Below are 144,179 nucleotides of genomic sequence, written 5' to 3' on the forward strand. Positions count from 1 at the left end.
TAGAGAGGTGCTTATTAAGTCTATCCTTCAGGCTATCCCGTGCTATGTGGCCTCTTGCCTTAAGCTCCCGAAGACGCTGATCTCGGATATTCACTCAGCTATAGCTAAGTTCTGGTGGGGAAACTGCAACGGGGCTAATAACACTACTACAAACAGTGGATTCCACAACGGTACAGTACCGTTGTGGAATGATTCCACAACGGTTCTGTACCGTTGTGGAATCCTCCGCTGTGTAATGATTCCACAACGGTACTCGTACCGTTGTGGAATCTTAGGGATTCCACAACGGTACAGTACCGTTGTGGAATCTTAGGGATTCCACAACGGTACAGTACCGTTGTGGAAAAATTTAACAGATTTAAACATCTCGCCGCGGCAACGTGTATAGTTCGCCGCGGCGAATCTTTCCACAACGGTACAATTGTACCGTTGTGGAAAGATTCGCCGCGGCGAACTGTACACGTAGCCGCGGCGAAATTGTACCTGAGAGCTTATTTTGTAGTTTTCTAATTAAAAAACCTGAAATGAAATTATATATTCAAAACAAAATATTCATAACATCCAAAACCAAATATATATAAAAAAAAACATCCAAAACAAATATCTATATCATCCAAAATCAAACTAATATTCACATTCAATAAAAGTTTGTACATAAAATACCCACTCTTCTCGAACTTTTTTTAAGTTATCCGGTGTATATGACTTCTTCAATTGTACGTAAACTTTGATTGACTGTTACTTCGGGCTCCTTGGTTGTCAAGCTTGAAATCCGAAAAAAAAATCCTTATACGCACAACAACAAAAAACATTATAAAACAAATATTCGTGTAAATTCAATACTTCAAATAACATGTAATTAATTTACCTTTTTATCAACTTCCTTGGTTGTAGTAGACATAATCTATGAAAAAATAAAATTAAATATAATCTCAATTCAAACCAATTTCAACACAAACTCAAAACGAAATTCAATTTCAATTCAAACTAATTCCGACATAAACTTAAACCGAAATTCAATTTCAATTCAAAACAATTCCAACACAAACTAAAACCGAAATTCAATATAATATTCTAACTCAATTCCAACTCAAACTCAAGGTAATCAAATATTCTAACTCAAATCCAACATAAACTCAAACCAAAATTCAATTCCACACTCATTTTCTACATAAATATCAAATTCAATATTCAATATCTACATAATTTAGACACAAATAAACAATTCTAACCTAATTTCAACATAAAAATACAAATTTAATAAAAAAAATACTTACCCGGAGTGAAGACGACGAGCATGGGGCGTGGTGAGTCAATGAAGTTGTCGGAGATGTGGGTTGTGGTCGGAGGCAAGGTTTTTGTTATTGTCTACTACAACAACAAAAAACATTAGAAAATAAATATTCGTGTAGATGAAATACTTCAAATAACATGTAATTAATTTACCTTTTTATCCACTTCCTTGGTTGTAGTAGATATAATCTATGAAAAAACAAAATTAAACATAATCTCAATTCAAACCAATTCCAATACAAACTCAAACCGAAATTCAATTTCAATTCAAACTAATTCCGACATAAACTTAAACCGAAATTCAATTTCGATTCAAAACAATTCCAACACAAACTAAAACCGAAATTCAATCTAATATTCTAACTCAATTCCAACTCAAACTCAAGGTAATCAAATATTCTAACTCAAATCCAACATAAACTCAAACCAAAATTCAATTCCACACTCATTTTCTACATAAATATCAAATTCAATTATTCAATATCTATATAATTTAGACACAAATAAACAATTCTAACCTAATTTCAACATAAAAATACAAATTAAATAAAAAATACTTACCCGGAGTGAAGACGACGAGCATGGGGCGTGGTGAGTCAATGAAGTTGTCGGAGATGTGGGTTGTGGTCGGATGCATGGTTTGTGGGTTTGTGTGGGGGTGGGTCGGAATGTTTGGTGGGTTTGTGAAGAGTGGGTTTGGTGGGTTTGGAAGAAGGAGAGGCGGAGAAGAAGAAGGAGGGCGGAGAAGAAGAAGGGGGCGGAGAAGAAAATGAGGACGGGGGAGAAGAAATGGGCGGAGAAGAAAAAGGAGGGCGGGGAAGAAGAAGAAGGGCGGAGAAGAAAGAGAGGGTTGCGGGGAAGAAGAAGGGCGGGGAAGAAAAAAAGGTGAGAAGAAGAGAAGGTTGGAGGAAGAAGAGAGAAGGGCGGAGAAGAAGAAGAGAGAAGAGAGAGAGAGAGGGCGGCGACGGTGGCGGAGGAAGAAGGAGGGGCGGCGAGTGGGCGTGGGTTGGAGAGAGAGAGAGAGATAGTGGGTTTTGGTCGGGGAGAGAGAAAGAGAAGAAGAAGAGAATGAAATTTCTGAAATTTTTGAAAAAAAAAATCGAGCGGGAAGTTTTTAAGTTCCAGTCTGCGACATTTCGCCGCGGCCAAATATATACGTGGCCGCGGCGAAATGTTTCCACAACGGGTTATTGTACCGTTGTGGAAACATTTCGCCGCGGCCAAGGCTTAAGCTCGCCGCGGCGAAATGTTTGGTTTTACAGATCTCCCACAACGGTACATTGTACCGTTGTGGAAGAGTTTGGCCGCGGCGAGTTGATGCCTTGGCCGCGGCGAGATCCAACAATGGGTCACTGTACCGTTGTGGAATGTCCGGGATTCCACAACGGTACCATAGTACCGTTGTGGAAGCATAAAGATTCCACAACGGTACAGTTGTACCGTTGTGGAATCCCGGACATTCCACAACGGTACAACTGTACCGTTGTGGAATCCCGGACATTCCACAACGGTACAACTGTACCGTTGTGGAAGCATATAGATTCCACAACGGTACTGTGTTCCGTTGTGGAATATCCGTTGTGTAATCCAACATTTGTAGTAGTGTAAGACTCACTGGTGTGCGTGGGAGGTCCTCGTACGGAATAAGCTTGAGGGTGGCATGGGTTTCAGAGACCTGGAAAAGTTTAACCAAGCTTTGATCGCTAAGAACGTGTGGAGATTCCTCAGACGGCCTGACAGTTTGGTGGGCAAGGTCTTCCGCGAGAGTTACTACCTACACGGGGACGTCTTGAGCGGTCACTGTGGGTCGAACAGCTCCTTTATGTGGCGCAACTTAGTTTGGGGAAGGGAGATCATCCTGGCAGGCACGAGATGGAGTATTAGTGATGGCGAGTCGGTCATGGTTATGGGAGATAAGTGGATTCCCAGACCTAGACTCTTTGCCTGGATTGATCCCCTTTGATTCCTCCTGACATGAGAGTTGCGGAACTGATGAGGTATGACGGTAGTTGAGACGAGCCACTTGTTCGTGATATGTTCGGGGAGGAGGACGCTGGGGCGATTCTGAGCATCCCCAGTGGCGGGGAAGGGGTCCCTGATAGACGTCGGTGGCACTTCACAGAGGATGGCGAATACACAGTTAAAAGTGGGTATAGAGTGGCTATGGACTCTATCATGGTGGAAGCCAGCTCGTCTGATCAGACTAGGATGGAGGAATGGTGGAAAAAATTCTGGAAATTAAAGGTCCCTCCTAAGGTGAAACTCTTTACGTGGAGAGTGTGTAAGAATCGAATCCCGACACGCTCTGTTCTCGTCAAGAGGAAGATCATCAACGACGATCGTTGCCCGATCTGCTCGGGGATGGCTGAGACGACTCACCATGCTCTCTGGGGGTGTAAGTGGAATATGAAGATGTGGAAAGAAGCTGGATTTGGTGGGATCCTTCCGCCTCACGGGGAGGGAGATGTCTTTGACACCATTCTCAGAGCGGCGGACTTTCTTGAGGTTAGTAATTTTGAATTCTATATCACTATTATTTGGGAATTATGGAACCACATGAACAACGTCATCTCGGGGAAGAAAGCTTGGAATCAGACGGAGCTCGTTCAGTGGACTGGGTGGTTCCTGGAGGAGTTTAGGGAAGCGAACAAGGGAACCGGTCAGAGTAAGAATAAGAACTCGGCCAAGCCTATGTGGATCCCTCCGGCGCAAGGAACAATCTCGGTGACTGTGGATGCTGCTCTAGATCGGGACCAGGGAGGATTCGGTGTGGGTTGCATTGCTCGTGACCACACCGGAAGGGTGTTAGCCTCGCAAACACTTTCCCAAGTTAGGGGATTTACCCCTCAGCTTGCGGAGGCGTTTGCGGTTCTCCAAGGCGTAGTTCTAGCTCTCAGCATCGGCGGGTCGAGATTAGAGCTTCATTCGGATTGCTCGGAGGTGGTCAAGGCGGTGGCCGGGGGGAAGACCCCCACGACCGAGCTCGTGACGATCTTGCATCACATCGAGAGAGAGGTGAGTAAGTTGACTGAGTTTAAGATCATGTTTATTTCTCGTCTCGGTAATATTGCGGCTCACAACTTAGCTCGTTTTGCGGTTATTCATAGTTCTAACTCGAGATGGATGGGGCTTGTCCCTCCTTGCTCGGAAGAGGCTATTAGAGCCGATGATAGGGAGATCCAATCCCGTACGCCGGGATAGGGCTTTCCCGTTTGGTGTTTTGTTTGGTGGCGTGGTTGTGTTTGTGTTCTTCTTTCTCTTGTAACCACGGTTTTCCTCCGCCATACGTGAGGGTTTTAATGAAATCTCCGTGGCACCGCCCACGTTTCTAAAAAAAAAAGAGTCAAGTCTTACTGATTTTTTTTTGGATGTTAAGTACAGTACTAGAACCTCAAACAAAAGTCACATAGGAAGCCAAATATCTATCTACCACTATTAATTTATTCCCCTCTATTTCTGCTCGGCTAAACAGAGTCTAGTCTGGCTACACTGCAGAAACGAAACGAGAAAACAGAGGAGAAAAGGAAATCGCTACAAATTACGATGATGCCACGACAGCCAGTGACTTAACGATCCAGCCAACCTGGCGGCAAAGACGACCCAAACACTCGGCGAAGCAAAGCCCTCTCTCTCGCCGCCCTTTCGGCCGGAGATGCCAAGCTTCGCCGTTCCGCGGCGTCCTTCTTCGGCCACCTTCTTTCTCGCCGCCGTCAGCAGATCCGACCCCTTTCCGTGGGAGATCTCCTCCGTATCGGCGACGGAAGATCCGCTGCCCCACCACCTGTTCGACGCCATCGAGAGGCCTCCCGACGGAATCCGTGCTTGAATTCATCGGAGCTCGAGAGCGCTTTCGCTATGTTCGCGCTCAGGGCCATCATTGGCCGACCGGGGCTAGGGCCAGGGCTCGCGCTCTGCGGAGACTTCGACATCGTCGTCTTGGCTTCTCCGGTAACGAAGCGGAGCCCTAATTTCAGGGCGGCGATCGATGGAGTTTGAAGGGGTAGAATTGGAAGAGAGGATTAAATTTTGATATATTTATTTTTTTGAAGTACAATGTTTGAGAAAATTAAAGGGGTATGCAAACGCAAGTATTTGTTTGGACGACAGAGAGGATAAACGACAACAACTGTTTAAACGGCAGCGTCAAATGTTTATATTTCAATCTTTAAGAATGGACTTGCATAATTGGGTTTACCGTTTACATAAGAAAGTAATGCCATATTTTTATTTTTATTTTATAGAAGTGTTTTAGAAAAAAAGGGATAATTAGTCTAATAGTCCACTTAAAAAGTAATACAAATTTGTTTTTCTTAAAAAATAATTCACTTGATCTAATATTACACCATATATCTGAAAATACCTCAAACTCAAAGCTCTCTCTCCTCCAAAGCTTGTATAATACCTCAAACTCAAAGCTCTCTCTCATCCAAAGCTTGTTTCTCGTCCATGTAAACGTGAGAAACAAAAAATCTCAACAATGACTGCGTTTGGTTCAGATTAAAAAGCCCTGTTTTTGTTTTTAGAAAAAAACTAAATTACTTTTATCTAGTGTTTGGCAAAACTGTTTTTACAAAAAACTTCAAAAGCGATTTTAGATTTTGTACATGAGATGGAAAAGCTAAGATTCTTAGCTTTTAGAAAAAATGTTTTTAAGTTTGGTATATAAATTACTGTAATATCATCGTACAAAATATTATTCATATATATGTATATAAATAAGCATATTAATAATTATTATTTAATTATTAAGAACGTGTTTATTTTAGTCTTTTTATTATAATATATTTATTTTACCAAACGCTAAATCAGTTTTTGTTACCAGCAATAACTGTTTTATAAACAGTTTACCAAACACCTTGTCAGTTTTTGAAAAAACAGTTTTTTTTTTTTTTTCAAAAACTAAATATAAAAGCAATTTTTTTAAAAACAAAGTTATGCCAAACGGGGCCATTGACAATCTCAGTGCAGAACCTCTTAACGGGACGAAAATACCCATTCATATTCACCTTCACAGTGCTTCTCTTCTGCGTATTCATCTTTCTCTTCACTCTCTCTCTCTCTCTATACCGCGACGCCCGAAGTCACTCTTCTGCGCGATTCCTCCGATGACTAGCTCGTTAGAAACTCCACCGCCAATCTTTCGGCTCCGAGCTTCGAGTGGGAGCTGTGCGAGAGCCGAGTCTCGACGACTGGTTACATCCCCTGTTTGGACAATCCGAAGGCGATCAAGGCCTTGTCGGCGCAGAGGAACATGGAGCATCGCGAGAGGCATATTGTCCTCAACAAAGTCCACGGTGTCTAGTTTCGAATCCTGTGGGGTATACAACTCCGATTCCATGGCCGAAGAGAGTAGGGACATGGTGAGATTTATAGCTCTTCAATAAGGCAACATTGCAGACGAAGTTCGACGAAAGATTGCGAGATTTCACGGCGAGACTGCAGTAAATTAAATTAACTGGAAGATTAAACTGAATTAACTTTTCTCCGATGTCAACTCTTTTCTTTTGTATCTCTCGCATGACCGCAACCACAATAAATTAAATTAACTTCACAGTAAATTAAATTAACTTCGAAATAAATTAAAATAACTAGAAGAGTAAAATTAAATTAACTACATATTAAATCAAATTAATTTCGTAGTAAATTAAATTAAGTGGAAGACTAAATTAAATTAACTCTTCACTGCAAAGAGTATATTGGTACATGTGAAATAATGTAGGCTATTTAATTTCCAGAAACTTAGCCTCGATTAGCAAATGACCATTAAAACTTTCTAGTTATAAATGGAGAGTAGAACCAATTGGGGCCAGATGCTTGGTTACAATTTTGAATCCTTTTGGTTTAGGTTTTTTTTTTTTGAAACGGGTTTAAGCAAGACGAGCCAGCCATCGAAGCAAGAAGGACTTTTATTAAGCAGTTTTTATTATTTTTTTTATTTATTTATAACCCCAATCATACAAGGAGAGAAGCAGGGGAGAAAGAAACGTTTTATTATCTAATCAGTTACGTGTTTAACACGTGAAGTTATCTATTCAAAATTTAATACATGGTAGCAAATATTGTTAGCAATATTAGAATAATATTGATGGAAAAATAAAGACAATTTGCTTGAAATAAAATAAACGTAAATTAATTAATTAAAATACATAAAACCGGCTAAACCTTATAACCGGAAAAACAAAGAGGAGAAAAAGGAAAAGAAAGTCGAGACCCGTTGGACGGCTTCCTTGAAGCTTTTTATCGCCCTCCCACGGATGCTGCAATTCGTGACCGAAAGCCTCTCAAGATACAACGACAACAAAGACAAGCGTAGCACCACCCGGCTTGATTCTCGCCGAACTGGAACCCAAGCGAAACTATCGCCGGACTACAACAAATGACAAGACAATTTTCGGAGGGGGAGAAAGTTGGATCCTTTCAGTGTTTTCGAATGAGAACTCAAGCCTCCTTATGAGAGAAGGAAGACTTCGGTTACAGCCTTAGGCACTAATACTCGACCATTCAATGAGTGTGAGTTGATGGCTGCAGTTACAACCATTCAAACCAACCCTTTTGGTTACAAACCGTACACACTCTCATAAGTGCTCGATTACAAACGTTGCAAAACGTTTCCTTCATTGCATAGTTAATTGTTCGGTTACAACATAAACCGTAGCTTTAATCGTGGTCATTAGTGCTCGGTTACAACATAACCGTAGCAAAACCGTTTTTAGCACCAAAAAAAATAAGCCCGAAACATTCCCAAAACCCGAGACCGTGACTTTCCCAAAACCCGAGACCAAGACTTTCCCGAAGCCCGAGCGCGGCCCGACCGACCGACCGACAGCGGCGGCGCGCGTGTGTGGTGGGCTTGTATCCTTGGTCCTCTATTATTATTGAACCGATGTCTAATGTTTGGCTATCTAAACTACTCACATAGGAGTTTCTTACGCAATGTGGGACTCTCCCATCATATGACCTTTTCCATTTCATATACACATATTAACTGTATCTTTTGGCACACTTTGAGCATCAATTTCTCATTCAATATTATATTGATTTCGACGAATAAATATTCAATCTTATACCCATCGCAACGAGGAATAAGAAAACGTTGGAATTAATCAATTTCGATGAGTGGGCCCCACCAAAATCTTAGCCACAAATCAACCATTCAATTGTAACTAATTACAATATTTCCAAAAAATATATTATAACTATAAATACAAGCTGAGGGACCATCATAAAATGTCAATGCGGGAAAAAAACTGTCAATTTATGTTCTAATCGTGGAAAACTTAGAAGCCCCTGATTAATTCTTGGTAGAAGAGCAAGCACTTCTGGATCTTGGAAACAATAGGAAACCAAGACAAAACGGCAATGGGACCGAAGATCACACTTCCCATCACAAAGTCGCATGCTTTTGCCAGTTCCTTTACCGATTCCCAAACACCAATCCTCGTACTCAATCCTCTGCATACTTGCCCAATCTAGATATACAAGGAAAAAGAAAAACTTAACCCCACGTAGGTTAATATTCAACCTAAAAAACAGCAAAGATATAATAGAGCATAGGAAGAACTTACAAGAACGAACGCCCAGGCCGAGGGTAAGAAAGCAAGAAGGGCAGCAAATACATCTGTCACGGTGAGATCGTACACTAGAAACAGATCAGTCACTACTGCTATTATCGCAAAATACATTATTGCTTTGTATATGTTGTACGCTTTGTACGACTGTCTCTTTGTGAACGCAATCTGAGATGAAAATTTAAGACATAAATTAGCACACATATTTCTAAATTTGAGCTTATTGAGTCGTAAATGTGACTCGTATTTGTACACACCTTTAGAACAAGAAGCGTGAAGACGGTAAATACCCACGAAAGCCCGTAAACCTGCAAGACAGATAAATCAGGAGACAAAAAGGACGAGCTCATCATTGAGTTTTGATCTTTACATCACAGTTTGACGAGGTTCCATCTTTAAATAACTAGAGTAAGCAACATATGATTTCTTGCCGAGTCTTTTCATCGTTTTTTAATAAGAGATGTTAACACGATCCCTTAACATGGTTGGTGCTTGTTGGAGTTATTGAGCTCTAATATCATATTAAGGATTATGGGCTTTAAGAACTCATAACCTTCTATGTTTTGCTATAACACCCTTCATTTGTTCAATGCGTACGTTATCTTAATAAATGATAGACACATGAGCTGTCATAAAAAAAGTACTAACAATTTTGATAAGAGAGAGAGAAGATTTGGTGGCACCCATATAAAAGCAGGTCATGAATTCGAGTAACGATGAATTAAATACGTACCATCAAACCCTTGCTATGGTGAGCAATGTCAAGATGGTAGACGATTCCGTATTGGTAGACGAAGAAACGGAGAGCGAGAAAAATGACAAGCGATTTCCCGCGAAGGCTCATGTAGTTGAGGTACTCGTGCTCTCCTTCCCACCAAGACTCCCAGCTCTTCTCGGGCGCGACCCCAATCCCACCTTCGTTCTCGATCCAACTTTCCCACTCCCTCCACTTGTTGACCGTCGCCAGCCAATCGAAACACGACGGGCTGAACAAGAACGGCGCGAAAAGCCAGCTCACCACCAAGAGCCACAACGACACGTCGCTGGCAAGGGAAAACACGTAATTCGTATTGCGGCGGAGCTTGTCCCCGTACGCGTGGTACACGATCAGTAGCACAAGAAGCTCCAAGCCCTTGACGAAGTGGCTACGAGAATAGAGCCTGTAGTTCTCGGCGAAGGTAGCCCTTGGGACCACGAAAGTGGTGGTCGTCTCTTCTTCCGACCGAATTAGGGCCTTGCTCGAGGTTCCGTACAAAAGGGCTTTCCCGTAATGGTGCGCTTTGGTCCCCATCCGGAATGTGAAGAAGACTGGGGCGAGCTGGAGCTGCATGACGACGAAGTCCCCGACGGCGGTCCGGAACGCCTTCTCGAGGCCGATCTCGATCACCATCGGTAATGTTAGAAAGAGACCCATCTGGATGACGAATTGAGTGGCAAGTGTCTCTACTAAGGCCATATTCTTTTGTATCGTCTTGCTCTTTAGGATCTCCTTCTCCACCCCGCTCATGATGATGTATAGGCGTCCGTATAGAAACACGTACACCGTCACCACTGCCATCTGAGACATCAAAATCATAGTTAAAGATGCAATTCGTTAGCATTAATGATCGATATATCATTATTGACGGATTTACCAATTATTGTTTGTTTCATCTAAAAAAGGGGCGATGAGATGAGTAACCCATGACTTTTATATGGAGCACACAGTGCATTTTATTCGATGTGGGATATAAATAATGTTTATGACAAAGATATCGATAGATATTCCGAAGAGATATGAAATAATAAACTAACGTGTACAATGCTTATCGACCTACCGACATATAAATTTTCTGAAATATATAACATAGATTTTGTGCATATGGTCTAGCTCTTAACAAAAAGGCCAAATTAGAATTAATGTCATATTAAATCCAAGGTTAGCATAATTCATATGATTAAAAAATAAATTCGACAAAATATAAAGTTCCAAAGATTTAGATGTATAATTGAAAAGAAAAACTATAGACTAACATACCATGGTACTAAAGTAGAAACCGACTGTGGTGTAGTACAATGAAAGCATTTTGAAGAAATCAAAATATCGTCCAAGCCGATGAATGTCGCGGCTCATGGTTTGTTCTCCGTTCCCACTTGCGTCCGCGGTGTCGTTGAGCGATATTTGATTTATACCAACATCACACCACCTTCCCATTTGGATGTACTCGTGATGCGTTACAAGACCTCCTCGTAGAGTGGAATTAAACCCTAAAAAAATATCAAAACTTTAGGTAACTAGTAGTCAGTTTAGACGTTTGGGATTGCTATATAGCCAACGTTAAGTAAATATTTGGTAAATAGCCACAAACATGAATGACATTCCAAGTTTGCCCTTTTATTGAAATAAAAAGATGGAGTATTTACGTCAATTTAAGCGTGTAAATACGTGGATGTGACTATTTATCAAATATTTATTAAACGTTGATTAAATAGCAATCTCAAAGTGTAAATATGACTATATACCTAATAGACCAAAAAAAAAATATTCATTAGGTCATATTCTTATGTATCTTATCGATAATTTTACTCGTTCTAACTCCAAAGAGTTGGTCAAGATGTGTGGATATGCGTATGTAGCGAAAACCCAACACTTTATTAACTACCTGCAAACACATCATCCTTGACTCGGTTAATTACTTTTGAAGCTTTGCTAACACCTCCCCTGGTTATGTGAAAAAGTCTATCGAATATATCGTTGTGACCATATTGGAAACGTACCCTGAGACATTATTTTATCAAATTAGACAAAATCTCATGATCTTATAGAACAGATTGATATACCAAAAAACATGATTTAGCTCTGGTAGATATGGAAAAAATAAAGGCATCACCTCAAAGGATTTGCCAAGATTCGTTGGCCAATAGTCGCAGAACTGTTCTCTTGATTGGAGATGAGCCAAGAAAGCGATGAAATACTGAAGAAAAGATCAAGCACGAGATGAAAGATTAGCTTAAGACTGTTACAATAATTAGTTCAGCAAGATATAAACAAAATTAGTAGCTAGACTAACCTTCCAGTGAATATACGGTCCCTAATACCCAATATGGTCGGTTTTCTATTGGTGTGATGGATTTTAAATTCCTCCAATACATTTCTCAACTTAAAAGCTTCTCCAAAGTTGCTATCCTGAGATTATTGTTATCTTACAATTATTTGAAAGAATTCAAAAGAAAAAGTAATGAACACAGACACATGTTATTATGTTATTATATCATGTTCATGTTACTTTCAGATGAAAAAAAAAGGGTAAGAAAAACTACTTGATTCGTGTCTATTTTCTGCAAAGCCTCTCCGCGCGTAAAAATAATAGCGTGATTCTGATTTTCGGCTTTGGCCTCCCCGATATCCGTCGGCGGTCCTGGAAGCTTGATGCGATATATTTCCTACAAAAACGTAACACATTGATGAATTTCAAAAACGCAAAATCAATGTAATTCTTTTTCGCACTGTCAATTTATTAACAAGATTCATGGGATTGATTGAGATAATGCTTAAGAAAAATCTTTAGGTATTACCTCCTCAAAAGAGTCACCTCCTTTAACCAAAACCGAGTAATAAACCTTCTGATATTTTCCTTCTACCGGTTCCAACGCCGTGTGAATGTAAGCAACGCGCAGTGATGGATATCTGGATATATGCAAGTTTCAATTTTTTTATTTTTTATTTTTATTTGTCTTAAAAGCCACATTATAATCAAAATTCATAACGGTTTTGTTATGTACTCACGTCAACATCAAATTGAGGATATTTCTGTAACAATTTTTTTCTCGAGGATCCTCAGATGTTTTCAAAGCATCATAAATTTGACACGATATGACATAAGTGAACTTCAAATCAGCCAAAGCTTTCACTGCCTTTTGGATAGTCTCATTCTCAGCCCTTGAGTCTGAGTTGAGCGCAATGTAGCAGTGAGAAGTAGCTGAGATGAGAAAAATGTAAAATGTTTTGGCATAATGATTAAGTGAGTGAAAATCCAGGAAATATTGTAACACAACAATTACCAACCGTTTCGTTCAATGGATTCTAGGAAGTATTGCAGCTCCAAAGCCTGCCTATAGTACATAATTCCTCTCACTAGCAAAAAAAAATTGACGATGACACGTTTATCGAAAGTCAATTTCTTCTATATTTTTGTAGCTATTTTGTTTGGAAGTCAGTGAAAATTTGACAAAAAACTGAGTAGATGAATTATATTTTCTTGTCATTGTTTGAATGTATGAAAAAATTGAAGTAAAAGATTATGTAATATTGAAAATTAAGATAGAAAAAGGAAGTACACATGGTTGAGATAAAGAAAATGAAATCCCACACCCATATAAATTTCCTTGGATTTTAATTTTCCTCACTATATTAAAAGGAAAACAGAATACACACTTGAAAATATACATTCGCCACCATATTTTCCCTCTATTTCCCATAATATTATCTTATTTAAAATGCGTAAAATGTTAGAGATTTTTTTTCATTTGTAATTCAGGGTTCGAAGTGATGGTAATATTGAGCCGTACCGGTTCGGAAAAGTGTTTGTCCTCTGTAAGATACCTGTAATCAGAGAATGAGGAAAACAATTATTGTATGTTTATCCACGTTAATAGGCTTTAAATACATATACAAGAGAGTAATAACCCTAATAATAAATGCACTTCTGAATTATTCTAATTCTAGATTATTCTAAATACCCATTGGCGAGTTAACTCTGTCTTTTCCTTGTTGGAGTACATTGAATGATTGCTTATTCGTTCCATGAAATTGCACCATTCATCTAGATTTTATACAGAAAATATGAAGCTCCATGAGATAAATCAACAAAATGAGAAGAAAAAAAAATTAAAGCAGCTTTCAGAAATTAAACCTCACCGGGATATATTTTCTTCATGTAAAACAGAATTGATATCCCATCCTTGTTTTCCTTTATAAGTTCCTCGTCCGTATAAAGGACATCTTCTCTGTAGTACGGAGTCAAAACACTAAAAACCAAAAGAAAAGACGATGATAAGAAAAGAAAAAGAAGGAAGAAAATCACACAATTTATTTACTTTCCGAGGAGATGAACCTAAATGAAAACATGTCGCGAACTCTAGGAGCCGAAGGCATGGTCATGCAAAGTGAGTCCACAAAGAAAGTGATCCGACGGCGAGCTTCCATGTTAATAGGCCGCGAAACAGATTTTGCTGATTCATCACAGTATCCTATTAGAATCATGAAAAGCCTTCCAACCTGAGAAGGTCAAGGTAAATCACAATGGATAGCGATTCTAATTTGAATATGATGACGACGCATGTGAAGTCAATAATTACATTTTTCTTCACAGATTCATTGTAGAGGATTGAATGATTAATCTCCTCAAATCTCTCCTCTTTTATGCTGCGATAATCTCTTTCCAATATTCTACAAAATGAGAAGAACGGAGTAATTAACATTAAATATTGAAGAAATCATTTTTTGGGACAAGTCATTTTCTTACTCGCGTCCATTGATCATAAAATCATGAATGACAGTCTCCATAGCACCCTGCAGGGCATTAACTATCCGAGGAACGAAACTCTCATCTTTTTCATCGTCAGATAGCTGTCAAACATGATACGTACTGTACTTATTCATCGAAGAACAAGTGAAATGTACTTGTTTAGTACATAGACATAAAAAAAAGGCAAAAGACAGTTACAAGTTGCCTCAATAATTTGGTCAGCGAATCGCTCAGACAGAACAGCGCGGGCATCCGGAAATCATTCAAGAATCTCTTCATGCGTATGCTTTCCTCTATTTTCATAAAGATGCTCCGTACAATCCTATCCCATACAAAAGATAAAAATAAAACAATATGTAAAGTTAATTATAGGACAGCGAGAACATACTGCGAGCATATATATTTCTTACATTTGATCAGATTCGTCATTGAGAAGATTATACAACACGCCCCTAATCCCCTCATAGACTTCGACAACCGCCGAGAACATATAGTTGTCGCTTTTAATCTTTTTGAATAATCCGACATCATCTCTGCCTCTGTAATGACCAGCAATCTTTATCGCTATATTAACCTGTCACATTCAGAAATTAGATTTCGGAAGCAAACCGAAGTACGGGAATTTTACTTGGGAAAGTATCATGGGGTTCCAGCTAAAAATCAATTAGCTATGAGAGGAGTAACCCATGATCTTTATTATTAAGCATATACCGTAAGATACAAGTTAGTTAGACTTGGACAGCTGAGATTAGACTAAGCCGTTTGTATTTATATCAAACAATGTATGTGCAGTCATCAAGTCAAGTCAATACAATTAAGTTGGCTCACTCTCTCTCTACTCTCGCTACTCTCTCTCTCTCTCTCTCTCTCTTTCTCTCTCTCTCTCTCTCTCTCTCTCTCTCTCTCTCTCTCTCTCTCTCTTCTCTCTCCTCTCTCTCTCTCTCTAGTCTGTTACGTTTGTTATGGTATCAGAGCGAGTTTCTTGAAATCGAGCTTCGAGCAACAATGGCGTTTTCGAGTGGATCTCCAATCTCCAGCGATCCTCATGGACAAGCTTCCTCAACACAGATGCAAATCTATCAGAACCTCGTTCCATACTCAATCCGCTCAGCCTCCGACTAGATCGGAACAACTTCCATTTTTGGAGTACTCAAGTAGTCTCCACAGCTCGAACTCATGAACTTGAAGGCTTCCTTCTCGGAACTCTTCCATGTCCTCTTCAGTCGCTGCAAGTTTTAGGCGTCAATGGCGATTCGACCTCAGCGCCAAATCCAGAGTATGTCCCCTGGCTTCGACACGACGAATTCCTTCTCAGATGGTTTTTCGCATCGATTTCGGAGAGCATGCTAGGTCATGTCAATCGATGTGTTAATTCAGCATAAGTTCGGTCCACACTTGGCCTGATCTTTCAGATGACTTCAAAGGCAAGAGTTATGCAATTGCGATTTGCATTGCAAACAATGAAGAAAGAAAATCTGAGTATTGATGAGTATATACTCAAAATGAAGACGATTGCTGACAATTTGAGTTGTGCTGGATCCGTGATCAGAGATGATGATCTGATTCTCTATGTGCTTGGAGGATTAGGATCGGAGTACGAATCAGTAGTTGTGAATCTCACAAGTAGATTAGATTCCCTGTCGCTACCTGAAGTTCAATTCGCACTCCAGTCACATGAGATGCGAATTGAAACACAAAACTCTGCAGATCCTTTTGGAGCTCTGATGGCGAATGTGGCTCAGAGAGGAGGACGAGGTAACTACGGTGGCCGGAACAACCGAGGACGTGGCCGTGGAAGATCTGGAGGACGTGGCAACAATGGATCTAGACCTACTTGTCTGATGTGTGGCAGAGTTGGTCATCTAGCGGTGAAGTGTTTTCATCGGTTTGATCTGGCTTTCCAAGGCTCGACTCCACAAGGCTTATTACCTCAAGGCATGTCTTCACAAGGTCATAATGGCTCCCAAGCACGAGGAACGTCTTCAACACAGGCACACGTGGTAACAAGTCAAGATGATCAAGCCAACCAGGAGTGGTTCCTTGACAGTGGAGCTACAAGCCATGTGACCTCAGATCTCTCCAACATCAACCTTCAGTCTGACTACAAGGGTAAGAACAAGCTCATAGTAGGCAATGGCTCTTCTTTACCTATCTTACACATAAAAGATTCAACTTTAAAGGTCAATCAAAACAACTTGGTGCTGAAAAACATCCTACATATCCCTAACATCACTAAGAATCTCTTAAGTATCTCTCAATTCACAAAACACAACAATGTGCTGATTGAGTTCTATGATGATAAATGTCTTATTAAGGACAAGGATTCGATGAGAGTCTTGGTGGTGGCAGCTCTTAAAGTGGCCTATATCAGCTTGATCTCTCACAACTGGATGCCCCTCTCAAGCCAAATCTTCGTGCCTTTGTTACCTCTCTAAATGGAAATCTGTTTTCTGAGTGTAGTCCTGTCTCAGAAATTTCAAAGTCTCTTATGTGTAATCAGTCTAGTGTATGCAATTGTACAAATAAAAATAGGCCTACAGCAAAGTCAGAGTCTAGTTTTGAGTCAAATGTGTGCAATACCTCAAATAACTCTAGTGTCACTGATGTAAACACTTGGCATAAACGCCTTGGTTACACATCAAAACTTGTTCTCTTTACTGTTCTCAAAGCTGTAAATTGCAACACTGATGTCAATATACTTCTGTTTCGTTCTGATTGTGCTATTGGCAACTTCACCAATTTCATTTTTTCCAAAGTTGAAACACACACAAGCACATTTTGACCTTATTCACTCTGACTTGTGGGGTCCCTCACCTAATATGTCTGTAGATGGTTACAAATATTACATTCATTTTGTAGATGACTACACAAGATTCACCTGGATCTTTCACATAAAAACAAAAAATGAAACATGCGCCATAGTTACCAGATTCAACTCCTACATAGAAAGATAGTTCAACACAAAAATCAAAGCCATACAGACTGACTGGGGTAGGGAATACAGAACCCTAGCACCTATCCTACAAAAAGCTTGGCATAACCTTTAGACACCCCTGTCCACACACACATATCAACAACATGGAAAATCTGAAAGAAAACACTAACATATTACTGAAATGAGACTCACTTTCCTTGCCACAACCAAACTTCCATACAAATTATGTTGGAATGCTTTTGTCACATCTGTCTTCACCATAAACATGCTACCATAAAAAAACCTTACACAACAAGTCACCTTTTGAACTGCTCCATCAACACAAACAAGACTACAATTTTCTGAAGGTTTTTGGATGTGTCTGTTACCCATATTTGAGACCCTACAATCAAAACAAATTCAGGTACAAGTCAGCAATGTGTGTCTTTCTTGGGTACATTCTCTTGCACAAAGGGTACAGGTGTCTTCATCCTTCTGGGAGAATTTACATTGCTCATAGTGTGATTTTTGATGAGTCAAACTTTCCTTATAATGATATGTTTTCTCAGCATATAACTAGAACCAGCTCAATGTCCATTGGTTCAATACCTGGTCCCATTTTTGTTACTTCAAACAGGTCAAGTCCCTTTCACCAGCCCCCAAATCCTGGCCAAACTCAGGGGCCAATACAATCTCCCCCAAGTACTCAGTCACATACCAACAACACATCACACACAACACCTCAGTCACATACCAATAACACACCACACACAACAACTCAACCAATCACACCTGACTCTTCTCAAACACACCATACACAGGACACCCTGAACACTCATGATAACAATTTACAAATTGTCCTACCTTTTACCACATCCACTGCTCTACCCCCACCCACACACACAATCATTTCTCACAGTGGTTCTCAACAATCACACACACAACCAAATTCACATCACATGCTCACTCGAACAAAAGCTGGATCTCTAAAACCAAGAACCTTTAATGTTGAATTATCTATGTGTGATATAGTTGAAGAACCCACTACTGTTTATGATGCTTTGTCTAACCCTCAGTGGAAAGCTGCTATGGATGTCGAGTTCAATGCCTTGCATAAGAATCAGACCTGGTCTCTAGTACCTGCAGATCAAGCAACAAACATTGTCTCCAACAAATGGATCTTCAAAGTGAAGCAGAACTCAGATGGGTCATTGAACAAACTCAAAGCACGACTGGTGGCTAGAGGCTTCGAGCATACTGCTGGTGTAGATTTCTTTGAGACGTATAGCCCTGTGGTGAAGCCATCTACACTAAAAATAATCTTCAGCCTAGCTGTGACTTATGGTTGGGATATCAAGCAGCTCGATGTCAACAATACCTTTCTTAATGGCATCCTACATGAAAAAGTGTTCACTTATCAATCAGAGGGCTTCATTGACAAGTCAAAGCCAGATCACATTTGCAAACTACATAAAGCTCTATATGGGCTAAAACAGGCACCAAGAGCCTGGTATGATCAACTCAACACAGCACTACTAAAGCGGGGCTTCAAAAATTCAGTTTCAGACATATCACTCTTCATATACAAGAAAGATAAAATCTGCATTTATCTACTGGTATATGTTGATGATATACTGATAACTGGCAATGATCAAGACCTTATAGCCAAAGCCATCTCAGACCTCGACAAGTCATTCAAACTGAAGAGCCTTGGGTCAGTTAGCTTCTTCCTTGGATTTGAAGCAACCAGAGATGACACAAGTCTAAATCCAACTCAAAAGAAGTACCTCAGAGATCTCTTGGCAAAGACAAACATGAGTGGTGCAAATTTCAGTCCTACACGTTCAAATGCCAAACTTTGTAAAGGAGATGAAGAGTTGTTTGAAGACCCATCTTTGTACATGAGCACCATTGGCTCATTATAATACCTGACCATGACTAGGCCAGACATCTCGTTTGATGTAAATAAGTTAAGCCAATACCTTCAAGCTCCCATAGTGACACATTGGGCAGCATACAAGAGGCTACTAAGCTATTTGGCTGGCACTCCAACACAGGGTCTATGCGTCACAAAAACTCCAACCCTGAATCTCACAGCCTTCGCTGATGCTGACTATGCGTCAAACCTCGACGATATATAGAAGATCAACAACCGGAGTGTGTTTTCCTTGGTCCAAACCTCATCTCATACTTCTCAAAGAAGCAAGAGGTAGTGTCAAGAAGTTCTACAGAGTCAGAGTATCATGCCTTAGCTACAACAACAACAGAAATTATATGGCTTCAGTCACTCTTCAAAGAGCTTGGAGTCCAACTTGATCATGGTTCTGCGGTGATCTGGTGTGACAACATGGGAGCAGGGTCTTTGGCTGCTAATCCTGTTTTTCATGCCAAGACAAAACACATCGAAGTCAACGTACATTTCATCAGAGAAAAGGTGGCGTCCGGTGTAGTTGAAGTTCGATATGTCCCCACAATTGAGCAGATAACTGATATATTCACAAAGCCACTCACCATACCTCAGTTTACATTCTTGTCTGACAAACTAAACATGATCTCACACCACGTATAGTTTGAGGGGGTGTAATAAGCATATACCGTAGGATACAAGTTAGTTAGACTTGGACGGCTGAGATTAGACTAAGCCGTTAATACCTGATAGCCCAATTTGTTCTTAGTTTCCAACTGAGACCACTCGATCGATCTCATCCACTTGAAAATGAGTGTAAAAGTTCTTTATTCGACTTTCTAATAAAGTTGTTAGTTCCATATTAACATCTATTCCCTTTATAAACAATTTCCGACATTGTCGTATTCAATACGAGTCTTATTCAATACGTACTTTGATGAGTCTTTGAATGGAAAGTTATTCCTGTCTATAAGACATTCTAATTCTACTTGTAAGAACTTTTAGGCCATCCCGACATCATTATCTGGTCGAGCGAGTGCCATTATAGAACTTCCAAACAAAACATGTCTAAATGAGATAAGAATGTGTTTGGAACCCTGAGCAGACTGCCGGTGATAAGCCGGAGGAAGGTGAGGATGACGTCAAGTCATCATGCCCCTTATGCCCTGGGCGACACACGTGCTACAATGGCTGGGACAAAGGGTCGCAGACACTCTTTTTTCCACTTCTCTAACAACATATATGCAATATGGTATATTCTACATGGTCCATGTTCTATAATAGCACGTAACTCCGGTCAAAATCTTGGCTAATTGATTGAAGTGGGTAGCTCCAGTAGACCCATAAATCATGGAACAAGTAGGGTGGGAAAAAAAACCATTACACTGGCTTATGGAACCCCCCAAAAAACCGTACGTGCGACTCTCACCGCATACGGCTCGCACAAAGACTCCGTTATCCCGTTTTGTATTTATATCAAACAGTGTATGTGCAATCATCAAGTCAAGTCAATACAATTCTGTTGGCTCACTCTCTCTCTCTCTCTCTCTCTCTCTCTAGTTTGATACGTTTGTTATTTATAAGCACTAGTTAGTTTTCATTCACTTTCAATGTGAGATTCCTAACACGCCCCTCAAGATAGTGACTCTATGCGTTCGCTTATCTTGGGCCGAATCCCAATGATTGAATCGGATACCCGTTTAAACTTAATGAGCTCTGATACCATGTGAAAGTATCATGGATTTCCTTATCAAAATCAATTGGCTATGAGACTAATAAATCATGGCCTTTATAAACACTTGTTAGTTTTCATTTACTTTCAATGTGAGATTCCTTAACACTACTAAGAGTACAATACTTGTTTATATTTTAAGAACAAAATGAAAAACTATTACCTTTCTGGCGATCAAGTAAGGAGGCCACCGAAAGACGGAAATATCGCTGGAGATATCGAGAGGAGCGAGCAACAAATCTCTTTCGCTGAGATCAAGAATATTGCGAGGTAATAATTCAGAAACTCGTGAATTCAGTGACATTTTTTTTTTGTTAGAGAGGAAGAAATGAATGTCAGAATATACATCGAACCTATTGCTGAGAAGGTCTTCCATCCGCATCGAAATTATGAACTCATTCCACACTCTATAGAAATAGAAAATAGAGTCTTGCAGCAAACTCAACTGACATTTTGTTTATTTTGGTTTGAAAATTAATTACCCTATTTTCAGATGTACAACAAAGGAACATGTAGCGATAATTACCCTATTTTCATTTGTAGTTGGTTGAGGAATTAGACGCTGTGTCAAAGCCAAATGCAGATCTTCAGATCTGGACTTCACTATCTCAAGCGTTCTTATCTATTGTATAAAAAACAACACATTTTATAGCAGTTCTAGTAGTCCCTTACACAGTTGCACGAGATTAGTTATTAGTGTATTCAATTTTATTTTACTGTCCGAGCAAAGTTTTCACCACTGACCTCACCCAAGTGGTTGATAGCTCCATGAATTCCACCAAAAAGAGTAGAATATATGACGTACCATATTTGCACGTCCATGAAATAGACCTGATCCATAGAAAAGTAGAGGGCAAGAAAGTGATAAACCAGGCATAAATAAATGGTCAAACTAACCATATGATCTTACTCGGGTAAAAATGTGTTTTTTTTGGAAAGAACAATAATTTTATCAAGGGCATTGTAGTAAAATAGCCGGTAGCGAAATTTATTTTGTAAATTAATCAACATTTGGTAATAGTTTTACGATCCAGCCATTAACCGAATTAAAAGAACAATTAATTGAGTAACTTAGGCACTAAAATTTAGAGATTTGTTAAATAGCCAATCTTTTTGTAAATTTCAAGTAAATAATCATTATGATGATGTGACATTGTTTGAACGTTTTTGACATTCCATTTATGCCATTGGAGTCTGATGGTTATTTACAATTATTAACGAATATCTACGACTATTAATGTCTTTTTGGCTTTGTTAATAAAATCTCGTTACTATTTATTTAAAATTTACCAAAGATTATTTATATGGAAAAACATGGATTTTCCATGGATTTTCATATGACTATATCTAGAGAGCTCTTCAAAGAATTAATGAATACCGCAATTCCCTTATGGTTAGTAGTTCACATTTTTAAAGTGAATAAATAAAAAAACATGACAAACTAAAAAAAAAGGAAATACAATCAACCAATTGATCAATAATAATAAAAAATAAAAACCTAATTCACATCCTATGTTTTAAAATAACTGAAATTACGTAGCTCATTCATATGTTTATAATGGTTATTTTGGTAAATAATGAATATTGTACAAGCTGGTTAACAGATCGTAAAGGTTAATTTTGTATCTCATTGTAAATAATGTTTAATTTTTGTAAATAATGAATTCTATATATGCAGAAAAACACACAGATTATATTTCATATACCAAACTTTGAATAACCAATAACTAATATATGAAATAACTTCCTAAATTCATGAGATATAAAAGTAATAAATAATACATAATTGAAATCAAAATTTCATGATATTTCTATAGAAGAACTTGTTAAATTTGGGTGTGAGCTAGGGAGCATTTTTTACGTGGATTCATTAATAAGGAAAAAAAATGACAATCTCTATTTCAGAAGTAAATCAAGTCATTTTGACCGGTTAACAAATTTACAAACAGTGCTATATTGCAATTTAAACATTTCAGGTGGCATACTTAGTGTAAATTTTCTTTTATTAATGACTTATATATGCCTAGATAAAAGTGAAAACACAAATTACAAATCTCGATGAGCCAAAATACTCCGAGAAAGACAATGCACAAATCAACACGCCAGCCCAAAATTTTGTAGAAGAATTACCACGTAACAAATCCCTAACTAAATCTGTACAACAAAAAAGTCCTTAAATTCTTCGTAGTTTACCCGACAACCATAGATCCCTGAGGTTGTCAATGGCTCGACAAGTGACAAGTCGTTGCGATCTAGAGGATAAACAAGCGACTGTCAATGATGTTGTCGGCGACTCAGAAGATAAACTAGCGATTATCGAGTGTTGGCGAGGCGAAAGTTCACAGACAGTGTTTTGTGCCATAGCAGGGTCGTGCAGACACGAAGTGGACGGTTACAGTCAGGGTCGTGGTTTGAAAAAACGAATACACCAAGGGTTTCGGCAGGGTAATTGGTTGTTGAAATCAGAAAAAATTTCAAGCAGACGACAAAGAACATAAAAGACCCATGGGTTTTAAAAAGACTTCGATCCGAGGAAGGGAAAGAGTCTTTAGTTGTGAGTGACGTTAGCGGCCCGGGGGGGGGGGGGGGTCGTGAAAGTCGTCCTAAACCACATGCGGTTCGGCGCTTCAAATGGCATAACAATTGGAGTAGCAACGACGACCGCATCCTCGATAGGTCAGGGAACTAAATGTTAGGGAGTCGAGCCATAGCCCGTTAAGACTCCAAAAGAATTAGCATCCTCGATTACCTAGGTCAGGGAACTTACTGTTGGCAAGTCGAGCCATAGCCCATTAAGACTCCATACAAATTGCGAAAGAGAAAATCTAATTGAGTTTTGGGATTGTACGGTCATCCTCCTCGTGGACGGTGTTGTTGTGATTAATACTTAGCTGACAAGGGGAAGCACCATTGATGATAGTAGGTGGAGTAGCGATGGTGGCAGCAACTGGACGGTGCCTACTGCAATCTGCGACGAATGATAGATCAACATTTGAGTTAGGATGCTGGCACAATGGAACGAGAATGTCAACGAGCTACTAGTCAAGGTGGCATTCCGGAGTTTGAGCTTGAGGACAAGCTCAAAAAAGAGAATGGGAGTAATGTTATGTATATAGTTATATAGGGTTATTGTTATTTAGAGAAAATATGGGTTTTCAATTAAGGAATTAGGTTTTTAAATTATGCTTTTTTGTTTATTCCAAATTTAGATTAATTAATTAGGGTTTACTTACGTAATTAGGTTTATGACTTTTGGCCTGGACCATTAGCGTGTAATCCTTGGTCTATATTTAAGAGACCTTAGTGCAAAATGCAGTCTCTCTAACGAGGGGAGGCTATAAGTTCAGTGAAAAATTGGCAAATCTCCTGTTTCAAAATTGAAGCCCGGGTTGTAACAAAATTGCACGAAGCCGCCAACTTCAGGATCTTCACAGCAGCATGGTCGATCTGGAATAAATAGCATAAGTGTATCTTCAATGATGAAGATTGGTACGAGCGAGGAAAAGGTTCTTGCGGCCGTTAATATTTGTATTTTCCTCTGGAATTTTGCGAACTGCCCAATTTCAATGAATTTCTCCTCCCCAAGTGATCCTAAACCAGTTCGACGCATCAAAACAACATATCAATTGGAGTAGGAACGACAACCACGTCCTTGATTACCTAGGTTAGGGAACTAAATGTTGGGGAGTCGAATCATAGCCCGTTAAGACTACAAACGAATTATAGAAGAGAAACTCTAATCGTGAAAGTGATCATAAACCACTTGGAGTATGGGGCAACAAATTGCATAAAAATTGGAGTAGCAACGACGACCGTGTCCTCGATTACCTAGGTCAGGGAACTTACTGTTGGGAAGTCAAGCCATAGCCCATTAAGACTCCACAAAAATTGTGAAAGAGAAACTCTAATTGAGTTGTGGGATTGTACGGTCACCCTCCTCGTGGATGGTGTTGTTGTGATTAATGCTTGGCCGACAAGGGGAAGCACCATTGACGGGGATAGGTCCAGCAGCGATGGTGGCAGCAACTGGACGGTGCATACTGCAATCTGCGACGAATGATCGATCACTACATTTGAGTTGGGATGCTGGCACAACGGAACGAGAATGTCAACGAGCTACTAGTCAAGTGGTATTCCGGAGTTTGAGCTTGAGGACGAGCTCAAAAAAGAGAAGGGGAGTAATGTTATGCATATAGTTATATAGGGTTATTATTGTTTAAAGAAAATAGGGGGTTTTCAATTAAGGAATTAGGTTTTTAAATTATGCATTTTTATTATTCCGAATTTAGATGAATTAATTAGGGTTTACTTATGTAATTAGGGTTGTGACTTTTGGCCCCGACCATTAGCTGTAATCCCTGGTCTATATATAAGAGAACTTAGTGAGAAATGCAGTCTCTCTAAAGAAGGGAGGCTATAAGTTCGGTGAAAGATTGGCAAATCTCTTGTTTCAAGATTGAATCCCGGGTTTGAACAAAATCGCGTGAAGCCGCTAACTTCAGCATCTTCATGGCAGTATGGTGCGAGCGAGGAGAAGGTTCTTGCGGCTGTTAATATATGTATTTTCCTCTGGCATTTTGCGAACTACCCAGATTTTAAAGAATTTCTTTTCCCCAAGTGTCTAGGGATTGGGTCAGTATCTAGGGATTGGGTCAGTGTCTAATAGCGACCGAGTGTCCTTGTTAAAAATTGGTCTTTTATTAGTTGGGCCTGTGGTCTGCGTTGGCTGTTCGTTGGAGCAATTTCTATTAATAAAAGATTTTTCTTTTAAAAACTAAAGAAGGTAAAAGCCGACTAGAATTGCAAGACTTTATGAAAAAACCTTACAACGTTTATTTTCGCCATTTTACAATAAAACTCGACGAAATTGGGAGCTTTGGGTTCCCTTTATATTATCCTATAACTCGAGTATATAAAGTTATCATAACTAAAAAGTAATTCAAATTTGTGACTCACCAGGACAATGGGTGCCCATATCGCGATGACGACGCATAAATTATCAGCATTTGGGAATAGCTCATGCCATTGATAATCATCCAAAGACATTCCCATAATCTCCTTCGTTGTCCGAACTAAAGGTAACACCTATAATAAACAAAAATACCAGATCTAGTATAACTAGCAACATTGCACTTTGAAGATCCAATCAAAGTTAAATTGAAGAAATATACATATAGGCATTGTAAAGTTTTCTTAAAAACGCATGGATATCTTATGCATATTCTTCTTGAATTATAATAATTAATTATGACTTGTTGTAATATGATTCAGAGAGAATGTGGAGTATTTTGTATATTTCACACTATGAGATGAGAAATAATCCTCTATTCATACAAGCAATGAGATAAGTAGAAATGATTGCTTTACATGGAAACAATGAGAAATAACATAGGAAGTAGAAAGATGTGACTTTCAAGGTTGACTGTGAGTGAACATTGGAATTCGAGCTTGTTGTTTTCAATATTCTTCCTCAAGCTTGATGGTAAATATTGAGGAGATCAAGCTTGCTATACAGCTCGGAAAAACTTGCTCGAGGAAGAGGTTTGGTGAGGATGTCTGCAAGCTGATGGCGAGTTGGGATGTACTCCATTTCGATGATGTTTGACTCTATCTTTTCGCTGATGAAGTGTCGATCAATCTCGATATGCTTGGTTCTGTTGTGATGAACAGGATTCTTGGCAATGCTTAGGGCTGCTTGATTATCACAAAGGAACTTGATAGGCCATTCAACCTTGATTTTGAGGTCGTCAAGAACTCTCTTCAACCAGATGCCTTCACATATTCCACTTGCTAGTGATCTGAGTTCGGCTTCAGCACTGCTTCGCGAGACTACCGATTGCTTCTTGCTACGCCATGTGACGAGGTTTCCCTAGACATAGATGCACATGCCTGATGTTGATTTTTGATCTGGTACACATCCTGCCAGTCCGCGTCAATGAAGACTTCGATACCTTGGCTTCTTCTTTTCTTGAAAGAGAGACCAGTCCCTGGGGCAGCTTTGAGGTATTGAAGAATTCTCATGACTACGTCCATGTGCATTTTCGAAGGATTACTCATGAATCTATTGATCATGCTCACTGCGAATCCGATGTCTGGTCTAGTGTAAGTGAGGTAGATGAGTTTTCCTATGAGCTGCAGAATCTCTCTTTGTCAGTAGCGACCTCGGTAGTGCGAACTAGTAGTTTTACATTGGGATCCATCGGAGTATCAACTGGTTTACAATCAAGCATGCCAATTTCTTTGAGGAGATCCAATGTATATATACGCTGAGAGACATAAATACCCTTTTCAGATCGTACGACCTCCATGCCTAGGAAGTATCGCTAACTTCCAAGGTCCTTGACTTCAAACTCGGAAGACAGGATCTGTTTCAGTCTCTTGATTTCTTCAAAGTTTTCTCTTGAATAACTATGTCATCCACATACACACTGAGGATGATGTGTTTGCCTTGGGCGGAGATCTTCGAGAAGAGTGTGGGATCTGCTTGACTTTGTACATATTCGCATTGTTTGAGTACATGAGTGAACTTCCCGAACCATGCTCGAGGAGTCTGTTTTATTCTGTATAGAGACTTTTTGAGTTTACTGACTTTGTTGACACCTTGATTGTTGTCGAATCCCGGTGGGAGTTGCATGTAGACTTCCTCTTCTAGTTCGCCATTCAGGAAGACATTCTTCATGTCGTGCTGGATGAAGGGCCAGTCTAAGTTGCTGCCAGAGAGAGAAAGATCCCGACGGTGTTGAACTTCGCGACCGGAGCAAATGTTTCTTGATAAATATTGATGACGTACGCCTGAGTGTACCCTTTTACAACCAGTCGAGCTTTGAGTCTCTCTACTGTACCATCTGGATTGTGTTTGATGATGAATATCCATTTTCATCCGACAGTTCATTTGCCCTGGGGTAGCTCAGTGATTTTCCACGTGTCATTCTGTTCAAGGGCTTTGATCTTGGCATGACTGGCATCTCGCTATGCTGGGATCTGGATAGCTTTCTCGATTGACTGCGGTACATTTTCCTCATCCAACTTCGCGACAGGCTTGATAACTCACGGAGAGGTTCCTACAATACACAAAATCCTCAATCCTGTATGGACGACACAAACGAGTTCCTTTTCTCAAGGCAATGGGTAAGTCAGGAGATGGAGTGTTACCTTGTTCATGGGTGTCGAGGTTTAGGTCCGGAGGGACGTCATGGTCGCGAGTTTGTACCGGACTCTGGGAATGGGTCAGTTTGTAAAGACGCAGTGGGCCGGAGTCTGATGGTTCAATATTTGGCAAACTAACGATGAGAGTATTTGGCGAACTAACGATGGGAGTTTGTGACGAGTTGGGTATATGGAGTATTTGAAGTGATGAACTAGGAGACGAAGTCGAGGTTGAACTTAGGATGAGTAGTGAGCTAGGAGTCGAGGTCAAACATGGAGTTTATGGCGAGCTGAAGCCCGGATTGATGTTGAGCCAATTTGGGAAGTCATTGTCGATATTCTCCACCTGATGAGCTGAATTGGCAAAGTAAGGACTTAGCTCGTGAAAGGAAACGTCCATGGAGACTATGAACTTTCTGGAAATGGGTTCATAAAATTTTTAACCCTTTTGTGTCGCGGAGTACCCAAGGAAGATACATTTAAGAGATTTTGGATCTAGTTTCCCTTTAGTGTATGCGTGGGTGAATACGACGCAACCGAACACTTTTGCAGGTAATGTGGGGATGAGACGAGTTAGAGGATATGTGTGAAGGAGAACCTGAGCTGGAATTTTATAGTTCAGGACACACGATGGCATACGATTTATGAGATAGGCGGCTCTGAGAACTGCTTCTCCCCAGAAATGAAATGGAACATTTGAGGAAACATGATTGCTCGAGCGACCTCAAAGAGATGCCGGTTTTTTCTCTCCGCGACTCCATTTTGTTACGGGGTTTACAAACATGAGCTTGAGTGGATTATGCCTTGAATTTTAAAGAAAGATTCGAGCTCTGAGTTAAAATAACCTCGGGCATTATCTGTATGGACGATCTGGATGGTGTTGTCAAATTGAGTTTGGATCATTTTGTGTAAGGTTTTAAACAGATCGGCTGTTTCTGACTCTGTTTACTTCGATTGTTTTCTAAGGTTCTTCTTTATATTAGGGCTATATGGACTTGAACCGTAGACCTTCTCGGTAAAAGAGAAAGTTTCATCATGTATACCCAACTCAATCTCGTATGGTCATCAACAAAGAGGACAAACCAGCGAGCTCTAGTGATATTTGGAACTTTAGAGGGGCCCCATATATCACTATGAATTTTTGCGAAAAGGGCGGGATAGTTTGTACAAAGTGAGATGATACGAACTACGAGAATGTTTAGCGAACTCACACATATCTTTTGAGATACATGAAATTTGGATGACCTAATCTAAGGTGATTGGGCATGATCTCTTTGTGTTGAGGTGATGATTGAACCATCTTGCATTGGAGAGGAACATCGAATATGTTTGATTTGAGGATATAGAGTCTGGTGCTCAGCTCGGCATTACCAATTTGTCTCCCCAGGACTTGTTCCCAAAATACACATGAACATTCATAAAAAATAGTTCGGCATTTAGAATCTTTATTGATCTAGTTTACAGATAGGACATTACAACGAAGCTGAGGAACAAAGAATACAGATTCTAATTTCAAGGACTTCGATATGACCATGGTTCCAATACTAGTAACCTCGGTTTTGGATCCGTTTGCAATGGTGACTGACATGCCTTTCCACACTTAGAGTAGTTCGTGAATAGATTTCGATTACTGGTCTCTGTACCGGAGTCGACAATCCAAGCAGAATGATTCTCCGCGTTTACATGAAGGGCTCTAGGGGGGTTACCTAGATGGCCAATGCTTGAGCTTTCACCACCAAGTTGGACTTGTTGGATACATTTCTGAAGCATGGCAAATCGGTCGTTGCTGAATGAAGAGCAATTCGAGGTCGAGGTTGATGCAACGCACAAGGTGGATACCAAATTTCCGGTTGAGTTCGGATCTTTGGTGTCATGACTTGACTTCGAATTTGGCGGTCTTCCATGGAGTTTCTAGAACGACTCTCGAGCATGACCAGGTTGTCGGCAGTTATCGCTTTAGGGTCGTGCTTTGCAAGGTCGCTCTGTCGAGACGCGAGCTGTCAGGCTTTCATCATACGAAGTGAGGGCAGATGAGTCTGAGCTCGGAATTTGATTTCTTCCAAGCGGTATTTTCCTTCTGGTTTCTTCATGTCTAACCGCGGATAAGGCTTCCCGGAGATATGGTAGTGGGTTTAGTACTGAGTATCCGTCCTCTGACCTTGTTGAGGTCTTTATTGAGTCCGAATAACATTTTAAACACACGTTTTGTCTCTAGGATCTTGCGGTAGAGTTTCCATCCTCAGGGCAGGTCCACTGGTGGTGTTCATAAAGATCGATCTTCTACAATAGATGTGCGATCGAACTGAAAAACTGAGTAACAGGCATCTCTCCTTGACGAAGGTCGTGGAGGGTATTCTCAGTTTCAAACAGTTCGGAGACATCTTTTGAGTTGGAGAAGATTTCTCTACCTGCTTGCCAGATTTCCGCCGCCGTGGAGTAAAGAAGGAAGGATTCCTTGATTTCGGAGTGCATGGAGTTTATTAGCTAGGACATCACCATATTGCTCTCAGCCTTCCAACTCTTGAATGCTGGGTCTTCGCACTTCGGAGCTGTAGCCGTGCCGATGAGATAATCGTCTTTGCTTCGTCCCGAGATGAACATGAGTACAAATTGAGACCATTGTAGAAAGTTGTGGCCATTGAGTTTGTGACTCGTGATATGTTGGGAGAACGGATCGGAGTTCGACTGAGTGGGCATTGTTTGCGAGTTGGACGAAGTGGTGTTGAAGGCGGATGAGTTTTCGAAGGCGTTTGTGGTGCTTGATTTTCCGTGCTCTGATACCATGTTGTAATATGACTCAAAGAGAATATGGAGAATATTTTGTATATTTTCACACTATGAGAGGAGAAATAGTCCTCTATTTATACAAGTAATGAGATAAGTAGAAATGATTGCTTTACATGGAAACAATGAGAAATAACCTAGGAAATAGAAAGATGTGACTTCCAAGGTTGGTTGTGAGTGGACATTGAAATTCGAGCTTGTTGTTTTCAATACGACTTACTATGCTTTTCTTATTTAAATACCCTTATAACCATTATATACTCACCTCCACATAATAGCTGAATGCTAGCTTGCTAACTAAGAGCGCTAGCCAAAATAATGTATACCTGAAATTAATTAAACAATATTAATTGTGGTAAGTGCACTCGCATATATACATATGTCTGTCATATTATCGACGAGAATAAATGAGTTTGTCATATAATCCACGAGAATAAATGAGTTTACTGTATCAAACCAAAAACGATATTTTATGTGGTCACTAAATTAGTTTTTGAAATTCCGTATGCAACTAACTACATACAGAAGTGTAAAAAAAGATATAGAGCTGTGATTTACTTTAGCTGCGAACACCAGCTTTCATATATGTCTCTCCCAACGTAAAGTTGTGGCTGCAATGTAGGCAAAGTTAGAGATATATACATATACTTACAAATGATTAAATAAAAAACATGTATTGTAGACGGTATGCCTCGTCATCATCCACGCTGACAGAATCAGTTACGCCAACGTGTGTAAGCCTCTCCATGCGTGCATTTAAGCATGGACTTGGCATTAGGCTAGGACAATTCATTCTTCCCAATTTCTGAGATTGTACTGAGAGAAAGTCAAAAGAGATTACTAGAGATTTTGAGAGCGTGAGAGATCAAGGGAGAACTCAAGATAGTTCGTCGGAATCGAAGAGAAACTAGGTTGCGTGACAGCGAAGCTAAATTATAATAAAAGACTTTGTACATTAGATTTAAGATAGTGGATTGACGAAAAAGACTCTCTCGAGCTCCGACTGGATTATGATTCGTATTGAATCTGAGCCAGGATAAATTTTTTTGTCCTTTTCTCTTTTCTTTTTTCGTTTTCTGATTATTGTGTTTGAATCTTAAGATAAATTCATGCACAAGTTTTGTTCAAGAACGAGTTTGATCTTGTGTTTCGTTTATCTCTGCGTTGTTTTGTGTTTTTCCGCATGCTAATCCTAACAAATTAGTAACAGAGCCATTTTTCTTGTTGTGACAAATAGAACTAAAGTAGCCAAACAGTCTCCGCTACATCAATTTGAAGGATATAGAGAAGTTCGATGGAAAGAACGACTTCGGTCTATGGGGAATCAAAATAGAGGCATATCTCGGAATCCCATGGCTTGACGAAGCACTGTAAGGCGAGTCCAAGATGTCAACGACACTATCTACAGAGAAGAAACAAGAAATTCTTAAGAAGGCAAAGGATGCGATCATCCTAAGTTTTAGCAATCATATTCTGAGAAAAGTGGTGAAAGAAGACTCAGCATCAAGAATGTGGCTAAAGCTCGAGTCATAATACATGACCAAATCATTGCCTACGTGAGTCTACATGAAGCATAAGTTATACAACTACAAGATTAATGATCAAAAGAGCATCGATGAGAACATCGACAAATTCACAAGGCTCATCTCTGATCTAGAGAGTCTCTTGATGTAGAAACTGAAGATGAGGATCAAGCTATCTTTCTCCTTAACTCTCTTCCTAAACCCTATGAACAATTGTTTGATATTTTGAAATATGGCACATAAACTCTCACTCTTGATGAAGTTATTTCTGCAGCTTACTCCAAGGAGCAAGATCTCAAAGCACAATCGAAGGGTTCAAGGTCTAAAGGCCTCAATGTGAGAGGTAGATCAGAAAAGAAGGACAATGGAAAGAAGCACAATTCCAGGTCCAAGTAGTCAAGGACTAATGATTCAAAAGAGGCGAGCACTTGCCGGCACTGCAACAAAGAGGAACATTGGAGAAGGAATCGCCCTGAATGAAAGGGTCAAGGACATCGGTCAAGTAACTCAGCAAATCTCTCTAGTGGACTGGAAGGAGCTGAGGTACTAGCAATGTCAAGTGAAGATCCAGTCCAAGACTCGATTGGATGAACAATTACAAGCCTCAAGAGTGTGGAAAAGTCCTGATGGGGAACAACCAGTCCTCCAATGTTCTTGGAATTGGATCTATCAAGATCAAGCTCAAAGACGGGTCACACAAAATCATAACCAATGTGAGGTATATTCCCGATCTCAAAAGAAATTTACTGTCACTTGGTGTTTTTGATTCTGTAGGTTATTCCTACAAAGTACGAAATGGAATTATGAGACTTTCCAAGGGAATTCTAGTGGTGGTTAGAGGAAACCTTGAAATTTGTCTCTATGTCTTAGACGGTGAGAAAATTGTGGGAGAGGCAAGTTAAGTGCAAAATGAATCAAGTGAGGCTGTGACTTGGCATAGAAGGTTGGACTACATGAGTCAAATAGGACTCCAAGAACTCTATAAACAAGAGTTGATAAAAGTCAAAGACTTGCACAATCTTGACTTTGTGAGAATTGTGTTCTTGGAAAAGCACACAGATTGAAGTTTCCTAAAGCCACACACACCACAAAGGCTATGTTGGACTATGTCCATTTAGAACTTTGAGGTTCACCTCAAGTGATCATGTCTTTATCTAAAAGTCAATACTTCATCTCTTTTGTTGATGATTCCTCTAGAAAGACCTGGATCTACTTTATGAGAACAAAATATGAATCTTTTGGTAAATTTGTGGCTTGGAAAACACTGGTTGAGAATCAGACTGATAGAAAAATCAAGAGACTCAGGACTGACAATGGCCTTGAGTTCTGCAACACTGAGTTTGATAGTTTCTGTGAGCAACATGGCATTACAAGAAAGCACACATATGCTTACACTCCACAGAAAAATGGAGTGGCTGAGAGGTTTAACAGAACTATCATGGACACAGTGAGATGCATGCTTGCAGGCTCTGGATTGAGGCAAAAGTTATGGGCTGAAGCTGCTACAACAGTCTGCTATCTGATCAACAGATCACCAAACTCATCCTTGGAGTTCGAAGTCCCTGAACATGTATGGTCTAATCATAAGCCTATTTACAGTCATTTGAAAGTTTTTGGTTGTATTGCTTATGTTCATACCCGTCAAGACAAGTTGAATCCTAGAGCCAGTCAAATTTGTTTTCTTAGGCTATGTTCAAGGTGTTAAGGGTTATATGACCTGATTGATAGATAATAGGAAAGTAGTGATATTGTGTTCAATGAAAATATCTTTTATAAAACTAACATTGTGGATCAGACAAGTCAAGGGCTTGATCAGACATATAGAAATGCAGAAAATCCATAAGTTGAAGTTCCCGATATCTCAAGTGATCCAGATCAAGGTGGAGCACCAAATCCAGATCAAGGTGGAGCTAGTAAAATGATTGATGAGACGAGTGATCAGAATGTGCAAATGAGTCAATCCCATTAGAATGAAGTAGAAGGAAATGCATATGATGATCTTAGGGATTATCTACTTGCAAGAGACAGAGCCAGAAGAGTGACAACATACCTAGCTAGATGTGCAAAAGCTGACTTCATAGCCTTTGCATTGAATATTATAGAACTTGTAGAGGATGATCCAAGGCACTACAAGGAGGCTCAGAATAGTGATCACTGGAAGTCATGGCATTAAGCCATGCGCGAATAAATTGAGTCTCTCAAGAAGAATAACACTTGGATACTAGTGGAGTGCCCTGCAACCAAACGAGTAGTAGGTTGCAAATGGGTGTTCAAGTACAAGCAAAGCATTCCTGGTATTGAAAAACAAAGATTCAAAGCCAGATTAGTGGCGGTATTCTCGGATAGAGGGTATTGACTATCATGAGGTATTCTCACTGGTAGTCAAACACGCATCTATCAGAGTGATTATCTGTGCAGTAGCTATGTTTGACCTTGAGCTTGAACAACTTGATGTCAAAACAACTTTCTTGCTTAGGAATATTGAAGAAGAAGTTTATATGCTGAGCAAGAGGAATTTGAAGAGGGTAGAAATGACAAAGTATGTCTTCTCAAGAAATCCTTATATGGTCTTAATCAATCACCTAGACAATCGTATCTAAGGATTTATGAGTTTATGATCAAAGAAGGTTTTTAGAGAAGCAACTTTGACGGTTGTGTTTATTTGACCAAACTCAAGAGTGGTTCTTTTATGTATCTTCTAATATACGTTGATGATATGCTGGTAGCTTGTAAAGACAAGTTTCAAGTCCAAAAGATGAATGATCATCTAAATAAGGAGTTTGAGATGAAGGATTTAGGCCCTGCATCCAAAATTCTTTAGTATGGATATAATCTGAGATAGAGTGAACATGACTGTAACTCTATCAAGAAGGTTATCTCAGTAAGGCCATTGATCTCTTAGGTCAAACTGGTTCAAAGATCTCAAGAGTTCCTATTGGAGCTCACTTCAAGCTCAAGGCTGTTCAAGAGCATGAAGAAGATGCTGAGATGAACTATATGAAGAATGTGCGTTATTCAAGCTGTGTGGGAAGTTACATGTGTGCAATAATCTGTACCAGACCAGATATTGCTTATGGTGTAAGCCTCAACAGTAGATTCAGGAGCAAGCACTCAAGATTTCATGGGCAAGCTGCTAAGTGCTTGATCAAATATCTAAAGAAAAGTCTGAACTTTAAACTTGTTTATATCGCTAATAAAGAGCAAAGATACTTTGTGATGGGGTTTTGTGATTCTAATTATGCAGGTGACTTGGATAAAAGAAGATCACTGAATGGCTACACGTTTACAATTGGAGGCAACACTGTGAGTTGGAAGTTAACTCTGCAACATGTGGTAGCACTGTCAAAGACTGAAGCCAAGTACATAGCCCTAGCGGAAGCGATCAAAGAAGCTCTATGGCTAAAAGGATTCACAAGAAAGATAAGACTATCAGAAGATGAAGTTGAAGTATGTTGTGACTCACAAAGTGCAATACATCTGTCAAAGAATAATGTCTTCCATAAAAGAACTAAGCACATTGATGTGAGGCTTCATTTCATCAAAGATGAGATCGTGGAAGTGAAGAAGGTAGCTACAGAAATCAACCATGCCGACGTGTTCACCAAGGTGGTACTAGCAAGCAAGTTTGAGGAAGCTTAATTTGAACTTGCTAAGGCTGATCAAGGAGTATTGATCAACAAATGGAGCTCGAGAGTAACAGAGAATGGTCAATCCACTAAAGTCTCAACTTGCAGACTGAGAAGAGGAAGAAGATGAAGATCACTCAGCAAGATGGATATTTGTAGACGGTATGCCCCATCTGTTAGGAATATTGCCCACTGAAGATAATAAATAAATATGAATGATTACTAAATTGGATAAGAATTTTACTTTATTAGCATCATATGATTAGTGAGTTGTTTTATGAATCAGAATCAATAATAACTATCATCCATAGTCTCCGCACTAAACTGAATCACATGTTGGGCATCTGAGTTCGGGCGGTGAGCTAAAACATGGTCGATGATTGATACATGTCTGGATAGCTGTATCTAAAATCATATATGTGGAACCCAAGTGAAGGTTGATCACTTTGTGGGAGCATTTTGCACTTGTGGTAAGCGTACGGCCTGGACAGACTTTGGTTATTGATGTGTCGTTTAAGTACAGTTAGACACACTAACCAGGGTCACTATGATGGTCACAGTGAGACTTGATCTAAATCCTGAAGTGATCATGGACTTCTAGGTCATATCGCCGGGTTCTTTGACTCATTCGTTAAAGGCTAATGAGACGCTAGGATACCTGGGAATCCGCAATGTGATTTGAGAAGAAAGTGGTTTACAGATATGGAATTCAGCCTTCCTGAAAGAAGATCAATGTTCACTCACCTAAGGGTTGATTCCAGAACCGATAAATTGCTAGCACTTTCGTAATAAGTAACGTACGGAAGAATCTTTCGCTGGGGAAGCAACAGTGCTTAGAATATATATGTATCGAGGAAGGTATAACATAATAATTGACCTTACTTGATACGAGTTGAATTTGGAGGATGTTGATCACGAATTGACTAGATTGATAGGTGCGTTAATCACGCGGAAAACTCCTATTTTCACGACTAAATCCGAGCTTGTTCTCGAGTATTTGTGATGTTTTTTGTGTGTTTTTGAGAGACTTACAGGTTTTAGAGGCAATGAGGTATAAAGGAGGTTAGTAGAGCATCACGTGAAGTAACAGAGCAATTATGAGAAGATTCGAAGATTTTTCGCCAAGTTAGAGCAAAGAAGAAATACAGCGTCCTCTTGTGAACAATTTTGAGAGTTTGAAGTAAATATTTTGGATGATCCAATTCCATTCCAACGCATATTTATTTGCAAGAATCGGACATCGAAGCTAGGAGTTATGGCCGTTACAAAAACGGTACGCGCGGGAAGAAAAAATGCGCGGCGTGACCCAAGGACCTCAAGCCGCGAGGTTTTCGAAAATCCCCGAAATCGATCTCCGAGCATGAGGCACGGAACGCGATGTCCGCCGAGATGTCAACCTCGCGGCGCGACCCTCGTACCACGCGCCGCGAGGTCAGCCGAGATAAAAAAAAGAGGAAACGCGGATTTGGAGTCGATCTGAGTTGTTGGATTACTTTTAATTACTCAGTTTGCTCCGAAAATTAAGAGAAACCCAAGGATTTCGACCTAGGCCTATAAATACACCTCTCAATCTCTTGTTTAGGGATCTTAGCACTTTTTATTGTTTTCACTTAGTGTTTGGGAGAGATAGAGAAAAAAAGAGCAGAGCTATTCTTCATCAATTCACGCCAATTACAGTTTTATTCTTCTCCTTTACTCTTGAACTCACGTATTTTAATTCACAATTGAGTTTTTAATTATGGTTTCTTATTCCTATTTTCTTATTCTCTTTTTATTTTCTAGCTACGCTATGAACTAATTCCAGTAATGACTATGGCGTAGAGGGTTTAGGATTCGGTTATGGATATGATTTAATATATTGAAGTTCAATTTCCATTCTCTACTGCTTTGTTTAATTCAAATCCGTTTTTAATGCTTGATCGAGATTAGCTACCTTGTTCATGATTTTGTATTTCAACTTGATGCTTGAGAAAGATTAGGTTGTTAGTGTTTTGGTTTGAATTACTTTGATGCATGCCTAGGCTAGAGATAGTTAGGTTGCCATAGAATCGTGTGAATACTCTTGATATTAATGCATGTTGTTGTTAGGGATTGAGATCGAGAGAAGATTTTCCTAATTTTGACATAGGTTGTTAGATGCTCGAGAGAGATTTAGCAATATTATTATGTGAGTATGGTTAGCAAAGAGTAGTGAGTTGTTTATTGATTGTGCGTGAAATTCGTGTATCCAAACCGTTGAATAAACCCGTGAAGCCTTGGTCCTTAGCTTCTCTTTCTGCTTACAACTGTTATTTGAGTGTTTTGTTATTTATTTGCGTTAGAACTTGTCAATAATTTGTGACATCTTTCCATCTCCTCTTTAGTTCAATTCGTGCTAGTTGATTTGTTTGCTAATTAAGCTGTTTCCTCGTGGGATCGACACTTGTACTTAATTCACTATATTACTTGAGCGACACGTGCACTTGCGCGCGTAAAAATCGCAACATAGATCAGTGGACATTTGTCACGATGAGTAAATATAATTCTAGTAATAAGGAGAGTGCAGTCTTGGATTACTTTGTGGAGTACTGATCAAGATTGAAGGAATCGATTGAAAAGAGAAATGAATATTTCGTCTTCTAATCGGATTTGTTGGAGCTTCTGTTACTAGGTCCATACTCCCCGATTCGGCTCTGACTAAGGCGGACAAGAACTCTCTAGTAATAATAAAGATAAATATTATTTATTATTATTACAATCTCACAGCTATAAATTGTTTAGGAGCATTCATTCGAAATTTTTTTCTATTATTTGAATTAAATATTTATTGTGGAATTAATTATTTATTGTTAGATCAAGTAAATAATTAATTAAATTTTAAATTGGGCCTTATGGGCATTGTAAAACTCGAAATTCCTTGGCCCATGACTATGAAGTTGGGCGCCTACTATGAGTATTAATTACCTTATATTCTCTCTTTAATTAGTTGCTAGATTTGTGAAAAAGAAATCAGGTAACTAATTAAATAAGAGATAGAATAATAATAATTGAGATATTCTCTCTCCATTAAATAATGAAATAAGATATTGTCATTTATTTTTTCTCATAATTATTTTCCTAATATCTCGGAGAATAATAATGGTAGAGATATTATCTCCATTAAATAAGAAAATAAGATATTGTCATCATAATTCTCAAATATCTAGATTCCTTAAATATAGGAGAAAAATAAGAAAATATAATATCATAGATTCTGATCTGATGGATGAGAGAAAAGTAGGATTTGTAGTCAAGATCCAACGGTTCATGCTTAACTATAAAATAAGAAAGAATAAATGAGAATAAAATATCTCTAGGAGCTTGCTAGAATATCTCATTTCTACCATTATAAATAAGGGTCAAGGAGAACACAATAGCAAAACAACAGAAAAAGAAAAAATTCGCCTAACATCATAGAGGTGGATGAATTTTCTTCTCTCTCCCTCTTCCTCAGAATTTTGTGATCAGATTCTCAATTGACTTAGGAATTGAATTGTTCCTTCCATTCTAGAGAAAAGAGTAGATATGAAATTCCATAATAAGATCTTTTGAGATAAAATAGAGTGTGCCCAAACTGTATTCTTGTTCGTCCGGAGATTACGTTTAGGAAGACTACGGTGTCATCCAAGGAGATCCAAGAGATTTAGAGATATCTCGGATTTCACATCGAAGCTCAATGATTGGAGAAGAAGACGAGAAGAAGAAGAAGGAGAACCCGATTCAGAAGCTTAAGGAGAAACCCGTAAGTTTTCTGATAACTCGTCTATTTAATTCGGTTGCTTGATAATTGCTCTCATGGTTTGATATTAATTAAATAAATCTAGATCTTGTTAAATAATCTTAATTAGTCAAGTAGCGTAATTAATTTATTCCGCATGTTTATGATGATGTGAATAATCACCAACAAGTGGTATCAGAGCGATTGTTCGTGTCTGATACCAACCTGTTTTTTCCAACATCTTCATCATCCATGATGGCAGAATCAGTTACGCCATGCGTGTGTAAGCCTCTCCGTGCGTGCATATAAGCATGGACTTGGCATTAGGCTAGGACAATTCATTCTTCCCAATTTCTGAGATTGTATTGAGAGAAAGTCAAGAGAGATTACTAGAGAGCGTGAGAGATCAAGAGAGTTCGTCGGAATCGAAGAGAAATTAGGTTGCGTGAGAGCAAAGCAAGGTTCTGCAGAATTGTAATCGAAGGCTTTGTACATTGGATTGAAGATAGTGGATTGACGAAAAAGGACTCTCTCGAGCTCTGATTAGATTATGATTCGTATTGAATCTAAACAAGGATAAAATTTTGTGTCCTTTTCTCTTTTCTTTTTTCTTTTTCTGGTTATTGTGTTTGAATCAGAAGATAACTTCCTGCACAGGTTTTGTTCAATATCTAGTTTAATCTTGTGTTTCGTTTATCTCTGCGTTGTTTTGTGTTTTTCCGCGTGCTAATCCTAACATGTATAATACCTAAAAATCAAGGATTACCTCTTGAGTCCACCATAAGAGAAGAGTGATTATCCACAACCTAGAGTCGTCCATAGCTCTTCTCAAGCTTGGCGTGGCAAATAATACAGCGTCCAATAAATTAGGAGCAAGATAAATTGTAACTCCCAAGCCATAGAGCGACCGCTTGGTGTTGAAGAAGCTCGCTAGTCCTGTCCTGTGGTTCACCAAACCGTGATATTCAAATGCAGAAGCCAGAGCCCAGAACGCTGCGGTGGATAACTTCAGGACAAGTCGGACCATCTGTGTGGTTTTCAAGCTTTTCCATGCGCTCAAAATAAGTACTATGTCTAGTGTGGCTGCGAGTTCCAACAGAATGGCATAAATTTATTGACACACAAATAAGAACTTAGTGGTTTAATGTTAGGGCAAACTACAAAATATGATTGCTTTCATTTTTCTACAAAATAATACCGTCATTATTTTTTATTTTGTGCAAACTAATACCCTGACTTCTCGATTGTGCAAATTTAAACCTAACACTTCCACGAATTTATAGTATTCAAGATTAAAGCCAAGTAGCCAATTAATACTATTATTTTATACGAAAAACCCCTTACGTTAGTACCTCTAAGAAGATTTAGGAAAGCATAAGTGACGAAGATGCTCAGAATGTTGGCAAAGACATGCGCATCAAAAAAAGCAGAAAGAGAACGTCGAGGAGTTCTACTATTCCATGCAACAATGACCATTGCCTGAGAAAATTAAATTGAATTTGCATACTATCTGGAGTGAATTTGTGGCAAAAAGTTTGTACGGTTTTAAAGAAGTTAGGGTACCTGGAAAGCCAACGCCAAGAATATCCACATTCTATCGAAGTTTCGATAAAGATGCCAAAATGTACGAAGTTCCACAAAGTTTGTTTTAGGCTCACTTCTTTCAGCGGAAGTTTGGCTTCTCTATAAGTAGAAGTGCATGTAAATTGATCACATAATTTTTTTTGTAAAACAAAAGTACAAAAGGTTAAAATATTTATGCCTCAAATAATACACAATATACAGTAATTAATAATACCTATTTTGCTTAAGCAATCATAAGTATACGAAATCTGGGTGATGAATTTTGTAAGATATATTTGCTGTTATATAAAGTATATTAATTAGTAAATTTAGAAATAAAAATTGTCGAATATTAGTTGAGATGTATATATTTTTAAATTAATCATATAAATATAAATATTATAACATATTGATAACTATGTGACTGCATCATGTCATTGTAAAATTACCTTGCTTTGTGGTATTTGTACCGCATAATACCGAAAATAGTTTGATTTAGGATTGATTGGCCATCCAAGACTAAAGCATTTGTCCGTCCTATAAAAAAAACACAGCGAAAGAAAAGTAAAGAAAAAAAGAGAGATCATTCATTATAGCTACTGCCATGTTGTTAAAAAAATATTATATATTATATATATATATATATATATATATATATATATATCCAGTGACGGAGCCGGCTAAGGCCCAAGGGGGCTTAGGCCCCCTCAAATTTTTTATTTTTTTTTTGCACTTTTAGCCCATTTTAAAAAAAAATTACATTTTTTCCCTTGAAAATTTATACTTTTGGTTCAATTTTTATAAATTTTTTACAATCAAGCCCCCCCTGAATTTTTTTTTTCAAATTAGCCCCCTCATGAGCTTTTCTGGCTCCGTCACTGTACATATCATGTATACTATGGACAAAAAGCAACTTTAGACAAGGCAAAACGTCTAGAGCCCCGAAAACTGCGTCTGTTTCTAGAACAGATGCGACTTCATACGCGTCTGTTGATCCGTATCTAAACGGAGACAGACGCGACTTATCGGGTCTGTACCTCGAAAAACATAAACATGTATATATACCCACGCAAACTTTACTCACCAAAAGAACTCGTTAAAATCATCATAGTTTCTCCATTTTGAATTACTTTCCCTTCCTCCCCGCGATCTCTTTGCTTCCTGTATTGAATTATGTAAATTTCAGTAAGAGTTGTCAGAACTTTTTTATTTTCTTTAATGATGAGGTATATATAAATTACTTACCTTGTCCAATACAATGTATAGAGGTGTAATAATATTTCTTAAAAAGTATTCTCCGTCACGTACTTCGCTTTCAAACGCTTCTCCGCTAACAGGATGGACATTGTTGTATGTAATCACGTAGATCTCTTTTGCCATCTTTCCACGATATGTATGTAAAATATCGAGTCAGTATAATTTCTGCTCTAAGAAATAATTCAATTTACTAGCTATAATCAAGCTAATATGTAATGTATAATCATTCTAGCTATAAAAAAATTGAGATTATATGAGGCATTAAATAAAGTGTTAACTTAACTATCGTAATCGTCATTCTAGCAACAAAAAATGCATAAAGAAAAAAAAAAGATGTTACGCATGAGATACTATTAAGCTATACGTACATGATGGAATATATAACACAGACATTCAGGCATGAACCGAACATTCGAAGCTTCACCCCAAATAAGAAGATATAGTGAAATATAAACGAGTTTCATCTGCATTTTATCATAACCTCGAGCAAACCTTCTGTACAACCAAAAAAAAAAAAATTACAAAAAAAAATTAAAATAATCTAAAATTGATGAGTCCTGATTAAAAAGGCGCTTGTGTTTGAAGGGCAAAGCGTTGCTTACTCAGAACTCGGTTTACAATGCAGAAATTTACACCAACAAACATAATTAGCAAAGATTTTTTCCTCCAACTGCTCTATGGTTAAATTTGACAGCTGTTATATAGCCAATCCGCATGTTAGAGATCAGGAAGAATATTGGAATCAATAAATAAAGTGTTGGGATGGGATAACACAACTTACTTGGTTATTAACTTCTTGATTAATTGTTTCATTTGAATGCCTCGCATTGATATTTGCAAGAAGCAATATCAGATGTTCTCTCTGATTCGCAATGTTTCCTTTCTATATATATATATATATATATATATATATATATATATATATATATACATAACCACAATGTAATACATTAGTAAAAATGAGAGTTATGACTATTAGCTTCATGTTTCTCTTTTCTTAAAAATATAAAAATAAAAAGTAATTATTTTCCTATTGGAAGTAATTCTACAGGATATCATGGCTTATTCTTGAAATAGATTAATTAATTGAGTTATAACTTATATATGAAAAAATTGTGAAATCTGTGGAGCCTTATAAATTAGATCACCTGGAATCCGAAAATAGAGGAAAGCCAATCAAATATGTCGTTGATGGCAGGTCGGTCCATCATTGGCCTGTCATCGTCGTCTCCAGTGAGCTTTGTGGGCATCGGAAGATCTTTGATATTGCCCAAGGCTTTTACTGCTGCTTCAATCTATATATGCATTTCGATTCGCGAAGAGAAGTGAAAGAAATAATTATCTATACATACTAAAAACGATAATGTATATGTATGTTTTCAACAGCTATATATATATATATATATATATATATATATATCTATACATACACTAATTGTTACCTCTGGAAGTTCCATAATTGCTGGTATCATCTCAAGAGCATATAATGGAAGAATGTTGTAATGTGGATACTGATCTCTTTTCTTTTTCACATCATCAGCTATTCTTTGTGTCTATATAAAAAAAATATATATATATATACATATATGTAACAGTAATGGAGCCAAATAATAATATGTTTGATTTGGACTTGTATTTGGATCAGGATATTAGAACCGTACTCCAGAGAGAGAAAGAATTGGGAATTTCAGAGAAAAGAAAAAGAGAATTTCATTGACTGAAAATATGAATCGAATGTATTGAAAAGACTGAAGATACAATGATATATACGCGGAGTTTAAGTGTGCCTAGTCATCACCACATGATTGGTGGATCTTGGTCAACACAATGAAACAGCAAAAAATAAATGACAATTTAATGTTGATAAAATAATTAAAGAATCGTGCAATATAATTTCGGATAGAATTGGGCTTCGTTATGATTATTTTTTGTAAGCGTCATAGCTTCTATTGTAACAGTTATAGCCTATTCACTTTTGGGCTCTCCTATACCGAATTGAAGTAAGATTCCAGTATGGATTGATGATATAATGGGCTGGTGCTCCTAATCCGACTACAAGAATAGTTTTGACCTAATTTTCTCTATAAATAGGTCATAACCACACCGTCTTCACTCACGTGTTTGGAGAGATTAGGTAAATAGACGCGACTCTGGGAGCTTTAGACACGACTTTTGTCGCGTCTAAAGCTCCATATTGTCATAGTGTTAGAACGATCCGTGTTCAAGCTTTTAAGGTGTCTTTTACTTTTGTTTTGTTACCTATATTCAGGTGATTGTTTAGAAGCACGAGGGTAGGTTTTTCGTTCGTATTTTTTCGAGAAATACGTTTAGAAGTCTCGGGAGAGATATTCTGTGGGAATCGAGGAGATCTCGAACTTAGGGGAGCCTAAGTTGCCGTTGAAGAAGATAACCGTAGATTGAGTAGCTAGCGAGTGAGTCGTTGAGTGTAAATCCTTATTGTACCACGTTATCATAGTAAATTATTTTCCACTGGGCAAAGGCCCTCCATACATAAGCACGACTTGCCGAACTGGGTTACCAACTCTGGTGTCTATTTATTATTTCCACACTCATATCGTTTATCTTTCGGTTCTCTAAATTTCAGCGATTGTACTCACACTTTCTGTTACAATACTTTCTGCAACAGTTGCGCAGAAATTAGATATCAATTGGGATCAGAGCGGTTCACTCAGTCATGTTGAGTGTGATCTGTAATTTTACTGATCTATTTATTTAGAGATGGAATTCATGAGAGAAGATGAATCTATTGGTCGTCCGCCTCTCCTCGACGGTGGAAACTACTCGTATTGGAAAGCTCGTATGAAGGCCTTCTTGAAAGCATTGGACGAGAAATCATGGAGAGAATGTGTTGAAACCTGAAGTTGACTACTCTGTGAATGAAGATAAACTGGCAAACGGTAACTCTAAAGCTCTTAATGCTATTATGACTGTTGTCGACCACAACACATTCAAGCTGATTTCTACATGTGAAGTGGCCAAAGACGCAGGAATATCCTTCAAGTCACTCATGAAGCAACTGATATGGTACGAATGTCTCGTCTCCAGCTTTTGACTACTACTACAGAAGGTGAAACAATTAGTGAATTCAATTCTAGACTTTGTGACTTGTCTAATGAATCGTTTTCCCTCAGTGAAAAAATGTCCGTGGAAAAACTTGTATGAAAAGTTATCCGGTCGCTTCCAAAGCGGTTCATCTACAAAGTCACTGCCATTGAAGAGGCTAAAGACATATCCACAATGAAGCTGGAAGAGTTAATGGGTTCCTTGAGAACTTTTGAGATGAACGATGAGCACCAAAATCCCGAGCCGAAGACTAATGGAATTGCGTTGAAAGCTGACCTCGACAATAACCACGGTCTTACTGAAGATGAAGACTCGGGTAAGACTATCTCTCTTCTGGCTAATACATGAAGATGATGAATAACAACAATCGCAGAAGTGTTTCAGAAACTGTCTCAGACAGTTCCCTCCCAAAACAGATCCAATGCTAGCGAAATTTCCACAGATCTTAAGGTCAAAGCTAATGGGATTCAATGTCGAGAATGTCAGATTCAGTCACATCCAAGCAGAATGTGCCAACACCCTCAAGAAGTGTAACAAAAGTCACAACACCCGTACTTCGAGTGATGAGGATCTAGAAGATGAAGACATTATCAACAACTTTCTTGTTTTCACTGCCCATGATTCTGAACACAATCTCAAGTTTTGCAACACTGTCGCAGTTTTCGTTAGTGACGCTTTCTGCAACAGCGACTCTGAAGTTGACAGCAACCAAGAAGATGAAGAAGAATTAACTCTCGAGTCTATTACTAAGGCTTATGGAATCCTCTACAGCAAGTGGAATGATGTTGTTGGCTTTGATCAAAGGCTTTATGAGATGATTGCCACTGCTTCAAAAGAAAAAGATGAACTCCTTGCCTCCGTTGCCTCCTTAAATGAAGAACTGAAATCTGAAAGATCTCAACAAGATATGTTTCTGTCTGAAATAACTCTCTTGAAGAAAAATATTAGAATGCTCAATTTTGGAACGTCAAAACTTGATGAAATTTTGTGTATAGGCAAAATCAATAGCGATCACCATGGTCTAGGCTATCAGAGAGGAGGAGCATCCATCTCTAAGATTGTATTTGTACAGAGCACAAATTCCCATAATCAAGCGGCTGTCTCACAAGCTGTTACAAACGTTTCTGCAACACATGCAAAGGCAAGTCGAAAAGCTTGGGTTTGTCATTACTGTGGGAAGAAGGGTCATATGCAACCCTGGTGCTACAAGATCATGAAAGATCTGAAAAGGAAAAGACATCCAAGATCTAACCATCGTGCCATGAAAAAAGTTTGGAGGGTCAAAGATCCACAACACCGCGGTGCTTGTACTTCTCTGAAAGTCCTGACCAAAGACGAGCAATCTATCATATGCGGTAACTTCATCAAAGAGCTCGTGGCTAAGAAGATTGTTTGTTTGGATGATGTTGCTACAGAACAACAACTTGCAAATATTATCACGAAAGATGATTCAAACTTTAAATCACTTAGACCTGCCTTGGGTCTTTGTGTGATCGATTCATGATGATCTATCATTGACGTGTATTCGAGTACAAATATGAAAAATTAATGCTCGAATACACTTTTGTTGAGGTAAGATATTTTACCTCAAGTGTAAGTTTTCGTGTTAATTCAATTTTTAGTCTTCGTTCGAGTAGTTGTCTTTGTGTTTTTTGTTTTATTTCCTAGCTTCTTCCTTTCTTGTAATTAAAAAAATCGAAATTCAAAAAGCCATGAACCTGAAATTTACAGTTCTGGTTTTCACTCGACAAACAGACTTTAAAAGCTCAACATTCAATCTCCACAGTTTAGAATGTACCTCTGTGTGTCACGAACATGCTGATCAAATTTTGTGATGATTCAACGGTTAACGAAGTCATAACGTCTATTTTGGCAGAGCTTGTTGGAGTTACTGCGATTTATTTCGAAATTTTTTTTTCTTCTCCGATGAACCAACATTCTTCTCCACCTACGCGAGTCAAGTTCCACGTAGATTTGCACCACCAAGAGCTCCTCTTACCTACACTCATTGACCTAGAAGCCTTTGTCTTGGGCTTGGATCGTGACCTCTTCGCGAAGCTTATTTCTTCGGCGCCGTGATATTTTCTTTTCGACAAAAAACAGGTTCTACACTGACGCATCGTTTTCAGGGGGAGCAAACTGTTGTTTTTGTGGTTGATCACTTTTTGGAGGAGTGTTTATGGCAAAAAGGGGGAGATTGTGTGACTCTGACGACTCTCTACCTTATTGGGCTGTTCTAGAGTTGAGATTTTTGATGCTTCGTCGTCATCGTCACCTCATCACAGGTACAATTATGTTTTGCCTTTAAACGTCAAAAGGGGATATTGTTGTTACGTTAATTGGCGATTAAAAGTTGCAAAAATAATTAAAGAATCGTGGAATATACTTTCGGATAGAATTGAGCCTCGTTACAATTATTTTCTAGTAGCGTCACAACCTCTGTTGTAACAGTTTGTGTAATAGTTATGACCCATTCACTTTTGGACTTTTCTATTCTGAATTGAAGTAGTATTTCAGTGTGGATTGATGATATAATGAGCTAGTGCTCCTAGTCCGACTTCAATAATAATTTTGACCTAATTTTCTCTATAAATAGGTCACAACCATACCATCTTCACTCTCTCTTTTGGGGAGATTTATTCGAGTGATTAGCTGGGGTTAGAACGACCTATGTTCTAGCTTTTAAAGTGTTGTTTACCTCTCCTTTGTTGCCTATATTCGGGTGATTGTATTAGAAGCACGATGTTAGGTTTTCCGTTCGTATTTTTTTCTAGAAACACGTTTAAAAGTATTGGGATAGATATTCTATGGGAATCGAGGAGATCTCGAGCTTAGAGGGAGCCTAAGTTGCTGTTGAAGAGGATAGACGTATATTGAGTAGCTAACGAGTGAGTCGTTGAGTGTAAATCCTTATTGTACCACGTTATCATGGTAAATTGTTTTCCACTGGGCAAAGGCCCTCTAGACGTAGGCATGACTTGCCGAACTGGATTACCAACTCTGGTGTCTATTTATTATTTCCACACTCATATCGTTTATCTTTCGGTTCTCTAAATTTCAGCGATTGTCGCACTTTCTGTTATAACACTTTCTGAAACAGTTGCGCAGAATCGGTAATTTTAACTATCACTATAGCAAGCTTGGTAGCCAATCAAATAAATAAAAAAAGCTTTAAATTAATATATTAAGTTCAGTATGCTATTTGGTAATATTATATAAACAAGTCCTATTTTGTCAATTTGTAATTTTTTAAGAGACTATTTTTCATTTAAGTCTTTCTTTGTATTTATCGGTAAAGGGTCCCACAACTAACTTCGTTTTTGGTTTATTTGCTACTCTCTTTCATATACTTTTACCATATATCTTTGCTGTAAATTGTCAAATAAATCAATAAAATTATTATATTTGTTTGTCGAATCGTTAGAATATTATATAATTTGACCAAGATAACGTTGTAAATCTACAACAAGATAGGTCAACATTTTTTTCCTGTCTATCTACGTGGATAAACCCACTAATTTCTATCCCTCCATCTCTCTCACACTACATTTACACAGGTTTGTTTGTTTTCTTTTAGTTTTTTGTTTCCTTTTTTTTTTAAAGTTGATTTACACACAAGTTTTTGCTTACACAAAGTTGATTTACACACGTGTATTGACACGCCACTTGCACACAAAATGACACCATAAAAGTAGACTATAATATATCTATCGATCGATATTGTATACTCTTTTATATATCACGTCAAATAAATAAGAGTATATATGAAACTGTATATAAACAATTACTAGTAAAAGTTTCTAAAAATATAATTGCTAATATTTTGATTCAAATTATCAAAATTACTATTAGTTGAGACCATTTTCCGTCTAATTTATATAAAAGAAAAACTTATTATCACACCATACCCAATGTACTTTTCTTTATAAAAAAATATAATAAACCATCAGATGACAGCCGATTTATTAGAAAAAGAACAAATGGCGAGGCTTTTTTAAAAAAAAACGTTATTATCACAAGCCCGTCATCATAATCATCAGCAGGCGTGATCATAGATGCATCTGAGGCCCTTTTTTTCTTCTTCAAAATAGTGAGGATTGCCTAGCATATGGGCCGGACTTGCTTGTAAAAACTAAAAACTAAAGGTGATGTTTGGTACGTAACTCAAAAAGTGTTTATCACTTTTTGAGTGAAAAAAATAGGAAAAAAAATGGGAAAGTAGTGTTTGGTTAAAATTTTCGGATAAAGTTTTTAAAAAAATTTGGAATTGTTTTGAAAACAGTGTAAAGGAAATTGAAAACAGGGGGTGGGTGTTTTCCAAAATTGTTTTCACTTTTTTTCTCGCGTGTAGTCACGGGCCTAGTCTGTCCTCTGTCATTATCTCTCTTCCTCACTTATTCTTCTTATCTCCTTCACGTTTCCTTTTTCTTCTTCTTGGTTCTCCAGCGTGCGTCCATCTGCACAAGAGAAAAAAAAAATTTAGCTCAATCTCCTTGATCACCGATCATCACCATCTCCTTCATTTCTCTTCTTTCTCGCACGCGCGCTCCAACACCGAGCTCCACCGCGCGTTTTGGTTGAGGAGACTTGGACCGCCGCGAGCCGCCGTGGCCGCCGACCGGGAAAGGAACGCCGGGAAAGAAAGAGAAACCACCGAGGAGGCCGAATCTCACATGAATTGGGTGAGAATTTCTCAAACCCGAAATGGATTTTTGAATCTAGGGTTCATGAAGAGTTGGATTTTGGGGTTTTGCTTTGGTGATGGATTTCGGAGAAATTATTGTTATTGATTTTGGACGAATTTGCTTTGGATTTTGACAAGTTTGGCCATGGGTTTTTGTCTTGGCCGTGTGTATTGTTATTTGGCCGTGTGTTTGTGTCTGTGATGTTGTTGTTGTTGTTGTTAGTCTGGACTTGTTATTGATGATGATCTAAGATCGATAGGTTGAATTGATGTTTCGTCGCGGTGGTGATAAGTCGGAAACACGTTGATATTTTGGATTGTAATATGGTTGGTGAGCTTTGTTTCGTTTGCGAGTTTATTGTCAAGGGTCTAGGTACGGTATATGTGGGCTACGTAGAGCCCAAAACAGCGAGTTCGGGACGGCGAGGGCGTGACCGGGAGACGACGGAGCTATAGCGCGAGTATCGACGAGGCGAACAAGACCAGGAGAACGTCGAGTGGATACGGTGTTTCGGCTTTGGCTTGGAGGCTCGCGAGTGTCCGTTAGGATTTTATGAATTTTTTTTGTTGTGATGTGTTATCACGGGTTTTAAATAATTTTGTATACGAATCGTTTTGAGTTAACGTTTGGTATCTCGGTTACTCGAGTGTCGCGATAAGAAATTTGACTATGTTTTCCTTGAGATTCGGAGAAGAAAAGAAACGATCTTTATTTTGTTGGAGTTATTTTCTAATCTCATTTTGGATAAATGAAATTAGTTTTATTCAAGGAAGCACAAGCTCGCTTATTAGAGTTATTTCTCGGTTTTGAGAATTAGCATAGTTTCTCGTTCGAGTTTACACTTTCTCGTATCGTTTGAAGTTTTGTCTGAGAACTTGGATTCCTTACAGTGGATATGTCTTTGGGTCCTACGATTATTAAATCTAAACAATAATGTCATATTCATATTTATGATGACAAAAAAAATTTGTATTCAATCTAAACAATAATGTCATATTTATATTTTGTGTAGTTAAACTTATGTTTAAAAAAAAAAATTTGAGTTAACAAATTGTTTCCATGTACCAAACAGTTTTCACTTTTCATTTTTTCAAAAAAAAAAAAGTGAAAAGTGTATCAAAAGTTTTTCCAGTTTTTTCAATTTCTCAAAAACAAAAATGAAAACTGTACCAAACAGCTTTTTGAAAACAACTACAAAACAGTTTTTCAATACAACTACAAAAATTAGAAAACAGAAAACAGAAAACAAAAAACAGTTTGAGTTAACTACCAAACACTACCAAAATAATTAAGAGCCAAAGATAACTTAAGAACTAGCAGGCTATCTAATAAAGCTAATAAAACACACGAAATCCAATACAGTATACCGAATTCAATTAAATTAAGATAATAAAACCTGTGAATCAATCTGGTTTGGAGGTACTATTGCCTTGAGCACCTCGTAGAGTACAGTGGCGATTTCGCAGATCTTCGCCATCTCTTCCCTTCAAGTATAATTATGAAATAAATAAAAAATTTAATATTTCAGAAATAATAATTAAATTACAAACACGTATAGCATACGGCTAAAGCGAATTGTCTCACGGGTATTTTGTATGTTCTCCTTCCTTAATATTATTTTCGTAGAAATTTTGGTAAAACAAAAGGATCTCTTTGGCATCGTTTGGAGCGAGCTGCGGTGTCGTTTCGTCACTTTCCTGGTCAACATTGCAAAAAAAACAGTGAGAGTATATTTTTTACTTTATAGGGGACGAGCAAAAAAGTAGACGACTCTTTATTTTTGCTAAATGATTAAAGTATGCACGTATTTAAATGTGTAAGCTATTAACTTTACCTTTTCAAGTCTGTGCAATAGATCTGTCTTGAACTGTCTAACACCGAGTTCCCTTGATGTCAGATCTATCAAACGGATCTTCTCGAATGCATAAGAACCGCCTACATGAATTTATTTTTCTAGTTATAATACAAAGACACGAAGATTGACCAAATAAATAGCCCGCAGAATGAGAGCTTAATTATTATAGGATTTGATAGTAACTATAATAAATAACCAGAAAGAATGATTGGATTTTGTTTTCTTGAGACTTACAGAGGTAAGCGACCCTCGGGTTTTCCTTGCGGATCTTATTGGCAACACGAAGAATCGGAGCAATGGGAGCGAGTGACAACGGCACTGATTCACTGTCCATTATTCTTCACTTCTTGTCACTCTCTAGACCTCCTTATTGATCTTTTTTTCTTGCTCCATTAATTCAGTGAAGTTGTGAAAATTCTTCCATATGTAAGTTCTTATATAGTTTTAAAGTTAGTGTGAAATGCGTATGCTTAAAGGAGATACTTCGGGGGTGAGGAAGGTAAAGTAGTTATTCGTTGCTTTAGAAAAAAAATAAAATGAATTCTCATTCAAATAAAAAGAAGAAAAATGATCATGCACTTATAATCAAGCTGAGACATGGTGTTCTCTTTTTTGTTCTTTTGGCGTACGTCTTTCTACTTTTTAATTACATGTGTTTTAGCCTGCTTCTCTGCGAACTAATAACATCGAACTTTATTTATTTATTTATTTTTATCAATAAGATAACTCACCGGATGATATCAAATAATTATAGTTTATGATTAGTAATTTTAAATAGTAATAAATTCAAGCTTTGTACGTACAAAGACGGTTGTTAAAGTAGCCCACCTTCGATGTGGGGTTTCCTGATACACCTCTTTCCTTAAAATAGCATGAGGTTCTATCTTAAAACAAATTGGCAATATGAGTAGTAACTCATAACCTTTATAAGAAACACAAATGATACATCCACAGTCGATGTGAGACTTCCTGATAACAGTGAACTATAGTATACATAATACGTGTTTCATATTAATGTATTTCTTAAACTAAACAGTGGAAATAGCCTCCAATAACCGTTTTTCGTATTTTTTTTTCAATACTAGCCGCGGAACGTTTTTTTATTTATAAATAATCGTTTTAATTTTTAAAGCGTCTATTTTGTTTTTTTAATAAACATTAATAAGATTTTAATAATTGTTAACCAGATTTTAATAAATGCTAACCAGATTTCAATAACTGTGAATCGGATTTTAAAAACTGTCAACTAGATTTAAAAAACGGTCAACTAGATTTCAAAAAATGTATTAACCAGATTTCAATAACAGTTGACCACATTTGAAACACAAGGATATTTTTGTCCGAAAAAAGGAAGCGATAACTGTCGATTTTTTTAAAAAACATGAGTGAAATATGAAAAGTGACGTAAGTTTTAGGCTAATTATGTAATTTTTCTAATTAAATACTGCTTCAAACCAAACATAAAAATATTAATATTTTTGATCCATGATTGATGATCCTTTATGTAGATACAGAGACCTTGGTGTTAAATATTGAAGCGATTACTGCCATAGCCATTTCGTGATTAGGGCTCAGTTTTTCTCGATTAGCCCCCCAATATCCAAGCCTCTTTTCTCTTTCGACCTACAACAAACATCTAACGCGACTGCCGCCCACCCTTCTTTCTTTTCGAAGCCTTCCCAAAAGAAATTTCTCATAATCTTCTCCAAGTCTTTGGCCACTCCAATTGACATTTAGAAAATTGACATAAAATTAGTCGGGCGAAAGCCTCGCTTCCATCCGGCTAGTCTCTTAGCTACCTTGGAAAATACAGTGTCCCAAAAGGATTTACTTGGCGGATTACCTCCGAGTGGCATGCGGAGATAAGAGATTGGCCAATTGACCTTTTGACACCCCAGAGAAGCAACGAGTCTCTCACAATCTTTCGAATCGCAATTAATTCTCACAAGACTACTTTTATCGATATTGATTTTAAGGCTAGGCCCGAGTCTTAAAAAAAGACTTGATGATGTAGAGGAGATTCACCAAATTTAGAGTTAAATTCTCTAAGGGTGTGTTTGATTTGGGATAATGTTATATCACATTCCCGAGTATTGAGTGATATAAGACTATTGACATAATTGTCCCTATTTTAAAAGTTATATAAATACAGCATGAACTAACTTTAAAAATTATATTATATATACGTACATGTTTTTCCAAAGCTTTATATCATATGTGAGACCTACATAAATTTCAAGACCTCCCAAAAGACCTCAAGACGAGATAAGGAGATCACTCAAAAGATGTCTAACCACTTCGTTGTCTTCAAAGTGCCGCCTCTCGTTAGGCGAAAAGCGTCGCACTTGATACACAAACTCAAATCAGGACCCGACGGAACCAAGTCCAAAAAGGCTCCACAAGCAAATGCCGCACTCGGCTCATGACCCTTGTCACCCATCGCCACCCAGGCCTCATGACTATTGTCGCTCAACGCCTCGCCACCTCATGACTCTTGTCGCTCAATTCCACCTTGGCCTCCGTGGCTCCAAAAATCCCGACCCGCATGGTTTAGGGTCGCTCGATCCCTGTGATCGAGTCAGTTTAGGGCCCCGTGCCTCCAAAAATCCTGACCCCCGTGGTTCAATGTCGCTCGATCCCCATTATTGTGTCGCTTAAAGGCCATGTGCCTCCAAAAATCCGACCGCCATGGTTCAGGGTCGCTGGATCCCCGTGATTGTGTCCCTTAAGGGTCACGTGCCTCCGAAAATCCCGACCCCCGTGGTTCAGGGTCGCTCAATCCTTGTGATCGAGTCGCTTTAGGATCCCGTGCCTTCGAAAATCTCGACTCTCGTGGTTTAGGCTCGCTCGATCCCCATGATAGTGTCGCTTAAGGGCCTCATGCCTCCAAAAATTTTTATTCCCGTGGTTCAGGGTCACTGGATCCTCATGATCGTGTCGCTTACGGGCTCCGTGACTCTAAAAATCCCAACCCCCCGTAATTATGGGTTATCGCTCGATCCCCACGATCGAGTCACATAGCCCTCGTGACTCCAAAAATCAAAACTTACGAAGTTTTGCGTCGTTCGATCCTCGACTTCAGATGGCTTGGTTAAAATCGCCACCAAGTAGCATAAAACGCTATACCCAAAGCGTCGCGAGACGATCCAAAGATAGGAAAAGCCCTGGCCCAAGAGGTTTGAGCGCGCTTAGCCTAAAACCGAGATTGTCCCCGATCGTGAGCAGTTAATGATGTTGCACATCTTGGAGTAAATTTCAACTGAACCTGAAGAAGATCGATCAAGATTCGGTCTCGAGAAAAAGAAAGGCCATATGGCTCCAAAGATTTAGAGACAAATCAACAAAAATCTCAAAGTCAGATCCTCCGCGATCTAGACGAGCAATCCAAAAAGCTCAAAGTCATACCCTTTGCGATATAGACGAACACGGCTCCAAAAAAATGCAAAGTCAGACCCCTCGCAGTTCGGGCGGGCATACACAAAGACCATCAACAGCCTGAGAGGTTAATGTTATGTCGTAATTTTCTCAAAGAGAAAACGACACCCTCTTGACAAAAACGACATCATTTGGCATCGTCCTCGTCTGGCCTCATTTGATCTCGTTTGGCCTTGTCCTCGTTTGACCTCGTTTGGTCTCGTCAGACCTCGTTTGGCCTCTTTTGTCCTCGATTGGTCTCGTTTGGTCCCATCCTCGTTTGGCCTCGTCCACCAACCTCCTATAAATACTTCATTCATCCTAGAGTGAAAGCAAACCAATTCAAGACAATACATTCTAAGAGAAAAAAAAACTACAACTTCTCTCTCTCTAAAATTCTCTCTAGAGTTAAATGAGAACACTCCCTCTCTCATAATTAAGAGGAACTATCTCACCTCAAAACACAAAGAGGAATGATCTACTTTCTTTCTCTCTAGAATTGAAGAAGAAATATTTACGCTCCCAAAACACTTTTCTCTCATAACCCAATGCTAACCAAGCCAAATTATATTCCTTCTCTAAAAATATCCAATAGCTTGAGAAACCAATTCTCATGCTCTTAACTTAATCAGATGAATATCCCACCATACACTTCACGATTTCTCTTTTATCAGGGAAACCACGGCGACGAACTCACTCCCAGCGTGGAGTCGAGAGACGAACAAATTTATTTCCAGCGTGAAATCGAGCAAGAGACGACCACCCAAGCTCAAAGAACCTTCTTGAGAATAGTGACTTTCGGGTTCTCCCTAAGCCTTCACTATTCTCTCAAGACCGGCGGAAGGTGACCACTCCATCGTCAATCCAAAGGATCCTCTAGAGGATAGTGACTTTTGGGTTCGCCCCAAGCCTTCATTCTCCGGAAATCCACGGAAACGCGACCTCATCCTCACAAATTCAAGGACCCTCTTGAGATAGTGACTTTCGAGTCCACCTCAAATCTTCACTACTCTCTCAAGACCGACAGAAACCGATGACCTAAAATCGAGACACGTTGCAAGCTCGCAGTCTGACGCGTGTCCTCGAATGTTAATCGAAAAAACGCATTACCATAACCTAAATTATCTATAGTTCAATGTGTCTTTTCACGACTCTTTCCCAGATGTTGTGTGCTCATGGAAAGCCATCATCCTTAAGTTCCGATTGTTATATTTTCTTTGAAAGCATCAATACCTGAAGGAAAGACTGATATTCATAATCTCTAGAAGCTCCATCATGATCTTACAACACTTTGTTGAAATAAACTCTTGGTGGTTAGGGGAAGTGTAAAATTTCGGAGACCAATAAATATAATTATAAAAAGAAGATTAGAATGTTTGGGGGTTCACAACTTCAGATGATCTTCTAAAAGGAAGATTATATTTTAGACTCATTCATTAATGGCGAGACGCCTTTATTAAAAGTAATTAATTAAAATTTATAAGTTATATGCAAATAGTCGCACACAAAATAATTATACGGACTATCTAATTCGATAATAGTGTGATTATAGTAAAATAACCGATCATTCTAATTCGTGAAGCTAAATGTTTGCTAATCGAGTTAATTATTAAACTGAAGTCCAAAGGTGGTATGGGGTTTAAGAAATTTGATCTTATAAACCAAGCTCTTATCGCCAAACTTGGTTGGTTCCTTGCCTCTAATCACCAAGGCCTATGGGCCTCAAGCTTACGAAAAAAAAGTATTGCCGACTGGTTGATGGGAAGAACTGGACAACTCTCGGGTTCTCGTGACTGATTCGGATTTGGGGTAAAACTGGACAAGAACTTGTCCGACCGATGAAGCTGAGAAACTGTCGAAGGACTGCCGTTTATGAACGGTGCATCCTCGGTCAGATCAGCTTACTCTCGCTCCTGAGACACAGCGAGCCGCTGTGGACAAGAATCTGGAAGTTGGATCTTTCGGAGAAGATCAAGCTGCTCTTGGTGGAGAATTGCTTGTAACTGGTTACCGACCAGACCAAAGATGACCAGATTCGGTAGCTTCGTTCTTTGCGATGGTGCGACCGAGATTCGAATTCGATGTCCGACAAAGACGCGGTGGAGACAAGCTGACAGTGTTTATTTAGTGACACTCTCTTTAAGAAAAACCCAGGCCCTGTCGTCCCGTTCCCAGACCATGGCTCGTCTCTCTGGATCAAAAGACAAGAAGGCTGGTCTTGAGTTTACCCTCAATTTATAGCGTAGCAACAAAGAAATCATTGCCCTATTTGGAGTTTTATTTACTGATTTTTTTTTTTTGGATGTTAAGTACAGTACTAGAACCTCAAACAAAAGTCACATAGGAAGCCAAATATCTATATTACCACTATTAATTTATTCCCCTCTATTTCTGCTCGGCTAAACAGAGTCTAGTCTGGCTACACTGAAGAAACGAAACGAGAAAACAGAGGAGAAAAGGAAAACGCTACAAATTACGATGATGCCCCGACAGCCAGTGACTCAACGATCCAGCCAACCTGGCGGCAAAGACGACCCAAACACTCGGCGAAGCAAAGCCCTCTCTCTCTCGCCGCCCTTTCGGCCGGAGATGCCAAGCTTCGCCCTTCCGCGGCGTACTTCTTCGGCCACTTTCTTCCTCGCCGCCGTCAGCAGATCCGACCCCGTTCCGGCGGAGATCTCCTCCGTATCGGCGACGGAAGATCCGCTGCCCCACCACCTGTTCGACGCCGTCGAGAGGCCTCCCGACGGGAATCCGTGCTTGAATTCATCGGAGCTCGAGAGCGCTTTCGCTATGTTCGCGCTCAGGGCCATCATTGGCCGACCGGGGCTAGGGCCTGGGCTCGCGCTCTGCGGAGACTTCGACATCGTCGTCTTGGCTTCTCCGGTAACGAAGCGGAGCCCTAATTTCAGGGCGGCGATCGATGGAGTTTGAAGGGGTAGAATTGGAAGAGAGGATTAAATTTTGATATATTTATTTTTTTTGAAGTACAATGTTTGAGAAAATTAAAGGGTATGCAAACGCAAGTATTTGTTTGGGACGACAGAGAGGACAGAATTAATAAACGACAACGAATGTTTAAACGGCAGCGTCAAATGTTTATACCTATGACCTCCACAATCACAATGATTTGGGGATTGACATAACTAAGAGTAAATTATGGTGTTTGGACACATAATTATTTTTTTTTTTTAAAATGGCATATCTAGGAGTAGTAAAAGGAGAGATAAAACGTGGTCAATTGAGAGAGGAGAAAAAATTACCCATTTTAACCTCCATTTAAATCCGTAATTACAAAGTTGTACCACCTTATATATCTAACCCCCATTTTCTCTTTTCTCTTCAATCGAACCCAGCCTCTTAAGTCTTGAACCGAAGACAGCCCTCTTCTTCATCATCTTCGGCTCTCTTTTGCTAACAAATAAAAAACTGCCGTTTCCGATCCCAGTTTCAGCCTCAGTCATTCCCGCCGCTGTCCCACCTTTTTCGCCGACGTCTCTGTGTGAATAAAACTGCCGTGAAGAAATTCTTCGATCACCCATCAACCAGAGATCTCCGTTGGATCCCTGTAAATTTCGGACCCAGATCTGCATCAACCAATTCAATACGGGTCTCTAAGATTTTGTTGATAAAAAAAATCTGAAACCCAGATTGACATGCCAAAACCCATATTAAACGTTACTGAGTTTAGTTACAGATAAATCACTGAGAAATGTATTTTTTTTTTTTATGTTTAGTTATGTTTCTGTAACTAATTCCGCTAGTTTTCTTTTTTAGCTACTTTTTTTTTCTAGTCACAACCAAATTGGTTAGTCATGAAAAATTAGGAGTAAATTAACATATACCAACAAATTTCAACATCATTACAACCGATCCAAATATGCACCCAAACAAGTTTTGAAAAAATGACCTAAACTCACCGGAATCAGGTTTTCCTGCCTTTGATTAACGTCACAGTACGAATCAGACTCCTCGTCGTCACTCGCTCTCCGATGCTTTGAATTTGGGGTTCTATTTGCCGGAATCTTTTTCTTGGACCTAGACGACTCGGCCTCAGTTTTCTTTTCCGCTTTTTTCTTCATCGGCGACGATCCGACCCTAACACTCTGCCGCGGTGGAGTTTGATCGGGAAGTTTTGATTTTTGGTTTTTTTGGGAGTTTGCATGGCCTTTTACAAGCTTTCTTTTCGTCATTTTTGAGTAATCTGTAAATGGTACGGGGTTTGGACAAGGGTAATGGTGGTTGAACTTGGGGTTCGCGATTCGGGTTTGCGATTTGGGATTTGGGGTTTGCGATTTGGGGGTAAATTATTTAGGGTTAGGTATCAACGCACCCATAAAACCAGAGATCGTGGGAGAAACATGAAAAAGGAGAGGGAGGTGACGATGAACGTGAAGGAAAGAGAGGATGGCGGTGAAGGACTCGACGACGGTTTCGTTGGTTACGTTGAAGAGGTGGAGAAAGAAATGAACAGTCGCGGGAAGTTTGTATATAAGGAACCTTTATATGAAAAGAGGGAAATAATTAGGATCAAGGGCATATTTGTAAATGTACACATCAGATTCAAATAACTACTCTTAGATGTGCCATTTTTCAAAAAAGATAGTACGTGTCCAAACCCCATAATTTACTCCTAGTTGTCGCAATTTCTACAATGATTTTGGACAAAAATCAAATAAGTCAAATTTAATCCTAAACTGTGACTACATGAATTCAGCTATTACATTTAAATCCTTCATATTTTGTTTCTTTTTATTAGATAAATATTTACAAAACTAAAACCCTTTATTTATTTTTATTACCTATTAACATTTTGCTATAACACCCTTCATTTGTTCAATGTGTACGTTATCTTAATAAGTGATAGACACATGAGCTGTCATAAAAAAAAATACTAACAATTTTGATAAGAGACAGAAGATTTGGTGGCACCCATATAAAAGCAGGTCATGAATTCGAGTAACGATGAATTAAATACGTACCATCAAACCCTTGCTACGGTGAGCAATGTCAAGATGGTAGACGATTCCGTATTGGTAGACGAAGAAACGGAGAGCGAGAAAAACGACAAGCGATTTCCCGCGAAGGCTCATGTAGTTGAGGTACTCGTGCTCTCCTTCCCACCAAGACTCCCAGCTCTTCTCGGGCGCGACCCCAATCCCACCTTCGTTCTCGATCCAACTTTCCCACTCCCTCCACTTTTCGACCGTCGCCAGCCAATCGAAACACGACGGGCTGAACAAGAACGGCGCGAAAAGCCAGCTCACCACCAAGAGCCACAACGACACATCGCTGGCAAGGGAAAACACGTAATTCGTACTGCGGCGGAGCTTGTCCCCGTACGCGTGGCACACGATCAGTAGCACAAGAAGCTCCAAGCCCTTGACGAAGTGGCTGCGAGAGTAGAGCCTGTAGTTCTCGGCGAAGGTAGCCCGTGGGACCACGAAAGTGGTGGTGGTCTCTTCTTCCGACCGAATTAGGGCCTTGTTCGACGTTCCGTACAAAAGGGCTTTCCCGTAATGGTGCGCTTTGGTCCCCATCCGGAATGTGAAGAAGACTGGGGCGAGCTGGAGCTGCATGAAGACGAAGTCCCCGACGGCGGTCCGGAATGCCTTCTCGAGGCCGATCTCGATCACCATCGGTAATGTTAGAAAGAGACCCATCTGGATGACGAATTGAGTGGCAAGTGTCTCTACTAAGGCCATATTCTTTTGTATCGTCTCGCTCTTTAGGATCTCCTTCTCCACCCCGCTCATGATGATGTATAGGCGTCCGTATAGAAACACGTACACCGTCACCACTGCCATCTGAGACATCAAAATCATAGTTAAAGATGAAATTCGTTAGCATTAATGATCGATATACCGTTATTGATGGATTTACCAATTATTGTTTGTTCCATCCCAAAAGGAAGTGATGAGATGAGCAACCCATGACTTTTATATGGAGCACAAATGGTACATTTCAGTTAATGTGAGATTTCGTATAATTTTTCATTTTATGGATATAAATAGTGTTTTTGACAGAATTTTCGATATATATTTGGAAGAAATATGAAATAACAAACTAACGTTTACAATGCTTATCGACCTACCGACACATAAATTTGCTGAAATAACATAGATTTTGTACATATGGTCTAGCTCTTAACAAAAAGGCCAAATTAGAATTAATGTTAAATTTATTATATTAGCATAAATATTAAATCCAAGGTTAGCATAATTCATATGTTTACAAAATAAATTCGACAAAATATAGAGTTTCAAAGATTTAGATGTATAATTGGAAAAAAAAACTGTAAACTAACATACCATGGTACTAAAGTAGAAACCGACTGTGGTGTAGTACAATGAAAGCATTCTGAAGAAATCAAAACATCGTCCAAGCCGATGAACGTCGCGGCTCATGGTTTGTTCTCCGTTCCCACTTGCGTCCGTGGTGTCACTGAGCGATATCTGATTTATACCAACATCACACCACCTTCCCATTTGGATGTACTCGTGATGCGTTACAAGACCTCCTCGCAAAGTGGAATTGAACCCTAAAAGAAATTAAAACATTATGTAACTAGGAGCCAGTTTAGACGTTTGAGATTGCTATATAGCCAACATTAAGTAAATATTTGGTAAATAGCCACAAACATGAAGTGGCATTCCAAGTTTGCTCTTTATTGAAATAAAAAGATGGGGTATTTACGTCAATTTAAGCGTGTAAATACGTGGATGTGACTATTTACCAAATATGGTTGTATACCTAAAATACAAAAAAAAAAAATTCATTAGGTCATATTCTTATGTATCTTATCGATAATGTTTTACTCGTTCCAACTCCAAGTAGTTGATCTAGTTGTAAAGATGAATGCCATGATGTGTGGATATTTGCATGGTCTCACGTTCAATCCCTCGTAGGCTTATCCGGACGAAGCCCGGCTGCCCATGATTATAAAAAGAACAATAATGTTTACTCGTTTTTTCTTGTCTGGTGTCTGTGTAAAGTCCTTTGATCAACACGATGAGGACGATATGGTAACCAAAACAAAAAAGGATAGTGAAATGTTGAGAAAGCCCAACACTTTATTAGCTACCTGCAAACACATCATCCTTGACTCGGTTAATTACTTTCGAAGCTTTGCTAACACCTCCCCTGGTTATGTGAAAAAGTCTATCGAATATATCGTTGTGACCATAATGGAAACGTACCCTGAGATGGAATTATTTTATCAAATTAGACAAAATCTCATGATCTTATATAACAGATTGATATCCCAAAATTAAAAAACATGATTTAGCTCTGATAGATATGGAAAAAAAATAAAAGCATCACCTCAAAGGATTCGCCAAGATTCGTTGGCCAATAGTCGCAGAACTGTTCTCTTGATTGAACATGAGCCAAGAAAGCGATGAAATACTGAAGAAAAGATCAAGCAAGAGATGAAAGATTAGCTTAAGACTGTTACAATAATTAGTTCAGCAAGAAATAAATAAAATTAGTAGCTAGACTAACCTTCCAGTGAATATACGGTCCCTTATACCCAATATGGTCGGTTTTCTATTTGTGTGATGGATTTTAAATTCCTCCAATACATTTCTCAACTTAAAAGCTTCTCCAAAGTTGCTATCCTGAGATTAGTGTTATCTTACAATTATTTGAAAGAATTCAAAAGAAAAAGTAATGAACACAGACACATGTGACATCTTATTATGTTATTATATCATGTTCATGTTACTTTCAGATGAAAAAAAAGGGTAAGAAAAACTACTTGATTCGTGTCTATTTTCTGCAAAGCCTCTCCACGCGTAAAAATAATAGCGTGATTCTGATTTTCGGCTTTGGCCTCCCCGATATCCGTCGGCGGTCCTGGAAGCTTGATGCGATATATTTCCTACAAAAACGTAACACATTGATGAATTTCAAAAACGCAAAATCAATGTAATTCTTTTTCGCACTGTCAATTTAACAAGATTCATGGGATTGATTAAGATAATGCTTAAGAAAAATCTTTAGTTATTACCTCCTCAAAAGAGTCACCTCCTTTAACCAAAACCGAGTAATAAACCTTCTGATATTTTCCTTCTACCGGTTCCAACGCCGCGTGAATGTAAGCAACGCGCAGAGATGGATATCTGGATATAGGCACGTTTCATTTTTTTATTTTTATTTGTCTTAAAAGCACATTATAATCAAAATTCATAACGGTTTTGTTATGTACTCACGTCAACATCAAATTGAGGATATTTCTGTAACAATTTTTCTCTCGAGGATCCTCAGATTTTTTCAAAGCATCATAAATTTGACATGATACGACATAAGTGAACTTTAAATCAGCTACAGCTTTCACTGCCTTTTGGATAGACACATTCTCAGCCCTTGAGTCTGAGTTGAGTCTGTGTCTCAGCCCTTCAAATTAGCATGAGAAAAATGTAAAATGTTTTGGCACAATGATTAGGTGAGTGAAAATCCAGGAAAGATTGTAACACAACAATCACCAACCGTTTCGTTCAATGTATTCTAGGAAGCATTGCAGCTCCAAAGCCTGCCTATAGTACATAATTCCTCTCACTAGCAAAAAAAATTGACGAGGACACGTTTATCGAAAATAAATTTCTTTTATATTTTTTTAGATATCTTGTTTGGAATTCAATGAAAATTTGACAAAAAACAGAGTAGATGAATTATATATTTTCTTGCTATTGTTTGAATGTATGAAAGAAGTAATAGATTATGTATTATTGAATATTAAGATAGAAAAAGGAAGTACACATGGTTGGGATAAAGAAAATGAAATCCCACACCCATATAAATTTCCTTGGATTTTAATTTCCTCACTATTTTAAAAGGAAAACAGAATACACACTTGAAAATATACATTTGCCACCATATTTTCCCTCTATTTTCCCATAATATTATCTTATTTAAAATGCGTAAAATGTTAGAGATTTTTTTTCATTTGTAATTCAGGGTTCGAAGTGATGGTAATATTGAGCCGTACCGGTTCGGAAAAGTGTTTGTCCTCTGTAAGATACCTGTAATCAGAGAATAAGGAAAACAATTGCTGTATGTTTATCCACGTTAATAGGCTTTAAATACATATACCAGAGAGTAATAACCCTAATAATAAATGGACGTCTGAATTATTCTAATTCTAGAATATTCTAAATACCCATTGGCAAGTTAACTCTGTCTTTTCCTTGTTGGAGTACATTGAATGATTGCTTATTCGTTCCATGAAATTGCACCATTCATCTAGATTTTATACAGAAAATATGAAGCTCCATGAGATATCAACAAAATGAGAAGAAAAAAAATTAAAGCAGCTTTGAGAAATTAAACCTCACCGGGATATATTTTCTTCATGTAAAACAGAGTTGATATCCCATCCTTGTTTTCCTTTATAAGTTCCTCGTCCGTATAAACGACATCTTCTTTGTAGTACGGAGTCAAAACACTAAAAACCAAAAGAAAAGACGATGATAAGAAAAGAAAAAGAAGGAAGAAAATCACACAATTTATTTATTCTTTCCAAGGAGATGAACCTAAATGAAAACATGTTGCGAACTGTAGGAGCCGAAGGCATTCTCATGCAAAGCGAGTCCGCAAAGAAAGTGATCCGACGGCGAGCTTCCATGTTCATAGGCACAGATTTTGCTGATTCCCTCACTGTTAGAATCATGTGAAGCCTCTCAACCTGAGAAGGTCAAGGTATATCACAATGGATAACGATTCTAATTTGAATATGATGACGAGGCATGTGAAGTCAATAATTACCTTTTTCTTCACAGATTCATTGTTGAGGATTGAACGATTAATCGTCCCAAATCTCTCCTCTGTTTTGCTGCGATAATCTCTTTCCAATATTCTACAAAATGAGAAGAACGTACGAATTAACATTACATATTCATAAAGCCGTATTGAAGAAATCATTTTTTTGGGACAAGTCATTTTCTTACTCGTGTCCATTGATCATAAAATCATGAATGACAGTCTCCATAGCATCCTGTAGGGCATTAACTATCGGAGGAACGAAACTCTCATCTTTTTCATCATCAGAGAGCTGTCAAACATGATACGTTCTGTACTTATTCATCGAAGAACAAGTTGCGTGTACTTGTTTAGTACATAGAGCATAAAAAAAAGGCAAAAGACAGTTACAAGTTGTCTCAATAATTTGGTCAGCGAATCGCTCAGAGAGAACAGCGCGTACATCCGGAAATCATTCAAGAATCTGTTCATTTGTATGCTTTCCTCTATATTCATAAAGATGCTCCGTACAATCCTATCCCATACAAAAGATAAAAATAAAACAATATGTCAAGTTAATCATATGACAGCAAGAACATACTGCGAGCATATATATATATATATATATATATATATATATATATATATATATATATATATATTTCTTACATTTGATTAGAGTCATCACCGAGAAGAGCATACAACACGCTCCTGATTCCCTCATAGAATTCGACAACCGCTGAGAACATATATTTGTCGCTTTTAATCTTTCTGAATAATCCGACATCATCTCTGCCTCTGTTATGTCCAGCAATGTCTATCGCCGTAGAAATCTGCCGCGTTCAGAAATTAGATTTCGCAAGCAAACAGAAAGGGAATTCTACTATGAGTACAATGCTTCTTTTTGTTTTCAGAAGAAAAAAAATGAAAAACTAATACCTTACTGGCGAGCAAATAAGGAGGCCACTGAAAGACAGAAATATCGCCTGAGATATCACGAGGAGCGAGCAACAAATCTCTTTCTCTGAGATCAAGAATACCGCGTGGTAATAATTCAGAAACTCGTGAATTCAGTGATGATTTTTTTTTTTGTTTGTTTGTTTGAGAGGAAGAAATGAATATCAGAATATACATCGAACCTATTGCTGAGAAGGTCTTCCATCCGCATCGAAATTATTAACTCATTCCACACTATATAGAAATAGAAAATAGAGTCTTGCAGCAAACTCAACTGACATTATATTTATTTTGGTTTGAAAATTAATTACTTTTATAACAGATATACAACAAAGGAACAGGTAGCGATAATTACCCTATTTTCATTTGTAGTTGGTTGAGAAATTAGACGCTGTGTCAAAGCCAAATGCAGATCTTCGGATCTGGACTTCACTATCTCAAGCGTTCTTATCTATTGCGTATATATATAAAAAAAAAAAAAATAAAAAAAAAAAATAAAAAAAATAAAAAAAAAAACAACACATTTTATAGCAGTTCTAGTAGTCCCTTATACACTTGCACGAGATTAGTTATTAGTGTACGTATTCAATTTTATTTTACTGTCCGAGCAAAGTTTTCACCACTGACCTCACCCAAGTGGTTGATAGCTCCATGAATTACACCAAAAAGAGTAGAATATATGACGTACCATATTTGCACGTCCATGAAATAGACCTGATCCATAAAAAGGTAGAGTACAATAAGAAAGTGATAAACCAGGCATAAATAAATGGTCAAACTAATCAATGATCTTACTTGGGTAAAAATGTGTTTTCTTTGGAAGGTACAATAATTTTATCAAGGGCAGTTCAAAGTAGTCGGTAGCAAAATTTGATTTTCTAAATTAATCAACACTTGGTAATAGTTTTACAATCCAGCCATTAACCGAATTAAAAGAACAAATAATTGAGTAATCAAGTCACCAAAATTTAGAGATTCATCATTTTTGTAAATTTCAAGTAAATAACCATTATGATTATGTGACATTGTTTGGACTTTTTTGGCATTTCATTTATACCCTTTGAGTATGATAGTTATTTATAATTATAAATGAATATTTACAACTATTAATGTTTTTTTGGTTTTGTTATAAAATCTCGCGACTATTTAATTAAAATTTACCAAAAATTATTCATATGGCAAAACATGAGTTTTCATATGACTATATATTTAGAGAGCCCTTAAAATAATTAACAAGACCGCGACTCCTTATGCTTAGTAGTTCACATTTTTAAAGTGAATAAATAAAAGAAACATACCAAACTAAAAAAGGAATACAATCAACCAATTGATCAATAATAAAAAAAAAAAAAAAAAACCTAATTCACATCCTATGATTTAGCAATTTTTTATTTTTAATCTCTCTCTTCAGTTTCCAATGTTTTTTTTTTCTTTCAAATCATCATATTAAAAATAACTGAAATTCCGTATTCATATGTTTATAAAGGTTTATAATGGTTATTTTAGTAATAACGAATATTGCACAAGCTGGCAAACAGATAGTAATGTTTAATTTTGCATCTCATTGTAAATAATGGTTCATTTTTGTAAATAATGAATTCTATATATGCAGAAAAATTTCACATAGATTATATTTCATATACCAAAATTTGAATAATCAATAACTAATATATGAAATAACTTCCTAAAATCATGAGATTTAAAAGTAATTTATTAAACATACTTGAAATTAAAATTTCATGATATTTCTGTTAAAGAACTTGTTAAATTTGGGTGTGAGCTAGGGAGCATTTTTTACGTGGATTCATTAATAAGGAAAAAATGACAATCTCTATTTCAGAAGTAAATGCCACGCAAGTCATTTTGACCAGTTAACAAATTTACAAACGGTGCTATATTGCAATTTAAACATTTCAGGTGTCATACTAATTAGTGTAAATTTTCTTTTATTAATGACATATATGCCTAGATAAAAGTGAGAACACAAATTACAAATCTCGATGAGCCAAAATACTCCGAGAAAGACAATGCACAAATCAACACGCCAGCCCAAAATTTTGCAAAAGAATTACCACGTAACAAATCCCTGATTAAATCTGAAAAACAAAAAAATCCTTAAATTCTTCGCAGTTTGCACGACAACCGTAGATCCCTGAGGTTGTCTATGGCTCGACAAGTCGTTGCGATCTAGAGGATAAACCAGCGACTGTCAATGATGTTGTCGACAACCGAGAGGATTAACCAGCGATTATCGAGTGTTGGCAAGGGTGAAGGTTCACAGACACGGTTTCTTGCCGTAGCAGGGTCGCGCGGCATGAAGAGGACAGTTCACATGCAGGGTGGTGATTTGAAAAAACAACTACAACAAGAGTTTCGGCAGGGTAATTGGTTGTTGAAATCGGCAAGAATTTCATGCTGATGACAAAGGACGTGAAAGACCCACCGGCTTCAGAAAGACTTTGATACGGGGAAAGGAAAGAGTCTTTAGTTCCGCGTCCTTGATTACCTAGGTCACGGAACTAAATGTTGGGGAGTCGAGCCATAGCCCATTAAGATTCCAAACGAATTGGGGAAGAGAAACTCTAATTGTCAAAGTGATCCTAAACCACCTATGGTTTGGCACAGCAAATGGCATAATAATTGGAGTAGCAACGACGACCGCGTCCTCGATTACCTAGGTCAAGGAACTTAATGTTGGGGAGTCGAGCCATATCCCATTAAGAATCCACACGAATTGTGAAAGAGACTCTAATTGGGTTTTGGGATCGTACAGTCATCCTCCTTGTGGACGGTGTTGATGTGATTAATGCTTGGCCGATAAGGGGAAGCACCATCGACGGGAATATAGGTCGAGTAGCGAAAGTGCTAGTGACTGGACGGTGCACAGGTGGTACTGCAATCTCCGACGAACGATCGATCAACATTTGAGTTGAGATGCTGGCACAACGGAATGACGGTGTCAACGAGCTACTAGTCAAGGTGGCGTTCCGGAGTTTTGAGCTTAAGGACAAGCTCAAAAGGGAGAAGGGGAGTGATGTTATGCATATAGTTATATAAGATTATTATTATTTAGAGAAAATATGGGGGTTTTCAATTAAGGAATTAGGTTTTTAAATATGATTTTTATTATTCCGAATTTAAATTAATTAATTAAGGTTTACTTATGAAACTAGGTTTATGACTTTGGCCCCGAACCATTAACGTGTAATCATTGGTCTATATTTAAGAGACCCTAGTGAGAAAGGCAATATCTCTAAAGAGGGAAAGCGCTATAAGTTCGGTAAAAGATTGGCAAATCTCCTGTTTCGATATTGAATCCCGGATCTGAACAAAATCGCACGAAGCCGCCAATGTCAGCATCTTCACGGCAGCATGGTCGATCTGGAATAAATAGCATAACTATATCTTCAATGATGAAGATTGGTGCGAGCGAGGAGTATTACATTTCTAGGTTAGGTTTGAAAATTGGGGAAAAATTAACTCTCATCTTGAATGATTGAGAGTGAAAATGTTTATTCCAATCTGAAAGAAAAATGTACAAGTAAATGACTTTATAAAGCCAAGAACAAACTAAAAACAAACTAGGAAATACAACTTGTTGAACTTGTCGTTTAATAGACATAAACTACACATACAAACATATTTGATCTCTAATACACCCCCGCAAGATGAACTTTCCCGAAAGTTCATCTTGGACTGAACTTTGATATCGGAGAAGACAACTCGAGAAGATCTCAATCGTATGAATGAAGAAATGAATTGACTTTGTGAAGAACTAGTCTCGTTTTGAGAAAAAAAATTCTCAGATGCATTTTGTCTAACACCTTGAGTGCATGTTCTAAACAAACACAAATTTTGCCTTGATTTTCTGTCCCGAAAGTCTCAATCAAATCTTTTGACTTTACCAAGACTCCTTTAGAAACAGAAACATTCGAATAGACTGTTCGGACTGAAGAACTTCGTCCAAATCATTTTCAACAGAGGACCGCCATGAAAGAACCTTCTTCACGCAGTGGAGATTTTTCTCATGCCTCTGTCTCCGATCACCACCAACTGCACTCCTCTCGGTGGGACCCACCCCCGTCAGCCAGCTCCGACCGATTCCACTCTTCCTCTTCGCAGTCAGAGTAGTAATCGTCGTTGAGCCCGCGTCGCTGAGGCCGATCCGAAGGTTCGGCGCGTGACAGAGACGCCGAAGAGTCGGTGCGCGAGAGACGACGTTGCTGAGCTGAGGCGGCTGATCGTTCTGACAGCCATTGCAGCGCTAGAGAAAGGGTTTTAGAGGGATCGAGAGAGAGTTGGGGTTTTGTTTGGCTGTTGAGAAAAGAGTTTTTTTTTTTTAATATGTATGGTTTTAGTTTGAGAAAGAAGGTGAGGAAGAGGAGCGCCGGAGATGATGGGGCTTTTCCTCACCATTGCCGTTTTCGATTTCGTTGGCTTCGGAGCCGAGAGAGAGATCGTCTCGCGAAGAAGAAGAGGACGTTGCAGCGTTTTCAAAGATTCAATCTTTGTTGCAGCTCTCATCTTCATGTTGGCGACAGATTGTCGTGGCTTCGCTGGAGAGGTTGGATGGGCTGTTGACATGCTTTGACATGGCTGTGACTCTCCGGAGAAGGGTCTCGACTCGACAAAATTTGCCGGAGTAAGATCTTGATCATTTTGGCACGGTGGGACTCGCCGGAGAAAGATTCTTAAGGGCTCGATACGGTTGGATTCGCCGGAAGAGAACCTTGATGGCCATGGCATGGCGGGACTCGCCGGAAATAGATCTTGAAGCTTTGACACGGCGGGACTCGCTGGAGAAGCATCCTGAATGTTGACACGGCGGGACTCGCCGGAAGAAGATTCTTGACGAATGACACGGCTTGAAATCACCGGTGATGAATCTTGATAAAAATCGCTCCGAATGTCCGATGCGTCTCCGTTGATGAAGCTTTTTCGTTGATGAAGCGATGAAGAGAAGAACTTGAAATCAAGAAGAAGAGGCGCTTAATATTCGGAATATTCGAAGGTAAAAGGAAATCAACCTTCGTGAAATTCCACCGAGCTTGTCGTCGGAGATCTATTCCGATCATCGAGGAATAGGGGATGACGAAGTGGATTTCTCTAACCTAGAAAATCGAATGCGGAATTTCGCTCTGATACCATATTACATTTCTAGGTTAGGATAGATAGAAATAGGATTTGAGAATTGGGGAAAAATTAACTCTCATCTTAAATGGTTGAGAGTGAAAATGTTTATTCCAATCTGAAAGAGAAATGTACAAGTAAAGGACTATATATAGCCATGAACAAACTAAAAACGAACAAGGAAATACAACTTGTTGAACTTGTCATTTAATAGACATAAAAGACACATACAAACATACATATTTGATCTCTAATAAGGAGAAGGTTCTTGCGGCTGTTAATATATGTACTTTCGTCTGGCATTTTGCGAACTGCCCAGATTTTAAAGAATTTCTTTTCCCCAAGTTTCAAGGGATTGGGTCAGTGCCTAATAGCGACCGAGTGTCCTCGTTAAAAATTGGTCTTTTATTAGCTGGGCCTGTGGTCTGCGTTGGCTATTCGTTTGAGCAATTTCTATTAAACAAAAGATTTTTCTTTTAAAAAGAAAAGGATGTAAAAGCCGACTATAATTGCAAGACTTTCAGAAAAACTTTATAGCGTTTATTTTCGCCATTTTACAATAAAACTCAAAGAAATTGGGAGCATTGGGTTCCCTTTATACTATCCTGTAACTCGAGTATATAAAGTTATCATAACTGAAAAGCAATTCAAATTCGTGACTCACCAGGACAATGGGTGCCCATATCGCGATGACGACGCATAAATTATCTGGATTTGGGAATAGCTCATGCCATTGATAATCATCCAAAGACATTCCCATAATCTCCTTCGTTGGCCGAACTAAAGGTAACACCTATAATCAACAAAAATACCAGATCCAGTATAACTAGCAACATTGCACTTTGAAGATACAATAAAAGTTGAATTGAAGAAATATAGATACAGGCATTGCAAAGTTTTCTTAAAAACGCAGGGATCTCTTGTGCATATTCTTCTTGTATTATAATAATTAATTACGACTTATTATGCTTTTCTTGTTGAAAATATACCCTTTTTATAAACATGATATGCTCACCTCCACATAATAGCTGAATGCTAGCTTGCTGACTAAGAGCGCCACCCAAAATAATGTATACCTGAAATTAATTAAATAATATTAATTGTGGTAAGTGCGCTCGCATATACACACATATACATGTATATACATCATATTATCCACGAGAATAAATGAGTTTGTCATATTATCCACGAGAATAAATGAGTTTACTGTTGTCACTAAATTAGTTTTTGAAATTCCATATGCAACTAACTACATACAGAAGTGTAAAAAAAGATACAGAGCAGTGCTTTACTTTAGCTGCGAACACCAGCTTTCATGCATGTCTCTCCCAACGTAAAGTCGTGGCTGCAATGTAGGCAAAGATAGAGATATATACATATACTTACAAATGATATCAGTTAAAAAAAAACATGTATAATACCTAAAAATCAAGGATTACCTCTTGAGTCCACCATAAGAGAAGAGTGATTATCCACAACCTAGAATCGTCCATAGCTCTTCTCAAGCTTGGCATGGCAAATAATACAGCGTCCAATAAATTCGGAGCGAGATAAATTGTAACTCCCAAGCCATAGAGCGACCGCTTGGTGTTGAAGAAGCTCTCTAGTCCAGTCCTGTGGTTCACCAAACCGCGATATTCAAATGCAGAAGCCAAAGCCCAGAACGCTGCGGTGGATAACTTCAGGACAAGTCGGACCATCTGTGTCGTTTTCAAGCTTTTCCATGCGCTCAAAATAAGTGCTATGTCTAGTGTGGCTGTGAGTTCCAACAGAATGGCATAAATTTATTGACACACAAATAATAACTCAGTGGTTTAATGTTAGGGCTATTGAAGTGAGATAGTCTCACATTAGTTATGTCTGTGAATGAACATGTGTGTTTATATATTAATTGGACCTCTCTACTTGACAACAATTGGTTTTAAAATGAAATTTAACAAGGGCAAACTACAAAATATGATTGCTTTCATTTTTCTACAAAATAATACCGTCATTATTTTTTTATTTTGTGCAAGCTAATACCCTGACTTCTCGATTGTGCAAATTTAAACCTAACACTTCCACGAATTTATAGTATTCAAGATTAAAGCCAAGTAGCTGCTATTATTTTATACGAAACACCCCTTACGCTAGTACCTCTAAGAAGATTTAGGAAAGCATAAGTGACGAAGATGCTCAGAATGTTGGCAAAGACATGCGCATCAAAAAAAGCAGAAAGAGAACGCCGAGGAGTTCTACTATTCCATGCAACAATGACCATTGCCTGAGAAAATTAAATTGAATTTGCATACTATCTGGAGTGAATTTGTGGCAAAAAGTTTGTACGGTTTTAAAGAAGTTAGGGTACCTGGAAAGCCAACGCCAAGAATATCCACATTCTATCGAAGTTTCGATAAAGATGCCAAAATGTACGAAGTTCCACAAAGTTTGTTTTAGGCTCACTTCTTTCAGCGGAAGTTTGGCTTCTCTATAAGTAGAAGTGCATATGTAAATTGATCAAACTTTTTTTGTAAAACTAAAGTATAAAAGGTTAAAATATATATGCCTCAAATAATATACAATATACAGTAATTAATAATACCTATTTTGCTTAAGTAATCATAAGTATACGCACTCTGGGTGACGAATTCTATATGATATACTTGCTGTTATATAAATTATATTAAATTTAGAAATAAAAATTGTTGAATATTAGTTGAGGTATTTTTTTAAAATTAATCATATATATATATATATATATATATATATATATATATATATTTATCACATATTGATAATTATGTGACTGCATCATGCCATTGTAAAATTACCTTGCTTTGTGGTATCTGTACTGCATAATGCCGAAAAAAGTTTGATTTAGGATTGATTGGCCATCCAAGACTAAAGCATTTGTCCGTCCTATAAAAAAAACACCGAAGGAAAAGAAAAAAAAAAAAGAGAAATCATTTTAGCTACTACCATATAGTTAAAGAATATTATATATGTTGATCATGTGTGATGCTTTACGTTTATTGTATATGTCTTATTCTTGTATTAGGCTTGTGGGAAGCCAGTGAGTCAGCACTTTGAGCGAACACTTAGTGATCACTGTAGAAACAATAAATACTATGTAACGAACAACTTAAAAGCTAAGATTTACAATAAAATCTTCAGTTTCTCTCTCTAATTCAATTCTCTCCCTAGTTAAATTATCTTCATGGTATCAGAGCTTTAGGGTTCGAGTTCAGAGTATCAATGGCGGCTCAACCTTTAGTTCACGGAGAATGAATGTTTCAAGCAGCTCCAAACTTTGCGCCTCACCTCAATCTACTACTAATGCGTCTTGATCGGAACAATTACGTGCTATGGCGATCTCAAGTACTCCCAACGGTTAGAGCTCATGGATTTGACTCCATTCTCGAAGGAACAGCTTCGATTCTGGCTGAGTTTTTGGAAACTCAGCCAGATCCAACTCAACCACCAGTCCGTCGACCAAATCCAGAGTTTCTAAGTTGGATGAGGTAAGATCAATTCTTTCTGAGCTGGTTGTTCGCATCTATATCAGAGCAAATTCTTGGACATATGAGTAGGTGTAGAACCTCGACAGAAGTCTGGTTCACTCTCATGAGGTCGAATTCCACACAGTCAAAGGTGAGATCACTGCAACTCAAATTACTTCTACAGACTACGAAGAAATGTAGCCAATCGATTGAGGATTACGTTCTCAAGATGAAAAGTCTAGCTGATAATCGTAATTCGAGTGGTCAAATGATCACTGATGACGAATTGATTTTGTAAATACTCGGAGGATTAGATCCAGAGTATGAAGTGCAGCTCATGCTACAATCACAAGAAATGAGACTTGAAACTCAGAGAATTTATCTTTAATTTCACACTGAGAATTCAAGTCTCATGTCTGCAAATTATGCCTATCAAGGTCCAGCTCGTGGAGGATTCGATAGAGGTGGTCAAGGCGGCTTCAAGAGGTTTAATCGTGGAGGTTTACAGTGAAGCGCTGTCTTCAATGGCAGAGGACATGGTCGCATCACTCAAACTGTTAGTAGAGGACGAGTCATGTGCCAGATCTGCAACAGGCCAGGTCATTTAGCTTCAAAGTGCTTTCATCGCTTGATGTGCACTTTGAAAGCTCAATATTGGTTCACAACATCAAGGATTTCAAGCTCAACTAGCAGATTTTGACTGCAATACCTATGCAAATCAGTACTATTTCGATTAGTCTGAGACTAATCAATTGTACTTTGAAGAAAACTTCTGCAATCCTTCTGAAGCGATGAGCGATTACAACTACAATAACTCTCAGAATGTCTATAAAGCTTCATTTGCTCCTCATTAGCACTCATCTCAAGTTTCTCCACATCACTACCATGCACATGCCTTTTTTCATCACCATCCAATCCAAGCTCAAGCACTCTAGGCCAGCTCAAGTACAAGTGACTTTCTTCCTGTTGAGATTGAACATGCGTGGTACTTAGGAGTGCTCCTGAAGTGCTTCAGTTCAAAAGCTCCACGTCTAATGCATCCTTGTTCCATCGTGGCACAGGTTCAGATCTCATTCTTATCCTAGTCTATGTGGATGATATCATGATTACTGGTGGAGATACTGGTCAAGTGAGTTTCATTCTTATCCTGTGAGTTTCTATAGTTTCTTTCTTGCTCAAATTGTCACTGCACTCAATTCTCAGTTTTCTCCAAAAGATCTTGGTCAAGTGAGTTTCTTTCTTGGGTTTGAAGCAATCAAGACTGCAAGGGGGTATTCTCTCGCTCAGAGAAAGTACTCTTGGTTTGCTGTCAAAAACTAACATGGCAAGTGCTCACTAAAGTCCTACTCCTATGTGCCAATCCAAGAAATTGTCACTTATGGGCATAGAGCTTGAAAACCCACAGTTGTATAGAAGCACTGTAGGAGCTCTTCAATATCTCACATTGATAAGACCAGATATAGCCTTTGCAGTAAATAAACTCAGTCAATTTTTGAAAGCTCATACTATGGAACATTGGAGTGCATGTAAGAGAATCTTGAGGTATCTAAAAGGGTCATTAGATAGAGGCATTGGATTCTCATACTCCGTCAATACAAAGAATCTAAACATAGTGTGTTACACTAATGCAGATTATGCAAGCTTAAATGATGATCGACGATCTACAACAGGTTTTTGCTTATTTATGAACGGTTATTTGGTGAGCTGGTATTCCAAAAAGCAAAAAGTGTCGCCAGGTCAAGTTGTGAATTAGAGTATAATGCCCTAGCTGATGCTATAGTAGAGGTGGTATGGCTTCAAAGTCTGCTAAGTGAATTGAAGTTTCCAAGTGATCCAAGTGCAGTAGTGTGGTGTGACAATATGGGAGCAACTTTCTTGGCATCAAATCTTGTAATTCACGCAAGAACCAAGCATATTGAGATAGATGGTCACTTTGTTCGAGAAAAGATTTTGCTCAAGGTTCTTGATATTCGCTATGTACCAACCGAGAGTCAGCTGGTTGTTGTCTTCACAAAGGCATTGTCAGTTCCAAGATTTCAAGAACTGTGTTCCAAGCTAACCTTAGTTGTGCACGGAATTTAGCTTACGGGGGACTGTTGATCATGTGTGATGCTTTATGTTTATATGCCGTTTATTGTATATGTCATATTCTTGTATTAGGCTTGTCTGAAGCCAGTGATGAGTCAGCACTTTGAGAGAACACTTAGTGATCACTGTAGAAGCATATAAATACTTTGTAATGAATAAACGTAACTTCATCAGCTTCTCTCTCTAGTTCAATTTTCTCCCTAGTTCAATTATCTTCAATATATATATATATATATATATATATATATATATATATATATATATATCTATTTATCTATGGACAAAAAGCAACTTTAGACAAGGCATCTGTTTTTAGAACAGATGTGACTTCATACGCGTTTGTTAGTCCGTATCTAAAAAGAGACAGACGCGACTTGTCATGTCTGTATCTCGAAAATGAGGACACGAACACACACACATACATATATATATATATATATATATATATATATATATACCACGCACACATTTACTCACCAAAAGAACTCGTTAAAATCATCATAGTTTCTCCATTTTGAATTACTTTCCCTTCCTCCCCGCGATCTCTTTGCTTCCTGTATTGGATTGTGTAAATTTTAACAAGAGTTGTCATAACTTTTTATTTTCTTCAATGATGACGTATATATAAATTACTTACCTTGTCCAATACAATGTATAGAGGTGTAATGATATTTCTTAAAAAGTATTCTCCGTCACGTACTTCGCTTTCAAATGCTTCTCCGCTAACAGGATGAACATTGTTGTATGTAATCACGTAGATCTCCTTTGCCATCTGTCCACGATATATATGTAAAATATCGAGTCGGTATAATTTCTGATGTAAGAAATAATTCAATTAACTAGCTATAATCAAGCTAATATGTAATGTAATGTATAATCATTCTAGCTATAAAAACATTGAGATTATATGAGGCATTAAATAGCAAGTTATAATATGCAAGTGTTAACATAACTCTTAACGTAATCGTCATTCTAGCAACAAAAAATGCATAAAGGAAAAATAAGATGTTACGCATGAGACTATTAAGCTATACGTACATGATGGAATATATAACACAGACATTCAGGCATGAACCGAACATTCGAAGCTTCACCCCAAATAAGAAGATATAGTGAAATATAAACGAGTTTCATCTGCATTTTATCATAACCTCGAGCAAACCTTCTGTACAACCAAAATAAAAAAAAATAAAAAAAAATTACAAAAATAAATTAAAATGATCTAAAATTGATGAGTCCTAATTAAAAAGGTGCTTGTGTTGGAAGGGCAAAGCGTTGCTTACTCAGAACTCGGTTTACAATGCAGAAATTTACACCAACAAACATAATTAGCAAGAATTTTTTCCTCCAACTGAAGAATTTTTTCCTCCAACTGCTCTATGGTTAAATTTGACAGCCAGCGCTGTTATATTGCCAATCCGCATGTTAGAGCTCAGGACGAATATTGAAATCAATAAATAAAGTGTTGGGATGGGATAACACAACTCACCGGGTTATAATCTTCTAGATTAATTGTTTCATTTGAATGCCTCGTCGCATTGATATTTGCAAGAAGCAATATCAGATGTTCTCTCTGATTCGCAATGTTTCCTTTCTATATATACACATGCATAACCACACAGTAATACATTAGTTAACATTAGAGTTAAGACTATTAGCTTCATGTTTCTCTGATCTTAAAAATAAAAAGTCAAAATAATAATTTTCCTATTGGAAGTAATTCTACAGGATATCATGGCTTATTCTTGAAATAGATTAATTTTATGGGGTCCATTTGAAAAATAATCAACTTTAACGTTTGACATTGCTAATATCGAACGTTTGGTAAATCTTAAGTAAATAACCAATTTCAGACGTAAATCTTAGGTAAATAGTCACTTTCATATGTCAAACGTTGATTATTTACTTTAGATTTACGTCTGAAAGTTGTTATTTACGTAAGATTTACCAAACGTTGACTATTTAGCAATGTCAAACGTTTAAATTGATTATTTTCCCAATTTTTTGTTAATTAATTGTGTTATAACTTATGTATGAAAACAAATGTTAAATCTGTGGAGCCTTATAAATTAGATCACCTGGAATCCGAAAATAGAGGAAAGCCAATCAAATATATCCTTGATGGCAGGTCGGTCCATCATTGGCCTGTCATCGTCGTCTCCAATGAGCTTTGTGGGCATCGGAAGATCTTCGATATTGCCTAAGGCTTTTACTGCTGCTTCAATCTATATATGCGTTTCGATTCGCGAAGAGAAGTGAAAGAAATAATTATCTATATATGCTAAAAACGATAATGTATATATTACGTGTGTAATTGTAGTTTTTAACAGCTATATATAACTATACATACACTAATTGTTACCTCTGGAAGCTCCATAACTGCTGGTTTAATCCCAGGAGCATATAATGGAAGAATGTTGTAATGTGGATACTGATCTCTTTTCTTTTTCACATCAACAGCTATTCTTTGTGTCTATATAAAAAAAAAATATAATAGTAATGGAGCCAAATAATAATTTGTTTGATTTGGACATGTATTTGGATCAGGATATTAGTGTTGAATAATTAAACTTGATTTGGGTTATAGTATTTGGGTCTAGATATTTCTAGTTGTAATTTGAACCTTTAGTATTTTGGGCCTATTTTTGTTGTCATATTATCTAGAATATTCATGATATGTCTAGGATACATAGAGAGAATAAATTCTTGAATAATATTGTAATTTCTAAGATAATAATTAATTAGGAGATTTCTCAAGAAAATGTTGTATCTAGAGATTTTTATTAACTAATATAAATAGAGATGTAATCCTACACTTTTGAATAAAGCCAAATAAAAAGTTTTCATTTTTCTACAAAGAAATTCTCTATCTCTCTACTTTGTACCTAAGCCTCCAAATTTTCAAATATTTTCCCTAAACACTCAAAATATTCAAACACTTTCTCCACCTACCCAAAACTTCCTTCTAACAAAGTGGTATCAGAACTATAAGATCCTCCTAAAGATGGCGAATACCGGTGTTCCCTTCCAAGTCTCTATGCTCACAAAGAGCAACTACGACAACTGAAGTCTTAGAATGATGTTCTCCTTGGTGCACACGACGTGTGGGAGATAGTTGAGAAAGACCACGCCGACCTGGAGAATGGAGGTAATCTATCTCAAACTCAAAAGGATAGTTTGAGAACTCAAGGAAGATAGACAAGAAGGCTCTCTGTCTAATCTACCAAGGGTTAGATGAAGACACGTTTGAGAAGGTCTCGGGAGCAAAGTCGGCCAAAGAAGCTTGGGAGAAGCTTCGAATCTCTTACAAGGGAGCGGATCAAGTCAAGAAGGTACGTCTTCAAACTTTAAGAGGAGAGTTTGAAGCCTTGCACACTACTAGAAATACGACATTTAGCGACGAAACTATTAGCGACGACTTAATCGTCGCTAATCACCCTTTTAGCGACGAATTTATCGTCGCTAATTATTTGGTGCCAAAACTTCTAAAGTTTCGCGGCAAAGACAATTAGCGACGATATTTTCGTCGCTAATTATATCTATTCGTCGCTAAGTTCGCGGGAAAACAATTAGCGATGATATTATCGTCGCTAATAGTTTGGAATTAATATCGAATTAATTTCGAATTTTAACGAAATTTAAAGAGGGAAAAATCCCCCAAAATAATTTAAATGAAATGATTTAGCGACGAGAAAATCGTCGCTAAAGGTGTAAAAAAACTATTAGCGACGATTAAATCGTCGCTAAATGCCTGGTTATGAACTGAAAATTTAAGTTCATTTAGCTACGAATTTTAAACATTTAGCGACGATTTAATCGTCGGTAAATGTCTTTAAATACCAGATCGCGTATTAGTTTCCCCCATTTTTCCCAGACCTAAAAATCTTCATTTCTCCAATCTTTCCCAAAAACCCAGTTCTCCTCCGACGAACCTCCGTCCTCCGCCGTCGTCCGCCGTCCCCGAAGCTCCGGTAAGTCGCTCTCTCCTCATGTCTCTCTCTCCTCACATCTCTCTCTCCTCACGTCTCTCTCTCTCCTCAGATCTGTCTCTCCGAAGCTCGTCGCCGTCCACCGCCGTCCTCCGCCTCTTCCTCCGCCTGCACGGCTCTTCCTCGATCCGCCACCGACGGTAAGTTTATATATATATATATATAAGTTATATTTTATATATTTACATAATTTAGTATATAATTAAGGATATAAGTATTTGTATAATTAGTTATAATTATATAGGATATAAGTATTTACATAATTAGTTATATATATAATTATTTAGGATATAAGTATTTAGTATATAATTTATTATATAATTTAGTATTTAGGATTTAATTACGATATAATTTAGGATGTTTGATAATTTAAAATTGTAAATTAGGATTAGAGATTAAATATGTATATAAGTATAGTAGATTAGAGTTAATAAATTAGGAAATGTAATTTTGTTAATTACGATTAGAAAATTTAAAATTGTTTAATTTTGTGTAGTTGGCCTCGACGTTAGGAGATCGATATAGTTTGTCGCTTAATTCGTATCCAATTTCGACCGATTCTCTAAAGCTAACAAACTTAAATTAATGAATTAGTTTACAAAAATTAGGTAGTTTATGTGAAATTAATTAATTGGTTATGGATTGAAATTGAAATTGAAATTGGATTTAATTTTTGTTAGAAATGAATAAAAATGTGACATTAATTAATTGGTTATAGATTTAAAAATGAATAAAAATGTGAAATTAATTAGTTTATAGATTTAAAAAAGAATAAAAATGTGAAACTAATTAGTTGGTTATGGATTATGTATTTTAATAATCGAACCACTGAGGTTCGATTTATCGTTAGTTTTAGGATGTTTCTATGCAGGTTTTAAAGTTAAAGGCTTGATGCCGGGTTGTTACGTTAAATATGTGTTTACCCATTTACATGTACGTTTACTATATTACAGGCCATACAAGCGAAGAACAAGGCGAATCGCTCGAAGAAGAAGACGAAGAGTCGACAGGGGACGATTGGATTCTTGACCCACCGCATGAAGAACGTAAGTTTTATGTTTATATGATACTTTAAAACGTTAAAACTATCTAACACTTGAAATTTTGTTTACATGCAGATGAGCGTCGAGACAGGCGCTTTCGAGAGTTTGTTTGCGAACTACAAGCGCCAACATCAGTCCGACAAGTCCGAATGGCTGACTCCTGAAGCCTCCGCACGTTATGTAAGTTTACATTTATTTTGTCTTATTTTTCGATTAATATATACTAACTAGTTAATTATATCAGGATCGACTGGTCGATAGGTTCAACACGTTGCGAGCGGAGGCTGAGCAACAAGGAGCGGACGTTGATATTTCCGTCCTAGAGCAGCAGGCGATCCGCGATATTATGGGTTCGCGGACTGATCACCTGACCGGTGTCGGACGTTTGGTGCCACATGGAGCACGGATGGCGGCTGACCTCGCCGAAGTCTACGGTAGTTCGGAGGTTGGGACGTCGCATCCAGGATATATCTCCCAGGAGGTGTTCACGTCGACCTTCGCCTCGTTCGCCGAGGCAATACAGAGTCAGGTGCCCGGCCTTTTATGCCTCAATTTCCGCATAGTTCGCAGCAGGCTCCGTCGTCCCACAGCCAGCAGACTCCGACGGCCGGTGTCCAGACTCCGACGCCTGGCGTCCACACTCCGACGGGCGGCCAGCAGAGGACTCCCGATGGTAGCCAGCAGACGACGCCCGGCGGTCCGAGTCAGACTACTGATCATGAGCACATTGTTCCGCCGCAGCTTGCAGAGATTCAGCGCCAGCAGAAGAGCGTTTCACGTCGAGGAGGGGGAAAACGAGCGGTAGGACGACAAAGCAAACGCCGCGACTAGTGTTTTATTAGATATTTTGTTATTATTTACATATTTCTCGATAATCGAAAACGTAACCGGATTTTATATATAAGTTGATTTGGATAATATATTTTGGTTTTTATTTGATTTTTCATGTTAGAATTTCATAAACGAAAAACAAAATAAAAAATAAATAATTAACGACGATAAAAATTAATAATTTTAAAAATCGAAAAAAAGTTTGTAATTAGCGACGACAAAGTCGTCGCTAATTATTAAAAAATTAACTTATTAGCGACGACTTAATCGTCGCTAATTCGCGCGCGAAATTTTCCCGCGAGATTTAGTGACGATTAAGTCGTCGCTAAATAATTAAAAAAAACTCATAGTTTAAACATTTAGGGACGAAAAATTCGTCGCTAATATCGTCGGTAAATATTTAGCGACGATTAATTCGTCGCTAAATATATTTAGGCACAGACATTTAGCGACGATAAAAATCGTCGCTAAAATCGTCGCTAAAGGGATTTAGCGACGATTATGGGGTTATTAGCGACGAAAAAAATCGTCGGTAATGGTGAGATTTGTTGTAGTGGCACATGAGAGAAGGTGAACTCGTCTCCGATTATTTCTCGAGAGTCTTGACAGTTACCAATAACCTCAAAAGAAACGGCGAGAAGTTAGATGACGTGAGAATCATGGAGAAGGTTCTTAGATCCATGGAGTCGAAGTTCGGACATATCGTCACTATCATCGAAGAGACAAAAGACTTGGAGGCCATGACAATGGAGCAACTCCTCGGGTCGCTCCAAACTTATGAAGAAAAGAAAAAGAAGGAGGAAGATATCGTGGAGCAAGCACTCAAGGCACGAGTCGATTCGACAAATGAAGATCGCAGTGGAAGCTAATAAAAGAAAGGTGACAGCCGAGGACGAGCACGTGGACGAGATTGGAGACCCAATGAAGACACCAACAACAAAAGAGGAGAAAGCTCGTCAAGAGGTCGGGGGAGAGGGCCAACTATGTTGAAGAAAAGAACTCGAGAAGACGTGATATGTTGTTGGCTCATAAGTACAATGAAAGGGGTGGAGATACGCAATGGTATCTCGACAGTAGCGCGAGCAACCATATATGCGGGCAAAGAAGCATGTTCTTGGCGCTTGATGAATCGGTGAAGGGAAACGTTACTTTCGGAGATGAATCAACGGTTGCGGTGAAAGGTAAAGGAAACGTTCTCAGTCGATTGAAGAATGGCGATCGTCAATTCATTTTCAACGTTTATCATATGCCAAACATGAAGAGCAAGATCTTGAGCATAGGACAAATCTTAGAGAAATGTTATGATATTCGATTGAAAGATAATTACTTTTCTATAAGAGACAATGCAAGCAGTATTGCTAAGGTGCCGATGTTAAGAAATAGAATGTTCATCCTCAACATTCAAAACGATGTCGCAAAATGTCTCAAGATGTGCTACAAGGAGGATTCATGGCTTTGGCATCTTCGATTTGGGCATCTCAACTTTGGAGGATTAGAATTGCTCTCCAAGAAGGAAATGGTCAAAGGATTGTCGTCCATCAACCACCCTAACCAAGTCTGTGAAGGATGTCTACTCAGAAAACAGTTTAAAATGAGCTTTCCAAAGGAGTCAAGCTGAAGAGTTAAGAAGCCGTTGGAATTCATACACACAGATGTGTGCGGTCGGATCAAGCCAAGATCACTTGGTAAGAGTAACTACTTCCTTCTCTTTATTGATGACTATTCAAGAAAAACATGGGTATACTTTTTGAAAGGGAAATCAGAAGTGTTTGAGAATTTCATAAAGTTCAAAGCCCATATTGAGAAGGAAAGTGGCCTGGTGATCAAAGCAATGAGATCCGGTCGAGGATGAGAGTTCACTTCAAAAAAGTTCCAAAAGTACTGCAAAGACAACGGTATTCGGTGATAGCTAACGGTGTCAAGAACCCCTAACAAAATGGAGTAGCGGAGAGGGAAACATAGGACGATCCTTGAGATGGCGAGAAGCATGCTCAAGAGCAAGCGACTACCAAAGGCGTTATGGGCAGAATTAAGCAGACGCGTGTGAGGTTTATCTCTCAAACCGGTCCTAACGAGAAGCGTTTTGGGAAAAATACCACAAGAAGCATGGAGTGGAAGGAAGCCTGGAATTTCTCATCTAAGATTTTTTGAAAGCATAGCTCACGCTCATGTACTGGACGAGAAGCAAAGCAAACTAGATGACAAGAGCGAGAAGTACATCTTCATCGGCTATGACACCAACTCCAAAGGCTACAAGCTCTACAATCCAGATACGGGGAAGATAATTATCTTTGACGAAGAAGGAGGATGGGATTGGAGATCGATCAATGAAAATTTTAATTTATTTCCACAATTTGAAGAAGATGATGTGGAGCAGCCAGAGCAACCAAGAGAAGATGTAGCTACCCCATCAACTTCACCAACTTCGAGTTCTCAAGAAGGTAAAGGTTCAAGTGAAAGGACTCCCCACTTTAGAAGCTTGCAAGAGTTATACGAAGTAACAGAAAATCAAGACTACCTTACACTCTTTTATCTATTTGCGGACTGCGAGCCTGTGAACTTTCAAAAAAACTTTAAAAAATAAGACTTGGAGAATTGCATGGATGAAGAGATCGGAGTGATAAAGAAGAATGATACCTGGAAGTTAGCTTCACTTTCAAAATGGCACAAGGCGATCGGTGTGAAGTGGGTGTACAAGGAAAATAAGAACTCGAAATGAGAAGTTGAAAGATACAAGGTGAGATTGGTGGCAAAAGGCCACAACCAAAGAGCTGGCATTGAGCAGACGATGTATTTGCTCATGTTGCTCGATTAGAGACTGTTAGACTAATCATAGCTCTGGCATCTCAAAAGAAATGGAGGATACATCAGATGGATGTCAAATCGGAATTCCTAAATGGAGTTCTTGATAAAGAAGTCTACATCGAGCAACCACAAAACTATGAAGTTAAAGGAGAAGAAGACAAAGTCTTGAGGCAGAAGAAGGCGTTCTATGGGCTGAAGCAAGCCCCAAGAGCTTGGAATGCAGTACTTCAAAAGAAGAAACTTCATCAAGTGTGCATATGAGCATGCACTCTATATAAAAGAACGATGATATATTGATTGTATGGTTATATGTAGATGACTTGATCTTCACGGGGAGCAATCCAAGCATGTTCGAGGAATTCAAGAAAGAGATGATGAAGGAGTTTGAGATGACTGGCATTGGATTCATGTCTTACTATCTCGTCATTGAAGTAAAACAAGAACACCACGGAATCCTAATCAGTCAAGAACGCTATGCAAGAGAGGTGCTCAAGAAGTTCAAGATTGATGACTCAAACTCAGTCAGCACGCCAATGGAATGTGGAATCAAGTTGTCAAACCACGAGGAAGGAGAAAAAGTTGATCCAACACTCTTCAAGATTTTGGTTGGAAGCCTGCGATACTTTGACGTGTATGAGGCCTGGCATCTTGTATGAAGTCGGATTCGTCAGTCGCGACACATGGAGCATCCAACTACTACTCATTTGAAGGCGGCAAAGTAGATTCTTCGCTATATCAAATGTACGACAAACTTTGGCTTGTATTACTATGTTTCTAACAATTACAAGCTTCTCGGATATACGATAGTGATTGGGGTGGAGACATAGATGATTGAAAAAGCACAAGTGAATTCGTGTTCTACATTGGAGACACAGTCTTCACATGGATGTCGAAGAAGCAACCAATTATCAATCTTACCACTTGCGAGGCGGAGTACGTAGCAGCCACTTCATGTGTCTGTCACGCCATTTGGCTATGAAATTTATTGAAGGAGTTGAGTTAGCCACAAGAGCAGCCAACTAAGATCTTCGTGGACAACAAGTCAGCAATAGCTTTGGCAAAGAACTCAGTCTTCCATGATCGAAATAAGCACATTGACACACGCTATCACTACATTAGAGAGAGTGTTACAAAAAAAGGAGATGCAATTGGAGTACGTGAAGACAAATGACCAAGTAACTGATATCTTCACCAAGCCCCTCAAGCGAGAAGAATTTGTCAAGTTAAGAACTTTACTTGGAGTAACAAAATCAAGTTTAAGGGGGACTGTTGAATAATTAAACTTGATTTGGGTTATAGTATTTGAGCCTAGATATTTCTAGTTGTAGTTTGAGCCTTTAGTATTTTGAGCATATTTTAGTTGTCATATTATCTAGACTATTCATGATATGTCTAGGGTGTTTAGAGAGAATAAATTCTAGAATAATATTGTAATTTATAAGATATTCATTAATTATGAGAATTCTCTAGAAAATGTTGTATTTAGAATTTCCATAGACTATTATAAATAGAGTTGTAATCCTACACTTTTGAATAAAGCCAAATAAAAAGTTATCATTTTTCTAGAAAGAAATTCTCTATCTCTATACTTTGTACCTAAGTTTCCAAATTTTCAAATATTTTCCCTAAACACTCAAAATATTTAAACACTTTCTCCATCTACCCAAAACTTTCTTCAAACAATTAGAACCGAACTCGAGAGAGAGAAAGAATTGAGAATTTTAGAGAAAAGAAAAAGAGAATTTCATTGACTGAAAATATGAATCGAATGTATTGAAATGACTGAAGATACGATGATATTTACGCGGAGTTTAAGTGTGCCTAGTCATCACCACATGATTGGTGGATCTTGGTCAACACAGTCAACCAGCGGAAAATAAACAGAATTAACTAACACACCGCTAATCATGTAAAAGATAAATAACTTAGAGCCAAAGATAACTTAAGAACTAAGCTATCTAATAAAGCTAATAAAACACTTGAAATCCAATACAGGATACCGAATTCAATTAAATTAAGATAATAAAACCTGTGAATCAATCTGGTTTGGAGGTACTATTGCCTTGAGCACCTCGTAGAGTACTGTGGCGATTTCGCAGATCTTCGCCATGTCTTCCCTTCAAGTATAATTATGAAATCAAAACAAAAATTTAATATTTCAGAAATAATAAATTACAAACACGTATAGCATACGGCTAAAGCGAATTGTCTCACGGGTATTTTGTATGTTCTCCTTCCTTAATATTATTTTCGTAGAAATTTTGGTAAAACAAAAGGATCTCTTTGGCATCATTTGGAGCGAGCGCGAGCTCCGGTATCGTTGCGCCACTTTCCTGGTCAATATTGCAAAAAAACAGTGAGAGTATATTTTTTACTTTACAGGGGACGAGCAAAAAAGTAGACGACTCTTTATTTTGCTAAATGATTAAAGTATGCACGTATTTAAATGTGTAAGCTATTAACTTTACCTTTTTAAGTCTGTGCAATAGATCTGTCTTGAACTGTCTAACACCGAGTTCCCTTGATGTTAGATCTATCAAACGGATCTTCTCGAATGCATAAAAACCGCCTACAGGAATATATTTTTCTAGTTATAATACAAAGACACGAAGATTGACCAAATAAATAGCCCGCAGAATGAGAGCTTAATTATTATAGGATTTGATAGTAACTGTCTGAAAATTTGTATCCAATAATAAATAACCAGAAAGAATGATTGGATTTTATTTTCTACTTACAGAGGTAAGCGACCCTCGGGTTTTCCTTGCGGATCTCATTGGCCACACGAAGAATCGGAGCAATGGGAGCGAGTGACAACGGCACTGATTCACTGTCCATTATTCTTCACTTATTCTTGTCACTCTCTAGAACTCCTTTTTCTTTTTTTCTTGCTCCATTAATTCAGTGAAGTTGTGAAAATTCTTCCATATGTAAGTTCTTATATAGTTTTAAAGTTAGTGTGAAATGCGTATGCTTAAAGGAGATACTTCGGGGGTGAGGAAGGTAAAGTAGTTATTCGTTGCTTTAGAAAAAATTAAAGAATTCTCATTAAAATAAAAAGTAGAAAAATGATCATGCACTTGTAATATCAAGCTGAGACATTGTGTTCTCTTTTTTGTTCTTTTGGCGTATGTCTTTCAACTTTTTAATTACATGTGCTTTAACGTGCTTCTGTGCGAACTAATAACATCTAACTTTATTTATTTATTTTCATCAATACGATAACTCACTGGATGATATCAAATAATTATATAGTTTATGATTAGTATTATTTTTTAATAGTAATAAATTCAAGCTTTGTACTTCATTTGTACTTCGCTGATGGTAAGGTTAAAACAAGTCTGCCTTTGAACAATACCTCTTCATTTTTTGCCTTCCGGGTTGACGTTGGGTGGCTCAATAACTTCAGCTTCAGGCGAGAAGGAACATAGAAAGAAGTAACGGTGTATGTTCCTAGAAGTTTAAGTAAACTATCAGTACACAATAAACAGAAATAAGAATATAATTAACAAAACTTAAACAAAATAAATAAATATTAACACAAAGACGCTCAATTTTTTTGGGTAATTTAGCAAAATAGCCAACTCAAACCTTAAAAATTGCTAAATTTTTGTAAATATTAAGTAAATAGTCATCAATATTTAATTACCCGTCAAAGTTTACTAAAATGCCCAAAAATTTTCCCACCCAAACATCATTCCTGATTAATATTTAAAAAAAAAATAAAGAGAAATCGGGATTTCCAAGAATCGAGGTAATTAAAACACATTCATAACCGCTCACCTTCACACTACAAGAAATATGATATTTATTAGCTACGAAACTATTAGCGACGACTTAATCGTTGGTAATATATCGTCGCTAATCCTACTTTTAGCGACGATATTATCGTCGCTAATTATTTGGTGCGAAAACGTTAACAGTTTGGCGGCAAAGATAATTAGCGACAATAATATTGTCACTACTCATTTCTTGTCGTCGCTAAGTTCGCGGGAATATAATTAGCGACGATATTATCGTCGCTAAAGTGTTTTGAATTCAGTTAGCGACGATAATATCGTCGCTAATAATTTCGAATTAATTTAGAATTTTAACGAATTTTAAAGAGGGGGAAAAATCCCTCCAATTGAATTAAAACGAAATGATTTAGCGACGATCATTTCGTCGCTAAATAATTTTAAATTTTGACGAATTTTGAAGAGGGAAAAATCCCTCCAATTTAATTAAAACGAAATGATGTAGCGACGATTAAATCGTCGCTAAATATGTAGGAAAACTATTAGCGACGATTTAATCGTCGCTAAATGTTACGTTCATTTAGCTACGAAAATTAAACATTTAGCGACGATACTATCGTCGGTAAATGTCTTTAAATACCAGGTCGCGTATCAGTTTCCCCCATTTCATTTTCACGACCTAAATTGGCCGAAATCTCGCCCATTTCATCCTCTCCCGCCGTCCGCCGAATTCTCGCCCATTTCCTCCTCTCCCGCCGTCCGCCGTGTGCCGCCGACGCCGTCCTCGTCCTCCCCGGTTAGTCTCTCTCTCCTCACTTCTCTCTCTCCTCACATCTCTCTCTCCTCACTTTTCTCTCTCTCCTGCCTGCAGCATCTCCGCCGTTCCTCCGCCGCTCCGCCGCCGACGCCGTCCTCGTCCTCGTCCTCCCCGGTCCGGCTCTTCCTCCCCCACGGTAAGTTTTATATATATATATATATTAGTTATAAATATAAATGAATTAGTTATATTTACATAATTTAGTATAAATATTTATATTTACATAATTAGTTATATATTTGTTATAAATATTTATATATTAGGTATAAATATTTAAATTAGTTTTGTTTACATAAATATTTAAATTAGTTATAAATTTTTATATTAGGTATAAATATTTAAATTAGTTAAAAATATTTATATTAGGTAAAATTATGTAAAAACGATTAGGTAGTTTATGTGAAATTAAATGAAATTGTATTTAATTTTTGTTACAAATGATTAAAAATGTGAAATTAATTAGTTGGTATGGATTATGTATTTTAATAATCGAACCACTGAGGTTGGATTTATTGTTAGTTTTAGGATGTGTCTATGCAGGTTTTAAAGTTAAAGGTTTGATGCCGGGTTGTTAAGTTTATAGGGCAGGTTCTGCCGAAATTTTGGTAGGATCGTGAAATTATAAAATAAAATCTGAAAACTACTAAATTTTAAAATGTTGAATCTTTAGGTAAAATGAGTTATCCAAATAGGAATTGGATAATCGAGGACCAACGTCTAAGCGTTGAGTTTGCGGCTGGCATGACAGAGTTCATGACAATGGCCCGACAACACGTAAACATCGAAGGACGAGTTAAGTGTCCATGCAAGAGGTGTAACAACGTGTTGATGCAAAAAATTCCTGATATAGAGAATCATCTCTTTATCAGAGGATTTAAGAGGAATTACACGAGATGGATCTTTCACGGGGAGGAAGAAGATGACGTAATGCAGTATCAAACGGATTACGGAAGAGGAGGTGTGATGTTTGATGCTGTACACGATATCTTAGATCACAACGACGTAGACGGTGACGATGATAGTATTAACCCGAATGCAGAATACCAGAGTGGACAGTTCGATGACCTTTTCTGCGACCTGAACACAGAATTATGGCCGGGTTGTACGGAGTATTCGTCACTCTCCTTTGTTGTCACGTTGATGCATTTGAAAGTGATGAACAAGTGGACGAATAAGTCGTTTGATCAGCTACTGAAAGTACTGAAAAAGTCTCATCCGATCGGCAACACGATTCCAGAGTCACACTATGAAGCAAAGGCGAAATTGCGTCGATTTGGTATGAGTTACGAGTCGATTCACGTCTGCAAATATGACTGCGCGTTGTTTTGGAAGGACAACGCCAATCTAGACAAGTGTCCAGTTTGTAATGAGAGCCGATGGCTGAAGAAAGACGGTGGAAAAAGAAGTAGCGCATAAGGTGTTGCGCTACTTTCCGCTGAAAGATCGGCTTAAGCGATTGTACGCGAGTCGGCACACAGTTTTAGAGATGCAGTGGCACGAGAATGAACGCATTAAGGAGGATGGTGTACTGCGACATCCTGCTGACGGAGCAACGTGGAAGGAGATCGACCGAAAATATCCCATGTTTGCGGCAGAACCGAGGAACGTCCGGCTTGGACTTGCCGCCGATGGTTTCAACCCATTTGGTGACATGAGTTTATCGTACAGTATGTGGCCGGTAGTCTTGACTGCGTACAACTTACCGCCGTGGTTGTGCATTAAAACATCGTACTTGATGTTAACGCTTATACCAGGTCGTAGTGCGCCGGGAAAAGACATGGACGTTTTTTTACAACTGCTGATTGATGAGCTGAAGGAATTGTGGGAAACCGGTGTTGTGTTGAGAGATGGTTCGACCGGTGAGCTATTCAGGTTGTTTTCCGTACTGCTATGGACGGTGAATGATTTTCCAGCGAGAAGCAGTTTGTCGGGATGGAGTGGTCAAGGGCACCTTGCTTGTCCGACGTGTAACAACGACACACCGTCTTTCAAGGCTCGAAACAAGATTGTTTATTGCGATCATCGTCGATTCTTGCCGTTGTTACACCCGATAAGGAAGAGCAAACTGTACAAGGTACGAAATGAGAAACGGCCACCACCAGGGCCACGTGATTATGCAGCGCCTATTGGCTCCTGCTATTCGTCCTTTTCTGGATCGAACCATTCGAGATGCCATAATAGAGCTCTGCAACTTCTTCAGACTTATTTGCTCAAGAACGCTGGTAATTTCAGACATTGAAAAAGCGCAGGAGGATGTGAAGCTTATATTGTGTAAGTTGGAACGAATTTTCCCGCCTGATTTCTTCACAATCATGGTTCATTTGGTAATGCATCTACCGGAGGAGGCAATTAACGGAGGTCCAGTTCATATGCGGTGGATGTATCCATTTGAGAGATACCTTGGAACGCTCAAGAACTTTGTGCGTAATTGAGCTAGACTAGAGGGTTCAATTGCCGAAGCCTATGTTGTAGACGAAGCATTGATATTCTGCTCAAGGTATCTAGAGGGCGTTGAGAATCGTTTCAACATGCCCCAACGAACAGACGTCGCGTCTAACTTTGAAGGTGTCGAACATGAGTTATCGGTGTTTCAGTCATCAAGTTGTCGGCCTTACGGGAAGATGACCACGATACGCTTAGATGAGAATATACGATTGCTCGCTGAGTGGTACATTTTACGAAATTATCCTGAAATTGACGATTTCATGAGGTAAATGAGTGAAATAAATGAACTTCAATTATTTATACTAAATGATGTATTAAATGAACATGAATTTTATTTCAGTGAACACATAGATCTCATGGAATTAGAAGTTCGGCCAGATGTTGAAGAAGCGCATCGACTTGAGTTCCCAAAATGGTTTTGGGAAAATGTATTTGACTAACTTAAAGAATATGATTAAACTCGCTTCGACACTAACCGACTCGTTAATGGTTATATGTAGGTATTTCGCATGAGCCAAGATGGATTACCCGTATCCTCCGAATTATACGCATTGGCATTGGGACCACATTTCGCACCACAGACGTATCCGTGTTGTGTAGTGAACGGAGTTAAATTTATCTCCCGTCAACGTGATAGCAGAAGAACGACTCAGAATAGCGGGGTATGTGTACCAAGTGAAGGAGGTCACGACTTCTACGGTCAAGTAGAAAACGTCATTGTCTTGACTTATCAGAACGATTGTCGTGTCGTCTTATTTCAATGTCGTTGGTTCGGTGACCAAGATCCGAGGAAAAGGACACGCAACGACAACAACTTGACAAGCGAAAGAATGGTACAAAGACGAGCCATTTATTTTGGTAACTCAGGCGAAACAAGTTTTCTACTTGGAAGATAACTTGAATGGTCCTGATTGGAGAATCGTCGAAGAGTGTAATCATCGAAATGTGTGGGATCTTCCTGATATTGACCTCATTCTTGGTCAATCTTCGTCTTCAGTTCAGTTGTTGGTAGAACCGTCAGATTTAGATTCACTGTCGACGCGTCATCAGTCTGCGATACCAGAGCCCGTGAGCAACGAAGGACTGAACTTGGAAAATATTGAAGAAGAAGAGTTTATCGATGACGAAGAAACTGAGGACGAAGATTTGATGGAAGAAGATGATTTGTCAGACGACGATGATTGATAGTATATAACGTTTTTCATTTACTTACTAAATTAACATATTTAAATTATTACGAATGCATAACTAAATAAAGTTTGTTTTGAATATCAGATGGCTACGGCTACAGGAGCTGGAGGCAGCGGAGGCGGGGATGACTACTAATCCCGTCTCCCGAATTATTGCGAGTCGGCGCCCGTACGCGATGACGTCGAAGAAGAAGACGAGGATATCGAACCGGCCGTGCGTGGGCCGACGCTCGAGATTCGACCTGAGCGTGCACGGCGCCCCGGGGTGAAGGAAGTCGTTATTTATAACGAGGAGTTTCAGTCGTTCTTGCAGCCAGAGCGAGAGATGGATCCGGATCTCGCGATGTTCGCGAACACGCTTGGGTTGGTCGTCCGAGACAAGATCTCGCCTACGGTCCCAAGGTGGACGAATGCGAACGTGGGGAAGGCGAAGGAGGCCGAGATCCGAGCAGCGATTCGAGACAAGTACGACATTCGAGTCGATGGTGACGCAACCGGGAAGAAGAAGGCGATTTTCGATGCGGCAATCATTCGAGACGCGAAGACTCATCTTCGCGATTGGAGGCATACCTTGCGGTCATGGTTCGACATCGACGGCAAGAGCAGCGTACAGGTGGCGCGGTCGATGAAACCGAGGACCGTTAAGCTCGACACCGAATGAGAGACGCTTATACAACGATATACGAGCGATGAGTTTAAGGTAATCAAATCATTTACGTTATATATGTGTTTACTCTTTTATTATATGATTTGTTATTTACGTGTACGTTTACTTATATTACAGGCCATACAAGCGAAGAACAACGCGAATCGCGCGAAGAAGAAGACGAAGAGTCGACAGGGGACGATTGGATTCTTGACCCACGGCATGAAGAACGTAATTTTTATGTTTATATGATTCATCAAATCGTTAAAACTATCTAACACTTGAAATTTTGTTTACATGCAGAAGAGCGCCGAGACAGGCGCTTTCGAGAGCTTGTTTGCGAACTACAAGCGCCAACATCAGTCCGACAAGTCCGAATGGATGACTCCTGAAGCCTCCGCACGTTATGTAAGTTTACATTTATTTTGTCTTATATTTCGATTAATATATACTAACTAGTTAATTATATCAGGATCGACTGGTCGATAGGTTCAACACGTTGCGAGCGGAGGCTGAGCAACAAGGAGCGGACGTTGATATTTCCGTCCTAGAGCAGCAGGCGATCCGTGATATTATGGGTTCACGATGTGATCACTTGACCGGCGTCGGACGTTTGGTGCCACATGGAGCACGGATGGCGGCTGAAATCGCCGAAGTCTACGGTTCGGAGGCTGGGACGTCGCAACCAGGATATATCTCGCATGAGGTGTTCACGTCGACCCTCGCCTCGTTCACCGAGGCAATACAGAGTCAGGTGCCCCGGCTCAACCTGAGCTCGTTTATGCCCCAATTTCCGCAGAGTTCGCAGCAGGCTCCATCGACCCACAGCCAGCAGACTCCGACGGCCGGCGTCCACACTCTGACGCCCGGCGTCCACACTCCGACGAGCGGCCATCAGAGGACTCCCGACGCTAGCCAGCTGACGACGCCCGGCGGTCCAAGTCAGTCTGCTGATGAGCACATTGTTCCGCCGCCTCTTGCAGCGCCAGCAGAAGAGCGTTTCACGTCGAGGAGGGGGAAAACGAGCGGCGGGACGACAAAGAAAGGTCGCGACTAGTGTTTTATTAGATATTTTGTGTATAGTAGATTATTATTTACATATTTCTCGATAATCGAAATCGTAACCGGATTTTGTATATAAGTTGATTTCGATAATATAATTTGGTTTTTATTTGATTTTTCATTTTAGAATTTCATAAACGAAAAAAAAAATAAAAAATTAATAATTAACGACGAAAAAAATTAATAATTTCAAAAACGAAAAAAAAAATTAAAAAATTATTAATTAACGATGACAACGTCGTCGCTAATTATTAAAAAACTGAAGTTATTAGCGACGACATTATCGTCGCTAATTCGCGCGCGAAATTTTCCCGCGCGAATTAGCGACGATAAAATCGTCTCTAAATATATTTCACAAAATTAAAAAAAAACTATTCGTTTAAACATTTAGGGACGACATTATCGTCGCTACTCTCGTCGGTAAATATTTAGCGACGACTATTTCGTCGGTAAATATATTTAGGCACGGACATTTAGCAACGATAATAATCGTCGCTAAAATTGTCGCTAAATAGATTTAGCGACGATTATGGGGTTATTACCGACGAAAAAAATCGTCGGTAATGGTTCTATTTGTTGTAGTGTCAGTATCTCTCGGTTAGAAAAAAAATCTCTCCAAAGAAAAGGAAACCTCTTCTCTCTACCCCAATTAAAATCTGTTCATCTTCCCCGACGAGCGATTCCGGCTGCAGAAAATATATCTGATATACATGTGTAGAGGTTCTTGCTATTTTAATTAGTATTTACTATTTTTCGTCAAAGATTTACACAAAATGAAAAGAGAAAACTGAGCTTTTGGGATCGATTATCGAATAACATGGATTTTGTGTTAGTCATCTTCCTCTAGGATAAAGAGTCGTGTATTGTTAGTATTCGTGTATTGCTTATACATAATCCTAGATTTTTGCCCGGTATCCAGGGGAAAAAAACCATAAGATAGAACTTTACCCTAGAAATTTGAAGACGAGATTTGGGGGTTCGGGTTTTAAATGGCTAGATCTGTAAATCTTGTTATGATGCATTCATATCAATAATAAATGGATTGTTTAATTTTTGGAATTCTGTATGGTTGTTGTGAATGGCGTTGGAAAGATTGACGGTTTTGATGTGTGTTCATATTTACATATATTTACTGCATAATATGTCAAGTTCTGAATCCAAGGACCGACGCCCCAAGTGCCAAGAAAAAAAATACTTGAATGATTTATCCGCATTAACTTCAGTAATAGAGTATGAATCTGTGTAAATATAAAAAATAAGTAAATCAGCACAATAAAATATTTACAGCAAGTCATGTAAATAAATATTTATTGTTACGTGTTGAAATGAATATTTCCAAAAATATCCGCAAAGAAGGGAGTAAATATGTAAATATCAAAATTACATGGGTTTTTCTCAGGAATCAAGTCACCAATAATGGGTAAATGATTGTATGATTTTTCGTAATCACCACGCAACTCTTTTAGCGCCTCTGCACGTCCCTTACATGCCTTTAAATAGCTAATATCAACTTTATAACGAGTCTTCTTAATTTCAACAACACCCACAGATGATATTTTATCAGCCATTGAGCCCCTGAAATCATCTTTAACACACTTGCTAATCAACGACGATGATGCTTGCTTATGTTTATGAACAATGGATGACCCATAACAATTATGTTCCTTTACAAACGTCCTTATGACCCACAAATTTGATCTAGAACATACATACGCTCTCATCGTCCAACAACATCCAACATTCAAACAAACAACACTATATCGAGTTTTGCTAGATCTCTGAACCCTGAATTCAAAGTAATCGTGAAGTGCAATCATGCTCATAGCCGACACAAGAACATCCTTTCGCATAAAAACATTGTTGACATTAACATCAAAATTCATGGGAAAGTTTTTCAAATCAAGATCATCGAAAATAACAGTTTGTAAATCATTTTGATTACATTCTGTATTTACACCACCTGACAATGGATTATGGTTTTCCAGCCATTGACGTTGAAAAAGCTTAACTGCAACATAACAGCTACAGTAAATATACGTAAATACAATAGTAATTTCATGTAAACCTGTACGAAAACAGCCTAAAATTTCAACAACAAAAAAAGAATACACAACCTGATTTATTAAGAGAGAAAACCAATATATCTTGTGGATCGGTGATATTTTCAGACGTTTGAATAATATATGAGCGCTTGGAAAAATAACAACTATTAAGGAAGATAAAACTAAAAAGTAAAGAAATAATCGGAACAGTAAATAATGAATAAAAATCAAATATATAAGGAAACAAAATAACAATACACATGGAAAAATCTAATTGGGTCACGTCATCCGAGTGACTATTTACTTAATATTTATAAAACATTGGCTATTTAGCAAATCTCAACGTTTGAGTTGACTATTTTGCTAATTTTTTTATTTTTTTTTACTGCAAACAAACCAAAAACTGGTCAATAATCGTAAATATGAATCTGATTGCCACTTATAACATATATTGGAAAATGTAATGAATGAACAATAACTGTGTAATGATCCGAAAACTCACCAGATTCAATCAGAGAAAATGAATCCCTGCCATTATTGTAAAAAAAAAAAAAAAACTTTAATTCAAATGAACAGTTATTTCTTTTTCATAATTATGCTTTGATTTTTTCGTTAAAATGTCTGCGAGCAAGCTTTATTGGAGAATACTGCTCAAGAATTTGAAATTTAAAAGGCAAATCAACATATATTCGATATAACTACTTGCTACAAAAAAAAGGAAAACAATCAAATAATTATAGATAATTAATAAATTGTAATATCAAAGTATCTTAAACCGCTTGCCTAAAATAACGGTACGTACACGTGAAACGATTGAAGGGCACAATTGGAAGCAATAAATTACCCCATCACTATTTTGACTAGATATACTTGAGAATCTTTAAACATTGACTATTTTACAAAAATGATTTTTGCGATGGACGATGGCCTAGTTACTTATGATATTGTAAAATAAAAGAGTGAGGGAAAAGACTAAAATTAAAAATTGAAATAAAATAGATCTTTTAGTGAGTATTAAATCCTAAAACTTAAAAAATTTGAATATGAATTGAATTTAAAAAAAAAAAAAAATTAAATCCGACTACCCAATTAACAAAAGTATATTATGTACAAAATAGTTGGACTCACTTGTCACGTCAACCTGAAGACTATTTTTGTAAATAATTTAAAATGTTTGTTGAAATGAAATTGTTATGTTTCAACTGGTTTATCTGTTATATTTCTTAAACAAAATTGAGTTTCCAAATAGTAAAAGTTTTATCTATTTTAGGGAAAACCTGCATCATGATGTGGTATTACTACTAAACCAAATAAGAACCGCAATAGTTTTACTTGAACAATGAACTTTTTAGTACATTTCTGAAGCAAAGAAAATAAAACTCACTAATACATTCTAGTGTTGAAACAGTCATAACTTTGGGCATATGCAGGTGTTGATGGCTCGTTTGTTTCGTCATGTCATTCTTCCAGCAAAAATTGTTGAAATGTGGAGGCTTCTATTGATTGCCTGGTTGAAGAGCAAGCGCGTTTGAATCTCCGACACAAATGGGAACACCGACAAAACGGCTATTGGGATGAAGATTATGAGTCCCATTATGTACTCGCATGCCATTGCTAGCTCTTTTATTGATTCCCAAGCTCCTATCGCCTTGAAAAATGGTCTATTTGCTTGCCCAATCTAGAGAGGGAAATAATCCTTATAGCAAACAGGACTCAAAATTATAAGGATTTAATCATTAACGTTTTAGGAAGGCAAAGATGAACTTACTAGAACGATGGCCCACACAGCAGGGAAAAAGGCGAGGAGGAATGCAAATATATCGGAAACGGAAAGGCCTGAGACCACAAACAAGACGGCTATCGCAGACACAAAGCCTAGAAACAAAAGAGCTTTGAGGAGTCTAAATAATAGCTGGAAGTGGAAGCCAAATCTCCATCTAGCTGTAGATATTATCTGAAAAAAAAAACAATTCAATCACACATTAAAATGTTTTACTATCTCGCTAATTGGAACTCTCCAATACTCTTTTGAACCTGCATACCTTCAAGGCAAGAAGAACGGTTGCCACAAATACCCAAGAAAGCCCATAAACCTTGAAAGAAGAAAGAACATAATTGGGGGTTGAATGAGAGAGAACACTAGTGCGCCGATATGGTAGAGAGAGAAATACAATGTACCTGTAAACTTCTGCTGCGACGAGATATGTCGAGGTGGTACACGATTCCATATTGGTAGATGAAGAAACGACACGCGAGCAAACTTTCGAGCGCTCTCCCTCGGATGTTCGTGTATCGGAGATGTTCCTGCTCTTGGTCCCACCATGATTCCCAACTTTTGCCTGACAAGGTCCTGATACCATCGCGACTCCCCATCCACCTCTTCCAGTCCACCCAATCGTCCACCGTTTTTTGGAGGTCGAAACCGGATGGATTGAAAACAAACGGAGCATAAAGCCAGGAAGCGACGAGGAACCACATTGAGAAAGTGATGAACATGTAGAGGCTCGAACTGCGATAGGATTCTCCGTAGACTTCGTACACGATCAACAAGATGAAAAGCTCCAACCCTTTGACAAAGTGGCTGCGCGAGTACAGCCTGTAGTTATCAGCAAACTTTGCATGGAAGACGACGAAGCCTCGGCCAGTGGCTCGGAACTTAGAGCCTCCGTGCAAGATTGTTCTCCCGAAATAATGAGCTTTTGTCCCCAGCTGGAACGTGATGAACACGGAGGCGAGCTGTAGCTGCATGATTATGAAATCCCCTATGGCTTCGTGAAATCCCTTCTCAAGGCCGATTTCCATGGCCATCGGTAATAAGGAAAAGAAGCCGAATTGGGCGAGAGACTGGGTAGTCAAAGCCTGTTCGAGGGCCTTGGCCCCGTGTAAATTTGGGTTCTTTCGGATCTCTCTTTCTGCTCCGCTCATAACCAAGTATAGACGTCCGTACAAGAACACATATACAGTTAGCACTGTAATCTGCAACAATTCAGTTCCTTGCTGATGAAATCCAAAACAAATTCTTGATTAGAAAAAAACTGATGAGATATAACTAGGATCACATACCATACAAGTGACATAGTAACCAACTGTAGTGAAGTAAAAAGATAACATTCTGAAGAAGTCAAAACGACACCCAAGCCGGTAATTATCGCGGGTTAGCGTTTGTTCTCCCTTTCCACTGGCGACCCTGGCCTCAAAAAGTGAAATCTGATTCATATTTATATCACGTCCCTTGCCCACTTGGATATACTCATGATATGTTATTAGTCCTCCGCGCAAAGTCGAATTGTACCCTGAACTCTGAATAATCAGGACTGAATAATGCTAACTATATCACATATGAACCTTTTATGTTTATAATCTTAAACTTACCTCCAAATGTATCGTCGCTTAAGTTTAGACCTCTTGAAGCTTTGCTTATACCACCTCTTGTTATGTGGAAGATCCTATCGAAAATATCGGGATGGCCATAATGAAACCGTACCCTACAAACCAAAATCTCAGTGTAAGTTCGAACTCAAATCCTTGGTTTATTTAGAACTCGTTAAATTCAATGGAAAATATTTGATCAAGACATTCGAACAAAAGTATTTAATTGATTCATTTGAATATCACATTCAAATTGGTGTTTGGAAGTTTACGTGGATTTCCAACGTTTTATTTATATGGGAATATTAGTCTGAACAAAACGGTAGATGGTTCATGGGATGAGAATGCACCAGAGTTTCTGTCCGAAAAGAAAACAAACCTCTATAAAAGTGAAAGAAGAGCAAATATTACCCAAGAACTATGTTACAAGTTAAAGTTTCTTTTTCTTTCTATTTTTGCTTTCTCTTTCTTTTTTTTTTTCTTTTTTTTAATAAGAAAGAAAAAGGAATATGGTTAAAATTCTCCTTTATGATAGGGCCGAGTTCCTCCACCGTGTTGGGCTGCCACCCACCTTCGTATGATATTGTCCGCTTTGGGAACGAGCCCGCACGGATTTGTTTTTGGGTTTCCTTCCCAAAAGGCCTCATACTAGTGTAGTTAGGTGGATCTCTTATATCCAATGCATTTTTTGCATTCACTTCCGATGTGGGACTTTGGTTTGCATCCCAACAATCCTTCCCTCAAACCAAGGACCACATACACATGTCCTTCCCTCAAGCGACGTCTGACCGGCATCATTGTCAGGAAGACTTTCGACACAAGGCACACCATCGCGAGGTCACCACACAAAGGGATTCTCCTTCCACATCGCAAGCCCAACCCAAACTCTCAGTCCCCTGAACCATCGGCTCTGATACCATTTGATAGGGCCGAGTTCCTCCACCGTGTTGGGCTGCCAACCACCTTAGTATGATATTGTCCGCTTTGGGCCCAAGCCCGCACGGATTTGTTTTTGGGTTTCCTTTCCAAAAGGCCTCATACTAGTGTAGTTAGGTGGATCTCTTATATCCAATGCATTTTTTGCATTCACTTCCGATGTGGGACTTTGGTTTGCATCCCAACACTTTATACCAAGAATTTTCTTAAGTTAAGCTTAGCAATAACAATGCATACACGGGTCACTAGAATATTATGAAAAACAAAACGCGATGCCTGATTACACTAGCTACTATTCTTTACATTAAAAATAAATAAATAAATAAAAAAGAAGCAGTTCGATCAAGACTACTTTACCTAAGAGGATCTGCTAAGATTCTTTTCCCAACACTTATAACGTTAGTCTCCTGGCTTGACATGAACCAAGAAGGTGATGAAACACTGTAAAAACAAACAATTATCTTTTATTTAGCATGCAAAAGGATCAGGATGAGAATACTAGCGCTGTCGTTGATAGACGTTGTGAATTTTACTGAATGAGGACCGACCTTCCGGTGAATATATGCTCCTTCAGACCTAAAATTGTGGGCTTCCGTTCACCTCGTCGAGGTTTTATGAATTCCTCCAGTACGTTTCTCATTTTATAAGCCTCTTCAAAGTAATTATCCTGAAAAATGAGGAATTAGATATATGGAGAAATGCAAATCTCAAACAGATTTTATTGTTATAAAAAACAATGAAGTAAAGATACCTGATTCATATCTATAGTCTGCAAGGCTTCTCCGCGTGTAAAAATAATAGCGCTGTTCTGGTTCTCAGGCCTCCCTTCACCAATTTCTGCTGGAGGCCCTGGAAGCTTGATGCGATATATTTCCTGCCAATTTGATAAGCTTCATAACAGGAATATACAAATGGTGATCATCTTCCTTCCTGTCATGGTCTAAAACCAAAGTGTTGATGTGATTTGTTTTATTAAATTTTATTTTTATTTTTTGCATGGGAAAAAAATGAATATTTTTGTTTTTCAATGTGATAAATAGTAGGGTCCATTAGAAAAATAGCCAACTCAAACGTTTGACATTGATAAATAGTCAACGATTGGTAAATCTTAGGTAAATAGCCACTTTTCATATACCAAACGTTGGCTATTTACCTAATATTTATGTCTGAAATTGGCCATTTACTTAAGATTTACCAAACGTTGGCTATTTAGCAATATCAAACGTATAAATTAGCTATTTTCCTAATTTTATGTAAATATTATCAAACAGAGGGCTAATTGAGTTGTCATGTCCATTTCATTGTTAATATCATGCCTTGGCTTTGACCTTTGACATGTAAAAATAGCGGTTCCTTTACATCATTGCACTAATTTTGGGGGAAAAGTAGTAAATGATCAGATTTGACACCCAATAATCTGACACCCAAGATAAAGATTGTGAGTACCTCATCTAACTTGTACCCTCCCTTGACCAATACCGAGTAGTAAACCATTTTGGATCTTCCATTCACGGTTTCTTCTCTTTGATCAATGTAAGCAACGCGCATAGAAGGATACCTAAATTAGGGCAAGATGTTTAGAAAAAAAATGCCGTCGATATGTTTAAGCGGACACGTGTGTTTTCATCATACATCAACATCAACTTGAGAATATTGTTGTAGCAAACTTGGTCTCGGTGGTTACTGGACTTCTTCTGAGCCCCATAAACCTGACAAGAGACAATGTAAGTAAATTTCAAATCTGCCAAAGCTTGTGCTTGGTCGAGGAAAGCCTCGCAATCTTTTTCATTTGACATCAAGTTTTCGTAGCTTTCTGCAAACCAAAAAAAAGGTATAATAACGGATCATCAAATAGATAAGTGAGAGCTAAAAATCATTGAAACAATATCTTGATGAAAATGTGTACATGCTCCTATTTCGAAAGAAACCCCTCTAACCAATATCTATAGCCGATTCAAGAAAGCACTGCAACTGTAAAGCCGTCCGGTAGCTCATCATCCCTCTCACTGTTAGAAAAAAAATGGCCATATATATATTCTGTCCTTTGAGTGATATATGTACTAAGATTAGACGGATTGAGGCCCCCAAGAAATACTCATACCTGTTCTATGAAGTGTCTGTCCTCTACAAGATGCCCATAGGCGAGTCGACTCTTTCCTTTTTATCTTGTGTTTGTCATAAGTATTGGAATCACGTATGCGTTCAATGAAATTTTTCCACTCGTCTATTTTGGAATGGCAAATGGTCCAGAATAGTTACAGTTCATCCTTGATAATTAATGAAAGACGCAGCATTATAGTAATGAGATTTAAGTCGACCCTCACCGGGATATATGTTCTGAAGGTAGAATAAAGTTGATATCCCATCCTCATTTTCTGTGTTAAGTTCCTCTTCAGTATAAAGGACATCTTCTTTGTAGTATGGAGTCAAAACACTAATTTGAAAACAAGAAAAGAGCTATGTCAACATAGAAAGCAGAGGATTTACACCATCTCTGCTGTCTCCTAATCAGGAGTTCGATAAGGGGACCAACCTAAAGGAAAGCATGTCACGAACTTCAGGAGCAACAGGCATGTTCATGAAAAGGGAGTTGGCAAAGAATGTGATCCGGCGCCGGGCTTCCAAGTTCTGAGGCTCGTTCATGGAAGATTCGTCAATGGTCAGAAGCAAGTGAAGCCTCAAAACCTATAAAATTTGAGGGATATAGTGAGTCCAAACGATCAAGACGAAGCAAATTACAAAAGGATAGGGAGGGATGTGATGGAACCTTCTCCTTCCAAGATCTGTCTTGCCAGAGTCCCATGTTAATCTTCGAAAATCTCGGAAGTTTCTCTATGTGCTGATTATCCAGAACTACTGTTTCCGATATCCTACAGGAAGAGAAGACCATGGAACATTAAATAGGAGATATCAAGGAAAGTAAGTCTTGCTGTTTGTCATTTTCTTACTCATTTCCATTAATCATAATGTCCTGTGTGATGATTTCGAAAACATCCTGAAGCAGGGTGATTATCCGAGAGCACAATTGATTGCCTTCTTCATCATCAGATAGCTGTCAAATGTACCACCGTAAAGTATTTAGAACTACAAGAGAATAATTCGGTTCACGTATAACAGGTTGACATATGAAACCCGGTGAAAACATAGAGAAAGTCTGTTACCAGTAGTCTTAAGAAAGTCTTTAACCTCTTACTCAGAAGAAGCAGCCCGCTCATACGAACAGTATACAAAAATCTCTTCGAGCCTATACTTTCACTAATTTCATTACATATCCGCGTCAAAATCCTGTGTTAATAAAAATGAAACCCAAATTGAAATGATATTCATGAAAAACAGCAACGTAAGTGCTAGTTTATCAGACATAATAACCAGTACCAGAGTATTCCTTACATTTTATCAGCTTCATTCTCGAGAAGATCATGTATTACCTCCCTAAGCATCTCATAAAATTCAATTACTGTTGATTCCATGTAGTCAATGTTCTTAATCTCCCTGAACAACTCTCTGTCATCGTTGCCTTTGAAATCCTTCGCTATGTTCATTCCTATAGATATCTGTGACATGCGAACAATTAAGAACAAAAATTGCTTAAAATATGGTGCAGAGAAGATTTATCTGTTTACTTCTTCTTTTCGATAAAGGAAATTACCTTATTAGCAAGGAGATACGGAGGCCACTGAATAACAGAAACACCACGTGAAGGACGAGGAAAAAGCAACAAGTCTCTATCTCTGAACAGTACACAATTATGAGAAAGAAATCAGAAACTTCGAGCGTCTCTAAAATTTATCCTATAAAATCGCTCGTTGTTTAAGAACAAGCCGAACCTATTGCTGATAATGTCTTCCAACCGCATAGAATATATGAATTCATTCCACATTTGACAGAACTTGGAAACATCGCTTTTCCCCGCATTTGTATTCTGTCATGGAAAAGTAGCCTCTTAATCCAACAATTGTAGTTTCAATCGTTTATTTTTTTCATTCCTACAATTACAATTTTATCTGAAGCACCATCTATTGAATTAGTGTATATATCAAAGAGAGCCATGTAGACCACCAATTAAAATAGTCATTACCGAGATTTTCTTTTTGGTGCATGTACTTGATGATGGCATGAGATAACAACTAAAAGCTAAAGAGACAGCTTCGAATCTGGACCTCAGCATCCCCAGCGTTCTTATCTACGGAGAAATATAAAAGTAAACAGAGACATCAATATGAAAAGTAATTTGGAAAAAAAAATATTGATTCGGTAACAACAAAACTATGAAGAGATGTCCTCATACGGTATTGAACAATCATAGACCAAAACTTTTATTGATTTTTTTTTAATACTCTAATTCTTTTTCATTTTATTTGTTTTACCATACTTGTATTTTCATGTCAACTGCATTACTAGCACTACGACCTTGTTGGTGTAGCGAGAAGATAGTCATGTACTGACCTCTCCCAGATGGCTGAAGGCTCCTTGAATTCCACCGAAAAGAGTAGAGAATATGGCAAACCATATTTGTATATCCAAAAAATAAACCTATGGATCAGATCATACAAGAGTAGGATGACACGATATTTATCAAATAGTCAGCAGCATGAGATTCAAAACTTTAACATTTATAAAAATATACGCTTTACTCACAAGAACAATTGGCGCCCATATTGCAGTGATGACAAAGATATTACGTGATGCTAGGAAGTGAAACAAAATACAGGGATATCAGCCACATTTAAACAGGGGGAAAAAAACTTCAAAGAAAAGGAGGTTGAAGTAAAACCATGTGAGAAGAGTTCATGCCATTCGTAATTATCAAAACTCATCTCCATTATTACTTTTGTTGGCTCCACTAGAGGTAGTATCTAGAAAGTATACAAAATGCATTAAGCCCTATATAAAGTTTCAAAAAAATCTTTGAAACTTGCTCGAGTAATCAAACATCAAACACACAAAGCGACGAAGTGAAGAATGTTGTAGCTATACAGTGGAGTGTCATTTTAAGTTTCCAAGTTTTTCGATAGAGTTTGTGCTAACCATACCTCAACATAGTAGCTGAATCCTAGTTTGCTGATAAGCAAGACAATCCAAAACGATGTATATCTGAGAATCATCAACACTTATTAATAACAGCAAAAACTGTTGTGTATATAGAGCAAGAAAGCCAAGAGAAGCAAGTTTAGAATAGTGTAAACTTAAGTGGTTAAGGCGTACTTCAGTATTGTAAGCCAGTCTTCATGCATCCCTCTACCTACGAACAACTTTGGCTGCAGTTTTGGTAAAATAAAATATATATATATATATATATATATATATATATATATATATATAATGATTAGTATCAAATCGATCAGAAAATGTTCTAATCGAACTCGGACATAAATAGTTACACAGATTGCCGAGTGATTGAGACATGACTACCTGAGCCCACCAGAAAAGAAGAGCAACTATTCGCCAGTTAGAACACTCAACCACTCTCCATAAGGGTGGGAATAAAAAAAGTATAGCGGACAGTGCATTGGGTATCAAATAAACTGCAACCGCATATTTAAGAGACTGTTTCGTAACCCAGTAGCCATGAAGGTAGCAACCCAGAACGATTATGACCCACAAAGCTGCTACCACGAATCTCAAGAGGTATCGTGTGATCTGATTGAAATTTAGGCTTTTCAAAGCTTTGATGATCATAACCACGTCTAAACTAGCTGCAAGACAAGGAGATATGATACGAAAGCGCTTGAAAAAAAATGTAAGAGATTCGAATCCACATAGGATAGCTGGTAGTTACTATATTTTCTCAAGTTCATATGATTTATACGGCCATAATCTAAACTTTGTAGATTACTTTGTTTTTTTAATCTGTTAAACGTTGTATGTAAATGTAGGCTAAATGATTTTTTAGAAGAAATTTAAATTTTACTAATATAGGTGAAATGTATATGCATGATATCCTATCCCTACCTTGTAGTAGATCAAGGACTGTGGAAGTAATGAAAAGGCTTAAAACACTTGCAAAGACATCTGTATCGAAGAACGATGATATAGATCTGGAAGTTTTCCATGCAAAAATGACCATTGCCTGCAAAGAACATACGATTCTTCTCATTTAGACAATAAAAAATAGGATCAAGCGGCTAAATGGCCAAATAGAACTTAAAGATTTACAAAATAGCCAAAGTTTATCAAGTATAAGCAAAATAGCCAAACTGCGATTAATCTAGGCATGATTAAATTTAATCCCGACAGGATTTCTGGATTAAATTTAATCCAGGCCTGCCTGGATTAAATTTAATCCAGGGATTTTATTCAGTCTTAAAATTTAATCCTCGACCTTCTCCGATCTCCAACTTCTCAGACCACCTTCCAGTCACCGCAATCGCACAGATCTTACCTCCCGTCGGACTCTCCGTCACGGCGGCGAAGGCGAGGAGATCGACGGAGATTCGAGACTCTCCGTCACTCTACGGCGACGAGGAGGGCTTCCTCGCTGGAAAGGTTCGTCGCCGGCATTTTCCTGGCGCCGGAGCTCCTGCCCTCCCTCGCCGGCGAGATAGTCGCCGCCGCCCGCCACATGACCGACCACCGCCCGCGGCCGGGCCCCGCGGTGCTGCGCATGGGAGTCGAGATGGTCCTCCCGGTCGACAGAGAAGAGACTGATCGGTTTCGTTCCGGCGAGCGAAGAGTCGATCGAAAGTTTGGAGAGAGTTGTGGCTATTTTGCCTAACCTAATGAAACTATGGCTATTTTGCAAAAGCCATAGTTTGCATGTCATTTTTTCTAAAAAATATTAGTGGAATTTCGTATTAAAAATACGATATATAGATTCTCCTCAAATTAAGGTGGTAGTATCTTTATATCAGCCGTTGTGTTACTCTTAAAAAAATCGAATGACTCTGTACTTTATTTTTATTGAACTCTGCATTCCCTCTGTTATAGTCTTTCACACACTCTTATGTATGCCCTCAAAATGGAAAGAAGTTTAATAGATTGTATGATTTCTTTTGTTGATTCATAACATCCGCATCATGGAGAGCTCCTTGGTGATCTCTTTCGTTATTGGTAATTATATAGTGAACTATTTTCTTTACCTAACAAAATTAATTAACAGAAAACGGTGACTTAGGGGTCACCTGGAAAGTCAATATAAAGAATTTCCACAGTCGATCAAAACTTCTATACAGATGCAGAAATGTGCGGACTTCCACAAAGTTTGTCTTGGACTTTCTTTGACCTATATTTTGTATCTGCTATAGAAATATATGGACAAAGAAATCAAATTATTAGGATCTCTTCAATTGTTTAGGACAGAAGATAAGGCATAAATAAATTGTACATACGTATTTTTTAAATCACGCATACTGTATATGCTACGTATATAATTGTTATTTTCCTACAAGAAAAAGAAAGGGAGTCCCCAATCCCATTCAACACACACACAGAGTACCTCATTTGAAGGATTTATCACATCTGAGTGGCTAAAAAAATCTGCTTGACTGTTCATCGGCCAACCTATAAGGAAACATTTCCGTGACCTAGAAAAAAAAACATAGCTTCTGATCAAGCATATACACATCTTTAATTATGTGTTTAAAGAGAACTACATAATTACCAAAAGTATTCATTTAAGTCGTCGTAGTTTTTCCAACGTGAATAACTTGTCCTCCCACATCTACTTCTCCTTGCTTCCTTCACAAGAAATCACATATAGTTTTTCACAGTGCTTCAAAACTGTAGCTAGCACCAAGTTATGATGACAGATCAAATACTTTTCAACTTTACCTTGCGCAGGACATCAAAGATAGGCATTATAACATTCTGTAGAAAATGCTCTTCATCGCGGGGTTCCAATGGGTAAATTGTTCCATTCATGAGAACCATATTGACCTCATTTGCCATCTTCCACAATAAGCAGAATATGAAGTTTTTCTTATATATAGAGAATATTTTCTTTGCACAGGATATTTATATCAAAATAAAGAGCTGCAATGTTTTCATCCCAAGTGATTCTTGCAGAAGATAAAACATACATTGTGGAAAATATAACATAAGCATTCAGGCATGAACCGAATGCTTGAAGCTTCTCCCCATATAAGAAGATAAAGAGCAATGTAAATAAGTTCTCTTTGTTCGCCAAACCTCACTAGACATCTGTTAGGAAAAAGAGTAAAAAGAATAACAAAGTAGGTCAAAACTTCACTGTTGATGTCCATAATAAATCTAATAGACGAGCACACTAGAGAGGGATTTCGGAAACCTGTCAAATTACACACCCGATATTCGAACTACAATGTAAATATTTGCACCATGAGTGATAGTTTTTGAAAATCTTCTCTCCTAAAGTCTTAACAGTTAAACTTGAAAGCTGCAATAGTATTAGAATTCAGTTGTTACTTATATGGAAGTGAAATAGGATATGAAACGTAAGAGTGTTATCAAGCTTGGCTAATAGAGAGACGTGGATTCTTACCAAGGTAGCATTATTTTTCCTCGCGCCGATATTTGCAAGAAGCAGTATCAGATGTTCCCTCTGGTTTTCTACGTTTGATTTCTTTGTATCGCCATGAATTCAAGGATATAAACAGTTAGATAAGCTAATGGTTCATTCTAAAGATAAGAATTAAAATTAAAACCTAAGCTAGTATGTTGCTTAGGTGAAGCAGAGCGTTGTCACTAACTCCAAGTTCATAAATGTTTAGAACCTAAACATGGTTGGTGGTTCGAGGCTATTAGTGTAACTGTGGTGGTGAATGTTTTCAACAGTAGGAAGGAGTCTGATTCCAAATACGTCCTTCATTTTAAATATTTTCTTGTGGATTTAGAAGAGCAAGTTTATTGGTTCGTATATATAAACATATATTTGATGACGCATGTTCAATATTTCACTTCAATTCTACGACTAGCATTAATCCGTTTGAAAGAGTGACCCCATGAATGTTGAACAATAGTCTTTATCTGCCTGTCTAGTTTTAGGATGAGTTTATTTCAGCTAATTCAAAGAGCACATGAGAAATAAATAAAGATCAAACTCTCTTAATACAACTCCATGAACAGTTACCTGAAATCCAAATACAGCGGAAACCCAATCGAGTATATCGCTGACACCTTGACGACTTCTATGAATCGGAAGATTTTCCGTATTGCATAGAGCTCGAATCGCCGCCTTAATCTACGAAGTTCAGGAGGAAAATAAAACAGTTTTCGATTAAGTGAAAAAATTTGAGAGCTCTATAGAAAATTCAAAATAATCAATGCCTATTATTACCGCAGGAAGTTCCATAATTGCCGGTTTAACATTAAGAGCAAGCAACGGAAGAATGTTATAATGTGCAAAAGAGTCGCTTCTACGTGCGACTTCATCAGCAATTTTTTTTGTCTACAAAATATGGAACAGTCACCGGTTTCTGTAAAATTTTTATTGAAAGTGTTAAATTAACAAAACCAGAGATCTAGTGCAAACAGAGAAAGCTACCAAACCTCTGCATCAATCTTGTGTAGCGGTACCACCATCCTCAGCACGTCATAGAGTACTGTCGCCATCTGGCAAATCTTAGCCATTTCCTCCCTTGAAAACCAATGCCAGAGACATGCATAAAATGAAGAAGAAGAAGAAGAAGAAGATAATTAATGGAAACATTTATAAAGCGAGGCTCACTTACGGTTTCTTCGTATACACTCCTTCTTTGATGTTCCTTTCAAAAAAGTATTGGTAAAAAAGTATAATTTCTCTTGGATCGTTACGGGCAAGTACAGGCTTTGTTTCCACTTCTTCCTGTAAAGGGTGTTCAGAGCCTCAGCGTCGGCAATTATTAGGATTTGCGAGTTAGGAATAAAAAATATTATCAATTAAATCAAACTTATTCTATTTGGATTGTTGTGAAGAACTGTAATAAGCATCAGATACTATATTTTGCAATTCTCGCCTTTTTTTACAAAATAAAAAAATACTAAATATGTCAAATTCCTTTTGTATTCTTAGCTTTCAAGACAAAAGATGTCTTCGGATTTGAGAAGTTAAGTCTTGTTTTGCTGCGATTAGTGATTTTCTACTTTACCAATAAAGTTACACATGTAATGTACGTATTATATCAAAACAAATATACATAGTTGAGCCTTTTCACAAAATTAAACGAATGCAGAGAGATGGGTGATAATTCAAAAATGTCAACCAGTTTCTCAGCAAAAAAAAGGGTGTTTTTTGGGTAAATAAACAAGAAATGTACAGAAGAAGAAACTGCAGAAGATTGATTATACCTCTTCAAGCCTATGAAGGAGATAAGTCTTGAATTGGCTAACACCCCGACCACTTGATGTTGGATCCAGAGACCTGGCCTTCTCGAACGCGTGAAATCGACCTAATTTATATGAACGTGAACAAATTGCATCGTCAATATTCACACTGTTAAAGTCAAACTATTCCAGTAATGGACGATTTGAACTCAACAGTAAATTCGAGATATAAATAGGCTCAATTAAATGAAATAGAAGTTCTAATCAGGAAACACGAAAGACGTACAGAGATAAGCGACCCTAGGGTTATCGATTTCGATGTCATTGGCGACACGGAGGATCGGCCCGATCGAGGCCAACGACGACGGCACAAGCTCGCTGTCGACGATGGCGTCATCATCGTCATCGCTGGAGAAATCGAAATCCCTCGGTAATCTCGTCTTCCTCACTTTAGCTCTGTTATTCGTCGATCCGCTCGAGCTGGCCATGTGTGTCTTCTTCTTCGACTGTAACTCTAGAGTTTGTAATTGTCAGAACAACTTTTGAATTCATTTCCTCGTTTTATCTTGGCAATATAAGAGAACGAAAAAGGAAGATACTTGAGAACGAAGATGAGCAGGAATAACTTTTGTTGCTTAGATGGCAAGAAAAGCATTTGCACTAATACTGTACTGTCAAAGAGCTTTTTCGTGAAGAGAGAGAGACAGAGTTTGTAATGCTTGGAAATTTATATGATAAAAAGTAAAATTATCCCGCACGTGTTATTAACTTGCCGATTTTAATCGAACAGTCTTGAATGTCAAGCGTATAATATTTACTATAAGTTCAAAACACAGGATTAAGAAGGAAAAACTCCCCCCCCCCCTTACCTTTGGCTTTGGAAAAATAGCTCTACTTTTAAAAAATGAGGCAAAATAGTCCAAATTTAAAAAAAAAACAAAAAACCCTCCAAAATATCACGAGCCTCTAGATATCACTCCGGAAGTAACGGTCATGGACACTCTGACGAGTATTCTGAGACCCGAAGGTGATGCCGAGGCTTTCAATTGGAGAAGCGCTCACGAACTTGGTTTAGGCTCGAGAGACTTCTTTCTTGGACGTGATGGCGAACGAAAATTGGATGTATGTTGCGAGGCTCGACGGATAGAAGGAGCGGCGACGTACGACGCCGCCGCCGCTCTTGTCGAAGCCATGATTGAGCTCGGGATCGCCATCAAAGGAGGTAAAGACAGCCTTTTCATGGCCGCCCAATCCGGCGGAGAGGTCGTTAAAGCTCTCGAGAACCCTAATTCTTGAAATCCTAAATTTTTGCCGAAATCGTTGTGATTGGGCTGGGGCTTGGCGGTCTCTAGATCGTCGTCATCGATCTTTGTGCCCAATATCATCGTCGATTGCCATCACCTTCATCTTCTTCTTCTTCTTATTTTCTGATTCATCGCAGAGTGGATTAAAAAAATTTAAAGCAGGATTAAAATTTTTGACATCTTCTTCGTCTTCTTTTTCTTCTTCTGGTTTATCGAAGAGTGGATTAAAAAATTTTATAGCAGAATTAAATATTTTGACATCTTCTTCCTCATTCTTTTACTTTTGGTTTATCAAAGAGTGGATTAAATTTTTTGGAAGCAGAATTAAATTTTTTGACATCTTCCTTCCTTTTCTACTTCTGATTTATCGAATCGAATAGTGAATTAATGCAAAAAGTGCAGTAGATTAAAATTTTGGAAATTTAAATTAACTATTTTGAAAATAATTAAAAGTATAATTGTACATACATATATATATATATATATATATATACATACATATATATATATATATATATATATACACAGATTCGGGGTTAGAACAATAGAAGTGATAAGCTAGACAAAAACCCAAACTCATATTATATTAAGGGTCAAGCGGCTATATAGCCAAATATAACTTAAGTTTTTGCAAAATAGCCATAGTTTGTCAACTATAAGCAAACTAGCCAACTTAATCTAGGTTGGATTAAATTTAATCCCAACGAACTATAAAGACAGAATGTAAGGTTTATAACCGCTGGATTAAAATTAATCGAGACAGGATTAAAAATCGCAGTACTCTCAATTGGCTATTTTGTTATACCTAATGAAGACAAGATTAAAATTAATGAAGGCATGATTAAATTTAATGACAATCTGAAAATCCAACAGATCCAGCCGTGCATCAGATCCGACACCGGAGACGAGGATCTGAAGCAGAACCGATTCCGATGCCTCGGCGCATCCGATTTCGATGCCTCGGCTCACCCCTTGTTCTTCAAGCCCATCCGATTCCGATGCCTCGGCTCCTCAGGCGCGTCACCGTCGATCACCCAGAGCCTTCGAGGCAGTTCCGCCAGAAAAGCGACAGAGAATTCGTCGTCTTCTGAGCTCTGGCTCCACAACACGATGAGCAGAGAGAAGGAAGTTTTCAGGCCGAAAGTGGAAGGAAATGTGGGAATGTATGTCTGTGGAGTCACTGCTTACGATCTCAGTCACATCGGCCATGCTCGTGTCTACGTCACATCGGCCATGCTCGTGCTCATTTTTGGTGGAGAGAGTGATGGCTATTTTGCCTAACCTAATGAAACTATGGCTATTTTGCAAAAGTCATAGTTTGAATTGGCTAGTTCATGCCATTTTTTCTTATATTAAATGATTATTATCACTATATATTTTAATTGTATGTGATTATTATATAGATTTAATCTTGATTTCGATTTAAAACAAAATATATATATATATATATATATATATATATATATATATATATCGGATATAACTTTGCATCTAATTTCTAAAAATGGATATATTTAAAAATTAAAGTATCAAAGATTTATCTTTTAAATAACCAAATACTTAAATAAAGTATAATATTACTGTTTTTATAGTTCTATTTATCTAAAAAAAAAATTATATACACAATTTAAACTACTATTTAAATTTATGAATAAGATTACATGTAACCTTAGTTTAAACCAAATGAAAAGAAAATTAAAATACTATCAAATTTAGTTTCTACATATTTATTCACTTTAAAATTTAATTTTAACATCTTCAATTGCTTTCATTTTGAATTATTGCTTTTTCCAATCGGTAGACACTATGAATCTTAAAATATATTATTATATACATTTATATATAATTTTTCTTTTAGTCCGACCAATATGAATCTTAAAATATATTATTATATACATGCATATATAATTTTTTTTTCAAGTATGGCTTATAAATATCTCATTAAACTATATACTGAAATAACTTCTTCTTTTTCGCTTTTTATACGTTTTTGTTAATTTTTTATTAAATAAGAATCTCAGAAAAATTTAGACCTGCAAAGAGCAGGTTTGACTGTTGAATTACAATTGGAATATATTCAACGATTGGAATATTTTGCACGTGCGTAACATGCCTAGTATATATATATATACAACAATTGGAATATTTTGCACGTGCGTAACCTGCCTAGTGTGTGTGTATATATATAAATATATATATATGAGTAAATGCCGGTAAAAATACCTATTGTTTTCGGTTTCATCCAGTTTGCTACCTAAACTTTTTTTTCCACGGGAAAACTACCTAATCTCACTATTTTGCGTTGCCGTTACTACAAGAACCAATTTTAAGGTCAGAATATAACGGCTCATTAAAACAATTAAATGAAAAACAAAGAAATTGAATTAAAAGCGAGTTCTCATTAAAACAAAGAGCCAGAATTCAAAAAAAAAAAAAAAAAAAAAAAAAAAAAGACCGCGACGAAACGAACAGAAATTCCCAAATCGGAAACCACAATGGAGGAAGAGTCACAACCAGTCGACGTTGAAGATGCCGAGCTCGTAGAGGAGGAGTATCGCGACCAGGGAGAGCACGTAGATGATTTGCAGAACACGAAGGAGCCTCAACAATGGTGGGCCGCCGTGAACCAGGTCTGTAACGACGTCGGAGGTGAGAACTCTAATGGATATAGGGATGAGAGTGACCTTGAAAGCTTGCATAGCGACGGTGACGAAGATGACGAGGTCAATCAGACGAGGAAGACGAGCAAGGAGTTCAACCCGCGTGGAAGTCTTTCCAATTTCAAGTTTGTCCTAGGTATGGAATTTCCCACAATGGATCATCTGAGGAAGATACTGAAAGAGGAGTTCATAAAATTTAACAGGGAAATGAAGTACGTTTTTAACGACTCGAAACGAGTCAGAGCCAAATGTCTAGGGCTAGGTTGCAAATGGGTTTTGTATGCTAGAGTTCTGAATTCGGACAAGAAGACGGTGAGGATTAATACGCTAGTTGATAAGCACGACTGCGGTATTGTCTTCGATAACAAGCACGTGACAAGTACCTGGCTTGCCAATCACTTCTTGGAGGAATTCAGGCTCAACCCGAATTTGGACTATAAGAATTTCAAGGAAATAGCTTCTGCGGCAAAGTACTGCAATGTGTCACCGAATGTGTTCTACAAAGCGAAGAAGGCAGCAAGAGACGCTTTAGAGGGATCAGTGAGTGACCAGTACCGGATTCTGGATGATTATTGCAAGCAACTAACAGCAACAAATCCAGGTTCCACTGCCCTATTGAAAACAAATATGGTTGGTGATAAAAGGGTTTTTGAGAGAGTTTACATTTGCCTGAAAGCGTGCAAGGACGGATTCAATAAGGGTTGCAGGCCCTTGATCTGTTTTGGTGGGTGTTTTTTGAAGGGCTATTGTAAGGGTATGTTGCTAGCTGCTGTTGGCATCGATCCGAATAACTCTCAGTTTCCAATTGCGTTTGCTATAGTGGAGAAGGAAAATACACAAACGTGGACCTGGTTTATGATGCTTTTGCGCGAAGATCTTCAGATTATGAATTCGACCGGATTCACTATGATGAGTGACCGACAAAAAGGTTTAGCAAAGGCTTTAGCTGATGTGTTTCCAGGAGCAGAATTCAGGTTTTGTGTTAGGCATCTACATTCCAATTTCAAGGCCAAACATGCTGGATTATATCTTAAGCAATTGTTGTGGGCGTGTGCAAAGGCAACTACAGAGCCAGAATTCAAAAGAAGGATGCAATTGCTTAAAGATGAGGACGTGAATGCACATGAGTGGCTATTGCAAAAGAATCCAACTGAATGGAGCAAATCACATTTCAGAACCAATGCGAAATGTGATATGCTCTTGAACAACCTTTGTGAAAGCTTCAATTCAGCCATATTGCCTGCAAGAGACAAGCCGATCATCACACTGTTGGAGAAAATCAGGTTTTGGATGATGTGTAGATTTGAAACAAAGAGACAAGGTGTCCAAAAATGGCTTGAACCAGTTGGACCTCGGATACTTGCGTTGATGGAGACGTACAAGAACACGGCTCGGTATTGTCAAAGCACATTGGCTGGTAATGCAAAGTTCCAGGTATGATGTTTTATCATGAAATCTGATTGGTGTTTTAATGATTTGGGAATCATAAAATCTTATTTTAGTTTGTTTCTATGCTGTGAAGGTTACCTTATTTGGAACAGAGTCTTTTGTGGTTGATTTGAGGACAAAAACTTGCACATGTCGATCTTTTCAGCTTAATGGTATACCATGCCCACATGCTTTGACCTGTATTTGGGCGTCGGGTTTGAATAGAATGGACTATATCGATGATTGGTATAAGAAGGAGGCTTATATGGCAGCGTACAATGGCATTATTCAACCAATGACGAGTCCTGATAAATGGCCTGAAACTGGATACAAACCCATCGAACCACCACCAGAGATTGCACTGCCAGGCAGACCAAAGAAGGCTAGAAATAAAAGCAATGACGAACCACCACCAGGATTTGAGCCAAGTGAACCGCCACCTCCTCCGACAAAGCACTCTAGGAAGGGCCAAGTGAATCATTGCAGCAAATGTGGCCAAACTGGACATTCACGAGTCACTTGTCAGAATTCAGGAGCTAAGCAGGTTAGTTAGTTGTTTTATGTGCGTTTGTTTATGTCTTATTTTTGTCTACTTAAGTTTTGACACACTTGTATGACAGATCACACAAGGAAGAAAGAGAGGACGGCCAAAGAAGGATAATCTCTCTGCCGAGACTGTGAAAAGAATGAATCGGAAGACCAGATAGAACACAAGGGCAAAAGAGAACTAAAACCATGTTTATGTATTGGCCTTTGTTTATGTATTTTCATGTCTCTGTTTAGGCCTTTTTTTGTGCAACTAAAACCAAAACAGTATTGGCCTTTGTTTATGTATTTTCATGTCTCTGTTTAGGCCTTTTTTTGTGCAACTAAAACCAAAACAGTATTGGCCTTTGTTTATGTCTTTTAATGTCTCTGTGTAGCATGCTTGTTTACACAAGCATATCAGAACACAAGAATTTTTCTCTGTTAATGCATTAATGTCTCTGTGTAGCATACTTGTTTACACAAGCATATCAGAACACACGCATTTTTCTCTGTTAATGCCTCTGATATTATTGGCATTTTTCTCTGATTACACAAGCATATCAGAACACACACATTACACAACCATTTTCTGATTACATTAATACCAATTCTCATTACACAAGCATAAGAGAACACATGCTTTTTAGTTCACACCAGAAGCTAAGCACATTAAACACCCAAACTCTGATTAAACACACACATACTCGCATCTTTTTAGTTCACAAAAGAAGCACACACATGATACCAAAAAACATACAAAACATCATCACACATGTTATCCTAGTTCCAAAATAATTCCAGGTTATCCTATTCGACATTTGTTCTGCGTGCTTCTCCAATTCCAATTCCAGGTTGTCTAACGCTTGATATGCTTGCTTCTTCTCCAATTCCAACTCATTTATACGTCTAAGTAGACCTGGAATTATCTCCTTCGATCGGTAGCACATTTCAGGGTCAATCCAGAAAAAATTCGTGCACCCACCTTCACTCTAACAAACGAAAAAAATATACCACATTCAGTGTCAATCCAACCAGAAATGTCAACCAGAAACGAAAAAATCACAAGCACAAAATGACCATAAAAAACTAACAGCTTTCTTGTAGCAGCTACTGAATCTCCTGCCGGGGTTCAAGTTAGTCCATGAAGTTCTCTGAACCAATGGAACACCACACCTGCAAGTCCCCTCGGCTCTGGACGAAAAAGTGGAAGTCGTGAGAAATTGGTCTCTTTTATGCGATTCTCGTGGTCGACTCGATGCGCGATTCGAACTTCTGCTGCTACATGTAGACGACGACGAAAATTGATGCTCGTTCATTATCGCGGAGAGGAGAAGAAATATAATCAGAAGAGAAATTGAATCAGAAGCGAAAAACCTAGGGTTTTCAAATTTCTTTGTTTTTTTCCCCTTTTATAATCGAATTCTTTGATTTGGGATTTATATTTAGTTTTTTTCCCCTTTTATAATCGAATTCTTTGTTTACAATTTAACCCAATTCATTTCACTTCGATACATGTGGACTTCTGTTACACTAAACGGTTCTTGTAGTAACGACAACGCAAAATAGTGAGATTAGGTAGTTTTCCCGTGGAAAAAAAAGTTTAGGTAGTAAACTGGATGAAACCGAAAACAATAGGTATTTTTACCGGCATTTACTCTATATATATATGTATGTATATATTTATATGGAGTTGATTTTGACGGTATTCCCCCACGTGCATAGTTATACATGAAGATCTATACATGCACGTTGAGTTATAGTGACACATAGCAAGAAAAGTGTTGAGCGTATCGGATATATTGAAATATCACTGTATATATAGTATCGTCTCTATTTGGAAAAATATTGGGTCTCTACAATAAGACGCAAATGGTTGTCCGAGGGAATGTGTATGTGGTGGCGTCGGGGGTATTAAACTAGATGTGTGGAAAGTGTCAAAAAAATTTATTTGGGGTATAGTTAGAGGGGATACTCGGGGATAAAGATTGAGATTTATGGGGCGTGTATGGACCCTCCAAAGTGGGGAATCGGGTGCTTTTTTGGGATAGTCTAGGTAAGTTGGTGGTGAGTTCGGGTAGGATGTGGGTTATAGTAGGGGATCTTAATCTTGTTTTGGCCAGAAGTGATAAAGACGGGGGAAGACCGGTTATGTGGGGATCGGGAAACATTTTGAGGAATTTTCTTAAGGTCTCGGGAGGAATAGATATGGGAGCTTCCGGGGGAAAGTTTACATGGTATGACGGGAGAGGGCCAAAAAAGAGAATAAAAGCAAGACTAGATAGGGAATTTGCCTATCGTTGGCTCGGATCATGCGCCTATTATTCTTGATTGCTTCATGCTCGATGCTAAGGGCCGGACACCTTTCTGATTCTATGATGCTTGGGCTAACGAGCCTTTTTGTAGGGAGACGGTGGAAGCGGTCTGGAAGAAAGACGTGACGGGATATCATAGTTGGAAGCTTGCGGATAAATCTAGACGAGTGGGAATGGAGCTTCGGGGATGGCAAGCGAGGAGGTGGGGCGGAGTCAAGGCTCGGCTCAAGAATAGTGAGAAGCGATTAGTGGAGGTTCAAAGTCGGGCGCTTACCAAAGTGATTGCGGTAGAGGAAGCCGGGATTCAAGTGGAGATTATGGAGCTCAACCGAACTGTAAAAAGAGTATGGAGGCAAAAATCGCACGAGACATGGCTCAAAGATAGAGACCGCAATACAAGATTCTTTCATACGGTCACCGAGGTGCGTAACAAGAGGAATCATATTGGCGAGCTCCTCGATGGAGCCGACAGAGTCTTGACTACGTGGAAGGAAATCGGGGAGCTCCTTACGGCTAAGTACTCAGAATTGTTCACTTCTTCTAACCCGAGTTTTCCATCGGATTTGGAAAATTTGATAACTCCGGTGCTCACCGAGGAGGACAATGCGAGTTTGGAGGAGATTCCTAGTGCCGATGAAATTCGCAAGACGATTTGGGCTATGAATGGCGTAAAAGCACCGGGGCCGGATGGGTTGCAAGGCGATTTCTACAAGCGTTTTTGGGATGTAGTAGGAGAGTCGCTCGATCGTTCAAGAATTTTTCACTAATGGAAAATTATTGAAATCCATGAATTTCGCACATGTGGTGCTTATCCTAAAAACTGGAGGCGCCGATTCTTTCGACAAATTTCGGCCCATAAGCCTTTGTAACTTCAGTTTCAAGGTGGTGACAAGGATCATAACGGCAAGGCTTAGGGGGCACCTCGACAAGATGATTTCGTCGTTCCAATCCGCTTTTGTGCCCGGGAGATGGATTGCCGAGAATACCATAGTGGCTAGGGAAGTGGTTACTACGTTGAAGAGGAAGCAAGGGAAAGGTGGGCTCCTCGGTATCAAGATTGATATGAGCAAGGCTAACGATAGAGTGGAGTGGAGCTTTGTTTGTCAAGTGCTTCGGTGTTTTGGCATATCGGAGAAGATGGTGGTGATAATTCATCAATGTATGTCAACGGCTTCCTTCGATATTCTCCTTAATGGAAGCCCTCTTGAGACAAGGAATGCATCTAGAGTGCCTCGTCAAGAAGATCCTATCTCTCCATACTTTTTCATCATAGTAACTGAAGTCTTGAGTAGGTTACTCTTGCGCGAAGAGGCGAGAGGAAGCTTCCACGGCATTAATATAAGAAGGACGATTCCGAGCATATCCCACCTTATGTTCGCAGATGATACCATACTCTTTTTCCGGGCCCGCCATGATGAAGTCCGTGCGATTTGGAGTTGCATCTCGAAGTACCAAGAGTGGTCCGGCCAAAGGGTCAACATTCAAAAGTCCGGGCTCATGTGTTTCCAAAAATTGCTCTGAGAGAAGGAAGAGAGGTATTGGCGATTGGTTAGGTATCCAAAAGTGTGATAAGGAGATTTACTACCTTGGAAATCCAATTTTCCTTGGGCGCAATCGAGGAAAAAGTTTCACGAAATTGAAGAAACGCCTCCATGATCGTCTTGAGGGGTGGATGGCGAAGTCGATTTCGAAGGCAGGTTGTACCACGCTAGTCAAGTCGATTATTCAAAGCATCATATCCCATGCTATGTCGACATTCCGCTTGCCGAAAAATTTTTGTCAAGAGCTAGACAAAGTCACTCGGAAGTTTTGGTGGACAAGGAGTTGTGAGAAGGAGCGATATTTAGCGTGGACGAGTTGGGATACAATATGTCAACCCAAGTCTAGAGGCGGACTCGGGTTCCGAAGTGTAGGTTTGAGAGAAAGAATTTTTGTATATTCATTCCCACGGCTAAAGCAGCCTTATTTATACAAAAAGAGTAACAACTAAATATCTCTATTCTAGGAAATAGAATAAAATCATAATAAGGCTAATTCTTATTTTAGTTCCACCTAATTACAGCAATTATTTCTAGAATAAATAACCGAGTATCTAACCTAATAATACTCAGAAATAATCTAACTAATTTACAATTTTCTACACTCCCCCTCAAGTTGGTGCATAAATATCAAACATGCCCAACTTGTTTACAAGAAATTCGAAAGTTGGCATAAATAACCCTTTCGTCAAGATGTCTGTTGTTTGCTCCTTTGTGATGACGTACGGAGTACATATTATCCCGGCATCCATCTTCTCCTTTATTAAGTGTCGGTCGATCTCTATGTGCTTCGTGCGATCGTGCTGCACTGAATTTTGCGCGATGCTTATGGCTGCCTTGTTGTCGCAGAATAGTCGTAGAGGTAGTTCGGCTGTTTCTTGAAGATCTTCAAGTACCCGCTTTATCCATATCAGTTCGCAAATACCATTCGTCATTGATCGAAATTCTGCCTCTGCGCTATTTCTCGACACAACATTCTGTTTTTTACTCCTCCAAGTGACTAAATTTCCCACACGTAGGTACAGTAACCTGAAGTAGACCTTCGGTTGCCCGAGCCAGCCCAATCTGTGTTTGTAAATGCCTCTACAACCCTTGTTGCGTTCTTCTTAAACAGCAGCCCATTTCCTGGACAGCTCTTTAGGTACCTTAGAATCCGGTTTGTGGCTTCAAGATGTTCTTCATAAGGACTATGCATGAATTGACTTACTAAACTCAGGGCAAAGGCTATATCGGGCCTTGTGTGAGACAAGTAAATCAACATTCCAACTACTCTTTGATATCGCTGAACGTTCACCGGAACTCCATCTTCTTTACTCCCGAGCTTTTGGTTCGGATCTATGGGCGTTTCAGCTGGCCGACAACCACTCATTCTTGTATCCTTCAAGAGGTCTAGGATGTATTTTCTTTGAGAGACGACGATGCCCTTCTTCGATCTTGCCACTTCCATACCTAGGAAGTATTTCATTTCTCCCAAGTCTTTCACTTCAAACTCATTCGCAAGCTTTTCCTTCAAGTGTTCCAATTCTCCATAGTCATCTCCCGTGAGAATTATGTCGTCTACGTATACAATCTGAACTGAAATCTTATTTTCCTCCGAGTACTTGGTGAACATTGTATGATCTGCCTACGCTTGACTGTACCCTTGCCCTTTCACAAACTGAGTGAATCGATCGAATCAAGCGCGTGGTGATTGTTTCAGTCCGTATAGTGCCTTTTCCAGTCTGCAAACGTGTGAGTTGAAGCTGTCTTCAAATCCGAGCGGTGGACTAATGTATACTTCTTCTTCAAGCTTTCCGTAGAGGAATGCGTTCTTCACGTCAAATTGTCTCAATGGCCAGTCACGGTTTGCTGCGATAGATAACAGAATTCTCACCGTATTTAGCTTTGCAAATGGTGTGAACGTTTCTGTATAGTCTATTCCGTACGTCTGAGTAAACCTTTTTGCCACCAATCGCACCTTGAGACGTTCAAGAGTTCCGTCACCTTTAAACTTGGGTGTGAACACCCATTTACAGCCGACTATAGGTTTCCCTCTCGGTAGTTTCTCCACAGACCAGGTCCGATTCTTCTAAAGAGCTTTTATCTCCTCAAAAACAGCCTTCTTCCATTCCGGTTGAGCCAATGCCTCCTGAATACTACTAGGAATGACAATATCGGATATGTTTGTGGTGAAGGTAGAAAAGGCCGAAGATAGGTTAGAATACGAGACATATGAAGAGGTAGGATATAAAGGGGTTTTAGTGCAGGCACGTCTTTCTTTTCTTAAGGCAATAGGTAAATCAGGTTCAAGGATAGACTCACTTACCTCAGGTTCTTTCTCCGGTTCAGATTCTTGACTTGCCGGAGATGTGACAGCTTCTATATCTTGAGCTAGAGCCTTTCTCACATATGTTTTTTCAAATAGACTGCTTGCCCGATTATTGTACCTGTCCTATTGAGATTTATTTTCTGATAATGTGATACTTGGTTCATTTTCTTTTAAAAGACTCGTTGACTCAATATCACAGTGGTTTTGAACATCAATACTTCCAGGATTTTCTACATTTCCTATTTCCTGATTGTTTGGACTCATAAGAATATTTATTCCAGAATTTTCGAACCTGCAACCCTCAGAATCTTTAATGGCATAGAATTAAACACTCTTGAATTTGGAAATTCTTTTTGAAAAAGGCTTATAGGGTTTGAAAAGACAAAACTTTCGAGGGCATGCGATTAATTAAATATGTAGCATGAAGAACACTGTCTCCCCAAAGATAATTAGGAATTTTTGTTGAAAACATTAATGCATGAGTGACCTCTAAGATATGTCTAATTTTCCTTTCCGCTATGCCATTTTGTGGCGGTGTATCGACACGGGAACTTTGGTGAATGATCCTTTTTTCTTCAAAAAAATTATTTAAATTTTTCGCAAAGTATTCTCGTCCATTATCACTCCTAACCATTTGTATCCGAGTATTAAATTGAGTTTGAACCATACTGTAGAATTTTTTGAAAACATTTTCTACCTCTGATTTTTCTTTTAGTAGGAAAACCCAAGTTACTCGTGTATGATCATCTGTTAGGGTTATAAACCATCTTCTTTTTCCATTGCATGTTGGTACTCTAGATGCTCCCCACATATCACTATGAATTAGTGAGAATGGTTTAGTTGATTTATATTCCCTAGGTGGATAGGTGGGCTGTTTTGAGTTGACTTGTTCTTCATGAGAAGTCTCGCCACTGGTTTGGAAGGCCTTCTCCTTCTTCTTCTTGTCTCCGGCTGGTTTCCCGTGAAGTTTCCAGCAGGTCTCTCTCGTGTGCCACAGCTTCTTGCAGTAATCGCACCACGGCTTTTTCTTCTCTCCTTCGTTTCCATTCCCGCGTGAGAACAGGGCTGATGACTCAATCTGGCTCGCAGAATCTTCGCTGGTGTTACTCATGACCTTCCTCCCGCTTATCATCATCATGGCACTGATCTAACTCCTGCCACAACGACACCATCTCATTGTAGTTGGCCGTCACTTCTCTTTCTCCTTGTCTAGACTTCCACAGCTTCGTCTTCAATTCGAAGATCTGCGATGAATTGCCCAGATCCGAGTATGTCTCCCGGATTGACACCCAGATTTCATTCGCCGTCTTCGTGAATATAGGTGAGGCTTTGCAATGGCAGCATCCATCGTATTGAGTAGCCACGCCATTACCAGCGAGTTTTCGGATCTCCAAGTGTTGTAGCCTTTTTCTCCTTCCTTCACGGTCTTCACTTCGCCAATTAGGTATCCTAATTTTCCCCTCCCATCAATCGCAAGTTTCACCGATTGGGACCATTCCAGAAAATTCATTCCATTCAATCTATGCCATGTGATGTGCATATAGAAGAATGAACGGCCGACTGGGATGTTTCCATGGTGTTTGTTTTAGTGATCGAAGAAGAGGAATTTTGGCTGGTCGGTGTGTTTTCCATCGGGTGGGTTGGTTTAGAACGTGGCTCTGATACCATGTAGGTTTGAGAGAAAGAATTTTTGTATATTCATTAACACGGCTAAAGCAGCCTTATTTATACAAAAAGAGTAACAAATAAATCTCTCTATTCTAGGAAATAGAATAAAATCAGAATAAGTCTAATTCCTATTTTAGTTCTACCTAATAACAACAAATATTTCTAGAATAAATAACCGAGTATCTAACCTAATAATACTCGGAAATAGTCTAACTAATTTACAATTTTCTACATGAAGATTTGAAGATATCAACACGGCTTTCCTTTGCAAGCTTGGTTGGCACATGGCAGCGGAGTCTAATCTTTTTTGGGTAAAGCTACTCAAGCGGAAGTATTGTGAAGCTCAAGGTTTCTTCCGCTACAAGGAAAAATCTTCGGATTCGGGCTGGTGGAGAGATATATTAACTACCCAAGAGCTGATTCGGCAAAACTCGTGCTTCGTGGTGGGGAGTGGAGGCCGAATACCTATAAGAGAAGCGAATTGGACGCAACTCGGTTTGATCCCTGAAACCGGAGGTCGGCACAGCTCGGAGTCGGGTCCGAGGTCAGTCCAGAGCTGTTTGTCCCTGGACCGCGGAGATGGGACCTTAACAGATTCACTGAGGTGGTGGGGCAGACTTGGCGAGAAAAATTGGGGAGTTGCGGGTGTTAAAACAGCCTAAGGACGACGTGCTAAAATGGACGGGAGCGCTCAACGGTGCATTTAGCATAAAATCGGCCTACTAGGCGGTGGCGGGGGCTGCCTTTAATCCGAAAGAAGACACTTGGAGAGTAATCCGGAATTTAAAAGTTCCGGAACGATTCCGAATTGTGCTTTGGAGGTTAGGAAAAAAAAACTGTTTTCCTACACGCGCTCGATTGCACTGAATCCTTGGTTTGAGCGACGACTGATGTGTATTTTACCAAAGAGAGGTGGAATCCACACACCACTTATTTTTCGAGTGCCATAATGCTCGTCGGCTGTGGATGGTGCTTGCTGATGGACTCCGATGGGATTATCTCCAACGTGATTATCTCATAAGAGGAGCAAATTAGAAGAGTACGTCACTGGTTCAAGGAAATAGATATCTCCCAGGGAAGTCCAACCCCGACTTTTGAAGTTCCTAACGAAAGTGCACGGGCGTGGCAGCCTTCGTGCGGGGAAGCGATGAAGATCAATGTTGATGCAGCCTACAGGGGCGAGCAAGGTGGTGGGTATGGTTGCAAGAAATAGCGGATGTACCATGCTATGGATGTGGCAGAACGAGATCGATGCCAAATCGGCGATGAAGGCTGAGATGATCGGAGTTTATCTAGTTGTTCTCGTAGCTAAGTTCATGAACGTTAGGCGTCTTGTGGTGGAGGGTGACAATAAACAGATTATGGAAAGTCTATCCTTGAATCGCGACTGTTCGGATTGGAGTTTATCACCCCTCTTTGAGCAGATCAGGTGTGCCGAGGCGGGTCTTGATAAAGTTGTTTTTAACTGGGTTCCCAGGGGTGCTAATAGAGTAGCGCATGCTTTGTGTAAGCCCTTAAAGGGTGTGGGTGTTAGTGGTTTATGCTCTGTTATTGATGTTCCTGTATGTATTAGAAATATTTTAAGCCAAGAGGCTCAGTAATGAAAGTGTTAGTTTATTAAAAAAAAAAAAGCAAACCCTCGGTAGGATAAGGCACGTAATCAGTGTTGGAACATGTTATACATATTTGAAACAGCAAGCAAACATTTTGTTGAAACCCATAATAAGACGATATTAACTGACCCGTAAGTTCGCCTTCAAATGTTGATTTCTTGGGTCTAACCTTCTTGTCCCAAGAGAAAGGATGAACATCAACCACAAGTTGCTCAAAGATATTTTAATAAGATTTAAGCATCGAATTTACAAGCCCCCAAACACAATTACGCAGCAGGTTATTAGGAGATAGTAGAAGGAATTGGAAGGTCGATATAAAACAAAAGCATTAAATGATGTGTTTTGTTCAAAGTGCATGCATTAGACCAAACAATCTTCGGAAGACCCATCAATCTCCATATGTTATTTAAACCCCTCTTATTTTACTCATCATATATGTTAGTTTTGAACCCTAAAACACACGCTCAGAAAATTACTTACCATCCAAGAAATTGACAGAAAAGAAAAAGAAAACGGGAAATTTGTTAACGAGGTTCAGCTTAAAGCCTAATCCTCGGAACTCCTCAACCGGATGTTCGATCTGCTCTTTATTCAATCTCCGATCACAATCCTCTACACTTCACCATTTCTCAATCCAACTCCCAATCTTCAGAGAATAAGAATCAACGAGAAACAAGTACACCAATGATCAATCACAGAGATCCTCGCCTCACAGATCGCTCAAACCTCACTTTGTTTCTCTCACACTTTTTCTCAATATCACTTAGGGATTACAAGAGAGAGAAGAAGAAGAAAGCAAAATTAACTAACTAACCAGACGTAATAACGAGCTAAAAAATATAAAGACAATATAAGAGAAGCTCAGCCGTAGATCTTCACTTGTGCCTCTTGATTGCGCCACGTCACCTTCATTAACCCAGTCAGCAGGCCAGTGAGGATGAGACTAAACCTTCACAATCTCCACCTTCAGTGTCATCACGAAGCATTGTCTTCATAGCAGATCAAACTTGTTCACCTTGAACTCCAGTTGATTCATTGTTCACGTCCCTTTGCAGACTAGACGTCTGCAACTTTGAGAAGCTTCAGACAATGTCTAAACTTTCCCAAAGTTACCACCTTTGTCCCACAATCAGCAGTCCCCATTTTAGCCACTGAGATAGCTCATTCACTGATCTTTTCCCTGATAAAATGGAACTTTATATCCACGTGCTTAGTTCTGTCAAGGAACGCAGTATTACGGCACAAGTGCAAGGCACTTTGACTGGCAGAGAACACAGTCACAACATCTTCGCTGATCTTCAATTCCTTAAGCATGTCAGCGATACAGATACCCTCATTTACTGCTTTAGTAGCTGCCACATACTCTGCTTCAGCGATTGAGAGCGTCACAACAGGTTGAAGCTGAGACTTCCAGCTTACAAAATTCCCATTTATCAGGAAATAATAAGCAGTAGTAGATTTCCTGCTATCCACATCGCCAACGTAATCTGAGTCGACATACCCTTCTACTTTTACACCAATGCATGTTCTCTCATACACCAATCGAGTTCGAGTAGTACAGCTTTAATATCGAAGTAGCCATTTCATGGCTAACCAGTGCTCTTTTCCAGGATTAGACATGAAACGGCTTAGCACACTGATGCCATGTGCTAAATTTGGGTGAGTACAAATCATGGAATACATGACAGATGCTACGTCACTTGAGTAGGGCACATCATGCATGTATTTTAGGTCTGACTCAGAAGTGGGACTTTGAGACTTAGAGAGTCTGAAATGACCTACCAATGGTTGTCTGACCAGTTTAGACCCTCTCATGTTGAACTTGTCAACAATCTTCTCCAGGTAGCTGAGTTGAGACAAAGCCAGAGTGCCTCTTTGCCTGTTTCTTTGAATGCTTATACCAAGGATCTTTTGAGTTGCATCTTCAGTTTGTTGATGAGGCTTGATTCATTGCTGATAAGTAACATGCCATCTACGTAGAGAAGTAGATAGACAGCACTCTTGATGTCAGAGCCTTTGAAGTTGTCAAGACATGCGGGCGTCGTCAGCTCGCCTGCAAGCCGCGACTCATCGAACCCAAATGCCAAATATATCGCGAGCATGACATCGTATAAGCAATAGTAACCAAATATAATACTCAAGGCAAACATATAAATAATTAAACATATGATAAGTAATATACAACATAATTTTAAGTGCGAAAACATTTAATATAGAAGTGGTTACCAAAAATCCCGGGAAATTTTTCGCTTTTAGTTTATGAACTTTAAGTTGTATATTGACCTTTATAAATATACATAGGAGCTCCCGGATATACACATATACACGGGATATTATTTTAGGAAGAGTTGATAAGATATTTTTATATATTAGACTAGTTCCCAGGTCAGAACAAGCATATAAGAATGCAGGATGCAACTAGTTCTAGAGCATGAATAAAGTGTGCGCATCCTAATAACACTCGCTGTTTCGCAAGGTTATACACTCTTCACTGCTATAACCTCCGGTCCAACAAGAGACTAGCATCAGACTTCGAGCAGCAGTCATCCGCTGACCTGAGACTCTTTACATTCGTCTGGGATCCACTAGTGGTACCTTCTCCGTCGTGACATCAGCGCCATTGGTCTCTGGCGCAGTGAACTCGCAAATCGCGACCTTCACCCACTGCGTCCCGGGGCGCCCGGTGCAGCTCCCGTCGAGTCTCCCAGCCAGCAATGAGCTCGCGATGCGTGACATTCACCCATTGCTTCGAGTACTCGGCGCACGGACCGACATGGCCCGCCAAGCACAAGTCGTTGACTTGTGGGTACCACCGACATCAGCTTGATTAGAGTTTGGGTACTCTGCAGCTAAAAGAGTACACGCTTATCTCATATACAGAAGAGTATATCGGGATAAACCCCGAAAGAACTTATTGTTTCCCTCTTAAGCTCGTTAAGTATTTTAATCTGAAGACTCAGGACGTGACTCTCGATTCTTCTACTCTCGATTTGAATTCGAGAGTCTATTGCTCTTCCGTCACCTCTATTCTAACCTACTCACTAGAGTTAGAAGATAAGTCTAACTATACACATTGTAGGCGTGGCTGGTTCAAGTTAGCTTTTGAACCTAACGGGCGTACCCGAACTAAGTTTCCAAGCATGAGTGGCCGAAGCCTTAATCTTTGAGTTTATGCATTTTAGGGCTTTCGCCTACTCTTGTTTACTAACACATAAATGCGCATGCAAACAGGATTATTCCCTTGGTAAGTAGTTGACTTATGTCTCCTCATTTACCCTGACTAGCGTGTCGAAACCCCCGGTCGCAACGCCTTGCGCGCTTCCCGAGCATACTGGACATGTCCTATCGCATGTCGAAGGGATTAGGATTTCTTACCGAAATTCTACTAATCACCAGATTTAGAACGTGTTGGAGAAAACTGGGCTATTCGTTGGAGGTAGTCGAGTCGATTTGTGGGTTCGAGAATTTAATCAATTCTTGTCTTATTGATCGACTAAACCCTAAATCGAGCCTCGGTGGCTCGGTTACAACAAGGAACCAAATATTTCGATAGCATGGAAGCGACATGTCGCTTCTAATTGGCGGGAAACTTTTAGAAGCGATACTTGTCGCTTCTATTATCAAAATTTGATTATTTTCAAGACAAAATGCTTCTAATTAGAAGCGACTTGTTGCTTCTATAAAAGTCTTTTTTGTAATAGTGGCAAAACAAACGTAACTTTCGGGCGTTAATGATATTAGTTGAGATAAAAAAAAAAATAAGAATTACATGTTCAGACTTAAACGTATATAGCCATCTCAGAGTCAACATAGTCATGTCCACCCGCGAAGGAACGAGCAAGCCACCACTACTATGACTGGACGTTGAGCACAAATACCTGCATGCTATGGACTAGTGACTGCTTGAAAAAGGAAATTAGAAGTCGTGGTTCTCAAAATTCCATAACGGCTTCAAACAAAGAAAGAGCCGGTGATCAGCTGTAAGATTAAGTATTGGATTAGATTGACCGCTAGATATTTAAACGAAAATGTAAAAGGCCAGGACGTCTAAGTAGTTTACCCAAGTCAAACTAAATAAATGCCATGCACTATGCTTGAAGATTACTGGAGTATAATCAAACGAGATTAAAAATTTTGATGAACTTCTCATGTCTATATGATTTTTCTCTTTTTCAACCCCTCTTTCACTTGACAAAAGCAAATGTACATCGCCTTAAATATTTACTGTTAGCAGCAATAAAAATAACATCAAATAGTCGATAAAAGATGAAGGTGGAATATTTGAGCGTGTAGACTCGTATATCACTTAAATCTGTATATATATTACACTAATGAGAAAAAAGGGAAAACTTGCTACATATATATTTAAATTTAATCTAATCAGACAAAAAAAATAGCATTGTAAAAGTATATTTGAAAGAATAAGGCTACATGTTTAAAAATAAAATTAAGGTTAAATAACGGGAAGTTTATGCGGTTGATGGCTTGTCAACCGAATTAATCTTGTCTTTTCTGCCCGTGAGGATCATCGAAATCTGGAGGCCTCTGCTGAAGGCTTGGTTGAAGAGCAAACGTGTTTGAAACTCAGACACGAACGGAAACCATGACAAGATTGCGGTTGGCATGAAGATTATGAGCCCCATTATGTACTCGTACGCTCTCGCCAACTCTTTTACCGAATCCCAAAGTTTCACCCTCCTCAACAATCCTCTACACGCTTGCCCAATCTAGATACAAGATAACAATTTATTATCACAATTCCTAACCATTTCCTTTTTTCTTCTAGATCTAAACATGTCAAGACTTTTCAACCTATGTTTTATCCCCGGAAAGTTTAAGTTTAGGCGGTTTTGACATATTTAACATTGATGAGACAAGTTGCAAAAATACATCAAGTTTTACTAAACTGACCAGTTCAAATCACCCAATAAAAACCATATTTCCAAACGTTAACTTCATATGATTAGAACAAATTTATAAAAAATAATAATAATAATATAAAAAACAAAATGGAGAATAACAAGAAGGCAGCTCGATAGACTTACAAGAACGATGGCCCATCCTGTGGGCAAGAAGGCGAGGATAGCGGCGAATAGGTCCGATACCGTGAGTCCACATACCACAAACAAGACGGTCATGACCGACATGAAACCAAGAAACAAAAGCGCTTTGAGAATTCTGAACATGAGCTGGAAGTCAGAGTCAAATCTCCGTCGGCCCATGGATACCATCTGAAAACGGACATGGTAATACAGGTTACACCTTATAGACTGAGTGACATCCGAATAATTCCATAGACTTGCTTTGTGCTAGTTAAAGGGAATTAGCATACCTTCAAGACAAGAAGCGTGGCTATCATAACTAACCAAGAAAGTCCATATACCTATAGAATTAAAACAGAAGCTTGTAAGTCAGGGTTGCATGATGGGTACCAAGAGGAAAATCGTATTCAACATATATTATGTGTCTAATCTATTAAAAGGACTGGGGACGATTTTTTCCTCAGATTAATATGTTTCTTAACAATACCAGTAGAGTCTTGATGTTATGCGATATGTCGAGGTGGTAGACAATTCCATATTGGTAAATAAAGAAGCGAAAGGCGAGAAAAATCTCGAGCCCTCTGCCGCGGATATTTGTGTGTTTCAGGTGTTCCTGCTCTTCGTCCCACCACGATTCCCAACTTTTGTCTGGCGAGATGCCGATACCACCGCGATTCCCCATCCACCTCTTCCAGTCAGTCCAATCGTCAACCGTTTTTTGCCAATCGAAGCCCGATGGATTGAACACAAATGGAGCAAAAAGCCAAGAAGCGACGAGGAACCACATTGAGAAAGTGATGAACATGTAGAGGCTCGAACTGCGATAGGATTCTCCGTAGACTTCGTACACGATCAACAAGATGAAAAGCTCCAACCCTTTGACAAAGTGGCTGCGTGAGTACAGCCTGTAGTTATCAGCAAACTTTGCATGGAAGACAACGAAGCCTCGGCCAGTGGCTCGGTACTTAGAGCCTCCGTGCAAGATTGTTCTCCCGAAATAATGAGCTTTTGTCCCCAGCTGGAACGTGAAGAACACGGAGGCGAGCTGTAGCTGCATGATGATGAAATCCCCTATGGCGGTGCGAAATCCTTTCTCGAGGCCGATTTCCATGACCATTGGCAACACCAACAACAAGCCCAGTTGGAAGACAGACTGGGTGGCCAAAGCCTCTTCAAGGGCTTTGGTCTGCCGTATTGTTGGGTTTTCCAGGATCTCCATTTCCACTCCACTCATGACCATGTAAAGACGACCGTATAAGAACATGTACACAGTCAACACAGTAACCTGAAAGGATACAATGATTTCCGGGTGAGACGGGGGTATAAAACAACATTGAGGACTCTATTACTAACACGGAGCACAGTGAAATGTATGTTAACATACCATACTGCTGAAGTAGAAACCGACTGTCGTGAAGTAAAATGATAGCATTCTGTAGAAATCAAAGCGACGCCCGAGCCGATAAACGTCACGGCTTAGCGTCTGCTCTCCGTTTCCGTTAGCGACCTTAGCCTCAAAAAGTGATATCTGATTCATACCCACGTCACGCCCCTTTCCCACTTGCATATACTCATGATGTGTTATAAATCCCCGGCGTAAAGTTGAATTGTACCCTGTATATTCAAATATCAGTAACTGGAAAAAATCAATAAGGCCTTGTTGTTCTGAAAATCTGGAAAAATTACCTGCAAATATATCTTCACTCAAATTGATAATTTTTGACGCTTTGCTTATGCCACCTCTTGTTATGTGGAAGAGTCTATCAAAGATATCAGGGTGGCCATAATGAAATCGAACCCTGTAAATCAAAATGTCATGAATCAAAATGTCATGAATCAAAATGTCAGGGTCTCCATTCCAAAAGTCAGTTACTGTCATTTATTAATTCAGAATTGCCTCAAGAACATCAAATTAAGCGTCTATGTAAGACTCACCTTAGAGGATTCGCTAAAATTCGCTGCCCAATCGTCACAAAACTGGTCTCCTGATTAGACATGAACCAAGCAAGCGAAGAAACACTGTATAACAAGCAAGTAGCAATTAGCACTTAAAATAACAATGATCATTATGAATAAGTATAAATTAGTATATATTATTCTTCAAAGGGACCAACCTTCCAGTGAATATATGCTCCCTTAGACCCACTATTGTGGGTTTTCGTGCACCTCGTCGATGTAACTGGAATTCTTGCAGCACGTTTCTCATTTTATAAGCTTCTTCGAAGTAATTGTCCTGAAAAAAAGGAGGCAAGACAGAAAACAATAATGTCAATCGTTCCCGAACATGTGTGTCTGAATTTTCTTACCAACATGTGTGTCTGGGTTTTCTTACATTGAATACATTCAGAATAGTACCTGATTCATGTCTATAGTCTGCAGGGCTTCTCCGCGCGTGAAGACAATGGCATGGTTCTGGTTTTCAGGCTTTCCCTCGCCGATTTCTGTTGGAGGTCCTGGGAGCCTAATCCGGTATATTTCCTACCAATTCATTAGTTGAAAAGAGCAACAGTGAGACATTAGATTCATTCATTACATTTTATTAGATCACGCGAGGACAATTTGAACTCAAAGGCGAGCTTGTATTTACGCTGCATGTTCGATAAACAATTGTCTAATATGCATGTCGTATTTTGTACAGGAAAATAGTTTTTTTTTTTATTTTACACGTTTAACAACTGTGATATTATAAGAAAGTGGGGTCTCAAGAGCCGCAACCCTATGAAGCAAAGCCAGGAAATTTATCCCGATTGAAACACAGGTATATTTGTGCGCATATATAGGGCAACTTGAGAAAGAAATGGAACAAGGAACTATTTGTTTTGTATCATCAACACATAGACTAAGCTCAATCTCTTAAACATATATAGTCAACATTGAGCACAATTTAATTGTTTCTTTATTGTGGTGTTTATAGCACTTTTTTTCTCTCTATAGGGACATAGCATTGCTGAAAATATAATAAAAACCCAATGAAGAAGTCAAGAAAGACACAGGATATAATCAAAGAGAAAAATTATTATTGTGCAAAAGTGATCGATCCATAGTTAACAAGCTATAATAGAAGTGCACAGTAGTAGATCATTGCATACCTCATCTAGCTTGTCCCCTCCCTTGAGCAAAACAGAATAGTAAACCTTTTGGGTCCTTCCATTTACAGTGTCTTCTCTTGTATCTATGTACGCAACACGCAGAGACGGATATCTGTGCACAAGCATCATATTTAGGAACAGAAACAAAAGTACAAAATTGACAAATAATATAACACAAAATATCTAGTTCGTCATAAACTCCAACACTGACTCACAATAGCATCAGCTTGAGAATGTTACTGTAACAACTTTGGTCTTTCTGATCATTGGATTTCTTTTGAGCGCCGTAAACTTGACAAGAGACAACATAAGTAAACTTCAAATCAGCCAATGCTTGTGCATGTTCCTTTTCGCTGAGCACCATGTTCTGGTAACCGCCAGACATAGCTGCCACAGAAAGAAAAATACATGCAACAATAAATCAAGAAACAAATACGCACCAATAGGAACATCTTAACAATATGTGAATGAACAAACGGGAATCAAAAGATGGCACTTTCTTGAAGGAAAAAAAAACCACTAACCGCCATCTCCTGACGATTCAAGGAAGCATTGAAGCTCCAAAGCCTGGCGATAGTACATCATCCCTCTCACTGGAGTAAAAAATCAGATTTAATTCCTGATCTGTAGGTGAGGCTCATATTAAGAAGTATCGGGTCATACATTTACTCATACCTGTTCTATAAAGTGTTTGGCCCCTATAAGATACCCACTGACGGGTTAGCTCTTGCTTGTCCTTATCAGGATACGTTTTAATATCGCTTATTCGCTCCTTAAAGTTTGTCCATTCATCTATTTTGAAACAACAGAGGCACGAGAATAATAAAAATGAGGTTATATTTATGAAAATGGGAGGTAGGGAAATAAAAACAATGCAGCACTCAGAAAGCTAACCGGGATATATTTTCTGCAGGTAAAACAGAATTGAAATTCCATCCTCATTTTCCCTGGTAAGTTCCTCGTCAGTGTAGAGGACCTCCTCTTTGTAATACGGAGTCAATACGCTGATTTGGAAACCAGAAAGGACAGTTGGCTCAATTAGTAGAAAGAAGAGACAAATCTTAGGACGTGTTTAACACAACAACCTATTACAGCAAGAGCACATCAGCTAATGTAAAGAACAACAAAGATTTCCCGACCAGAAGTACAAGAATATTGAACTACTATATACGTAGCAGCTTGAAAAAAAAAATTATTCAATTGGCAGTGTATATCATTTCGTTTTCCCAAATCAGTAGTTTGATTAGGACTAACCTGAAGGAAAACATGTCACGAACTTCAGGAGCTCTAGGAATTTTCATAAAAAGCGAGTTGGCGAAAAAGGTGATGCGGCGGCGAGCTTCCAAGTTCTGAGGCACATTAATGGCAGACTCCTTGACAGTGAGAAGCAAGTGAAGCCTGACCACCTAAGAAGAAATGTGGGAAGATAATGAAGCCCATGGGTTTTGGTGACATGTTCTATAACATAATTGAGCAGACGATAAGTACCTTCTCCTTCCAAGGCTTGTTTTGTCTAAGTTGCATATTAATTTTTTCAAACCTCTGCTCTTTCTTGACGTTCTGAATGTTAATACTTGGATGAACGGATTCCAAAATTCTACAAGGAAGAGAAAACAACCAAATGGAATTCAGGAGACATAAAACTCACTGTAGGCACTTCATTAATGTGTTTACTTTTCTTTGGCAGTAACAGTACTTATTTTCTTCGGTTCTGCCGTTTCCAATATAAAGCCCCGTTGTTTCTTTTTTAAAAAAAAAAAAAAAACAGTACTTATTTTCTTTATCATTTCTTACTCGTGGCCATTAACCATAACATCCTGTGTGATAATTTCCATGATATCCTGAAGAACGTTGATTATCTGAGGTTGGAAATAATTCTCCTCTTCTTCATCCTCAGATAGCTGTCATATACCAGCATGTAGTACTTAGAACAAGTCGTTTTGCATAAGAAAATTTGAGAAGAAAAACAAATAAAGAGGAAGATTGTTTACCAGTAATGTCAAGAATTTCTCCAACCTCTCACTCAGAGAGAGCAGTCCACTCATACGGAAATTAGTCAAGAATGTCTTCTTCTCTAAACTTTCATCAATTTCAGTACATATCTGCTTCACAATCCTAGCACATCAAAGTAAAATAATTCAAATTTGGTTCATGCGCGTCATTGACAATGGAGATGCGAGTTTATATGAACCAGTAGCAAAATAACGTGATTTCAGCAAAAAAAAGATCCCGTGAACGCATTCCTTACATTTTGTCAGCTTCATCTTCAAGAAGATAATGTATTACATCCCTTAGCGCCTCATAGCATTCCACTATTGCTGTGCACATATATTCAATATTCTTCATTTTTTTAAATAACTCCTCATCGTCCTTGCCTTTGAAATCTTTTGCCATGTCTAGTGCTATAGGAATCTGTAGTATGAAGAAAAAAAAGGATTCAAGAATTATCGCTGCCAATAAACCATGCAAAGAAATCTCTTTTCCTTTTCATGTTCAAGATAAACAAATACCTTGCTAGCGAGCAGGAAGGGTGGCCACTGGATAACAGAAACGTCATTTGAATAATATGGAACAAGCAACAAGTCTCTATCTCTGAAAATTTACCAATAAGAAGATATACTCAGAAACTAAAAACAGCTCATTTACAATAGCAAATTTACTTTGAGGAAGAAGAAAACAGAACCTATTGCTGATAAGGTCTTCTAATCTCATAGTGTGTATGACTTTATTCCACACTTGAGAGAAATTGGCAATATTCTTCCGTACTACCTCTTGATCCTGTTATAACCGAGTGTTCTTATCATTGGCACAGATGTACACGCAATAAATTTTATTTCTTTCACGTAGTTCAAAAGTAGTTTTACTTGAAATAATATCTATTAAAATACAAAATGATAAAGACGACTCTGTAGAACACTAACTATAAGATGCCATTACCAAATTTTTCTTTCTGGTATAACCATCTGCTACTGGCATGAGATTGACACTGAAAGCATAAGGAACAGCTGCAAATCTAGACCGCAACATCCCAAGCGTTCTTATCTAGAAGAAAAAAAACAAATTGAGAGATAAGTATTTAAAGTTTAGTTGTTTTAACCAAATGACTAATAACGAGCCGTTCGAATTTCAAAGTTGAAAGGGAACTTGTATGTTTCCCTGAATAATAATAATAAAGTTCCCCTCTGATGGACATTCCAATTCGATGTTGATTTCTCTAAATCATTACGAACCAACAAATCTCTCTTCTATTTTTGAGGAATCAGGGTAAAATGTTATCAAGTAGAAAAACGGAGGAGAATGTGTTGCTTCTATCATTTTTCTGTAGGTTTATTCGGATATTGTTCTATTTTTTCAGTTAATTATTTATTTATCTGCTGTTTTCAACAAATAGTTAGATAATACTCATCTGTTGTATGAATTTAGTTACCCTTTCCTATTTGGTTGTTAGTGATGTACTATATATATATATATATATATATATATATATATATACCTTATTTATTCAATGAACTCAGTGGAGTTTTCTTTACACAAAACTACATTTTCCTTTGTTTACCAAACTGATATTTTATTACAGCTGCAGCCATGTTAGCAATGCTTTTTACGGAAGATGAATCGATACTAACCTCGCCCAAGTGACTAAAGGCACCGTGTATCCCACCAAACAGAGTAGAGAATATGGCATACCATATTTGTGCATCCATAAAATAGACCTAATCAAACATTTAAGAAAAACAATTGCAGAAATGTTTGAAATTAACGCATAAAAACTAATTTTGTCAAAAAAATTATCACTTACCAGAACAATGGGTGTCCATATTGCAATGATGACAAAAATGTTATGCGGCGCTAAAGAAGTAATAAAGGAAAATACAGGGATCAGCTACATTTAAACAGCAAACTAGGAGAACTACATAAAAAAATAAAAGGTGGGTTAAAGTGTCACCATGTGGAAAGAATTCGTGCCACTGATAATCATTGATTTTCATTTCCATTATCACTTTTGTTGGCTCCACTAGAGGTAATATCTGTCAACAAACCACATGAAGCCAACATTAGAAGTTCAAGCTTTGTAAAATGCTAGAGATATCAGAACTTGACTGGTAAGAGGGTTCACATCAAAGGATGTTTAGTACATATTTTAAGCCTAGTAACATATGTTTGGTGTATGAGAATCACTATTTCTACCTAAAAAGAGTAATCTCATATGCCTCAACCATGGAAAAAAGATACTATTACAGGTTAGCTATTAGTGGAATTCAAACTGTTAGTTTAATATTATTCCAGTACAAAAGAAGTAAGCACCTCAACATAGTAGCTGAATGCTAGCTTGCTGATTAGCAACATGATCCAAAACAATGTATATCTGTAACCCAAAAACAAAAATCAATACAAGCATACATAGTAAACTGTTACCATCTTAAAGAGCAAAAGCAAAGAGGCCGGAAATCAATATCAGCTCCATTTTAGAATGGAGACAGAAACTTAAGTGAAAACTTACTTCAGCAATGTGAACATGTCTTCATGCATGCCCCTTCCAACGTATAACTTCGGCTGCAATAGACAAATTGAGCAGAAAATGCATTTACAAAAAAAAAACAATAAAAGAGTTTATACCGAGAGTGATGAGAGCTAGAGAGACTGACCTGGGCCCACCACATCAGAAAAACAATTACTTTTATATTAGAACGCTCCATATTCCTTCGCATGGGTGGAAGGATAAAGAGCAGAGTAGCCAGAATATTGGGTATCAGATAAATAGCAACGGCATAGTTATAAAATGACTGGTCCCACCAGGCGCCGGTCCAACTGCTGAAGAGTCTCTCGATTGCTGTCGGGTTCTGAACTGAACGGAAGTAGCAAACCGGCAGGAAAACAACCCAGAAAGCTGCTATCACAAATTTTAAGAGAAACCGCACGACCTGGGTGATTTTTAAGCTTTTCCAGGCGTTGAAACTTAGAACTATATCCAGAGTGGCTGTGTGACAAAAGGACATAAGAAAGCTTTAGAAACGAGTAGCTGAAAACTTTAAAGTACGCCGCAACATAATTGTCAAATTATTATAACATCCAAATTTTGTAGCAAAAGAGGTTTAATTCACATATTTATTTATTTCTCCTCTACCTTGTACGAAATTGAGAACAGCCGACGTAATGAAGATGCTAAGAACACTTTTAAAGACATCTTCACTAAACAAGTCAGCTATAGATCCGGAAGAGTTCCACGCAATAATAAGCATTGCCTGAGAAAATCGATAGTCAACATCCAAGTATAAACAATAAGATACAAGGCTCAAGGAGAGTGATACAAAATGAAAGATGTAAACAACTGAGACCTTTACTGATTTTCAACTAAAGTTACCTGGAATGCCAATATAAAGAACATCCACATTCGATCGAAATTTCTGTACAGATGCAAAAAAGTGCGGACTTCTGCGAAGTTTACTTTAGGCTTTTTTCTACCAATGGGAACTTGATTTGGTCTCTGTCAAAGAAATATGGAGCACGAATTCACATTATAACACATAAACTATTATTGTTTTTTAGTGTGTCTGTATACATGATACCATTGCGAACGTTTTCTGTTCCGCATACATAAACATGACACATTTTCAATAATGTCAAATTCAGACGAAAAACGCATGGTCTTTAAAGTATAGTTTCAGAAGTACTAATTATGTTAAAGATGGTAAATCAACCGCTAAGTTCAAATAAAAGGCATATCAAAACATATTGCACATAATTTTGTACCTCAAAAACCCATCGCATGTCAAAATGGAAAAAGAGACAATATATAATCAAACATAGACAAAGAGCGAGATAGATAGGCAGGGTGAGAGAGTACCGTATTAGCAGGTTGTACCCCATCTGAATGCCTGAAAAAATCTGCTTTAGGGTTCATCGGCCATCCGAGGCTTAAACATTTCTGCGACCTAACATGGGGCCACGCGTATTTAATATCTTCTAGATGACACGAAAAGAATTTTTGTTTCACAATACTTACCAAAAGTATTCATTTAAGTCATCATAATTTCTCCAACTTGTATGACTTTCCTTGCCTCCTCTGCTTCTCTTGGCTTCCTTCCAAAGAACAAAATTCAAATTTCAGACCGAGTCCAATGTAGCATCAAGTAACATTGAGACAGGCTATACCTACCTTGTGCAAGACCTCAAAGATTGGTGTTATAACAGTCCTTAGAAAGTACTCTTCATCGCGTGGTTCATTTTGATATGTGTCTCCGCTAACAGAATGAGTATTGCTTTCGAGAATCCCGTACACCTCATTCGCCATCTTCAATATTAGGATATGCTATTATTCTCAAGTAGTAAACTTTCTTCACACTAGAGCATATATCAACAAATGTCTAGAAAATTCAATCACAGCCGTAACTTGATTTCCACCATGTAAATTACTATAAACTAAAACTTCATTTACCACAACCCAATAATCAATAAGCTATCCATGTATTTTTAATAGTTAACGTATCTTCTACTACTTAATGAGAACAGTAAATTAGAAAGTATATAAAATAAAAATGAATTTGTGCAAATACAGACCGAAGATATCATGCCCAAATTCAAATGCATCGAAGAAAAAAACACATACATTGTGGAAGATATAGCACAGGCATTCAGGCATAAACCGAATATTTGAAGCTTCTCCCCATATAAGAAGATAAAGTGCAATGTAGATAAGGTTCATTTGTTGATTATCGACCCCTACAGGACATCTGTAAAGTAATCGGTAAAAAAACTATTAAGAAAAATGTGTAGAAGAAAAAAGCAGGCAATTCCAAAAAAGAGCGAGCAATAGTAAGGGATCACAATTTGGCTTCCAAAAGCAGCCGGACTTTTCACCTGAGATTTAATTTACAGTGCAAGTAGTTGCACCACGAACGGTAATTTTTAAAAATCTTCTCCCCCAAACTATGCACAGTCGAACTTGCCAACTGCAAGAAGGCCATATAATCAATCATTTGTACAAGCACAAAGGAAAGAATGGATAAAATTACACTGCATTTATTACTCAGCAGTTTTGTTCCCAGGGTGTAAAGGAAATGAAATAAAAAAGATTCAGGACTGCTATCAAGAACTTGCTCAACCAATAAAGTAAAGACTAGAAATATATACCTGTGTAAGAATGGTTGGATTCCTTCCCCTGACATCAATATTTGCTAGAAGAAGTATCAGATGTTCCCTCTGGTTTGCTACATTTCCTTTCTTCACATCCCCACCAATACAAGAAGTAACACGGTTAGATGAGTTAATGATTCCACGTCGAAAAAACATAAGACAATAATTTCTCATGGTTTAAATCTGAACATTGTCAACAAAGGGTAACATCTTTTGTTTCGGGGTAGAAAAGGAAAATGGTTCTCTTATGGAAGAATTATTATTTGACGGTATTTCTAGTGTTGTGCTTCAATTACTGCAACCACTATCCCCTGGTAGGTAGAAGTAAGATTGATAAAAAATAAAAATAAATAAAAATAAAAAAATAAAAACAGAGTTAAATACTTAAATCTACCATCTCGAAACAATGCAGCAGATCTAGTGTACATGAGACTGAGTTTTTGTAAATAGAGGAGATGGAATTTAATATAAAAAGGGGGGAGAGAAAGCTTCAGCTAAATCAAAGAAAGATACAATCTAAATAGCAATCGTCTCAGCTCAGAGGAGATCAGACAGACCAAAGAACTCAAATCAAAATTTAAGGTCGAGATCCAAAGACTAGCTCTAACACTTACTATAGGCCTCAAATTTTCTCATTTTATGGATTTTTTTCACCCTAGGCAGCATATTAATACGATATATGTAAGGGTCTATCAAAACTACATGCGCAAGTTTTTTTCCCCTGGTCGTTTTCCATAAGAAAAGTCAATTATCCTGATCAAATGCAGTGCAAGAATCCAAATGTTGCCGTATCTCCAGGCTAGTGATTGTGCAAAGCTGAATTTTGTCGGTAGCCTTTATGGCTGGTTTGTTTGAATAAGAAGTGAAGTCATTTTTTTAGATTCAGTCCATGATTGAACCACTTGTTTGTTTTAGATTCGTCCCGTGCACGTAGATTTTTTGTATCTCCAGGCTAGTTATGTGATTTTTTTTCTATTCGATCATAGATTGTCCCATGCCAATCAAATCTTCTGCTTCTATATGAGTGATACTTGAAGGGAGGATAAAAAATCTAGTCACGTCCTTTTTCTCTCAGAGGAAACTAGGACAAGTTCATGCAGATTGTAACAGCATAGCAGGCCCACACTCAGAGTAGGCAATTCTTACACCACAAGCAAAAGGGCATATGAGAAATAGATGAAGATAAAAACTTAAATGAGTTAAATGAGCAAATTACCTGAAACCCAAATATAGACGATAGCCAATCAAGTATATCGTTGACGAGCTGAACCCTCTCTCTATGAACTCCCATGTTGTCCTCTTGTGCTTGGTGCCTATACTGAACTCTGGGCCTAGGAAGATTATCCACATTGCGTAAAGCGTTGAGAGCTGCTTTGATCTAAAAATCCGCAAGAAAATAATATTAGTAAACGGGGAGTGAAGAAGAAAAAATAATCAAAA

The 144,179-nt window shown here is 38.4% G+C and overlaps 8 protein-coding genes across 8 annotated transcripts in view; 1 reads left to right on the forward strand and 7 right to left on the reverse strand.

Moving 5' to 3' along the window:
* Positions 1-8,427: 8,427 nt before the first annotated feature.
* On the reverse strand, positions 8,428-88,672 carry LOC149407135 (callose synthase 7-like). The gene is made up of 42 exons (XM_089611388.1): positions 88,392-88,672; positions 88,122-88,222; positions 87,868-87,986; positions 87,683-87,770; positions 79,348-79,458; positions 79,064-79,210; positions 78,475-78,579; positions 78,269-78,387; positions 78,024-78,150; positions 77,623-77,757; positions 77,463-77,539; positions 74,229-74,316; positions 73,766-73,885; positions 73,555-73,681; positions 72,858-73,174; positions 72,711-72,763; positions 72,434-72,494; positions 72,083-72,211; positions 66,916-67,002; positions 66,644-66,739; positions 66,471-66,562; positions 66,271-66,355; positions 66,001-66,164; positions 65,743-65,866; positions 65,541-65,644; positions 65,359-65,449; positions 65,127-65,278; positions 64,929-65,038; positions 64,754-64,836; positions 64,583-64,616; positions 64,084-64,152; positions 63,807-63,990; positions 63,605-63,716; positions 63,353-63,475; positions 63,097-63,212; positions 62,917-63,000; positions 62,678-62,793; positions 61,905-62,134; positions 60,576-61,400; positions 9,119-9,169; positions 8,859-9,029; positions 8,428-8,762 (listed from the first exon to the last, which is right to left on the reverse strand). The coding sequence occupies exons 1-42, from the start codon at positions 88,489-88,491 to the stop codon at positions 8,571-8,573; spliced, it is 5,619 nt and encodes a 1,872-aa protein (XP_089467514.1). The 5' UTR covers positions 88,492-88,672; the 3' UTR covers positions 8,428-8,570.
* On the reverse strand, positions 11,528-14,099 carry LOC149407136 (callose synthase 7-like). The gene is made up of 11 exons (XM_089611363.1): positions 13,955-14,099; positions 13,759-13,868; positions 13,581-13,663; positions 13,410-13,443; positions 12,907-12,975; positions 12,628-12,820; positions 12,417-12,528; positions 12,162-12,284; positions 11,912-12,022; positions 11,732-11,815; positions 11,528-11,619 (listed from the first exon to the last, which is right to left on the reverse strand). The coding sequence occupies exons 1-9, from the start codon at positions 14,044-14,046 to the stop codon at positions 12,002-12,004; spliced, it is 837 nt and encodes a 278-aa protein (XP_089467489.1). The 5' UTR covers positions 14,047-14,099; the 3' UTR covers positions 11,528-11,619; positions 11,732-11,815; positions 11,912-12,001.
* LOC149407137 (callose synthase 7-like) lies at positions 14,100-21,615 on the reverse strand. The gene is made up of 7 exons (XM_089608258.1): positions 21,447-21,615; positions 21,274-21,327; positions 21,084-21,168; positions 14,779-14,942; positions 14,567-14,690; positions 14,366-14,469; positions 14,100-14,289 (listed from the first exon to the last, which is right to left on the reverse strand). Exons 1-7 carry the CDS (start codon positions 21,455-21,457, stop codon positions 14,100-14,102), a joined length of 732 nt encoding a protein of 243 aa, XP_089464384.1. The 5' UTR covers positions 21,458-21,615.
* Positions 51,543-52,727, reverse strand: LOC149407138 (callose synthase). Its single transcript, XM_089611374.1, has 4 exons — positions 52,414-52,727; positions 52,159-52,259; positions 51,909-52,021; positions 51,543-51,808 (listed from the first exon to the last, which is right to left on the reverse strand). Exons 1-4 carry the CDS (start codon positions 52,511-52,513, stop codon positions 51,706-51,708), a joined length of 417 nt encoding a protein of 138 aa, XP_089467500.1. The 5' UTR covers positions 52,514-52,727; the 3' UTR covers positions 51,543-51,705.
* LOC149407139 (uncharacterized) lies at positions 57,935-58,599 on the reverse strand. The gene has a single exon (XM_089611398.1). The coding sequence runs from the start codon at positions 58,458-58,460 to the stop codon at positions 58,095-58,097; it is 366 nt and encodes a 121-aa protein (XP_089467524.1). The 5' UTR covers positions 58,461-58,599; the 3' UTR covers positions 57,935-58,094.
* Positions 88,673-99,014: 10,342 nt separating the features above from the next.
* On the reverse strand, positions 99,015-112,804 carry LOC149407140 (callose synthase 7-like). Its single transcript, XM_089611411.1, has 42 exons — positions 112,402-112,804; positions 112,140-112,240; positions 111,545-111,657; positions 111,363-111,450; positions 111,151-111,261; positions 110,944-111,054; positions 110,356-110,436; positions 110,159-110,250; positions 109,916-110,036; positions 109,668-109,784; positions 109,498-109,574; positions 109,333-109,420; positions 109,019-109,135; positions 107,850-107,967; positions 107,310-107,593; positions 107,103-107,155; positions 106,931-106,991; positions 106,672-106,753; positions 106,536-106,585; positions 106,344-106,430; positions 105,976-106,080; positions 105,725-105,819; positions 105,547-105,628; positions 105,288-105,451; positions 105,059-105,182; positions 104,846-104,949; positions 104,665-104,767; positions 104,431-104,582; positions 104,222-104,331; positions 103,999-104,121; positions 103,835-103,903; positions 103,530-103,710; positions 103,344-103,455; positions 102,649-102,771; positions 102,446-102,564; positions 102,255-102,338; positions 100,965-101,077; positions 100,656-100,885; positions 99,771-100,568; positions 99,635-99,685; positions 99,361-99,546; positions 99,015-99,270 (listed from the first exon to the last, which is right to left on the reverse strand). The coding sequence occupies exons 1-42, from the start codon at positions 112,601-112,603 to the stop codon at positions 99,046-99,048; spliced, it is 5,607 nt and encodes a 1,868-aa protein (XP_089467537.1). The 5' UTR covers positions 112,604-112,804; the 3' UTR covers positions 99,015-99,045.
* Positions 112,805-115,914: 3,110 nt separating this feature from the next.
* On the forward strand, positions 115,915-118,214 carry LOC149407141 (uncharacterized). The gene is made up of 3 exons (XM_089618894.1): positions 115,915-117,513; positions 117,602-118,051; positions 118,128-118,214. The coding sequence occupies exons 1-3, from the start codon at positions 115,915-115,917 to the stop codon at positions 118,212-118,214; spliced, it is 2,136 nt and encodes a 711-aa protein (XP_089475020.1).
* Positions 118,215-131,749: 13,535 nt separating this feature from the next.
* The window catches only part of LOC149407142 (callose synthase 7-like), a 13,739-nt gene continuing 1,309 nt past the window's right edge, over positions 131,750-144,179 (reverse strand). The window contains exons 6-42 of the mRNA XM_089611423.1: positions 143,956-144,117; positions 142,737-142,826; positions 142,464-142,555; positions 142,213-142,336; positions 141,763-141,897; positions 141,610-141,686; positions 141,451-141,538; positions 140,968-141,090; positions 140,731-140,848; positions 140,252-140,583; positions 140,107-140,159; positions 139,911-139,971; positions 139,552-139,633; positions 139,405-139,454; positions 139,232-139,318; positions 138,543-138,647; positions 138,289-138,383; positions 138,116-138,197; positions 137,854-138,017; positions 137,597-137,720; positions 137,400-137,506; positions 137,094-137,202; positions 136,860-137,011; positions 136,500-136,609; positions 136,281-136,397; positions 136,130-136,198; positions 135,821-135,992; positions 135,606-135,717; positions 134,872-134,994; positions 134,631-134,749; positions 134,452-134,535; positions 134,203-134,315; positions 133,901-134,130; positions 133,004-133,801; positions 132,807-132,857; positions 132,520-132,705; positions 131,750-132,201 (exon numbers count right to left, since the gene is read on the reverse strand). Coding sequence (XP_089467549.1) covers positions 131,944-132,201; positions 132,520-132,705; positions 132,807-132,857; positions 133,004-133,801; positions 133,901-134,130; positions 134,203-134,315; positions 134,452-134,535; positions 134,631-134,749; positions 134,872-134,994; positions 135,606-135,717; positions 135,821-135,992; positions 136,130-136,198; positions 136,281-136,397; positions 136,500-136,609; positions 136,860-137,011; positions 137,094-137,202; positions 137,400-137,506; positions 137,597-137,720; positions 137,854-138,017; positions 138,116-138,197; positions 138,289-138,383; positions 138,543-138,647; positions 139,232-139,318; positions 139,405-139,454; positions 139,552-139,633; positions 139,911-139,971; positions 140,107-140,159; positions 140,252-140,583; positions 140,731-140,848; positions 140,968-141,090; positions 141,451-141,538; positions 141,610-141,686; positions 141,763-141,897; positions 142,213-142,336; positions 142,464-142,555; positions 142,737-142,826; positions 143,956-144,117 — 5,154 coding nt within the window. The 3' untranslated portion in view covers positions 131,750-131,943. The remainder of the gene's footprint in view (positions 132,202-132,519; positions 132,706-132,806; positions 132,858-133,003; positions 133,802-133,900; positions 134,131-134,202; positions 134,316-134,451; positions 134,536-134,630; positions 134,750-134,871; positions 134,995-135,605; positions 135,718-135,820; positions 135,993-136,129; positions 136,199-136,280; positions 136,398-136,499; positions 136,610-136,859; positions 137,012-137,093; positions 137,203-137,399; positions 137,507-137,596; positions 137,721-137,853; positions 138,018-138,115; positions 138,198-138,288; positions 138,384-138,542; positions 138,648-139,231; positions 139,319-139,404; positions 139,455-139,551; positions 139,634-139,910; positions 139,972-140,106; positions 140,160-140,251; positions 140,584-140,730; positions 140,849-140,967; positions 141,091-141,450; positions 141,539-141,609; positions 141,687-141,762; positions 141,898-142,212; positions 142,337-142,463; positions 142,556-142,736; positions 142,827-143,955; positions 144,118-144,179) is intronic.

Source organism: Urtica dioica, chromosome 1 (assembly GCF_054948205.1).
Source record: "Urtica dioica subsp. dioica isolate 48M chromosome 1, U.dioica_male_clone48M_v1_H2, whole genome shotgun sequence".
Taxonomy (NCBI): domain Eukaryota; kingdom Viridiplantae; phylum Streptophyta; class Magnoliopsida; order Rosales; family Urticaceae; genus Urtica; species Urtica dioica.

Coding starts and splice junctions, on each gene's coding strand:
- LOC149407140 (XM_089611411.1), bottom strand. CDS start 112,603: ATGGCCAGCTCGAGCGGATCGACGAATAACAGAGCTAAAGTGAGGAAG. Junction 109,575..109,667: donor TCTTTGATGTCCTGCGCAAG/GTAAAGTTGAAA, acceptor TTTCTTGTGAAG/GAAGCAAGGAGAAGTAGATG. Junction 106,586..106,671: donor GCATGAACTCTTCTCACATG/GTTTTACTTCAA, acceptor TTCACTTCCTAG/CATCACGTAATATCTTTGTC.
- LOC149407139 (XM_089611398.1), bottom strand. CDS start 58,460: ATGTCGAAGTCTCCGCAGAGCGCGAGCCCAGGCCCTAGCCCCGGTCGG.
- LOC149407135 (XM_089611388.1), bottom strand. CDS start 88,491: ATGGACAGTGAATCAGTGCCGTTGTCACTCGCTCCCATTGCTCCGATT. Junction 63,213..63,352: donor AGAAAATAGACACGAATCAA/GTAGTTTTTCTT, acceptor CACTAATCTCAG/GATAGCAACTTTGGAGAAGC. Junction 63,001..63,096: donor GACCGTATATTCACTGGAAG/GTTAGTCTAGCT, acceptor TCTTTTCTTCAG/TATTTCATCGCTTTCTTGGC.
- LOC149407136 (XM_089611363.1), bottom strand. CDS start 14,046: ATGGAAGCTCGCCGTCGGATCACTTTCTTTGTGGACTCACTTTGCATG. Junction 13,444..13,580: donor CAGAGTTAACTCGCCAATGG/GTATTTAGAATA, acceptor CTCTGATTACAG/GTATCTTACAGAGGACAAAC. Junction 12,285..12,416: donor GAGGTGACTCTTTTGAGGAG/GTAATACCTAAA, acceptor ACGTTTTTGTAG/GAAATATATCGCATCAAGCT.
- LOC149407137 (XM_089608258.1), bottom strand. Junction 14,943..21,083: donor CTTACTTGATCGCCAGAAAG/GTAATAGTTTTT, acceptor TGAATGTGACAG/GTTAATATAGCGATAAAGAT. Junction 14,290..14,365: donor TTTATGATCAATGGACGCGA/GTAAGAAAATGA, acceptor CTCATTTTGTAG/AATATTGGAAAGAGATTATC.
- LOC149407138 (XM_089611374.1), bottom strand. CDS start 52,513: ATGGACAGTGAATCAGTGCCGTTGTCACTCGCTCCCATTGCTCCGATT. Junction 52,022..52,158: donor TATTGCACAGACTTGAAAAG/GTAAAGTTAATA, acceptor AATGTTGACCAG/GAAAGTGACGAAACGACACC. Junction 51,809..51,908: donor GGAGAACATACAAAATACCC/GTGAGACAATTC, acceptor TTATACTTGAAG/GGAAGAGATGGCGAAGATCT.
- LOC149407141 (XM_089618894.1), top strand. CDS start 115,915: ATGGAGGAAGAGTCACAACCAGTCGACGTTGAAGATGCCGAGCTCGTA. Junction 117,514..117,601: donor CTGGTAATGCAAAGTTCCAG/GTATGATGTTTT, acceptor TATGCTGTGAAG/GTTACCTTATTTGGAACAGA. Junction 118,052..118,127: donor AGAATTCAGGAGCTAAGCAG/GTTAGTTAGTTG, acceptor CTTGTATGACAG/ATCACACAAGGAAGAAAGAG.